The 144,179-nt window shown below is 36.2% G+C and overlaps 8 protein-coding genes, 1 long non-coding RNA gene and 1 other non-coding gene across 13 annotated transcripts in view; 5 read left to right on the forward strand and 5 right to left on the reverse strand.

The window, feature by feature from the left end:
- Position 1, reverse strand: part of LOC137742842 (uncharacterized mitochondrial protein AtMg00820-like) — a 1,305-nt gene extending 1,304 nt beyond the window's left edge. Inside the window, exon 1 of the mRNA XM_068482790.1 lies at position 1. This exon is cut by the window's left edge and continues 301 nt beyond it. Within this exon, the coding sequence (XP_068338891.1) occupies position 1 (1 nt within the window).
- A 9,300-nt stretch (positions 2–9,301) lies between these two features.
- Positions 9,302–11,322, forward strand: LOC137743294 (NAC transcription factor 56-like). Its single transcript, XM_068483162.1, has 3 exons — positions 9,302–9,622; positions 9,764–10,071; positions 10,222–11,322. The coding sequence occupies exons 1-3, from the start codon at positions 9,400–9,402 to the stop codon at positions 10,795–10,797; spliced, it is 1,107 nt and encodes a 368-aa protein (XP_068339263.1). The 5' UTR covers positions 9,302–9,399; the 3' UTR covers positions 10,798–11,322.
- Positions 11,323–29,638: 18,316 nt separating this feature from the next.
- LOC137742707 (uncharacterized) lies at positions 29,639–30,632 on the forward strand. Its single transcript, XM_068482647.1, has one exon. It carries the CDS (start codon positions 29,797–29,799, stop codon positions 30,142–30,144), a length of 348 nt encoding a protein of 115 aa, XP_068338748.1. The 5' UTR covers positions 29,639–29,796; the 3' UTR covers positions 30,145–30,632.
- On the reverse strand, positions 30,440–34,356 carry LOC137742706 (uncharacterized). Its single transcript, XM_068482646.1, has 7 exons — positions 33,704–34,356; positions 32,541–32,681; positions 32,334–32,447; positions 32,050–32,223; positions 31,452–31,567; positions 30,809–30,893; positions 30,440–30,707 (listed from the first exon to the last, which is right to left on the reverse strand). The coding sequence occupies exons 1-7, from the start codon at positions 34,328–34,330 to the stop codon at positions 30,702–30,704; spliced, it is 1,263 nt and encodes a 420-aa protein (XP_068338747.1). The 5' UTR covers positions 34,331–34,356; the 3' UTR covers positions 30,440–30,701.
- Positions 34,357–43,966: 9,610 nt separating this feature from the next.
- On the forward strand, positions 43,967–55,539 carry LOC137743268 (trafficking protein particle complex II-specific subunit 130 homolog). The gene is made up of 21 exons (XM_068483136.1): positions 43,967–44,227; positions 44,995–45,224; positions 45,865–46,046; positions 46,750–46,933; positions 47,216–47,306; positions 48,258–48,418; positions 49,047–49,136; positions 49,282–49,443; positions 49,683–49,744; positions 49,898–49,988; positions 50,779–50,942; positions 51,104–51,317; positions 51,444–51,989; positions 52,095–52,307; positions 52,482–52,875; positions 52,953–53,043; positions 53,128–53,212; positions 53,574–53,763; positions 54,053–54,351; positions 54,753–54,843; positions 54,943–55,539. The coding sequence occupies exons 1-21, from the start codon at positions 44,164–44,166 to the stop codon at positions 55,116–55,118; spliced, it is 3,780 nt and encodes a 1,259-aa protein (XP_068339237.1). The 5' UTR covers positions 43,967–44,163; the 3' UTR covers positions 55,119–55,539.
- An 8,169-nt stretch (positions 55,540–63,708) lies between these two features.
- LOC137741515 (uncharacterized) lies at positions 63,709–64,486 on the forward strand. Its single transcript, XR_011069305.1, has 2 exons — positions 63,709–63,852; positions 64,251–64,486. It is a non-coding gene; the product is annotated as an uncharacterized lncRNA (long non-coding RNA).
- Positions 64,487–74,734: 10,248 nt separating this feature from the next.
- On the forward strand, positions 74,735–87,373 carry LOC137741740 (uncharacterized). 4 transcript variants are annotated; one of them, XM_068481459.1, is made up of 24 exons: positions 74,735–75,024; positions 76,424–76,765; positions 77,168–77,275; positions 77,865–78,013; positions 78,546–78,627; positions 78,755–79,158; positions 79,344–79,776; positions 79,913–80,136; positions 80,376–80,571; positions 80,733–80,875; positions 80,953–81,127; positions 81,255–81,308; positions 81,577–81,756; positions 82,333–82,445; positions 83,153–83,335; positions 83,897–83,954; positions 84,393–84,452; positions 84,587–84,628; positions 84,714–84,841; positions 84,922–85,057; positions 85,148–85,225; positions 85,362–85,478; positions 86,764–86,826; positions 86,939–87,373. In XM_068481459.1, exons 2-24 carry the CDS (start codon positions 76,619–76,621, stop codon positions 87,023–87,025), a joined length of 3,360 nt encoding a protein of 1,119 aa, XP_068337560.1. In that variant the 5' UTR covers positions 74,735–75,024; positions 76,424–76,618; the 3' UTR covers positions 87,026–87,373. The 4 variants fall into 4 exon arrangements, with proteins under 4 accessions (XP_068337560.1, XP_068337562.1, XP_068337561.1 ...); XM_068481461.1 differs by having other exon boundaries at positions 76,497–76,765; XM_068481460.1 differs by having other exon boundaries at positions 76,549–76,765.
- A 10,654-nt stretch (positions 87,374–98,027) lies between these two features.
- TRNAQ-CUG (transfer RNA glutamine (anticodon CUG)) lies at positions 98,028–98,099 on the reverse strand. The gene has a single exon. It is a non-coding gene; the product is annotated as a tRNA-Gln (tRNA).
- Positions 98,100–111,097: 12,998 nt separating this feature from the next.
- LOC137742073 (uncharacterized) lies at positions 111,098–112,880 on the reverse strand. Its single transcript, XM_068481819.1, has one exon. It carries the CDS (start codon positions 112,292–112,294, stop codon positions 111,377–111,379), a length of 918 nt encoding a protein of 305 aa, XP_068337920.1. The 5' UTR covers positions 112,295–112,880; the 3' UTR covers positions 111,098–111,376.
- Positions 112,881–133,065: 20,185 nt separating this feature from the next.
- On the reverse strand, positions 133,066–137,277 carry LOC137743478 (3',5'-bisphosphate nucleotidase AHL-like). Its single transcript, XM_068483378.1, has 4 exons — positions 136,803–137,277; positions 134,937–135,624; positions 133,854–134,216; positions 133,066–133,264 (listed from the first exon to the last, which is right to left on the reverse strand). Exons 1-3 carry the CDS (start codon positions 136,954–136,956, stop codon positions 133,913–133,915), a joined length of 1,146 nt encoding a protein of 381 aa, XP_068339479.1. The 5' UTR covers positions 136,957–137,277; the 3' UTR covers positions 133,066–133,264; positions 133,854–133,912.
- Between the last annotated feature and the right edge of the window lie 6,902 nt (positions 137,278–144,179).

Genomic DNA, 144,179 nt, shown 5'->3' on the forward strand with positions numbered 1-144,179 from the left:
TATAGACAGGTAGAACAATAGTAAGTTGTTCTTGTTGGAAATCAGGATCAACAGGAATAGTTAACTATGTATTAGTATACTGATAAGGTTCTATGATTGGTGAAACTGAATGCGTATCTGAAGTATTAACATAGATGTTTGAATAGAATCTGAGGCACTACATGATTGTGTTTCCAATAACTCTGAGGCTGTAGATGCATTCAAAGATTCTGTGGCACTAAATGATGATTGATTTAAAAACTCTGAAGCTCGAGATGAAGATGAATGCATAAGAGATGAGGGTAATATGACCTGATTATGTAGAGAGATTGATGGTATTGATGGTGCATGTAAATGCAGGGTTGACACAGATGGTGGTTTTGAGATGGGATTTGTAGCAAATAAAAATTTTGAATATGGAAATTGTGTTTCATCAGAAAAAAAAAAAAAACATGCCTAGAGATATAAATCTTACTTGTACTCCCATCTAAACATATAAAACCTTTGTAGTTTTCTGCATACCCTAAGAAAACACAAGTTGTTGTTTTTGGTTGTAATTTAGAACTGCTATATGGTTTCAGTAAAGGGTAACATGCACATCCAAAGACTCTAAGATGTGTAAGGATTGGATGTGTGCCAATCAACAACTTGTTGGGAGATTGCATTTTCAAGGTAGCACAGGGCATTCTATTAATCAAATATATGGTTGTAAAGCAAGCAAAAAACCAAAATTTGGATGGAAGTTTAGCAGCTTGCATTAATGTAATAGTAGTTTCCAAATGTGCCTTTGTTTCCTCTCTGCTAAGCCATTTTGCTCTAGGGTATATGGGCAAGATTTTTGATGAAAATTTCCTTTTGATGCTAAGAAATTTTGAAATTGGTGACTTGTATATCCATCACCACCATCACTTTGAAATGTTTTAATATTTGCAGAAAACTGAGTATTGAGAAAAGTATGAAACTTAACAAATATTGCAAAAACTTCAGCTTTATTACTCATTGGAAAAACCCATGTGTATTTGGTACATTCATCAATGAAGCTAACATAGTACCTAGATCCTTCAAATGACAACACAGGGACAGGTCCCCACACATCACTATGAATCACTTCTAATGGAGTTACAGATTTAGTTGCAGGAAAGGAAAAAGATAATTTTGTAAATTTTCCTTCCAAACAAGGTGTACAGATGATTGGAAAAGTGTCTATGAGGGTAGAAGCCTTTGTATGTTGTACCATTGCAGAAGTAATCGCATTTGATGGATGTCCTAATCTCTGATGCCATAAGCTTGTATGAACAGGTTTGGCTAGATAGCATGCATGTGAGTGTAATACAAATAATGGCTTCTGTGGAGAATGGAATGGAATGGGGTAATAACTAGCATTACATAGTCCCTTGAGAAGTATTCTCCCTATGATTTTGTCATGAACCCAAAAGGAAATATCATCACATATGAATCTGCATTTGTTATCTTTGCAGAGTTGATATATAGACAGTAAGTGTTGTGATAGCTTAGAAACATGCAACACATTTTTCAATGTAAAAGTGTGGCTACGTAATTGCAGTGTTGATGTATCAATGTTAGAAATGGTCAAACCTGCACCACTAGCAGTGGTTATTGTATCAATGCCTTGATATGGAGTAGATAGATTCAAATTTGCAAGTTCTGAGGTCATAACTGGCATGCATTGTATGTAACCCAAAACTGTTCAAGTGGTGCAGAAAGATTATAATTGGCATGCATTGTAGTGAGATTGACTAAGGGTGGTCTTCCTTGGTATGCAAAATTGTTTTTGTGGTAACATTGAGTTGCTGAATGCCCAAACTTACAACAGATTTGACATTGTATGATTGCACCATTTCCAGTGGATGATATATTGTGCCTTTGAAAATAGTCTGCAGCTACATGACCCTTCTTGTTGCAAATTTGGCAAATAGGAATCTCACTTGGATGATCAGGACAGTTGTGTTGAAATGGTTTTGGGGCACCAAGAATTCCAGGACCGAAAGTTGTACGATGGAGAATGAAATCTTGGACCATTATTGTATTGAAACCTGCCTCTTCCTTTTCCTCTATAGTTAGAATCTTTATATCCAGTAAAGTGAGATGGATTGCCACTCAAATTTCCATAGCTATATGGAGAGAATGACCCTTGACCAGAATTAGACCCACTGGAACTAAATGCTCCATTGATATTGAAACCTTGGCTTGAGGAGTTGATATCAAAGTCCTGAGATTGAGATGGAATTTGTTCAAGACTAAGAGCTTTTCCTTTTGTTGACTGATTACTAGCAACCATTGCAGACCCAAATTTCATAGAATACTCACAAGACTGTTCAATTATTGCTTCCTCAGCAAGAAGCTGTGATCGAAAATCTTTCAATGAAATCCCATTTTCTCTTCCTTGAACAACACATCGAAAGTTATTGTCATCAGCTGATAACCCTTTAAGAGCAAGAATGATTATGTCCTCATCTTCAAAAAAAAAAACACCTGCTGCAACAAAATGATCTCTTGCATCCTTGATTTTCTGCAGATAAACATATACAGAATTAGACCCCTTTTTGAATGTTTTGTAGCTCTGTCTTCATTTGAAAAATTGTGGCTTTTGTGACTGCAGAGAATCGTTCTTTAAGACTTGTCCACAACTCATGAGAACTTGTACTTCCAAGAATGCAGGAAATCGCATGGATGACAACTTCCAAACATGTGCACAAGCATCATGCACGTGTATAATGCAAGATTACTTTTCCTATATGGTTCAGGGATATGTGAAAGCATAACTATGTGATGACTTTTCCTAGCTATATGGTTCAGGGATATGTAACTATGTAGCTATATGGTTCAGGGATATGTAACTATGTGATAACTACATCAAGTTATCAACCCATTAAGAAAATTATTACTCAATATTACGGTTTGGTGGTATTCTTCTTCACTTGAAAGTGAGAGGTCTTAGGTTTGAATCTCGTGGATGGTGAATTCGATACCAAATTAGGCTAACCATTGTGTGGCTTAGCCGAACTCCCTCTCCCCTTAGTGTAAAAATATAGATGTGCTAAAAAAAAAAAAAAAAAAACAACTAATAGTCTAATAGTAAAAATTCAATTGAAACTAATCAATGATCCTCTATTGTGAAAAAATTAGGATTCAGTCCCTAGTCACCAAGGTTCATAGACTAAAACCTTATTGGTTTTCAGTTTTTGGTCAAAGTCCATTCCCTTTGTACACCTCAGCATTTTACTAATAACATACTTCCATGTCATTTTTTTTATTTTTTTACAAAAAGAATTTAATTTATAATTTCTCCCACATTTCACGTTCAAAAGGTTGAATAACATTTGTTACTGAAAACCCAAAATTCTCTCACTCAATTTCAACATTATTATATGGAATATTTATATTCAAATTTAAGTTTCGCCAAAAAAATATTCAAACTTATTTTTTCTCCATGACCATCATTTTGCAAAATCATAATATATAATTTTATTCGGTACATTCTTTGCTCTTGTTCCTTAATCCATGTACCCAACTTTAATTCTATATATACTACCATTATAACTTCTTTTTTTCTAGATTTTTTGTACCCGTGTCTAACTTTTTCGTATAAGATTTATATAGTATGTACCCTTAAGTAATTTGGTCTTATTGTTTGCTTCCAGTTTTCTATCCTTTAACCATTTTTGACATTAAGAATTTATATGGGTACATTGTTTTTATTTTTTGTTACATATGGGTTTTAATGTTGACATTGTATATGGGTACATTCTTGTGAATTACTATATAATTGTCTATAGGTACATTCTTATGGGAACATTTATCTTTTATCATGACATTTTTTCTTATTAATTTACAACTATTATTTTCATTCAATGAAAAAAGCAATTTTTTTCGTAACTTATTTTCCGCATTTTAATCACCAATTTTTCATTGGCCTTAGGTTTTCTAAGGGTGGAGTTTGTTGTTTAGTCCCATAAACGCTAAATTTCAAATCTTATGGGATTTATATCCCATAAAATGTGGTAATTTATTTATTTAATTGCTTGAAATGTTCCGACAAAAAAAATTGCTTTAAAGGATGTCTACATTACAATATTTAATATAATGTTTAATTTAAAATATAAAATAGTGGACATGGATCATTAATGCTAACATGCTGAAGTGCACAAAGTTAAGAATTTTAATCAAAATTTAAAAACTAATAAGGATTCACTAGTGACCACATCTAAAATGTCTCTTTAATTAAATACTTGCTAATTATTCATACAATTAGCTAGCTAGGTATTTGCAATCATTACTGCAGCCCAGAAAAGTATATGCAAGCATCGAAATAGTTGGATTAGCGAGCTAGGTATTTGTGACGATCAATTGAATGGACTGGATTTTAGCAAAGATCTGTAAATTATCTCTAGTCTTGTCCTTTGTACTTGCAAAGGAAAACATGAATTGTATATCATTTTTGCTACCAAATTACAAGTGGGGTCTCAATGTCCTTCTGTAAACACAAATTTTCTGCAACAAATAAAATAAGAATACGTGTACAAAATAATGAACTGCATTAATGTAAAGGTTGAGAGTTACAATCTCTTTGATCCGAGGGTCAAAGTAACTCGATCTCAAACCCATGAATGCCGTAAGGATTTGGCTTGTGGCAATGAAGAAACCGACACGTGTAGTGGTGCTTGATGGTTCTTTTCGGGTGTGGCGAAGAATGCGGAGTGCTTTCTGAATCTTCTGAGTCTTTAAGAGTTTTGGAGTTTCAGCATTGGGGTATGTGGATGTGTTTCTGAAGGGTCCCTCATTTGTCTTGGAACCACGTATTTATGGGCTCTGAAAGTCTTGACTAAGGCTTAATTTGGTTTTGATTTTAGACTTGATTAATTGACAAAAAAAACCGCTTGGTTCGTGATTTGACTTCGTAAGATAATCAAATAATCAATCACATTTCGTCCTTTGTTTGACATTTCATTTGTTCATCAATTAACTTGTTTGATTTAAATTAAAACTAATTAGAGAATTAATAAAGATAATTCCTTAATTACACTCCACCAAATGTCAATACGTGACACCTTTGGTGACTCATCCAATTTTTTATGAGTCATATGTTATGTATACGATTTGTGAGACACATGGAGTAATGCCACGTAGGCCCTAGCACGTCGAAATTAAATATGTTGGTGAATATTTAATTCACCAAAATTTACATGTTTACAACTTTCCAAAGAAAGTGTACGTGTGTGTGTGTTGTTTTACATTTTGTAACTATTGCGTAAATAACTAAATAAGCAACAGTTGCATATTTCATTCTCCTTTAAAGATTATGTTTTTTTTCTTTATATATAGAAGTTTATTTGACATATAGAACAAATTAAGGAGAAAGTCAATCAAGAACATTAGTTCATTTGCGCGCATATGTCTGGAGGACGCTCAAATTACGTAGACATGAGCAAAACCAAGGTTATAAAGTTGAGTTTAATTAAAGAGTGAATAAGAAGAAACTATATATGTAAGGGATTTTTTTTCTTCTTTTTATTGGAGTTATGTAATATTTAAGTATAGCATGTTGATGAGTGTGATAAATTTATATGGTTTTATAAGAATCAATTGGGGGATTTACTGGAGATTATGATATTTTTTCAGCAATTTGATGTGTCCTGTGTTCAAAAAATCCTTGTCATCCTTAGTGTAAGTTAGTGTAAAACATCATTTGTACTAAAGAAATTCAAAACCAAAATAGAAATCGTGAGGGTACTACGATATAATAGAGTGCTATTCAAAGGCGTTACCTTCGTGAATAATTCTCAACAAAGGATGCAGCTTAAAATTGGGTTATTTGAGATGCATAAAAATTAAGGAAGGAAATGACGTTTAATTAAAAAAGTGTTGTAGGCATAATTTACTGAATATTTTGGGTTTTTTATTTCGTCAGATTAAGTATCTTTGGCCAAAAATGTATTCCCATCGGGTAAAATTTTGTCGGACAAACAATAATTTTTTATAGTATATGTTCCTTGAGAACCCACGTAAATTTATTTATTTCACATCAATAGAGAATCAAATTGTTGTTTGATGAGTTAATTTTCATATCAGTGTTGTTTGATTAATTAAGATTGATGATTAAGATGATCAAAATTAGGGATGGCAACAGTTCGGTTTGGGGACGGAAATGTTATATCCATCCCTATAACCACAAAAATTAACCATATTCATAATCGCAAATTAACCATCAGGGATTATCCATAACCATACCCACTGGGGTAATGGATTTTACATCGGTTAACGGTTATATCCTTCTTCGTTAAAAACAAAATATTATATTCATCCAATTGGTGCACAATAATTTAGTAGATACTAATTTCGTCATTAAACAGTCACGTCTAATAATAAAAAAACATAACAATGAATGAATTTTGTAGAGTATAAAAATAAGAGTATTGAATAAACCATTGATGATGTGAGCTGTTAATATCTCCCATAAGCATTATGTTGGTACATAATGAATATAATATAGGGTTTGATGCATAAGCATGATGTTGATATCTCCCATAAACACTATATATATATATATATATTATTCGGTTCAGATTCGGGGACGGATACGGATTGAGGACCCCTATAACCATATCCAAAACCATAACCGATTAAAGTTCATGGTTTTTCCCCATATCCATTATATACCCAAATTTTCATCCCCAAATCCACTCCATTCGGGGGCTATCCACGATTATTTGGTCTCACGGTTTGAATTGCCATCCCTAATCAAAATTGAGAGGGGGTTGGAGGCACCGTGCGTACGTCCGTGTGATTTAGTGTGAGACTTCGTGTCTACATTTATACGTTTGTTATGTGAGTGTGAATGAATGAGTGGAGGCGTAAGAATTAATTAAGATGCAAAGATGTGATTGTGTGATGTTAGGATTTGTCTGATGATAAGAAGTTTTTTAGTGTGCTGGGAACACAACTTTGTAAATTAAGTGTCTTAATTAATTAGTTTGATTTTTCTTTTTAAGTATCTAACCGCTCTTAGTGTACCAGATTGTATTACTAACATACTGAAAAATTCATCTCCGATGACGATGATAAGTAATATTGGATAGCAAGAAGTGATCACACACATTGGGTCCCTTTTGATGTTGACGGAACCAGCATTCAGACCCCACCCCCATAGTCCCCCATCATCATTTTGGCCTCAATCCATTAGAGTTCTTGAGCCATTGCGGCTTGGTTGGTACGTGGTCAAACACTCTCAAAGGTACTCTATGGCTCTCCCAGCAGCCAATCCATGGTAAGTTATCAGCTCTCTCTTATTGTTTGCACTGGATGGTAGAACAAGTCAGAACTTGTGTAGGGTTATTCCTGCCACTTGAGCAACGTTAAGTAATAAATGTTTTGGTTATGTAATTGAGTAATGCTCGGAGATTAAGTTTGTAGATAAAATTTGCAATCTAAATTATGTGTCATCAATAGGAAATGAGTATGTTTATCAACGTGACCATGTTAGATAATAAACGTTTTGGTTATGTAATTGTAGTATTTTGTCACTTAATATGATCATGTGACAATGTTAAATAATAAATATCTTGATTATGTAATTGTCATACTTTGCCACTTAATATGACCACGTGAACCTCCTTATGAGCATCCGTCTCTACAACAAATATTGACACCCCCATGATATTTCTTGGTGTGAAAACCTCTGCAACTGATGCACTACCAGTACCATGAGTTTCTGGTAATTCCAAATCACTACAAGATACCAATATAACTCATCAAATGTTGGATGGATGATATATTTAATTTCACTTTTTTATCTAAAAAATTAAGTGCTTAACTACCACACCCGTTATGTAACATTACGCCTAGAAGTCAATTGGTAGTACTAAATTTATAATATTCCAATTAATACCCTGAAAGGAAATAATTTTCTAAACTTTTTTTTTTTTCCAGAAAACACATCATGCATGGAAAAGAGACTCCTAGGGTTTGATATATGACATCTTAACACCACCTGAGCCCATGCATGATACATACCAGTATTATTAGGGTATATAGCTAGGGATTGTATGTCCTCATGTGCACTTCACAAGACCACAATTGTTGACATGACACCAATATTGTATTATCATTTAATCCACATTTTCATGTAATTAGCACGTGGGTCACATTCAAATAATTTATTATTCCCAGCTAAATCAACAAGATTGAAAATTATTTATACAATACTAGTATATGCCCACACAAGTGTGTGTGAAATATTTTACTTTTGTTTTTTAAATTGAAGGAAAGAAGAATAGATTGAGAGAGAAGAGGAAGTGAAGAGAGTGGGAGGGACATTTATTTTTTATTTGTTTACTTAAAAAAAAAAAAATTAGATATGATACAATCACTTGTATGTGAGGTTTAAAAAAACAGCAAAATTTTGTTTTGTGAAATTATGTTACTGTTCTTAACTCTTTTGTTGTGATAGAAGACAAAAATATCTTTTTACCCTATATTTTGGTTAACAAAAAAAATGTTTATTAATATGTAGTTTAGATAAGCATTGTATACATATAGCAATCCATGTCATCTTAATGAAATTTGTTTATCAATGTCATAGTTGTTATAGTAATGACAATATTTGACTCTCAATCTACTCACTTTTATTTTAAACGTCGTACATATTATCTGTCATCGCAATACACGCACATATTCCAGCCAGGTGATGGGTTTTTATACATCACATTATAAAACTAAAACGAATTTCGACCCCTACACTAAGCGATGAAAAGATTGAAGTGAAAATTTTGTCCAATTGATCTTAGTCTCTCCAACGGTTTCTTGGTGAAGTGGGGTCCTTGGCAAAAATTGGTGGTATTTTGCTCAACAAAAGCATGACATCTGAAGCATAAAGCTTGTTCCCACCCCAGACTTATCCGTCTACATCATTTTGTTACCTTGTGTGGTCTGTGGGCCCCACCTCACCTCACATTACACGTGTCGGTCTCTCTCACGTTTGTGAATTACACGTGTCGGCCTATCAACGGCCCACCTTCCAGTTCGCGTCGTCCTAGGGTTTCCATCACCTCCATATCCCCTTGTTCTCACTTTCTCTCCCTCTCCCTATGCTAACCACCAGAAAGTCACTCTCAGTCCCATGCGCAAAATTAGGCCACCTCCTTAATCATGATTAACGCTGTAATTACACATCTCATAAACTGTCTAATCTACCCTTGATCCCGTTACGTGGCCTTTTACCATTGGTTCCATTGTTTAAAAACCTTGCAGGCAACTGCAGCTCGATATTCTCCTTCACATACTTAAAACAGGGGCCCTGCCAGTCTGCCACCTCCAAACGACATTCAAAGCTTTATATGTAAATTGTGTGATATGTAATATGTGCTTGGCTGCAAAGGAACCCTCCGAACCCATAAACCAAAGATGGAGAGCACAGACTCATCAACGGGCTCACAACAGCAGCAGCAGCAGCCGCCACAGCCACCACCTCCTCCGCAGCCAAACCTCCCACCTGGGTTCCGCTTCCATCCGACAGATGAAGAGCTAGTTGTCCAGTATCTCAAGAAAAAGGTCACCTCCGCTCCCCTTCCGGTTTCCATCATCGCTGACGTCGACCTTTACAAGTTCGACCCCTGGGAGCTCCCAGGTATGCACGAAATTAAATTTCTTGCATACGGCAGGTGTATATAAAATTCTTTCATATAACATGTGTATATATGTTACCGACAACAATAATACTGATTATATTATGTGTTTCCTTCTTTTTCGTTTTTCTTTCTTGGTTCAGCTAAGGCTACGTTTGGAGAGCAAGAGTGGTATTTTTTCAGTCCTAGGGACCGGAAATACCCGAACGGAGCCAGGCCCAATAGGGCGGCGACTTCCGGGTATTGGAAGGCGACGGGGACTGATAAGCCGGTGCTGACTTCCGGCGGTATTCAGAAAGTTGGTGTGAAAAAAGCACTTGTGTTCTATGGAGGAAAACCCCCGAAAGGAATTAAAACCAATTGGATTATGCACGAGTACAGGCTTGCTGATAACAAGCCCAACAACAAACCACCTGGGTGTGACTTGGGCAACAAGAAGAACTCCTTGAGGGTAATCCAGAACTAAGCACTTCCATAATAATTCACTAATGATATTTAAATTTGGTTTTTGGACCCCATGGTATAATTGGTACGTACCTTTTATTTGTTAATTTAATTTGGAGATTAATAAATTAATTAATGTGTTTGTGTTTATGTGTAGCTTGATGACTGGGTGCTGTGTAGAATTTACAAGAAGAACAACACACATAGCCCGATGGATCATGAGAGGGAGGATTCCATGGGGGACATCATGGGACCGTTGATGCCACCATCTATAAGTCATGTGGGCCACCATCAGGATATGAAGCTGCACCTTCCAAAGTCTAATTTGAGTTATGGACCGCCTTTCATGGAAAATGACCAATTTTTTTTTGATGGGATAATGAGCAGCACCGACGGATCGGCTTCTACTCCTCAGCTGCCACTAAAACGGCCAATAGTTCCATCCCTGTACTGGAATAATCAGGAGGAGGATGATCAGACGGCTGCTGATCCTTCATCAAGCAAGAGAATACAACTGCATCAATTGGTCACTGGTACTAATTCTAATGGTGATGGGATTAATGGTGGTGCTACTAATAACAATTCTACTTCCATTGCCAATCTACTTTCCCAGCTTCCTCAGACTCCATCATTGCACCAACATGCAGTATTGGGGTCACTTGGCGATGGTCTATTCCGGACGCCATATCAACTGCCTGGGAGGAATTGGTATTCTGACTCCAATTTGGGATAGAGGGTTGATGAATTTGATGATTATGGCACGCATCATTTAGTGCTTTAGATCAATGGATCGATTGGCAAAGGTTTGAAGATTACGATGATCATGTTAGATATATTTATGCTCTTGTTAATTAGGGGATCGTATATGAGGTATATATAGTTTGTATAGATTTTGGATACTTAGAGGGGATTGAGATTTTGTTTCTTAGGAAATTAATCAAACGGTCCAGATGATGATGAAGAGTGGCATCAGCAAATTCCTTTGACAAAAAGGTAGCTGCTATTCAGGTGAGGTGTGTTCTGCTGATAGAAATATAAATCTATATTTATTTTTGCTCCTTTTATTTTTTTCTTATGTAGAGACGATGAGAGAAAAGGAGGATGAGGTGCTTGCTTTTGTTGTAGAAAAAAAAAATATTAAATATGTTATATTTTTCTGTAGAATACATTAATATACACTTGTATATTAAACCTTATTGTCGAACTTCTATTTCTTCCCAATTATATTTATAAACTAAAGAAAACAAAAATTGTACTACTGCGTTTTTATTTCTTTTACATCTTTATATTTTAACTTTCATCTTGATCATCAACCTCATATATATGTGCTTGTAGTTCTATACATGATTAATGTGTTGTGATCAGACATAAATTATGCTAGGTATAGCTAGTTAGTAGTTTCTTGCTTGGTTTTTGGCTTTCTCTCGCATCCAACACCATGAACCCTATAAGGTAAGGATCTCTTCTTAATACACCATTTTCTTCCTCTCCACATCTACTTAAGTAAATTGGAAAAAGAAAGAACATGCAATCTGAAAGTGAAGTCCGTATTATCTATACGCCTTTGTGGTATTAATTCTTCCTTTTCATTTTTCCAGATTTTCAAATGACTTTTTTGAGGTGAAGCAGTAACAGTTTTATATGTATAATTTCACATGTACGCTTCGCATATTCAAGTTAGATTTTACGGTAATATCATACACAAAGTAAAAAATTAAAAAACTATCACCAGTACTAGACAGTATTACAAGAAATTTCTTCTTAATAATTGGTTGGAAAAGAATTATAAACATGTAACTAATTTGAAGTATGAACATGGGGTCCCATTGCTTTTAAACAAATCACGCATGATTTGTTGTCGTTAATTCTTTTAGTCACGGTTAACTTCGATAGTCATAGTCTAATTACTTTCTGCACCATTGTCCGTTGAGTGGTTCAATGGTGATTAGACTATGAATTGTGGTCTGTCGATTTACTATTGGTTTTGAGAGAATTTCAGCACTAAATAATTAAGTATTTGTATTCGCTTCCGCGCTCGTCGAAATCTTTTTATCCGATTTCTCGCATAATCCCAGGCTCCAAAACGTGCTCCAATATCTTCAATCACATTCAGTTTTTCATTTTTACTCTATCCATATTATGAAATTAACTAATCAATTACATGAAATCACTCATTTGAAAATAAGAAATACATATAATTAAGATAATTCAAAGAAAACAAATTGGAAAGCTCAAGTTCTTTTTTTGTCACATACTAAGGCACCATTGTGAAATTTTGCATGAAATAATTAGCTTTTAATATAAGCGGTATGACATTTTCAGAAATGAACTGAACAAATTTTCCTTACAAAAGGGAACTTTATATCTTTCTTATGTCTCTTTTGGGGGTGAAAGACTGAATATAGAAATTAAGGATAAATTGTAGATGTGAGATTAGTTAAGTTTGTTTTTTCTTTCTAAATGCTAGGCTTAGCCAAGTTGGCTAGACTAAGTGTACTCCCCTCTAGATCTGAGTTTGAATTCTTCTCTTGTAGTTTGGATAAATTTAATATAAAATATTACTTGTAAATAAAAAATTTTACTTGTAAGGATTAATCGGAATTGTTAATTAATTAAAGTTATTCTTGATTGATGCTTGTGCGAATTACTTTTGATATCAAATATATATAAGTGGAGATTGTACCAGGTGACAACCTTTATAATTATTCTGGTTAGTAATAGAAAATCGCTTTTATTCTTAGTACAAAAATTCATATTCGTTTGTTTGTGTTTGTGTGATTCAACATCTTGAGAGAGATACCCCATATTAATTAAGCTGCACAAGAAGAAGCTAGCCTGAAATTTCAAGTATGGCGTTGAAGAGAAATATGAGTTTGCTTTTACCTTGATTTCCTACACCAAACCTCTGATTTATTTTTTTATTATTATTTCTTTTTTCAATTCATGATATTTCTATCTCCAAAAAGATTTTGAAGATATTTGAGAGAGTGTGTGTCATTTTCTTTCATTGGACTGATAAGACGTGGTTAAGTATATTCCATCACCTTGAGTTCGCATAAATTGACAATAGAGGCTACCTTACAAATGGCTTTTCTTTTGTGCTGACTATATACGGGACCATTCTTGCAAAATCATCTACAGGAATCATTATCTTAAAACCACACAAATTAAATACCCCTTCATTACATACCTCTCTAAGGAAAGAGTACAAAACAACTTTATTAAATTTCGCATCATTGCTGCTTAATTTGGTGTAGATCATTACGATCATGAAAATGCGCTATTATCTTCTTTGATCCCATTGTGGAAGATGCTTTCGCAAACCCTAGAAACCCACCACACATCTCGTCCCATATATTACAATGTTACATTTTCCTAATTGAAATTATTTTCTTTCAAGATTTCGTAATGAAACGTTAACATCTTTCGCTAGAATATTAAATAACCAATCAGATGCACCATTTGGATTAACAAACCAAACCATCAAGTGAACCGCTCTCTATTACATTAACAAGGAGCAGAGGAATTCTCAACTGACCCCATATGTTTGGCTGTCTAAACTACATTGAAGACAATGCCATCAATAGTTTTCATTTCCCAGTTCTTCCCGGAGCATCCTGTCTCATATGCTTTCTCAAACATATATACTTATTTGACAATTTTTTTATTTTTTATATACAAGCTAATAGCGGAGAGGAGAATTGACCTAACAATGACCTCTCGTGCAAAGTTAAATATTCTTGTGTAACATTCTTATGTGCAAATATTTACAATCTTGGCCTTGGAAAATGTTCATAAGAAAAGAGAGCAGACACTTTTTCTTCATCATGCTTTAAAAAGAAAGCAGATCTAGAATTTAAAAGCTGTATGATTAAAATTAATTATTGGCCTTCATTTTCAAGACTTTTTCATGATAGAAGACAACAAACAAAATTAAGTTGAATAAATCAATCAGATAGACAGAGAGAAAACCAGTTTGGCTGAATTTATGTGTGGGGCAGTTCTTGATTGATCTCACATTATCTAAGCCTCTATCTACCAAAAAGAAGATCCTGCCGATGCTAAAAGTTAGGTTGCAGCCTGAGTTTATTTGTTTTGGCTGGTAGAGTGAGTTTTGATGATAACCGAATGACCTAATTCGAATGGTTTTTTATTTTGAGGATTGCAACTTAGCAATTCTATTACCGTGAAGAGTAATAATGTCAGACTGTAAAAGAAAATGGCTTTTCACTATTAATAAAATTAATGTAAATTACATTTTAGCGTCTCAATTTTAGGTCACATAATTAACAAATCCATACATCATTTGTTGGACATTGCAATACTATACATCAACTTACTAATTCGTTGCGATGCCAGATCTCCTTCTCCATGTCCGTCAATTTGTGTATTAATTGTTGACATGTCAAGCGCGAGGCCACTCTCTCGCCCAATTGGAACACTAAGCTCAAAACAGTTATGGAATTAGGGTTTGTGAGTGAAAGAATTGCAGAAAGCAAAGAGTTGTAGAGATAAAAGAATAGCAGCTGAAGGTTTCTTTTTCTCATTAAAAGGTAATGAAACAGTACATTTTACTATTTATAGTAGTTACAATATCATCCTTATCTGATAACTACCAAGCTTACAAAGTAAGCAACCTCTTATACTAATGACGCTTGGCACTATCTCTATCGTACACTTGGCAATTTTGATATAAGCCTCTGTTATTACCCCCTTCAAGCTTAACCTGGATCATCAAGGTTAAGATTGATACAATGTTGTATGAAAACTGGGCTGTTAAGACCCTTGGTGAGAACATCAGCAACCTGTGCCTTAGTAGACACATAGTGAACCAAAATATCTCCTTATAGAACTTTCTCTCGAACGAAATAGAAATCGGTATCAAGATGTTTGATACAAGAAGAAAAATAGGATTAGTACTAAGAGCCAATGCAAAAACATTATCACAATTCAAACTGGGAGGTGAAGGAACAAAGACATGAAGATCTCTGAGCACGTTGCAAATCCAACAAACATCAGTTGCACAATGAGCAAGAGCTTTATACTCAGCTTCAGTAGAGCTATAAGATATGGAAGATTGTTTCTTTGATTGTCAAGAGATAGGATTGCACCCAGATAAACTACATAACTAGTTATAGATCGCCTTGTATTGATATCGGCGGCCCAATCAGCATCAATATGTAGAAATGTTGGTATCAGATGAAGCATGATAGGTTAATCCACAGTTGACAGTACCTTAAAGATATCACAAAATTGTTTTAACTAAGAAAATATGAGTTTCAATAGGATTTTGCATATATTGACACACAATATTGACAAAATAAGATATATTAGGACGTGTAAATACCAAGTACTATAAAGCACCCACAATGCTTATGTAAAATGTAGGATCTTCAAGAGGAGTACCTTCTGCAAAAAGTAATTGAGTGTGAGGTTTGGATGGAGTAGAGGTAGCTTTACAATGTTCCATCCCAGCCTTTTTTATTAGGTCGTTGATGCATTTGGACTGATGAACAAATAGATCACCATTATCTTTATATTGAATTTGAAGACCAAGGAAGTAAGTCAGTTGTCCCATATCCTTTAATTCAAACAATTCTGCAAGTTTATCGACAACTTGTTGCACTTGAGCAGTGTCAGAACCTGTAAGAAGCCATCAACATAAAGAAGAAGAATCACCACAATGGTTTCATCAGACTTGACAAACAACCTAGTGTCTAATTGAGCAAAAACATATCCCAGAATTGGTAAAACTTATGTGAATTTGCAGTGTCAAGCCTGAGGAGCTTGCTTTAAACCATATAAAGATTTAATCAACTTGCAAACATAAGTAGGATTATGAGAATCAACAAAGCCCTGAGGCTTATGCATGTAAACTTTTTCTTGTAAATCACCATGCAAAAATGCTTTTTTAATGTCCAATTGTCTAAGTTGCCAACGATTACTAGTAGCTAAAGCAAGAACAAGTCTCACAGTAGAGTGTCGAACAACCGAGCTAAAAGTCTCAGAGTAGTCAATGCCATGCTCTTGAGTAAAGCCTTGAGCTGCAAGTCTAGATTTATATCAAGCTACACTACCATTTGGATTTTTTTAAGTTTATAAACCCATTTGCAACCCACAACAGACCTATGAGAAGGAGAATGAACCAAATCCCAAGTGCCTTGAGACTTCAAAGCATCAAACTCTTCCTGCATGGCCTTTTGCCAATGAATATTGGAAGATGCACTTCTAAAGTTCTTAAGTTCATCTAAATCAAAGACTTGTGCCAACAAAGAATACCCAGAAAAGCAATAAGATTCAAGTTCAATGTGCAAAGATTGCAACTTAGGCAAAGAAGCAAGATAAGCAGTATAGTCTTTCCTTGTAATTGCGCCAGTTTGTAACCTTGTTTGAATAACAGTTCTAGATATATCAGAATTAGAAACCTCATTTTCAGAAGATGATGAACATGAGGAAAAAGGAAGGACTACCTGAATTGGTGCAAAATTGTGGACAGGTAACAGGGAAAAATGATCCTGAGGAGTAGCCACATCATGAGTTGAAGAGGACAATGTTTCAGATTCCTGACTAGGAAGAGCAAAATTTGAACTAGGAATTGATGCTAACATAGAGGTACTTTGAGAAGTGGAGCTTGAATCCTCATAAGTGATTTGAATGGCCGAAATTGGGATAATAACTATAATTGGATAAGCAACCTGAGTAATAGACTGTAAAGGAAGCTTAGATTGTTGTAATTGCCTTGTTAATTTTGCTGGAAAAATGGTCTCATCATGGACATGTCTAGTAATCAACAATTTCTGAGCTTGAAAGTGGTAACAAATAACAACTTTGTATCCAACTGAATAACCAAGAAATACACACAGTGTGGACTTGGATTACAGCTTATTCTTGTTTTATGCTCGCAGTACCAAAAATTCTCAAATGATACAACTCAGGTGGCTTCTTGTATAATGCCAAAAACGAAGAATTCATATGCAAAGATTTGCAAGACATTCTATTTATAAGATAAACTGCATGCACACAAGCATGAAACCAAAACTCTTGAGAAAGACCTGTTGAAGAAAGTAAGGTGATGGCTGTCTCAATAATATATCTGTGTCTTCTTTCCACAAAACCATTATGTTGAGGTGTATAGGGACAAGAGACTATGTGGAACATCTCATTTGAATCCAAAAAAGCCTTAAATTGCTTACTAATGAATTCACCACCCCCATCAGATTGAAAGCATTTGACACGAATAGCAAATTTTATTAAAATAAAATTGTAAAAATTCACAAACACTGAAAACACATCTGATTTATTTCAAAGAGGAAAAATCTATACAAATCTTGTATTGTCATCCACGAAGGTTACATAATATTGATATCCTTCAATGGACATAGTTGGAGAATGACCCCAAATGTCAGAATGGATTTTCTCAAAAAGAAACAAACTCCTATTAGATTCAGCAGGAAATGGCAACCTAGACATTTTACCACAAAAACAATCTGAACACACATGATATACATCATCTACTACATATGAAATCTTAGACCTATCCAACATAAAGGACAAGACTTTATTGGTAGGATGACCCAACCTCTGATGCCAAAGTGAAGACTTGATCCGTTATCCCAGATAAGCAGAAGTTACAAAAGATTGTGAAGGAAAATGCATTAACTTGACATCAGGAATTTGAAACAACTCATGTGGCCTACTCTTGCCTTTGTAAAGGATTTCCTTGGTCACCTTGTCCTACACATAAAACCAAACATCATCACAAATAAACCAACATTTATTATCCTTCCACAACTGCTTAACAGAAAGCAAATCTTCAGTTATTTGTGGAACACGAAGAACATTAGACAATTTAAGTATACGATAATGAGGTCATATAATAAGAGGTCCCTGTATCAACAATCTAAACATCATGAAGATTAACTTGTTGGGTAGTCATGGCACTAAGAGATAAAGATGGCTGAAATGATGCTAGAAAACCATTGGAAGAAGACGGCTGATATGAATAATCTTCCTGAACTTGAAGAGAAGGTGGTGGAGGAGCTCCTTGATATGCAAAGTTACTGTGATGATAGCATTCCATGGCTATATGCCCACATTTGCCATAGATTTAACATCCGGACAAGTTAGAATTGGAACTGGAACTTCGATAAAACAATTTGAAGCTGTATGGCCTCTACGCTGACAAATTTGACATTCAGGTTGCATATTGAACCTTGAATCAATATTCCCAAACCATTGTTGTCTAAACCCAGAATTAGAATTCCTACCCTTGTTGCATGACTTAAATCCACCTATTTGCTGACCATCATTATTAATTCTTTGATTATAAAATGGTCGAGGGCCATTGTTGAAACTAGGAGGAGTGCTACTAGTATAACCATAACCAAAACCATATGGAAGTGGAGGTGATGGTTGTGCTTGCTGGAACATAGGAGGTGGTGCTGGAGGAGGTTGAAAATGCTGAGATGGAACTTGACTAAGCTTAAATGATGATGTTGAAGTAGTACTTGAGTTACCATGCCAACAATAACTGAAGAAATACCATAATTGAAATTAGACTGAGAAGAAGAACCAGCTTGTCCTCCTTGAGAAGATGACGAACCTTGCAAATGCATAACAGCCATGGAATGAGATTGAGTATTTTCCATATTGTCAATATCTCTCTCTGTATTCAGAAGTCGAGCCCTAAATTCTTTAAGAGAAATAGATGTTTCTCGAGCCAAAATTACAGTCCATATAATTGCATATTCTCTAGGTAAACATGCTAGAGCTACAATTATCATATCATTATCAAGACACTACCTCTCCAGCAGCAATAAGCTAATCTCTTATGAATTTGAGCCGAGATAAAAACTTGTCAATTAAATTTGTGCCCTTTTTAAGAGTCTGAAACTCAGCTTTAAGCATATTAATTCTGGACTTGGAAATAGCAGCAAATATATCTTGAAGGATAAACCAGGCTTTATGTGCTGTCTTGTAACCAAGAACATGATCAATTGCATCACCAGTTAATGTGGCAATCGAGAAACTAAGAAGTGTCATATCAATTCATACCCATTCCTGACATGCAACAGTAAGTTCTTTTGTCACTCATGTTTCAATGTTAAGAATGAACTTGAGAGGACAAACAGAGGTACCATCAAAATGATCAAACAATTGATAACCCCTGAGAGCTGACCGAAATTGGTATGCTCATTTAGAATAATTGGCATCACCAAGTTTAATGGTTATCATTCCCAAAACACCTTCATTCTTGAACTGAGAAGTAGCCGTCTTATCCAACATAAAGAAAATTCAATCTATGAATGAATCTTGCTATCAAACAATCAATACCATATGGCATCAGCCTTTTCAACAAATCGTGGCATTGGCCTTCAATTTTATCCAAAAAAAAAAAAAAAAAGAAAAGAAAGATTCAAACACATATACGGCATCGGCCTTCAATTATATCACAAAATTCAATACGCAAGCACTAGTATAGCATCGGCCTTCAAGCAAATCATACAACTATACAAACTAGGGCAGAAAAAACTGAAGAACACCACTGAATTAAAGAACCTAAAAAGTACATATCTGAACCACCGCCATTGAAAAACTTTGAACACGAAGCAACCAAGAATCCTCAAAAAACACTTCTTCAAGAAAATAGAAAAGCAAGAACACTGAATCGAAGAAAATTACGACCCTGCCGCCAAAAAATTACAGAAATCGCTCCGATCAAGAAATCCAAGAAATCTCGAAAGAAATAAAATTGAAAGATCATACCATAGCACGAAAAAAGTGCTCTGATCAAGAACCTAGCAATTCCACAGTTGAATCGCCTGCTCTGGATACCATTAAAATAGTCATGGAATTAAGGTTTGTGAGTGAAAGAATTGCAGAAAGCAGAGAGTTGCAGAGATAAAAGAATAGCATCTGAAGGTTCCCATTTCTCATTAAAAGGTAATGAAATAGTACATTTTACTATCTATACTAGTAACAATATCATCCTTATCTGATAACTACCAAGCTTACAAAGTAAGCAACCTCTTATACTAACGACCATTGGCACTATCTCGATCGTACACTTAGCAATTCTGTTATAAGCCTCTGTTATTATGATGCCAAGACCAACAAATAAAATTAAACAAAAAGATACACGGGGCGATTATGCCAAGACCCACAAAGATAAAACAATTAACAAAAATGATAAAGGGCAAGACGGAAAGTCATGTGCATGGGCAGAGGCTATAAAATTTGGAATCGTAAACCACCAGTATTGAGCATAAATCTCTACCCCAAATAAAGTTAAAGCATTTGCAACCTGATTTCCTTCTCTATAAATATGTGTACACATAAATCGCATATGACGAAGTCGCCAAAGACAATTCTTTCAATCCACCATCAGAAACCAAGAGGCTGCATCAGGAGCCTTAAACCAACATGGAGACTGTTTCAATCCATGAATGTTTTTCAACCATGAATGTTTTTCAATCTCTGACCCAAGCTATATGTACAACCTCAATGAAAGTAAGAACTTTTGCATCAACTGAATTTGCAAATGTTGCATTTGATGCAAAAGCGCCAAGCACCAAGCACCCCACCCTCCGATGAGAGAAAAAATCCCCCAAATCTAGCACATTCGTTGGCACAAAACCTATCGATATAATCTTGAGCCACTCAGTCATCGACAATCTCTAAATGCCTAGAATAAAGGATGGAGTCAGAATAGAAAACAGTGAGATACTTAATATTAAGAAAATAGGCAACACTAAAGAGGATAAGCTACCATTCGAAGAACACACTAGAGCTGAGTTAAGAAATTGAACCACTAGTCAACACCTAACATAACCAGGGAAGCATAATTGCCCCTCAAACCGAATTTGATTACCAAGAAACCAAATGCCCCATACAAAAGTACAAGTTATCATAATCCAAAATTTTCAAGTAAAGCCATAAAAAGTTGTAAGAAAAGTTTTTGAAAAAAGTTGTAATGCTGATTGTACCACTAGATAGAGGTCACGAAAAAGCTCCAACAACCAAGACCAAAGAACCACAATCCCAGAACATTATGAGAGATAGACTCAACAACTGAATACAAAATGAACAACAAGAAATCTTCGAAACTCCCATATGTTGGAGAATCATATCAGTGAGGAGACAACCTTGTAAGACTTTCCAAACATTTAGCTTTTTCCTTGGTTGAATTCAATGAGACCAAATGGTTTTCCCCAAGGCACTTGGATTTCAAAGTTAAGTAAGTCAGAATAAGCCTCTTCAGCTATAAGAATACTAGACAAAGAGCTAAACCAACATAAAGATCCTAAAGATGCCTTGAACGGAAAACGAATAGATGTAATTAAAGCAACTACTACAAGAAAAATAGTAATGAAATCCAGTGGCATTCTCTATGAGAATCGCATAAATGGTCTCTCACTGGGCTTTGATTGTATGAGCAAAAGCATTAATGATGTCAATATAGGAAATCAAAGTCCCGCCCAACCAATTATCAGACCAAAAAGAAACTTAAGAACCATCACCCACAATCCAAGTCAAATGTGAAGAAATAATAAGGAGAACCTTTTAACACAAAAGGAACCAAAACTCTATTCATGAAGCGAGAACACATAAAAATAACCACTAAAGAGAAATAATTCACCGTATCCCAACGATGCTTTAGCAATAAGCAATTTAGAACCGCCAAATTCTTTAACCGTAAGCCACCAAGATGTTTTGGGTGTCAACTAATATGCCAAGAAATTAGAGGAGTATCACGAGAGTCCGGATACCTGACCAAAAAAAAATCCTTATCCAACATTGGACTTGATTTAAAAGAAGACAAGGCCAAGCGTACATTTGAAAACTATAAATCAAAATGCTTTAGATGACAGACATGATAAGCTGTAAACGACTTGTTTGAGAAAGCATAAGACCTTCTAAACCGAGAGTTTACATTTTACTTTATTCGCAATGTCCTGAAAGTAACTCCGCATAAGCCGGCCTTGGAAGACTGGAACACCCAAATATTTGGAGGGGAAAGAACCCACTTCAATGCCATGAAGATTCTTGATAGATCTCTACCTTGATTTACCCAAGAACACCAAAAATTTGTTTTGTTGACTACATGGCCTGAGTTAAACCCATATTCCATAATTAATCTCATAAGGTGTATAAGATTTGCACGGATACCATGCAAAAATGTCAAATATTTGGACCAACTATGCTCCAACATGCAGCATAAAATAGCTATTGAAACCATCAAGGCCTGGAGAACTAGAAGGATCCAAACTTTCAATTGTTGTGTACACCTCATTTGGAGTAGCCGTTCTAAAGAAAGACATATTCTCTTCATTAGTTATCAAATTAGGAATTACTCTTTCAACTATCCCAGTATTCTGTATCGTCGTCTGAGGATAACAAAGTCTTGTAGTGTGTCACAATGTGATCTTATATGGAGACAGGATCATGCAATAGTTGGAAACCAACACGAATTGATGTCAAAGATTGATGAAGCTTTTTGAATTTCACTGTAGAGTGAAAAAAATTTGTATTCTTATCCCCAGAGATAACCAAAAAATTCAAGATATATCCTTCAAAAAAAATTCTTGTAACCTAAGAGCCTTATGTACATGCCCTTGGGATTGCGTTTCTTTGCAGATCTTTCATCAGATAGGCCAAGGGAAGCAATTTCCTCACGTATTACGTTCAAATCATGCAAAGAACTATCCACAACAGAGTTGACATCTCCAAAAGAAGACGAATTCCATACTCGAAGCTTACCTTTAAGAACTCGTAACTTAGCTGCTAGGGATGACATTGGATCGCCCAGAAAGTGGAGCACAGCCCATGTGTTCGAAACAAAATGAATAAGCTTTGAGCTTTCTAACCACATTCTCTGAAATCGAAAAGGAACTCTTAGCACCATAGATACCCGGCTTAAAGACCAAAGAAGTGGGCAATGATTTGAACATATACGAGATAAATACTGCATTCGAAAAAAACCTATGAATTAACCCAATAAAAATTACCAACACATCTATCCAAATGCATTCAACATTCCGTCATTGGTCTTTTGTTGGAAAGTGAAAGGGAGACCCTTCGTTGGAAAGTGAAGCAAACCACATGCAGTAAACATAGCTTGAAATTCCGAACAAGAAATATGACTAGGGAGAAAACCTCACCTATTTTCATGGGCACCCAAAACACGATTAAAATCTCCAAGTGCAATCCAGATAGTGACCGTGAGAAGAGGAGATCGATGGCCCTGAGTTCCTCCCCTAAAACTCGTCCGTCAGAATAAGTGGTCCTGGCATACACAAGAAAAAACACAAAAATCAGAATCTAAGGCATAAGAGAGAGTCAGATGTTGTGAAGAAGTCGAAATAACCTGCATAGACAAGTCTAAACACACAAAAGTCAAAGATTGGGCCCCAAGGGACCTTGATTATTAGCAGCCGCAGAGACTAAACACAAAGAATGCCAAAAGAAATAATGATAAATAGCTGACAAAGCAATAAAAGGTTCTGAAATAAACACCACCGACGCATGATACCCACCAGTTTCGTTAATACCCGATGAGTGGAAGCATTTCCTAAACCCCGAGCATTTCAATATATAATTTTCATTTATGTTTCTTGCTTATCACTTGCTTCCTGGTGGTGGCTGCTACAGACTTAGTTGATTTTTTTTATTTTTTTTATAGATCTCTGCAATAAATTCTTAACTTTGGACGCTTTGAAATCAAAATGAAACCCTCTTCATCCGCAGAATAATCTGAGTTAACAGGGGATCCCCCGAAGACATGAACTTGAGGATCGAAAGGAATAATCTGCTTCCGAGCCTCCTCTAAAGCATTCGTGATAATTTGTTTTTGAGCCAGCAACAATTTACCAACTTTATCATGTAATGGAAAAGAATCACCCTCAATCTGATTGTTGTGCTTCAAAGAAGAGTCATCTAACGCTATTTTTCCTGTATTAATCTTTTCCACCGTATTCACCACCGGTTTTTTAGGATTTACTCGTTGGCGGCGAGAAGTTTGTGATTTGTACCGCCCATGCTTTTTGGGTTTCTCAGATTTAGATAGCAGCATTTGAATTGTTTTCTATAACGCCAAATCCTTTTGGGTAAATTACACAAAACTACCTCAATTATGTGTCGCATTACAATCTCATACATCATGTTTTAAATATTGCAATGTCATACCTTAATTTATGAATTCGTTGCAATGTCATACCTCCGTTAATTAATCTGTCAAATTGGCCGTTAAGTGATGACGTGACAAATGCAGGGCCCATATTTCGCTGACGTGGCAGCCAACTCATGTCAATGGTCAAACAACTAATAAAAATATTTAATTATTAAAATTATTTTAATTCATTTATAATATTATTTTTTTTTAAATAAAAAAACCAGCCCCACGGCCCTCAGGGCCTTACCCCTCCCATCTCATTCCTTCCCCAGAACCCAGAACCACCATCCCACCCTCCTCTCTCTCGCCATGCCTGAACCCAGAACCACCATCCCACCCCTCTCTTTCTCCCTTTCACGCTACAACAGCGACCTTGTCGGCTCCGCCATCGTCAGCAAGCTCCAAACTCTAGGCTTCACGAATCTTATCCTCCGCACGCACTCCGATCTCAACCTCACCCGCGAAGCCAACGTCGATTCCTTCTTAGCCCTCGCCACCACCAATGTCAACGGCATTCACACCAATAACAAGGATGTGGCGGGTTTCATTGTCGTCAATCTCTAGATCTAAACCAACGTCATTGACAGCGGCTACCGACTCAAAGTCAAGAAGCTCCTGTTCCTTGGCTCCTCCTGCATTTACCCCAAATTTAGATAGCAGCCTCCATTCTTTCTTGTTTGCTTAATTTGGTTTCTTTTTCTTTCTCTGATGTAAGTTACATGGCTTTTCTTTGATTTTCTTGGCTGAATTTGGTTTGGCCTTTTATATTAGCACCCCACAAAATGTTGAACGTACCTCATATTAAATTTTAATACTAAATGATTTATGCATCCTACTATGCAATGACAATTTTGACCATATTATGTTTTAAAAAAAAAAAAAAAAATTCTAAATACACCACAAATCACTTTTATTCTTTATCTTCATCAACTATCAAAATTCCTCCCACTCTTCATTTTTTTAAGGAATTTTCATGAAAAGGGCTTGGGCTAAGTTTATTTTAACCAAAAACCATGCTATAACTTTATTTAATGAAAAAGAATTAAATTTTAATGAAAAACCTGTAAATTTTAATAAAATGACAAAACAACTTAAATTTTAATGAAAAAGACACAATTTATAAAAAATAAATAAAAATTACGCGCGAGACTTGTACACTGTTTATGAAAATGAACACTATTTATGAAACTGAACACTATTTATGAAATTGAACGGTACTATGCTATTTATTGGTCCAATTTCATAAATAGAGCATAGTTTTTTGTCCACTTTTATAAATAGTGTCTAGTTCTTGGTCATATTTCATAAATAGTGCCTAGTTATTGGATCCAATTTCATAAATAATGTATAGTAATTGATATAGTTTTATAAATAGTGTCTCTTTCTTGGTCCGGTTTTATAAATATTGTCTAGTTATTGGTCCACTTTCATAAATAACGCCTAATTCGTGGTCATGTTTCATGAATATGGTCTAGTTCTTACTCCAGTTTCATAAATAGTGTATATTCCAGTTTCATAAATAGTTTCCACCTATTGGTTTAGTTTTAGAAATAATCCCTATTTCTTATTTTCGTTTCATAAATAGTATCTACTTATTGGTCAAGTTTTATAAATAGTATCTAATTCTTGATTCAGTTTCATAAGGTTTGAAACTTATGTTGTTTATCCCCATTTTGTAATTGACCATCTCCTACGTTATCCCACTTTGTCACTCTTGTCAATTATGTCGTTTACACCATGTGACGGTATTTTTTTATGCGAATACTCTTACAACTAATTCATTGTTTCAGTGACACAATCGATGGTATAGATAATTGTTTGTTAAATAGTTATCACATAGTGTCACTAATTGCAAGAAGAATCCCTTCTCTAATACAAATAACACATTTTATGGCACAAATATGCCATCACTTAACGTTCCGTCTTAATAAAATAAAGATATGTGAATAAAAATATACACATATATTTATCTTTTTGTCGTAAAACATCAGCTTAATGACGTATTCGTACTGTGTACACATAAATTTCTCCTCTTAACATGTCGATGTCCAATGCATAAAAAAATCATAGCCAAAAATTGAAGCACCAAAACGAAAAACAAACAAAATTTTGTCTGCCATATAAGAAAAAACAAAGGCAATTTGCTGATGTGGTGTCTTCCTAGTTGGTTAAGAGTAGTTGGACCCACCACGACGTACCAAGTGGAAGTTGTTTGATGGAGTTTTGGGGGGTGTTCGTGGAAGTTGCCTGATGGAGTTTTTTGGGTGGGGGGGGGGGGGGGGGGGGCAGTGGTTGAGGGACGGGCGCTCAAGGCGATTTGGATTTTTTTTATGTTTTTTTATTTTATTTTATGTCCTTATTATTAAATAAAGTTAACGTATGATTTTTGATTAAATTGCAAAGATTTGAAGCCCTTTTCATTGATTTCTTTTTCTTTTTCTTTTTTTTATGGTTATTTTCAACTAGGTTTATCTAACAAAAAAGAAAGTACAGAGCATTTAGGAAGCATGAATACTACAAATTGGATGAACACAGATATCCGATAGCTATAAAATTTGTTAGCAAACCATAATTTTTCATATGAAAATTGCTTACAAATTGGTGAGAGCTTTTGGTTTCATTACACGGGCCAAATATTGCTTCGTAAGATACTACATCAAATAACAACTTAAAAGTTCACATGTATCAAAATCACCATCGAAAATTAATAGGCTACACAGGGAAGCCCTTGCCTGAACAACAGAGTAGAACAAAAAACAAAATCATAAGACGTTTAATTTCTAAGATGTTAGAGCGTGATTCAGATGGTGAAGCGGAAAACTCGAGTCATAGTTCAATGAGCCAACTAAGCCGTTTAAAAATGAACAAAAAATAACAGAGTGGAACAAAAAACAAAATCATAAGACGTTTAAAAATGACTGTTACAAGATATGAAAAATGTGGGGTGTATAGAAAAGGTGGGGTGTATGGAGAAAATGTGAGGTGTATGTTGAGAATGTGGGGTATGAGGGTAATATGGGGAAGTATGTGGGGTGTATTAAAAAAAAATTTAATTAAAAAAGTAAATGTATGGTGTATTAAGTATGTGAGGTTTATTCAACAATATATTAGGTGTTAATATAATAAGCCATTTTTGCTTTGTTTGCTGTGTTGCCATTTACGATTCAAAAATTGGGTTTGATTCCTTTTGCAAAAATGGTGGTGATGGGTTCATGCGTGGCAAGAGAGAACTGAGGGGAAGGATGGGTTGGGTGGGGTGAGGGCCGTGAGGTTGATTTTTTTTATGGATTTTTTTAAATAATATTTTAAATGAATTAAAATAATTTTAATAATTAAATATTTTTATTAGTTGGCACAAGTTGGCTGCCACGTCAGCAAAATATGGGCTCTGCATTTGTCACATCATCATTTAACAGTCAATTTGACATATTAATTAATAGAGGTATACATTGCAACAAATTCATAAATTAAGGTATCATTGCAATGTTTAAAACATGAGGTATGAGATTGTAATGCAACCAATAATTGAGGTAGTTTTGTGTAATTTACCCTATCTTTTTTTACTTGTATTTTAACTATAATGCTACACCCGAATTAAAACCTCACAAACTCAAACGAAACCAACTCAAATCAAAATTATCATCTGGTGAGAATCTTCAGTACCAGATATAAATGAAGCTACATTCCTACTTAAAAGGTTAAGAAGTATAACTAATTCTCAACCACATTTAGGACATGATTGAATAGTAAAAAAATCCATGGTTAAGCGACACATTAAAATCATTTTCATTATGTTTTTATGCTGTTTGGATAATGAACATGCACAAACTGACTTAAAAGTCTTCATTAAAAAAATGTGGCATAGAAGTCTAACTTAGCAATGACATTTGACAGTTGATTCCGAAGTTGTTCTAACTTCCAAGCAGAAAAGTACCTCGGCCAATTAGAAAGTAAAATTCAGTCCCATGTTACCCAAAGCCTCATGTTTAATGCATATGGTACAAAACTTGTTGGCAAGTACGAAATTATATCATGCACGCATGTTTCATCTTTCATGCATGATTATGTACTCGTACTAGTGACAATCGATCACACAGTTGTGTTTAGTTGTTAGTCATTGATTCATTGTGAGGTTCACTTATACATTATGAGTTCACTTGTATCGTCATCTGATGACCACTTACGCAACAATTTTTAAAGAATAATATTTGTATCTCCTTATGAGAGAATGCGTGCATATCACTCATGGCGAATAATATATTTTTACTATAAAACTTTCATAATTAGAAGCGTTTACTTTTTTTAATCTACATTTGAAAATCATTTCTATAATAAAAATTATTCAAATCGTAGTTTGTTTTGTCATCTAAATGTATTGAACAAATTAATGGTGTGTGTTCTAAGTAATTAACATTGTCATGATAAACTTTTTATTTATTTGATATATTTAGATGATTAACGATCTGCAAACGATCAAACGTGTCTTTATAAGGATGATCTCTAAATAAAAATTAAAAAAATTGAACGAAAATTTATAGATAAAACCATGTTATCCCAAGGAAAATGATATGTACATTCCTCTCAATAGAGGGATGCAACCCTTGATTATACTACGTGAAGTGATATATGTTTACACCATTGAATCTGAATTCTTGTTGAACCCTTTTTGCAAGAATTCTAAAAATTCGTGAATTGTGTCCGTTTATTTATATTGTACAGTTATAAATCATTTTAAATATTTTTATTTAAAATTAAACATAAACAGTACCTGACAAAAACTAACTACATAATATACGATAAACAGACTTGATTATCAGATCTTCAATATTCTCATCAAAGAGGATCCTGTTGGTACACGATTTTCCACCTCATGCAGAACTTTATTACGTATGGGTCATACCAAACACATGCAAGGTGTTTGACACGTCCCATGCCCTGACCATTCTTCAATTGACACGTCCCATGCGCTGACTATTCATCGATCATACTTTGACAAGACTTCCCTATTCAAATGTTTCCGCTCCTGTACATAAATAATAAAAATAATAAAAAGTCCGATATTGTAGACCAAGTCTTCATTTGATCTCTGAATTCAGATCCTCTCCGAAATGTCTTTTGTGAAGATTCTAAAAATCTGTAATCATGTCTTTTTTTCGTACATTATGTAATTAGGAATTATTTTAAATTATTTTATTTAAAATTGAATACAAATATTACTCGAAGAAAATTAACCGCACGATGTACGAAAAATAGATACGATTTACATATTCCCAAAATCCTGTTAAAGAGAGGATGCGGAGAGAATGCTGTTGGTTAGTCTCTAAAAACCAAAGAGAATTACAAGAGATATAATATGTAATCGGCTGGTCAAACACTCAGAGCCCAACCATTTTGAACTGGGAAAGTCTTCCCCCAATGGTCACTCATATACAACCATATAAGCATATCATATTATATATCTCCACAGCCCAAGCACATTACTCGTGATATATTCTACATTCAAAAGATCAAATTACACAGACCACCATTCTTCTCTTCTCCTTTGGCTTTCGACTTCACAAAATGCAGAAGAACAACCCTCGCTACGACTACATTGGAGAAAGGCCACACGCACTCGCTGCCCGAAACAAGAGTTGTATGGTGGCATCATCATCATCAGTATCATCCCCGAGGCCTCGAAAACAGGTTTGTACGTGCTCGAATCGTCCTGGGTTGAATAGGTGTAGCCGGCACGGGTATGCAGTGCCGCCGGGAGGCGAAAAGTGGTGGAGGAACTATGGAAACAAGGAGGTTTTGAGGAGGGCATTGAGATCTACTCCAAATCGTAGCTTAAGTCTTCGGTGGTGGAATTTCCAACCAACGCCCAGTCGGCTTTCTAACATGTCTACGGTTAATGGAGGAGCTAGCTAAAGCTGCTAAACCTTCCTTTTACTATTCAGAAACCGATTTTGCTCGATCGGCATGTTGTAATTTATTAATTGCTGATTTTGCTCGATTTGTGAATTATATACCAATCTGTGCATATTAATTTTGACTCTGAAAGATTCTTGTTCGGTCAATGCATCTCTCCTGCAAATATGATTAATTCTTCCACAGGTTTTTTCCACAAGTACTCTGTAAGTAAAAATAATCAATCTCACAACGAGGCTCGTGTTGATAGGCTAGTAAAAATAAGCAATATCGCCAAATCAAAAGACACATCAAGAACGTGAAAACACATCTCAATTGTGAAAATTTTATCCAACTTTCCCCAAACTATACAGATCACGTACATGTGCATGTTCTGAGATCGGTGCAGTATATATACAATAAACAACCAGCCAAGGCATATTTCCACATCGCTAGGTATTTCACCTTTGCAGTCGTGGTCCATCATGGAATCGATCTTTTAGTTTTTACACACACTCATTGAGCAATTTCCCTCATGTATGCATCCGTCTCTGATCTTCTAGTCGTTTTCAATTTGTTTACTCCTGATGGAAGGGGGAAGAAGTAAAAAAAAAATGTAGCACAGTGTGTAATCTGCGGCTCTTATATACGTAAGGAAATCAGTGTAAAAGGGTTTGTATAATACCTCAAGAGGACCTGTGTCTGAAGAACTGGAATTTGCTTCAGCTGGTGCCTCGGAAATTCTTGCTTCTGATTTTTCATTTGAGTAACTAGCAAACAGAAATTATCAGTAATGTTAGACGTAAAATCTACCGAAGACATGATGCTGCAGCACGAAATTAGACACTTAAACCCTCAAAAACAAACTTTATAATTACCTAACAGAACCTTAGGTTTAAACATTCCAAAAATATTATGGTTGAATGTTTCCTATAGAAATTGAGAGCAATACAAAATGTGACCAGAACATAGCCTGAGGCACATAGAAATATATACCACCCCACCGCTCTCCCTATATACTATCTGTCATATATTTACACATCACATTTGCCTCGAATTTGTTTTTTTTTAGCTTAACTTCTCCAATCAACTTTTTTATGAAGAAAACATCGATTACGGTGTGCTGATCGATCCATAGGCGGGGGAATTAGAGTAATTTGTTCTAACCCGAGACATAAACGAAGACAAGGATAGAACAAATTAGAAAGAAAACATGAACAATTTTAGTGAGGGTAGTTATTAAGCTCTTATAGGAGGAAAGTAAGTCATGATCATCAATCTTTTCCACTCACTAGTGAAAGTACAAATTATCAATATTAAATACTTACGTTGAGAGTATAGTCACCCAGATTAACTCTACACAGTCCACCCATAAGAGCCTTTGTTCGACAGGGATCACACCATAGGTAACAAGATGCGCAAATGGCCAAAGCTTCCACCCTGCCTGCATAGCAAATTACATTACAGAAATATGTCAATTGGTCAAACAAACATTTCTTTTAACCTTAGCTTTAATCAAGGAATATGTAACTACTAAAATTAGTAGCACTTTTGACACATGTGACATGACTCGGACCATAAACCACGAGCACTTCTTATTTCGCTGAATAACCCTGCTTTTCGTTGCGTGCTTTGGACTTCAGGAAGGAAAATGCATGTTTGGGAAGGAAAAATCACATTTTGGAGTTTTACGATTGACAAAAAATCACATTTTTTGATTGACAACTGACAGAACCTTGCTACAAAATTAGTATAAACTAACAATTCAAGTTCAAATTTATTAAAGACTTTGGACGATCTTGACTTTTCAAATGTCCACAAGATAGAGGACAGAGAATCAATTAAATTTCAAGTCGTTTGACTCTAAACACTGAAGAGCGCATGAAAAGATAGTACTTCAAAACAAAAAGGCAGAAGTTCTCTTACTGTCAGCATTGGCCAAAATGTTGCTTTAAGTTCACTAAAAATACTGATGGGAGATTCAAAACGCAAAAATCCCAAAACCGTAAAGTAAATGCTGTTCCAAATCGCTGCCCATACAGTTTGGTCGAAGGCTACTTTGGCAGGAACCACCCACCAGTCTTGGAAAGGAATAAGCTCCTGAAACAAGTTTAAGTTAGTTTAAGGAGCCCAGGAAATTTGTCTTATGGATAAAAAGAAGAAAAGAAAACGTTGAGTTCTGAAAATAAATAACTGCAGAAGGAATTTACCTCGCATAACTGGTAATAGTAGTGAGAGAGGGAACCATGGAGAGTAAATCCAACAAAACCTGATCTGAGCATTCGCGTTCGATCAAATTCAAGTAGAGGTTTTCCTTCAAAGCACTACAAAAATGATCAGACAAGCAATATGCACGTCAAGGACTAACTTCACCAACTGGAAGAATTAAAAATTTTTACTTCACAACAGCAACACACCTGTGCAATCCAGTCCCCTACAGAGTACACGACACCACTAATCACCATTTTGGCTAAAACTGGGTTAGTCTTGAGAGCTTCCTCATAAGCAGACCAGTTGTGTTGAGGTGCATACCGTAGGATCTCATATAGAGTCCAACCCTGAAATGAGTACCAAACACATAAGTCCCATTGACAAATTGTTAAAAGTGCAGTGCACATGTAAATAGGAAATCATACAATCAAGCAGAGCCAGCCCTATATTAATAAATAGTTTAAGACATACAAATCACAAATCACAACCTATGATGAAATCTCCTATACATAACTATGAACCAATCAAGAAATTTCCTGAAGATAGCTATATGAATTAATCGGACAGGACCAACTAACTGCTTCATGGTCATACAACTCTAATCATAAGAGACAAGTCCTCTTCACCAAATTCAACTTCAGAAATGGCAGCACTCTCCAAGTCTCCCAGCAATCATTTACATCCAATTCTGTTTTCTTTTTCCCATCCATAACAAGCAACTCACTTATCTCACCATGCTTGTTCCATCCATACCATTCTATGACCTTTTTACTCCCCCATGATTGTCATTTTATAGTGCAAAACCATCCCTGATTCGAAATGACAGTTTCATATCACGTTTCCTTTGGATTAACAAGTTTGCATAATCACAATCCTTCAAAAGCAGTATCCACTTCATTAGTTCCATGTAAGTTATAGAAGAACATCCCCTCACTCTCGCCTCCTTGTGGATGATCATATAAAGATAACAACAGTTAATCTGAATATACAGCATCAATCCAGCATATTCACAACTCATCATAAGACAGACAACCTGCTCCACACAGACATAGCTGATACAACTCAAGTTTAATCCACCAAGTAACTGAGAATTCTAAATCTTCGGACTCAAAGTCAAAAAGCACTCAGGCAATTCAAACCTCGGTGTAAAAGTGGCCAATGTTAATTACCAAAGAAAAATAAGCAACCTTAAAGAACAAGAAAAGCGAAAACCGAACTTAACTAAGAACCAACATCACCCAAAACCCATCTTCCTTTAGCATAATTCAATTCAAGTTCTCACACACAATCACATGAAAACAAATAAAATGGCAATTAATCTCTCTAAACAAAATAAAATGGAAATTAAATACCAAAGAGATTGACTTACATGCCAGTAATCCTGATCGACGGTGATCAACTTAGTGAGAGCAAAAGTACCAGCTGCAAGCACAACAGTGGCATTGATAGTCCTATCTACCAGCCTCTCAAATTCCTCACTCTCCCTCTCACTTCCAACCCCAGAAGACCCAAAACCACCAGCACCTTCAAACGAAAGCCTCCCCTCACTTTCTCCGAACCCGCCCACCTGACTCACCAACTCCCCCTGATCCCCGCCGTCGCTATCCGCCCTCCTCGCCGCCACCGCCCCTTCCTTCTGGTCCGTACAGTCGGTGCTCTGAACCGGAATCACATCACACTCTTCTCGCTCGACCACCGAGTTCAGAAGCCACCTGCTTTTCTGTTTGTTTCTCGGGAAAGATGGGTTTTTTGGGAGTTTGCAGGTGGGAAAATTGGAGGTCGAGATGGGTTTTGGATGTGCGGTAATGGGTTTTCGGGGTTTGTGGTTTGGGTGAGAAAGGAAGCTCTGAGAAGCTATACAGTGGATGGTGGCCATGGCTGACCGTTGGAACCGAGACGAGAGAGACCGAGTTGAGTTGAGTCTGAAATTTGAATCTCGCCGCGTCGTAATGGCGAAATCCGATTGTTTTCGCATGGTAGTTGTGGCAGGGTACATATGATCAAGTGCGTGTGCGTTACGTTGTATGATTTGAGTTTTTTTATTTTACGTTGGATTCGTAGGGACTTCGAGATGGACGGTGGTAGAAGTTCTCAGGTTGATGTTTAAAGAGAGAGGTTTAAGCGTGTAAGGTTGTAATTGTGGGATAAATATCACAATCAATGATAAATTCATAGATGCTAATAAATAATAAATGTGAACAACTAACCTAACAGAGTATGAACAACGAAATAATATTAAACAGATAAACTGATGATCGAGGCTTGCGTATCGCAATGTTCTTGAAACAGATATTTCCCCCATACTCAGTGCTTGTAGTTCTACGGACGTCTGCTTCACCATAATTCAATAATCAAGTTAGAATTCCAGCACTGGAAATTGACTTCTGGCGAATTTCTTTGTGATTCTCTCAACAAGAAGGTTTAGGAATGTATAAGAAGAAGTTGATATTTTCTATGTTCTAAATACCATGCAGATGGATATATATATAGTAGGATTATACATGTTCGCAACAGGTATGAAAATGGGATGTGACTGTTGGGAGACATCTTCTCATAGGGGTGTTTGCTCTCTGCGTTCTTTCACCACACTTTAGACTTCATCTGAAAGGATAAAAATTAATTAATTAATTAAATATGAAATTAATTAAAAATAATTAATTAAATAATTTAATTATTAGAGCTTGAGCCTTGGCACATCTTTTGATAAGTAATTGATAAATAATTATATAAGGGACAAAACCTTATAAAGTGCGAGGCATATTCTTTGCCCTTCTATTTTTCGTGTCCTCCTGTTTTGTATGGTCACGGTTAAGTCACGTCAGCGTTTTATATTTTTTTTTATAGAGATAATAAGACAAAAATGAATAGTTATATAAAATGTTGACATGGCTTAACCGTGACCACACAAACAGGAGGGCACGGGAAGTGGGAGGGCAGAGAATATGCCTCCTATAAAGTGAGCGAACTTTTTTGTAGTGACCACTGTAGAACAATGAAATTCTACTCAAAATTTCCAACAGTAATTTGGGGAAAGAATGTGGTGTAGATCAGTTTGCAGATGTAAATTTTTTGAGGGAGAATGTGGTGATGAAATGCAATCCACGTGAAAAAGGGTAATTGTTTGTTTAACCAGAAAAAATATAAAAAATTAACGAGAGATTCAACCAATTTTATTCTCCATGGTCCATCACTTCAATCACTTTTTATAAGGGACAATGCCTTATAAAGTGAGGGAACTTTTTGGTAGTAACCAATATGTGACAATGAAATTCTACTCAAAATTTCCAACAGTAATTCAGGGAAAGAATGTGGTGTAGGGATGTTTGCAGATGTAAATTTTTTGAGGGAGAATATGGTGATGAAATGCAATCCACGTGAAAAGGGTAACTGTTTGTTTAACCAGAAAAATACATAAAATTAACGAGAGATTATATTCACACACCCCAAATTACTTCTTCTACATCTTTTTAATTTTTTAATATTTTATACACATCACTAACACTTGATAGAAAAGTATTAAAAAATTAAAAAGGTATGTAAGAAGTAATTTGAGGTGTGTGAATATAATCTTCGAAAATTAACAAATATTGGAGTTGCAAATTATTGAACGTTGACCGGTATATTTCCTAAAGGACGCTGTCGTTCTACTCTTTTTCTTTTCTTTTTTTTTGACAAAAGTTTCATTAATAAGAACAACCAAATACAAGAGGGATTAGATGGGTACAATTTCTCCTGTGGATGAGGATTATCTCTGGATCCTCTTGTGGGTATTCTAGAGATCCTCATATTATGGTTGTTTATCGTACATCGTGCTGTTAATTTTCGTTAGGTTCCATTTATGTTTAGTTTTAAATAAATAAATTCAAAATGATTTCTGACTGCACGATGTACAACAAACGGTTAGAATGCGAGGATCCCTAGGATCCTCACAATTTGGATATGGATGGGACCCAAATCCTTCTCCAGTGACCAATTTCTTGATCTGGATATAATTTGCGTAAGATACAAATAATTTTAAACCCCTATACGATTACCACAATAAACCACCACAAACAAGAATTTCGAGTATGACTGTCACAAATACCGCAAAAGCGATAATCCGAACACCAGTACCCTGACATAAAGCCATTGACAATGATACTACATAAATCACACAAGCGACACAAATAGATCACTAAAGCAACACAAAATTACTAACCTAACCTTCTCACGGTGCTACAAATGAAACATAAACCTAAACTAAAACCAATGACGTGTCCACAGGAGAAACAAGAGTACAATCATGGCAGGAGGCGTGGGCTGCAACCTTGCAACCATATGGGTGTGTCGGTTCCTAGGACAAGAAAAGTACGGGGCTTGGGTTGCAGAGGAGATACCACAACGCGCCAAAATCACAGTCACATTGTTGTCACCGCCACCACGAGCCCATAGTAACTTGCATAAAATCGTTAGCACCAAAACCCGCCAAGGGTTTCCGTCAACTGGAAAAAGATAAGATTTGTGAACACCGAAACCACATGGATCACAGCATAGCAAAATTGGAACCATTCATTCATCATTAATATTCCAATAGCTATCCGCAAACTGAAGCAACAAAATGGGTAAGTTGCAACAACTTTCCAATTGCAACAGCAAAGTCCATTACTTGGAGGGCATGTGCTTGGCAAAGAATAGTGGTGTGCGGAGCAGAGGAAAGTCACGCCAAAGCCACTGACTGATAGAGAGCCTCAATGGCTTCAGATTTGCACAGCGAACCACCACGTACACCCGCACTATACCACCGTCGTGAACACGACCAACACACTCATTAGTGATGGAGAAATAAAATTAGGCCATTATCGATGGGAAAGATAATAGCCTGACTTCACCCAACTAGATAGAGGTGTCGGAGACGCCGATAGGGGAATAAGAAATGGGATAGGGGGTGAGGCGCAGAGGAGGGATGGGCCCGAAGGGGAAGAAGATCGAAAGGAAGAAAAAATGGGTAAGGGTGAGGGAAAAAGGGGAAAATGGAGAGAGGCTAGAAGAAGGGGCTGCCGCTAGCCCCAAGCTGGAGCAAGGGGCCGGCAGCTGTGAAACTTCTAGATTAGGGTTGGTTTGAAAGGGTTTAAAGAGAGACGACTGAGTGTTTTTCCAGCTCTCATATTTTTTTTTTTCTTTTTTCCTTTTCTTTTTTCTTTCTACTCTTTTTATTATAGTGAAGAAAGTTGAGTCGTTGAAAATTCATCGTAAAACTAATTGAAAGAATATGAAGAAATTCAATTACTTAAATACATGTCATAAAAAAGTTAAGATTTTACCATAAAATCAAGTTGTAATATGGAGAATAACTCAATTGATTATAAGCACGTGCAACATTTCTATTTTCATCGATGTGAAACTGTTATCCTTTAACATCTACACACATAGCGTTAAATTGGCACATGATTGCCACCAAAACAAAAATTTTAAATGGTACATTATTCAAGTTAGACAATATCGGCAGTAGTAGAGTGAAGGAGAAGTAGTACACTTAAAGTAGATCGACCTGTTCTGCCTAGACAAGAGGGTGGGGGCCTAGAAAGGTTCTAAAAATCGCTAGGCGCTAGTAGGAAGACGGGCAAGGGCCTAGCACCTAAGTGGATTTATGTAAATTTATTATATATCTTGTAAATAAATGTCTATTTAGACCTAAAAAAAATATACTTGTATGAATAATAAAATAATGATAAAATGTAAGAATAGAAGTACAAGAATACACAAATTATATACATCTAAAAAGTTCAATATTTAAAAAACAATAAGCATATAATCATAATGAAGAGGATTTGGATGATAGACTAAATTCTTCTTCTTCATGAATCATGATCCTTGTATTGGATTAGACATAGACTAAATTATTTAACATTGTTGTATCTAGTTTATTTCTTTTCTTTGTATGTATCCCCTCAAAAATGCTCCAATTCGTTTCACTATTGGATGAACTTGTAGTAAATCCATCATTTGTAAATTAGGTACACCATTTCCATAAGTATACCACCATGAAACCTAAAAAGAAAAAAGCACAAAATTAATAAAAATATATATATAAAAAACCGTCTAGGACCGCCTAGGCCCCGCCTAGCTCTCCACCTAGGAGCTACCTAGGCCCACCTTGCCCACCTAGGGCTACCTAGCTTCCAACCGAATTTTCCAAACGCCGTGCCCAAAATTGGAGCGGGGCTCCACCGCCAAACGCCTAGACAGTCGCCTAGGTCAATTTTTAGAACAGTGCTATTACATGGTCACATATAATAAAATTTAGACCTACAGATAAAAATTTTGAGATCCCACAACATCAAAAGTTGTCACTCAAAGCTGGACTCACCAACGCATGTAGGCACACGTGGAAAAGGGAATAACATGACTACGTAATATTGTTCTTGGGTAGCGGCCTAGGCCGAATTGTCTTGGGTTGCTGCCGATGTCCATGGGCTCCACCAACGTACCAGGGTTATAGACCACCAGGAGGGTTGCTCTTACGTGTTATAATACAAGTAAACAATATAATTAATATATTCTATTTTATGTATGCCTTTCAATGTTTCTTCACTTTTGACATGTGGTGTTACTGGTGGATGCGGATAAGTTGGTTTGGCTTGACACAAAAATATGATCAAACCATCTAGTTTCAACGGTTTAGTTTAATTCAATTTTAACCAATACCATTATTGAAACCAAACCATTAGAATAGGGCAATCATCAAAGATGGCCACTGTATCTTTCACTTTATATAGAAGATTAAATTTTCAATTTGTGCATTATAAAAGCACTTCTAGCATAAGTGTTTATAAGTATTACTGTTTTCTTGGGAAGCAATCTCACATGTGGGTGTATAACTTTAGATGCCAATATTGAAGCTAAATGCGCGAATAGATCATCTACAAGTTTTGAGGGTTTAATACATCGTTCCTTGACATACTATTTTTTGAGTTATCCTCGATTCCAAGTTTCAAGCACCAAGTTTCACCATAATGGCTGAACACAATTTTTTTTGTACACCTGGTGCAAGTTCGATTCTTACACTCCCCTCCCCCTTATCACTGGCTAAGGGACATATCCGCTCGCCAGAAAACAATCCCAGGAACGAGTCTTAAGCCCCTTTCCTTCGACCGAAAACTAGAAAAGACAGTCTCTCTTTTCGTTCTCTGTTCTGCCGCGCAGGGTTTTATTTTTTTTTTATGTATATACCCAGGCAGAAAATGACATCGTTTTGGGCTTCGGAAATAAAATTAAATGAAACGGTGCATTTCTTTTCAAAGGCAGACCTAAGATTGAGACAAGAGTGGGTAAAGAGTCCAAAGGCAGACAACACACAGAACGCTCCACCATGAAAGTAAACCATGATGGGGAGCTTTTAGGCTTTGTTTTGATGGATATATGGGAGGTAAAGGCGAGCCGAGATTTGGGGCACTCTGAGATGGTGATGTCTTTAGAGGAGACACCAGTTTTACGGATCTTGATTAGGAAATGGGGGCACATATGATTCTAATTCCATGGCTCGCCGTTTAATTGTGTCATCACCATGGATTTTGAGGAAAGGTTTTGAAAGGTGAATTCAAAGGTGATGGAAGTCGTTACCCATTAGAAAAGATGGACAGATTATGAAGATGTGTGAAACAAGAGGGAGTGAATGTACCAATTAATACATTGAGCGTTTTGCATTAACTCATTAAAAAACAAGTAAAGAGAGATTGCATGTTTGACACTTGACTACCATGTAGTACATCAAACAAATTAGCCGCTAGGTTTCTTCATCCAGCACTCACACCCATCAAATTTCTTTTTTATTTTCTTTGGATTTGTATCACAAATAGTAACGTTTGACTAAGTTATTTTTTGTGTTTTTCGTGATGAATTGTCAAACACCACTGTATTATCGAAATGAGAGATTAATAATTGAATTATAGCATGGTTGTTTATATTGATAGAGATGTTTTGTATTTTTATTGACAATGAGAATTGTACACTACGTTTTCATAACATAAAAGTGATGAAACATTGACGACAACAATCATAACTTGTTTGTATTAATAAACTATGAACGACATTAATATTGTCTACTATTAAAAAAATATGGTTTGTTTACATTATTCTAAAATTTTTTATCCTTTTATATTTCGCCTCTCCCCTCAACAATTTCTGGCTTCGCCACTGCCCCTTATAACTAACTGTCTAACATACTAATGCCATTTATCTACTAAAATAATGGTTGTTCAAAGATAACATTCGAGCGTAATCAGAATTTCCAAAAAGTAATTAGGCCTTTATTTCTTTATTTATTTTTAAAATTTTTGTAGTATGGAACTCGTCGGACTCGAAGGCCATATTTCAGCCTTGTTTCCTAGTTCCTCCGAGATCCTTGGACTGAAGTCACAGCACGAAGCTCCCAGATATGGAAAATGATCATTTTCGGATCCCTTCCATCAAATCCACCAAGTCAAAAGATCCGGACTCTTGAAATTTGATCCAACGACTAAAGAGGAGAAGAACAGAACAATTTAATACCAAAGAAGCACAAATGTAGACTTCCTCATCAACTATTTCATATATCACCCGCCGCAAAACTCAAATTCAAACCAATGACAATCAAAACTACCAGAATCATGTCAAAACTACAGCAAAACACTACATTACTACAATCATTCCAACAATGTAGGCTTCACAGATCACATAAAAAATCACAATTTCACAACAATTTTAGAGCTTTCGAAAACCCGAAAACCAGTATTTCAAGAAACCAAGTATACGAGTAGGATCAAGGCCAACCTTTGGATGATTGTCATTGGACATGCAATGAACTCTGGAGCGGCCTGATCTTTCTGGGTTTTTCCGATTGGAGCAAAATATGAAATGGGTTGGCTTTAAATTCAGCCTTCGAGTGGAGGGAGCAATGGAAACATTGAGAGAGAGCTTGTGGGAGACGATGGCGGAGGATAGAGGGAATGCCATGGCAGGCTGGAGCTGGAAGTTGCGAGTTGCATAGAGGTTTTGGCGCGCCTCATCTGCTAAAGCCTATCTGGAATATGGGTTTGCATGGTTGCGGATGTGAAGAATTTATTCGGCTATTTTCAAGTTTATTATGAGCCGTTAGATCAAAGCCTCCAAATCTAACAGCTAAAAAAGGGGCAAAAAACGAGAGATTTTTTAGTGTGACTACCACGTGTTATTGTTGAAGAAAGTTGAGGTTCTATCGTAAAACCAATTAGCAATATGGGTAGTAGCCCAACCTCTTATAAGTTCATGCAAGGTCCCTCCTCCCATTAACGTGGGACTCATTCTCCACATGCCTTCACACGTATGGTGAATTAACACGCCCCCTCACGTGTGGCGAAGTTTCGACCCTAACACGTGAACAACACAACAGGTGACGTGAATCACATGTGGCCGCTTGGCTTCACACGTAGGATAACCTGCTCTGATACCATGAAGAAAGTTGAGGTTTCATCATAAAACTACCTGGCAAAATGAGAAGTAGCCAAACCTCTTATAAGCTCATGTAAAGTCCTTTCTCCCATGATTTGTTTTATTGACACCCCACAATCTTATAAATCCACCTCACACTTAAAATTAGTCTTTTAAATTCCAATTTTAACTCTACTTCTACTGAAGTCACCCCACCTGTTCAAAACAACAATAACATTTCACCTAACTGACATCTCACTCACCCTCCGCCACTTCTTCGATCCATGCTAAGCACTCCATTCCCTCATCTTCCCCTCCCATTCCTCCTTCCCTCCCTGTCGTTCTGCGAGGCCTTTAGCAGTTTGTAGAAACTGCAATTTCAGACGCCATATTCAAGGATGTCTACTTGATGACTATGGGCAGGAAAACATATGGAAGGTGTTTCTATAATATAAGGTCGACATATGTTTGGGTAAATAAAGTTATCAAGACCATCTTCTTGTAAAAATTGAATTATTGAGATTAATGAAATTCGTTAATGATGGTGCATGTTGTTTGGCTAGAGAATACGTGGTGCACTTGTAGGTGCTCGGTTTGTTTGGTTATTTATTTATTTATTTATTTATTTTTTCAAATTTAAATAAGGGTAAAAGAGGTAGTTCAATAAGAATTCAAAAAAATAAGATGTGTTCATAAAATTGTGAGGTGTTAATAAAAAAACCTTTCTCCTATTAATATGGATCCAATTAATATAAGATTCATTCTCAACAACTTTACCAATAATAAGATATATGTGCTAAAATACAAATTTGGGTAAATTAGATAGAACTATCTCAACTATTAGGTCATTAGTAGTTTCATATCTCGTCTTTAAAAAATTTCAACGTCATATCTTATCTTCGAATTTGTTGCAATTTCATACCTTCCGTCAATTATGTGTCAAATTTTTTGTTAAATGCTGACGTGACTTGAGGCGGGATTCACTTTCTGTTAAAAAATTAATAAAATAATAAATTACCCTTGGAAAAAAAAAATCCCTATCATCTTCCCCGACTCATCCCTTCTCCCTCTGCCTTTCTTCCCCCTCCCTTCTCCTTCCCTTCTCTCATCTGCACCTACCCAGCCTCTACATATCCACCTCGCCCACCCAAAATGACGGTGTGGCTATTCCGCCCTAGCAGATCCGCCCCTCGAAATCCATGGTCATCGGCACAATCTTCGGCCATCGCCGCAGCCACGTGTGGTTGTGCATCCAGCATGACCACCTCTCCACCAAACCCACCCTCCTCCTCGAGCTCTCGGTCTCGACACACCAGCTGGTCAACAAGATGCAAGGTGTAGAGCTCTCGGTCTCGAACCACCACCCTCCTCCTTGAGACGGAAATGAGAAGGTGTAGAGGTTGACACGCATCGGGGAAGCGAATTTGTAGCAGTGGTGGTAACCCAGAAAATGGGAAAAAAAGGGGAAAGAAAAAGAAAAAAATTTGGGGAAAGAAAATGAAACAAATTGGACTGTAATGAACTTCCATTCTTCAATTAATATTATGGAGGATTTCGAAAATCCGAAGTTCTGGGCGAATTTGCAAATGGCCACTTCTTGGATTTTTGAAATTTTAATTTCTCTAATTAAAAAAAAGAATTTAATTTCTCTAATTTCTTGAATTTTCTGGGTTTGTATTTGTGTTTTTCGTTTTTGTCGGGTTCTTCGTTTTGGCTTTCGGGAACTCTCCCTTTGCAATTTTGTTTGTGGTTTTTCTTAGAAAAATGGTGAAGAACAAGAAATTGAAGAAATGGCAGTGGGGCGAAAGCCCCAGTCGGTGATGGGATTTGAAGAGAGGGAAAATGATGGGTGCGAGGGTGGGTGCGGAGGAGGAGGTGGAGGATGAGTGCGGGATCTGGATTGCAGGGAAGGGGTCGGAGAAGATGGTGATTTGGGTTTTTTTTTTTTGTTTTTTAGGGTAAATTTTTTTTTTAATAAATTTTTAATAGAAAAAGGTTCCGAGCCACGTTAGCATGTAACAGATTAATTGAATGACAGCTGATAGAAGGTATGACATTGCAACAAATTCAAGGATAAGATATGATATTAAAACTTTTTAAAGATGATGTGTAAAATTGTTAATAATTCAATAATTAAGGTAGTTATGTGTAATTTATCTTACAAATTTTCACCATTGTACCATCATATTCCGTCGCAATAAAAAATTTCTCGCAAAAAACGGAAGTACTGGCTTGCATTACCGAATTTCGATCCAGTTCCCCAATTACACAGTGAGAGAGCAAACCCACACAACCACCACCTCACTCAGAGCTCTCTCTCTCTCTCTACATGGATGTATAGATCTCTTTCTCTCTCTTTATCGATCATGAACAATTGTATTCGTCTGCTATAGATCGAGGTCGAACATGGCGAACTATCTTGCTCAGTTCCAGACGATCAAGAATTCCCTTGATCATCTCGTGATTGCAGGTAAATCTCCCAATTCGACATTCCTATTCAATTTTCCGGTTCCATTTTTCTTCTGTAATTTCAAATTAATCATTCTTGTTTCACCTTTTTGTTAATCAATTACGCATTTGAAGTTACTGATCTTCTTGATTGAGATTTGGGGACCTCTGTAAGTAATTAAAGGTGTTAATTTGTGCTATTTGGTAGTACATATTCGTATTTGTTAAAGTATTGGGATAGCTAATTGGCTATTAAAGTGATGCAGCAAATGCAAATTTTGTCGTCCTAGTGTTTGTAAAATGATGCCTTTAGTGTGTCAGTTTCGCAGTGTTTTTGGGAACAAGTAGTTCTTCAATTGAATGTCCGGAAATGGGAATGAATTTTCGCACAATGTGCGAAATTTGTTGTTTCGGTATTTCCAGAACAAGAAATCATTTATTGGATTTGTGTAATTTACTGAACAGCTCATGCGGCATTAGTCATTTGTTTAATGACAATTTATATTTAGTTATTTGTAATCATACATTGTCATGTTATCAGCCATATATGGTTATGCTTATCTTACAAAAGTATATGATTATGCTTAATGTGGGAACCCATGGACAGCCAAATGGCTAGTCTACCGATCCCTCGACAATATCTGCTAATATTCCAGTCATGCTCTTAGTCTGTATTGAGTTCACAAGTAGTGAAACAGATGGCTAATGTGTGTTTCTGCAGTAGTAGTTTATGTCATTGGCCTTGCTTCGTGTTCACATCTAACAGTTTAACCATGAGCTCATTTGCAGTTGAAGATGTGAGCGATTTGTGGCCTACTGTCAAGAATGGGTTTGAGGAGCACTTGCCATTCAAAAGAGCTTGCTTAAATAACAAGACCCGTAATCCTGTGTTTGTAGAGAATTTCCCTGCTGAATTCATACTAACCACAGATTCGAGGCTTCGTAGCCGGTTCCCACAAGAGCAATCATTATTTTGGTTTCGAGAACCATATGCAACTGCGGTCCTCGTCACCTGTGAGGTAAGACACAATTTCCTTCACCTCACTTATCTTGATGTTATTATTTCATAACCAATGTATTATATCTGTATCCATGTGTTAGTCCAGTCTTAGGAAGAGCCAAGATAAGAAGCCTAGTAAACAAAGGTCTCTTGTTCAATTCATACACCCCTATGGGGAAACCCTCCAATTGTTTGTACCAGCCATTCTGGTTGTAGGATCTAGACATGCCTTTGGGATTAGTTGTATTGGGGATCTTAGTTATCAGTAAAAAGAAAACTAAATAAAATTGTCTCTTTCTAAATTTTTTTTTATATATATGAAGAATGCCAACTATACTTCTATTACATTATGATATTAATTGTCAGAAGTCAGATTTGTATATAGCTTTCCTACTAGACGGTTGTAAAGGGTACTTTGCTTACTAACTTATGCAAATTGGGAAAGTAACTAGCTTTCTCTTTGAGCATTTTGTTAGGTTTTGATAAGAAATTGTAGCAATAAAACTTAGTGTCATTCAGTTGTTTAGTTCCACATCTTTCTATCAATATTATTATTTTCATGTGCTGGTAGTATTATGGTAATCATAAGACTAAACCATGTGCAGTTTGATTGTATGCTGCTCATCTGATACTAACAGTCTTTTGTTTTCATTCATTAGGATCTTGATGAGTTCAAGACCATCCTTAAACCACGCCTAAAGTTAATTGTCCAAAATGATGAACGGGAATGGTTTATTGTTTTTGTATCCAAGGCTCACCCGAATAATGATCAAGCCACCAAATTGGCAAATAAAGTATATGCCAAACTTGAAGTTGATTTCAGTTCCAAGAAGAGAGAAAGGTGAGTTTATTGCTTTTGTAATCAAATATTTTTTTTTTCTTTTCAAGTGGTTGATTGAGTAGTTTTGAGAAATTAGTATTGTGATTATTTTATACTAAAATGATCACCTTTTATATATGATAACTTGAGCATTGAGCTTTTCCTAGTCCCCCCTCCCTCTTTCTATTTAGGTGTTCCAGAGAGCAAAATTCTAATATGAAGATTAGTTGGTGTTTTTTTACCATACTTAAGCTTTACATCATCTGCTTTGTTGTTAATTAAGTCAACATGTGATATTGAGATACTTCGTCTATAACAATACAAATTTGACAATGTTGATATTAAATTGATAACAACATATACTTACACTTTTTAGCCAAAGGCAGAGATGGGTAAAGACTGTTGATGTCGATTTCATCTGTTTCCTTGAAGGTTGTTAAGATGAACTTGGCAAGCATCTTGTTTTCATCAAGTATTGTAGACTGATCAGCTCACCAGCATAATCATAATTGGGTTGGGTTTTAAAGTTACCTATACGTATAAAATTGTCTTTCATTTCTTTTCAGTAAGTTGCATATGGTATCATGTCTACCATAAAACATGAGTAGACTATCAAATATAATTGTACAGGTTATAATATAAAGTTCAATAATATTTTGATATATTTGTTTAAAATTCAGTTTACCTAACGTCATGTTACTTTATCATAATATGCTTTGCTCAGGTGCTGCAAGTTCGATCTATATTCTCCTGACGCAAATTTTTGGGAAGACTTGGAATCCAAGATAATGGAGTGCATCAGAAATACATTAGATAGGCGTGTACAATTTTATGAGGACGAGATACGCAAGCTCAGTGAACAACGCTTCATGCCAGTTTGGAACTTCTGCAATTTTTTTATTCTGAAGGTAGTTCCATTTTTTATCAATTTTTACTAGAAGAATTTTATTAAGCTGCTTTGGGCAAGGAGGATTTAAAGGATTGTTGATTCGAATGTGGATTTCATGCATAAATCAATTGTATTGAAAAGCGTACTAAATACTTATCTGGTATTATAAAAGTACATTTCAAATCCTACTTTAGGCAATTATGTGAGGCACAAGTACCGCAAACCTTTGTCTTTTCAGATCCATATAATTCAAGTTACTAATCATCTTCTGGCATCTTACCATAATTGCTTCTCTTTTCAGGAAAGCTTGGCTTTTATGTTTGAGATGGCTCATCTTCATGAAGATTCTTTACGGGAATATGATGAACTAGAAATTTGTTATTTGGAAACAGGTGCATTACGCATATATCTTATTATCACTTTTAGTGTTGAGATACCTGTTATGATTTCTACATATGTTTTTAATGAAAATACTATTTTGACATGGAAATACAAATGCCGCCTTCAAGTACATGCATGGGGGATCTTTTCAACTTTTATTTTTCTACATTTTTTTAAGTTCTTAACACTTATAGTTAGTGTTACTTTATGAAACACTAACTGTATTTTGAAACTTACTTTATGAAGGTATAGCGGTCTTTATGAATTGGGTACCTTGTGTTGTAGATATGAGCAACCATTGACTGCTGTACGTGTCATTTTATATTGAGATCCATTCATTGTTTTCATTCTATGACTACAGGATGTTCATCAAATGTTTGTTTCCGGTATAAAAAAAAATACTTAATGAGTGTATCTTTTTACACTAAACCAGTTTGTTTTTTCAATCTTCACTTCGTGTCTTAAGTATTGTGCTGTCAAGTTTGGTTGAAATGATTCCGTTAATTGCTTATTGCAATCCTGTAGTTGTTCATATCTCCTCAAGGGAAACAAGAATCTACGTCATAAACACGAAGACAAACATGCACGCAATTTTGATCCATATTCTCTGGGAGCCAAGCTCATAATTCATTTTCTTAAAATCCATACCATGCTCTAATTCATTTTCTTAAAATCCATCGCCTAATATACAAATCTCAGTAAAGACTTTTTCTTCTTGAATAAGTGTCAGCATTTTGATTTTGATCCAATGATTGGTGAAAATGATTGTCTACTCAGCGGTGAGTGGGAGATCTTGAATGTGTGCTTGTACGTTCTTGCTCCACTTTGAAGGAAACTGAAAATTGGAAAATCGTGATTCCGTTATAAGCGTAGTGCTTTTAAATGATAAGATTTTGATCAATAATGGACCTTTTCTCTTTCTTTTTTGTTCTGGAGACCAATATCATTTTCATCTGATGCAGTTGAAATGACTGGAAAACGGAAGGACTTTGGAGGAGTTGACCATGGTGATGATCAGGCAGCATTGCTCAATTCTGGAAAGAAATCATTGACACAAATTGTTCAAGATGACTCATTTAGAGAATTTGAATTTAGACAGTATCTGTTTGCCTGCCAAGCAAAGGTATGTGAGACAGACAGTTGATTCAAGACTGTGACCTTAAATCAGTAAAAAACGAATTAACATTATGCAGTGATGTCATTAGTTTCAAACTTTCAAATTTTCTGCTTGTTTGGATGCTGGATCCTTTAGTTTACTTGGGAAAATTTCATTTAGCATACTAGAGTAAATTGTTGTTCCATTCTGTCTCATTGAAAATGCATTTCTATGATTAACTCTTCACATATGTGTTGATAAGTTCTTTGATAAGGTCATTCAACATTTTCATACTATAGTGCTCTTTCTCTCCCTCCCTCTCTCTCTCTCTCTCTCTCTCTCTCTCTCTCTCTCTCTCTCTCTCTAACATAAGATGTAAAATACTCCCTACTGAAACTTGTGCCTGTTATATTGATAAAGTTGAAGAATTGGAACTTAAGTGTACAATTACGTTAACCACATGGTGCAAGTGATGAATACAAGTTTACCATGGACATATAAGAAGTTTCATTGACCATTACTTCAAATCAAAAAATAATCTGACCATTCAGTAAAACAATGGTGGTGCCTTCAGAATCTAGTTTACGCAGAAATTGACTTACTATTTTGCTGAAACAAAATTTGAAATTCATCTCTAATAGATGGTTAAATGTAGCTTTTATTCAAGCTGAATCGCCCGTTTGAAGTTGCATCAAGGGGATACTCATTCATTATAAGCTTCTCAAAGTCTCTGGCTGTACATGAGGTATCTGGTATTCATTTTGTTTAAAAGTGTTTTTAACGTAATGTCATACATATCTTGAAGTTCAGTATGAATGATCATATCTGACTTTTCTATTTTCTTTTCATTCTCCTACCTTTCCTGTTTTCTCTTTTGGAGTTGTTCTCAGAGTATTCTTCCCTTTTGTATGCGTGAAGTGTGGGTGATAACGGCTTGCATGTCCTTAGTCAATGAAACTGCTTCACATTATAAGGATGGACTTGCAGCACCTGATATAGAAAAAGAATTCTACCGCCTTCAAGGCGATCTTTATTCATTATGCAGGGTTAAGGTAAAAGTTCCTTGTGTTTCATTTGCAATAGAGGAACTCAAAAATATCGTTTGTTTTGTTCTTTAATCCCTTGATACGCCTTTGTTGGAGTGCATATAAGTGAAATTGAATCCATTGTTCAACTGAGAATCAAGATTGACTAGAAACTTTGTTTTTAACATGCATGCACTTTAATAATCAAATGCTGTATTGTATGCATGCACTTTAATAATCAAATGCTGTATTGTATGTTTATACAGTTCATGAGGCTTGCATATTTAATTGGATATGGGACGAATATAGAAAGGAGTCCTGGAAACAGGTACCAATTGAAACTTTAAAGATGAGAACATCTTTTAGCATTCTAGAAACAAGCTTGGACATGTAATCATTGGAATTAGTTTTACTGCACCTAAAAGTTGCAGATGTTTTTTCTAAACTAATTGTCCTTCTTTCCGTTTAACTCATTGAACAGTGCTTCACTCAGCATGCTTCCCTGGCCCAAGCCTGCAGTTTGGCCCTCAGTTCCACCTGATGCTTCATCTGAGGTGCTGGCCAAAGAAAAGGTAAGTTCTTAATACAGTAAATGTAGCATTGGATTAGTTAAAGTTTTTGTTTTTTAATAGGACTAGCTAACGTTAGCTGATATGTTAATATAGTTCCGGGTAAAATATCTAGGTGTAAATTTCTTTAATTGAGACTGCATCAATTTATGTCTGTCCAGCCTACATTAGTATAAAATGTAAATCAGCATAAACTTCTAAATTCTAATATTGGGATTTATTGTTTATTGTTCATGCTTTTTATCTTCTTATTTGAACTGTCATGTGGTATGAAGTTTTGGCCATGCTAAAAGGCATTATGCAACCACTCCCTGTTACAGATTTGTGACATTCTTATCCCTTGGATTTTTACTGTAGATTGCGGTGTTAATATAACAAAAAAACATCAGAATTAATTTCAAATGATGAAAATTAATATTTCACCCATTTTATGAAAATTTCATAGTAGATCTTATAATCCCTCAAATTTCATAATATATCTTTATAATTGGGAGTTTAACTAAATAGTTAAGTGGATTTCATGATTTAGCAGTTAGCCCTTTGTCAAACTACTACAACAGTATTAGTGCCGTGTTTGTTACATGGGGTAAACAAAGGTGGTGTATAGGAAATTAGACCTTTGATTATTGATGAATGATGATTATCTTCTACGGTTGCCATTAGTTTTTCTTTACTGTTCAGTTGGCTTTTGTTGAGTTTCATGCAATGCAAAAGCATTTTCTGCCCCTTAACTTTTCGTTTCTTTTTGTCTTTCTTTTTTTGACAAAAAAAGTTAGTCATTTATCTTTTGCAGGTAATTCTACAGTCAACTCCACCGTTCAAGCACTTTGGTATTCAGAGAAAACCATTGCCTCTTGAACCTTCTCTACTGTTACGTGAGGCTAATCGGAGGAGAGCTTCCCTTTCTGCTGGGAATGTGGTTGAAATGTTTGATGGCCGCCAAAATTTTATTGACGGGTAATGGAAATTCAAGAATTGTAGCAAATGTAGTGCTATCGGTTTCTAAGAGTAATTTGCTTTTTAATAGTCTTGCTAAATATTCTCCTTTCATTTATTATTTTTATGTTTTCAAAAATGGCATGTTTGAGTGATAATGGAGTCACGATGTATGATGGCAGTTCAGGTTCAGATGCATCATTTAAGATGCCGTCGTTACAAAAAGTGCAAGCAAGTGTTATGGCACGTACTAACTCTTCACCAGGAATTTCTGAGAGCTCAATTGATCGCCCCATGAGGCTTGCTGAAATTTATGTTGCTGCTGAATATGCTCTGCACAACACAGTTTCTAATCCTGATCTGTGGAAGTCTTTGTCGTCTACAGAAGAGTTTGAGGTATGAACAGTTGCTAATTTTTAGTTTACCATTCATGGAGGATTGTTCAAATTATTAGTTCCTTTATGCATGCTGTATAATATTTTGTTGATCTTTTGTCTTGTACACAAATTCTTGTTTTGACAGCAAAAATATCTTGAACTAACTAAAGGGGCTGCTGACAATTATCATCGATCCTGGTGGAAAAGACATGGAGTTGTTCTTGATGGAGAAATAGCATCTGTCTGTTTTAAGCACGGAAACTATGATCTGGCAGCAAAGTCATATGAAAAGGTTTGTGCACTTTACGCTGGTGAAGAATGGCAGGATTTATTGGCAGAAGTCCTCCCCAATTTAGCAGAGTGTCAGAAAATACTCAATGATCAAGCTGGCTATCTATCATCTTGCGTGAGGTTGCTTTCATTGGATAAAGGCTTGTTTTTGACTAGGGAACGCCAGGCTTTTCAGTCAGAGGTTGTACGTCTTGCACATGGCAAAATGGAGCAACCAGTGCCCCTAGATGTGTCATCTTTAATTACTTTTTCTGGCAATCCTGGGCCTCCATTAGAATTATGTGATGGAGATCCTGGTACTCTATCAGTAACATTTTGGAGTGGCTTTCCTGATGATATAACTCTTGATTCATTTAGTCTCACATTGAATGCAATATTTAATACTGATGAGGTTGCTAAGGTAAGCTTTCTTGGACTTGCAATGCATTTTCATCTCACCGTTTCAGGTCAATTGTTGTATGAACATTGTTTATGATATGACAGATTATTACTTCTGATTTTTCAGGTATTAATGAGCTCTACTGCAATTGTATTAAAGCCTGGTCGGAATACCGTTACCCTGGATTTACCCCCCCAGAAACCAGGTTCATATGTTTTGGGGGTTCTCACTGGGAAAATTGGGCAATTAAGATTCAGATCTCATAGCTTTTCCAAGGGTGGCCCTGAAGACAGCAAGGATTTCATGAGTTATGAAAAGCCTCCTAGACCTATCTTGAAGGTGCAACTATTGAAGACGTAGCTTGTTGCTACCCGTTATATCCCAAAATACTAGTTTATCCTTGTTATTTTAAATTTACTTGTAAATAAAAGCAGTACATAACTTTGCGACGAAGTTTTTCAGTTAAGATTTATGTAGGGTATCGTACCGTCTAAATGACCCTTTCTTTCTCAGGTATTCAAACCAAGACCTCTGGTTGATCTTGTTGCAGCTGTTTCCGCTGCTCTGCTGATAAATGAACCTCAGTGGGTGGGCATTATTGTAAGACCCATTAACTACTCTCTCAAAGGTGCTATCTTGTATGTTGATACTGGACCTGGTCTTAAAATTGAAGATTCACATTTCATTGAGATGGAGAGCTATGTTGATGCATCAAAGAGTTCAGTTGGTGTGGCTGACTGTAATGGTACTCTAAAGGATGGTTCTTTGGCTATCGATAAAAATTTTGAGCAGTTGCCTCTGTGTGATGATAGAGTAGAGTTTCCAAATTGGGCAAACAATTTGACGTCTATTTTATGGATTCCAGTTCGTGCTATCAGTGAAAAGCTTGCAGTAGGATCATCTTCAGGTTGTGAATGTGTATGTTCTAGGTTTAAATACTCTATTGAGTCACAACTGCTTACCTGTACATAATGCATTATGCAGTGGCTCCCCAGAGACAGAGCATTGTGGATGGAATGAGGATGATAGCACTCAAACTTGAATTTGGTGCATCTCACAATCAGATATTTGAGAGGTATTTTTCTTTTATTTTGTTCTACTTTTTGTTCTTATCTTTCAAAATTGTAGATGTTTTTTTATTGATTATTACTTTGTGCAGGACCCTAGCAGTGCATTTTACAGATCCTTTCCATGTGAGCACACGAGTTGCAGATAAATGCAATGATGGTACTTTGCTTCTCCAGGTATGTGTGATATGGTTTTCAAAACCACACTTCTGTATGTAACTTTAACTTATGCATCCCTGGCTAGGTGATTAGATAATAAGACGTGAAGTGTGTGACATCCTATGTGTTGAAACATGGAAATTGTTTCTGTTTCCACAAAAAGTTATTGTAACCCATTATCTTAGCATGAGTAATGCTTTTGTGCATTGGCTGGATATGATTTAAGAGTGCATTCTATCATGTTACACTAAGATTGTTTTTCAATTACCAAAATATGTACTTATAAGTCCTTTAAATAGGAAAGTTTATTTGTATAATATATCTGCGGAGTCCTTGGAGGTTGGTGGTTCATACGTCTGCATTAATTGATTACTTCCAGGTCAGTCTACACTCTGAAGTGAAAGCCACGGTGACCATCTTTGATGCTTGGCTTGATCTTCAAGATGGATTTGTTAATACTGGACAAGGTGATGGGAGACCGACTTCGGCCTACTTTCCACTAGTTGTTTCTCCAAATTCTAGAGCAGGAATGCTATTCAGTATATGCTTAGGGAAGACTAATGTTGAAGGTACGCATTGTTCATTTATGTTATAAATGCTTGCTTGCTTGCATGTTTCGAAGCTTCCATACTATCTGATTATGGTAAAGGAAATTCACTTGTTTATCTCCAGCAATAGGTTAAGATTGGGACTTATTCTGATGGAATCGTGTAAAGATTATGGGTAAATCAAGCGCTAACAAGTCACTGCCATGCTGCAATTTCATTTTGCAAATGTGGATATAGTTGTGAATCTTTTCATACTTTACATTTTCGTACATTTGACAGAACTGATGATACGATTTTGTTTTTCCTGCAGATGAAGCTAAGGCTTTTCAGTCAGAGAGTATATTAAATATTAGATATGGAATTTCTGGTGATAGAACCAGTGGAGCGCACCCACCTGTGTTTGCAGAATCCTCTGGGTCTGAGGGTGCTAGACGGGACTTAATTTTCAGAAGCACTCTTGCTTTGCAAAGGCCTGTGCTTGATCCAGTCCTGGCTGTTGGTTTTCTTCCTCTCTCTTCCGGTGGCCTTAGGGTTGGCCAGCTAGTTACTATGAAATGGAGGGTTGAAAGATTGAAGGATTTTGAGGAAAATGAAGTTTCTCCTAAAAATGTAAGTCACAGACCGATCACACTGGACAATTTATATTGCGATTATCAAATCTTAAAATGCTGATAATTTACGACTTTTCTGGTTTTCACTTTTATTTCTGAATGAAGTCAACGAACACTAATGTCAGTTTTCAACCGTTTTTTAAGTCTACTAGAATTGTAGGTAATTGCAGTGTACTTGTTGAGTTGTTTCACTTGAAACCTGAGGTGGTATGGAGTATGTTGTTGAGTTGTTTCACTTGAAAGGAAAATAAAAACATGTGTTGCACCCTGTACTTTGTCGTGACTGCATGAACTGAAGTCTCTGTATCTTCAAGTGTTTCAACTGTCGTTAAAAGCTGAGGAGTACTATAGGTGACTATGACTCTGAGTGTATTAATAATTTTAGTGCTTGTGCATCAGGATGAGATGTTATATGAAGTCGGTGCAAATACTGAGAATTGGATGATTGCTGGGAGGAAAAGAGGGCATGTTTCTCTTTCGTCAAAGCAAGGTTTTGTGAACTACTTAAACTCCACATATTTTTCTGTTGTCTAGGAAAATATCTTCTGGCTCATAGCTATTGCCTCTCTGTTAAATCTTGCGATGGCAGGTTCAAGGATAGAAATCTCAATATTATGTGTGCCTCTAGTGGCGGGTTATGTTCGTCCCCCACAACTTGGTCTGCCAGATGTTGGTGAATCGAATATAAGTTGCAATCCTGCTGGGCCTCATCTGGTTTGTGTCTTGCCTCCGATTCTGAGCTCCTCCTTTTGCATTCCGGCATGATTTCTGTCAACCCAGTTCCTCTCCTGTATTCAAGTTGTCTCGGGTCGTCATAATTTCCACTCTACATGGTTGGACATGCTTATAGGGAAAAAATTTAGGTTTCCTTTTTTTATATCCCAGGAATCTGTAAATCAGTATCTCGTTTTTCCTTTTCTTTTTTATCAGATGTTTTAAAAAGCAGCTTAGTTGAGATTAGTTTACAACCGGTAGGTTTTTCGAGTGTTCATCGAGTCATACGTTATATGACATCCTGCCTTGTGCACGGGGAATTTGTACTTTTCCTGTACAATTCAGCGTAGAGATCCCGAGGACGTCCATTTTTTGGGTTCACTGTTGTAAAATTGATTGTTTTGATAGAAAATATTGAACTCAGAATTACAGTGATGCCAGTGGTAATGAAAATTGGTTTTGTTGGAGCGGATAAAGTCGATTTGGTTGAAGCTTGTTTCTTTCTCCATCAATTTCTCAAACCAGAGAAACAAATATCATGGAGGGACAAACACCAATAACAATTGTTCAAACATCTGGAGGGTTTTCGAGAGATTAGGGCAGATAAAGATGTGATTAATGAAACCTGACAATACTGTAATTGTGAGAGCTGCACATTGTTGTTTACTAAGAGGTATAGTATAGGGAAAAAAAAAATAATAATAATAATTCTTGCATGTATGATCAACAAATTGTTTGTTTGTCATTAGTATGTTGAAAAAGGAAAATTAATAGTTTTTATACGTAGGCGTAATACAATGTATAACAAAATGGACTAATGTTTAAGAATTTTTTTTTTTTTTAAAATGACTAAAAGCGCTTTTAGAAATGTTTTTGGGTTCTAAAAGTACTTAAAATGTTTCTTGCAAGAAGCATAGTTTGCAGGAAGCACCTCAAGTGTTTTTCCATAATTAACTTGCATATTTACTAAGAATTGATTTTAAAACGTTTTTTCTAAATGCTTTCAATCATTTAAGTACGGCGATGGTTTGTAACTATCCGTGCTCCTAAAGTACACTCATTAGGAAAGCAATCGCTACAAATTTATTCTAACTCAACTACTAAAAGCAAAACCATAATACGTACAGTGTGCATGTTCGTTTAAAATTAAACACTTTTTTTTAATATATTTATTCTAGCAACAAATTCTCTTGTTTGGCAATCAAAACCAAAGGATTAGGAAATCCTACGAGAAAATAATATAACAATAATTTGTGAAAATTGAACAAGCTAAATATCGAAATACACTAGAGATGACTAAGTGCGAGCGAAGACTCTTCTTCTTCAAGAGATCCAACTACCAAATGGCTACCAGAACACAACTTGAATTCGACGGCATAGACATTGCAGTCATAGTTTTACTGGAAATAAATGTAGTCAAGATACCTGGGTGGCAGCGGGTACCTCTGCTGCAGCTGAGCAAAGGACATGTTGAGCAACATCTCTGGCCGAATCTCCCCAACAAGAACTTGTCTGCGGAACTCTTTGATTCCACCGTGGATCAGGAAGTGTATTATCAGAAAATAATAACAACTTACAAGAAAATGAAGTTTGCTTAAAATAGACTCGGACCCAAAGGATGAGAGAGGCTTAGGTTGGCCAACTCATTAGCAATAAAATTCATGTTACAATAGGTATGTCAAATATTACATTTCCAGTCACACAGTAACATCGCACAACAAGCTTGAATGAATTCACCATTAGGATGATTATCAGTGGCACCATGTGATATAAGATGGACAGAAATTGCAGAATCAGACTCCAATAAAAGGCACTGAAAACCTTTATTCAAGCAAGTTTTAATCCCAAAAAGATGCTCCAAATTTCAGCGTTGAGAATCTTTCCATACCCAAGATTTAAAACCTAGTATCCCAAGCTCCAAAGAGTTCCTAAGAACACCACCTACTCCAAAGAGTACCAAAGAGTTCCTAAGAACACCACCAAGATTAAAATAATTGAGTAATTAAAGGAGTGGTCAAACGTTAATGGTAAAAAAATTTGTCAGGTGAACAAGATTTGTAATGGGCAAATGGGATATTATATAAAATTTGTGCAGATGATTAACTCTAAAGGTTACTCTGTACTTGATGGGCAAGCTACTAGATTGTCAATGGTGGTTAAATAGAAGAAGAGATAATGTGGGCCAAAAGGAAGTGATTAAAGTGTGTTATATAGTATCTTATATGGAATATCTTGTATTTGATGCTTGTACGAAATTGTTGTGTCTTTTTGTGGTAGTATTTTTTCGTAAGTTTTATATGTTAACTAAGAATAACACAGTGTCTTGGTTCATTTTTCCGTTTGTAACTGAAGCTTTAAGCTTCTGTGAAGGAAACGCTGGCTAGTTTCACTTCAGTGGTTTGTTGATCCTTCCATGGCACTTACTTCAGTGGTTTGTAACTGAAGCTTTGTCTTTGTTTTGTTGTTAGTCTTGTTAGGCTTTCAAATCTTGTTCCTTGCTTTTTTAGTTATTTTATTCATTGCATTTATCAGATTTTTAGTGGGGTTGTCTTGGTTTTGTTGGTTAAATTTCTCTTATTTGTTGTTTGGACTTAGTGTTTGCGATATTAATGCATCTGGCCTTTATGATTGCAGGAAATATTTGTTTTGTTGATGCTCCTTGTGTTTGTTGGTGTTTAAGGAGAAAGAAAAGTAGAGGGAAGAGTTTGCAAAGCAGCAACATGCATATATTTTGGCTATCTAGACAAATTGTTTTTTACTGAAACCAACTTGCATTTGTATATTTTATGAACTTGGTTATGTGGTTGGATTAATCTATATAACGTAATAACAGTAGTTGTATTTTGTGAACCTTCTTTTATGTTATTGAAAAATATTTTGAATTTGATGTATGAAATTTACTATTTTTCTTTGTTATTTGAAAATTTATGTGGTTTTCAATAGGTATAAATATGAGAAAAGTTCATTAAACAAATGAAGATTTGTCAATTTTTTTTTCCCTTGTCCTATCTTGTTCAGTACCAAACACAGTATAAATAATATAGTCATTAGTTCGATACTGCACCAAACGCCTGACTTATCTTGTTCAGTACCAAACATAGTATAAATAATACGGTCATTAGTTCGATACTGCACCAAACGCCTGACTAATTTGGTCAGTACTATCCGGTGGCTATTTATCCTATCCGACAGAAATAGTCAGTATAGTCCGAGCTGCCAAACGAGGCCTAACGTACTACCAACTCCCGGAACATTCCTCTTTTTCTCTCCGTCCCTCTAATTTTCAGCTTCACAATACCTTTTTTCTTCTTTATCTTTGTAGAAATCTTGTATTTGTTGCTCACTTTACCCAACATAACACCCAATGATACGTAGGCAATGTACTTCTGGTCCTTTATAAAGAATATACACTATCTTAGACTTAGTCTTTTTTGTCTTTGCCCTCACTTTTATCAAATCTATGATTTACTTACCGGTGTATTATTTTTTCAAGACCCCTATAAATGGGCTTTATCCCTTGTCTCTGTCTTCCACCATCTCTTCCCCCACTTGACACCAATGTATTGGTCATCTGTCATCAAGTCATGCCTCGTATTTGTTCTAGTTTTCCTATTGCCAAAGTTGATAAGTCCTTTTGTACGGATTGTGCCCTTAGCAAGTTCACTCGATTACCCTTTTTTTCTAACAATAATGTTCGTGGTTTTTTTCCATTTCTATTATTTACTCTGATGTTTAGATGTCCCTGTCTACTTTTCTCAGTGGTTTTCTTTAAAGTTAATGCTAGGAAAACCAAAATTTTAAATCAAGTTTGCAAGTCAAATATGTGTCACCATGAAATAAGTATGTTAATCAACATTTAATTAATAATCAAATCATTAACAACCACATCATTTGGTTTTAAAAATTTAGTTTCCCTAGCATTATCTTTTCATTATTATGTACTCTTTACAAATGCTTTTTCTCATTTTTCTTAGATTTTTCCCATGAAACGAAAATCTAAATTTTTTTTTTTTCATTTTAAACACTTTGTTGCCATGATTTGTGACATGTTTCATTCCATACTATAGTCCTCCAAAGTGACAAAGGTACCAAATATGTCAATCAATCCTTCTCTACTTTTTGTCATAAATAAGACATCAAACAACGCTATTCCTGCCCACAGTCACCCCAACAAATAGGCTTGCCGAAAGGAAACATTGACACATCACCACTCTTATCCGTTTCCTACTCCGCACTATTGGCTTACATCTTAATTTGTGGGTTGAAACGGCTCTTACTGCTACTCATACTCATCGTATACAACATAACATATCAAGTTAATCTTTATAGCATTACCCAAAAATAAATAGTTCTAATTATAATGCTTGTGTGGCAAAGTCATCATTGAAAGATAAATGACTTCTTGCATTCCATATGTAAATGGTCTCCCCAATACTATCAATTTATTATTACTATAATTATAATAAACTTTCAGGGATTAGGTAACGGGATGAAATCATTTGATGGTTACAAACGTATCATCATGATTTTGATGGTTTTTTGCAAGGACACTAATTCAGGATAAAACTACATACTGGACTGAAATGATCATCAAATTTGATTGATGATCTTTTAACCTTAAAAAAAAATTGAATTTTTTATGTTTGCCGAATGAAATTGGGAAAATTTGTCGCCCAAACTTATCTAAATATCGTTGAGCAACATCACTAAATTCGTCAGGCAGACTTTCAAATTTTTTCCAAAAAAAATCAAACTTTCTCCCAGATTTAGGGTTTGCCTAATGAAATATTGTACACTTCGTCATGCAAAGGTATTTTCCCACCAATTTTTACGGCAAAACATTAAGTGCACGGTGCCTTTTCTATCCTACAAAAGTCACAAATTTAACAAACTTCCTGCAAAATTTCACAAATTTCTTACAAAGTTCACAATATTTCACAAATTTCACTTTGCCTCTAGTTCGAGTTAGAGTGACCCAACGGCAGAGATACCCAGCAACACCGATGCGGCCATTATCGAGTCGACGGCCCGGCCCACTGCATTGGCTTCACAAGGCAGGGTGCCCCGATCTACCAGGCGTGTTTATAGCTAGAGCCAGCATGAAGCTATGCTAGCTCAAAATCTACTCTGTTGACGACGCATAGGGCGATGCCTATTCGCCAAACCCCCTAAGGGGGATAGAGAGGAGCTCACATAAATTAATTCATGGATGATGAAATCACATGAATTCTTACATGAACTACGAAAAACTTATTATTCTGGTTACAGAAAAGTTCCAAAGTTACACAATTTGATGGATACGTGATGACTTCATTTGGATGGTTATGGCAATTTAAATTTATGGCTTAAATGCCACAGGTTCTAACCAGACATAACGCAGCGTATGTTTTAATTTACTTTTTCTATTTGATTGATTGTGGTTCACACAAGCGAAAATCTTATTTATCTTTCTTAAGTAATATATTAAAAATGTTGAGAAATGCATGGTTTATGGGACTATCAGTAGTTTAGTACAAGTAATTCTCTTTTGGGATCACATTCTTTTATGTTCATTTTTGTGTATGATTATTGATGTCTTTTTGGACCTATGCATCTGCCCCTAGTTTATGTCCTTTGAATTTCTTCCTCGTTGTTATTTATTTGATCTTTGAATGATAATTTTAGTTTTTGCTTATGTTGCTTCCACGTAATAGTTGAGTGTTTCTGTCTACTGCATTGCAGATATGACATGCCTTCAAACCATTGGCGTAAGGAGTCACGTATACCAAGACAGGTCCCATGTGACTCACCATTTGGATTTGTTCTATTGAATGGAGAGTTGCATGTAATAACCCTTTTGAAGGCAGCTGAATCAGCAGAAATCCGTAGGTCGCAACTGCATAAGAGAGCAGGAACACTTTACATCGAAATCTACCATCCTAAGAAGAAGTCATGGAGATCTCTCATAACAAAGTCACCTTTCCATTACAGCTTGGATTTCAATATTGCAGTTATGAGCACCATTCGCTTGTGAATCTCGATTCTTATTGCTTGTCCTTGTGTTGATAATTGTACCGATTGATGTGCAGTGCTGCCTATATTGGATCATCGGGGTCATTGCTGCTAGCATATTTGTATAGTCTTGAATGTACAGCTAGCAGACCGATACAAATACCTAACCTGTTAGTAAAGCGGTAATTAGATAAGGTTGAATACAATTGAGTTTCATATATTGTATCAGTTCTTTTTCCAGAGAACAGATAAATATGTGTGTGTGTGTGTGTGTGTGTGTAATTAAGTCCTGTTGAATAGCTTTGTTGCTTGTGCACCAATCAATCTTTCCCCTTTTCGTGTTACATCTATAGTTGATCTGTTTCTTATGATTTCCAAGTCCGGTTTCTGGGTTTGTAGCTTCATCATGTATTTACTCCTCCGTACTTATGATACTTTACAACCAAGGACAAAATCAGACTCTCATTTCCCCCTCCCCTTTGAGAACAGTAAAACGAACTCTAGTCGTTTTCCCATCAAATGAAGTCTTTTCGGAAATTTCAACAAAAAAAAAAGAAAGTCGTGTAACAAGTGAAGTTCTTTCAGAAGTTCCGAGCAACTAAAAGAAAGGTGTAAAAGTGAAGAGCGGGCAAAAGTTGAGACTAAAATGCAGAAATTCCAAATGAAGAAACGTTTCCACCAAGTTTGTTGAGTTCCCCAGTTTTTTAATACATGGCGAAGCGACTAGTGCGGCTAAAGAAGAACCGACTGGCCGTGAAGAATGGGGCATAAGTCCAAACTCTAACCCGATACAGCGTTAAACCGCAACATGTATCGCATGTTTCATGTATCGCATGTTTCACTTTCATACATCTATGACTTCAAACCTCAGATATAGTAAATTCAAGTCCTAACATACAATCACCAAGTCAACCCAAAATATTTTATTACATTTTGGTCAAATATTCGGGAGAAAAAGGAGGGAATCTGCTTTCTTGCCAAAGATACATCCCTTTGTATTAGTCGCACTCATCATGTAACATGTAAACATGAAATGACTTATCTCTACAACACTCATCACGTGACCTATAAACGTAAGGAGATATCTCTGTTATAGGTCTCAAAGTGAAGGTATTGCAAGGTCCATAGTAAGTGCAAAGAAGCATATATTGTGGGTCAGATTTTGATTTCTTTGTGCCCCAAAATGCAAGCCAATAATATAATGAAAAATTATTTGCAAGACTCGTGCTAATACATGTAAGGAGAGATTCCAACTTAAGAAATTTGAAAATTTTGCTTTGAATACTACTATCATAGATCAAACTCATTTCTTCTGTTCTGAGTCCTGACCCATTCAATTTTTAATGCTTTCCACAATAGAAAAAGGGCACATTGGTGCCTATAAATAGCCATATATCTAACCCTCCACATAACGCATCCTTCATATTTTTAAGCTAGCTATCTTTGTTTAATATCTATAAGTATAAGATCAATAGATCACCATGAGGTTTCTTAATGTTATATTCACAGTTACAACAGTTGTATTTCTCATGAGCATGAACATGCATGAGGCTAGTGCAGGCAGGGTGTTGCATGATGTGAACGGAAACTCAGTAAGCATGATGATGACGATGAGCAAAGACATCATGCTGATGGAGTCGAAGCAGAAGTCCAACCATCCTCCTCCCGGTGGATCTAATCCGAAGGTCCCTGCTATGTCGAATGATCTTGACGGTTCAATGATCAACCAAAGGAACTTTGCAGGCCACACAACTACTCCGCCTTCTCCACATGATGCATACCCTCATAATGTCGTGGCTAGATCACTACTCGGCGTGGCTACAGATCATAAATCATTTAGTTGATTAACGATATCTACAGAAATCCCAACCTAATAAGATATATCAAATGTGACAGAAAATAGACGAATAAGTAGAGGGGAAAAACCTAGTTTAATTTTTCACATTTATTTTCATTATACCTTTCTTTTATCTGTGTTTCTTCTTGAATAAAAAAAAAAAGATGAATTCTCATACAACTATCTTATTTCTTCTTTATGCAGTATGCGTGTCAAGATTATATGAGATATATATTTTTTTTTTGTGGGAATAAGACGTTTTATTCAAACACCATGAGATGATCCAATTAACAGTTTAAAATACTCCATTTGAAAGTCAACATAAGCATTCGGAGCAAAAGCATCGTCAAAAATGCGTTGTCCGAACACTATCATGGGGCAAAACAAAGAAATAAACAAAAACACATACTAGTGTTTACAATCATATCGTCGAAATGTCAAGTTACACTTGATGCACTGCTGCAGTGAGCCTCCGTAAAAATCCACCACATGAGACAAATACACCTATCTATCTTTAGACTCATCCGGATTTGGAAAATATAGCTATCTATCCTTACACAAAGAAATAAAAACACAGGAAAAATGGAAAAAAAATACTAATTGCTTTAAACTTGTTCTTCTCTCGAGATCCATCCACCTGAGACGCGTGAAGCTATGCATTCAGATCTTGCTCACAGACTCTAATCCCACTTTGATCCAGTCCCTAACGTTCTTATATCGCTTGCAAATTACACGAAAACCGAACCCAAAAGTCAGAGAATTGGCAATTCAATCCAGAGATATAGAAGAAAAAATAGGAGGAAGAAGAAGATGCATATGGCATATGGATGGGCGCAGGTCATCCCACTCGAACAGGGTCAATGCCCTTCTTCCCAAAAGATCATATACTTCAAGGTCATCAATCGCTTGCTACTTGTCGTCTCTCCTTCTCACCTTGAGCTTTGGAGCTCTTCCCAGGTATACTTGTATTTTATTTATTATTTATGCGTATGTGTGTTTTTAGTAAATTGTGTGTTTTATGCAATTCGTGATGTGGGTTCGCATGTGTTTGCTTTGTACTTTGATGAGTATTTGTGGGTTTTCGAAATTGATGTTGGTGTCAAGGAGATATAAATGTGCAGTGATCAAATGGGCAGAGTGCATTTGTTTAAATGAGATGGGTTTTTGGGGGTTTGGTGTATTTTGTTATTTCTTGATGTGGGTGTTGTGAATTTGGCTGGTACATGCATGCACTTATGCAACTATATATGAATGATGTATGTGCGTGGGTATATATTTGAGCTTTTGTTTGATGTGGGTTTTGTTAGTAAGGTGTTTGACATTTTATTTTGTGTATTTGGGCTGGTGGGATTCAGCATAAAGTTGGACTGGGGAAGTACATGAGGGATTCAGATTCAGCGCAGAGGGAATGTGAGAATTTGCAAGTTGTTTGGAGCCCTGATGCCAAATTGATGGCCGTTCTTGTAAGTATTTCATTGATTTTGCATGTAATCTTAGTTTTGTAGGTACTTTATACCAAATTCACGTTCTTTCTTATGTAAGTGTGTATGCAAATGCATGAACAAGTTATACAATGTGTCTATTTATGCGTGCAAGGGTAGCTCCTTCATGGTCATCACTACTTGAGCATTGACCGGGATTTGTTGAGTAACTTGAGTTTGCATGTCCACACTTAACCATATAAGAGGAAATGAATGCAAAATAGTTTAACTGATCAATGTCAATTTGGTGGACATCAAATTTAACCTAAAGTTAATAAATTTAAGTAGACGTTTGAGTATATTTTGAACTGTTGATCTTATTTCCGAAATATGTTTTGTCATAAGTTTTTTTAGCAAGTTCACTCAATTACCCTTAATAATGTTCGTGGTTTTTTTCCATTTCTATCATTCATTCTGATGTTTAGATGTCTCTGTTTACTTTTCTCAGTGGTTTTCTTTACGGGTAAAGCTAGGGAAATTAAAATTTTAAATTAAGTTTTCAAACCAAATATGTGTCACCAGGAAATAAGTATGTTAATCAACATTTAATTAATAATCAAATCATTAACAACCGCATCATTTGGTTTAAAAAATTTAGTTTCTCTAACATTATCTTTTCATTATTATGTACTCTTTACAAATGTTTTTTCTCGTTTTTCTTAGATTTTTCCCATGAAACGAAAATCTGAAAATTTTGATCATTTTAAACACTTTGTTGCCATGATTTGTGACATGTTTCATTCTCTACTTTTATGTCAATCAATCATTCTCTACTTTTTGTCATAAATAAGACATCGAACAACGCTATTCCTGCCCACACTCACCCTAACAAAATAGGCTTGCCAAAAAGAAACATCAACACATCACCACTCTTATTCGTTTCCTACTCCACACTATTGGCTTACCTCATAATTTGTGGGTTGAAGTGGGTATACGACATAACATATCAAGTTAGTCTTTCTAGCATTACCTAAAAATAAATAGTTCCAATTATAATGCTTGTGTGGCAAAGTCATCATTGAAAGATAAATGACTTCTTGCATTGACTTCTTTAGCGGTATGTCTATATGTAAATGGTCTCCCCAATACTCATTACTACAAAATTATCTATAACTGGCGGTCCAAGAATTGACAACAAACGTATATTATTGTCGGATTTTAAGCAAAATCCGACAGAAAATAGATGCAGTGACGGATATAATAAGCGACAGAATTGACAGCGTCAGGAAATGAATTTTCTGACAGAAAATACTCTAAAACCGACAGAAATTGTGTCAGATATAACCGACAAAGAATATATTAATAATGAATAAATAAGAGCATTTTTGTCGGCTAAAACCGACAGAACTTCTGTCGGATATAATCGACAGAGAATTTATTAATAAGAATAAATAAAATCATTCTTGTCGAATAAAACCGGCAGAAAATATATTAATAATTAAAAAAAATATATAAACAACCACTTTCTACATTTTCCATATCCCCTCCATTCATTGCATTTTCCATATTCACAGCAAGATCAGACATTCACATTCCATTAGAATCACTCAATCGCAACATTGTTTGTTTCTACTTGCACACATTCACATTCCATTAGAATCACTCAATCACATCAAGCATTGCTCATTCAATTGAATCTCTCCTCGAAATCAAATGAAAATCGAAATACTTACAGTGTTGATGAGATCTATGATAATGGAGAGCTCCTGGTGCGCCAGCTGCAAGTTCTCCACCATGCTCTGCCATTGTTGTGAAATCAAATAGTTAAACCCTAAAAAGCACCACTGCAAATAGCATAAGAAAATCGAAATTAACCCTAAAGAAATTGGGAGAAAATATATGAAAAGGGAATACCTTTCGGCCCTTTGAGTTATTGGTAAAAAAACCCCAACAGAGCAAAAGCCTCCAACTCCAAAGACTGTTGTGGGATTTTGAAGAGAGCGAGAGAGAGAAAATATTAGAAGAAATGAAGCAAGAGTCACCACAATACATCAAAAGCCTCCAACTCCAAAACTGTCGGTTAAACCCATGAATTCAAGCTTACGTTAGCCCAACAATACATTAAAAGTCTAAATCGAGCTAGATCCCAAGAAGACAGTCACCACCTAGCTTCGAACTTAACAACATTCGCCGGAATTCGTCGTTGTGATGACATGCATGCACATATTCAAAACAGAGATTAAACCCCGTTTCGGCATAATACTCATCACAGATGGATCATAACCCACACAACCAAGAGGGGAAAATAATTCATACCTGAGATGGAGTTCGAGAGAGTTGAAGCTCTCAGCGTTAATGGCAAAGCACACGGTGATGCGTTGATGATACATGCAACATTGCAGGTTGATTCCCCATGTCTCAAGGGTTCGAGGTTTAGATTTTTGAGGGTTGATTTGGTCAGAATTGAGAGGAATGGTGGGGGTTCCTTCTCAGAGCTTAGAGAGAGGGAGGGTGTCGAGAGTTAAGAGTTGGGTTTCAAAAAATTGAATGAGATGAGTGGGGGCCGGATGTGGGTATACAGAAAATTTTCATTACTGTCGGTTAAAATCGACAAAAACATTTTTTAAAATATAAACCGATAGAAAATTTTCATTCTTATCAATTATAACTGACAGAAAAAAAAAATGGCGGAAAAATTCCCCCTAAAATTCCCTCCCAACATTTTAAATTCCCCCCAAAATTTTGTTACGATTTAAAAAAAAAAAAAAATAATAATTGTTTGGTTTAATAAATAAATAAATAATATGTATTTAAATAGAATACGTTTTTAAAAATTAAATAAATAATTTTTTTTTTGTCGAAAATAAATAATTGTTTGGTTTAATAGATAATAACCCATGTAAAATATGCAATAAAGAAACAAAAAGATAATTGTACAATGAAAATGTCATTGTTTAATCTACCGTTTTAACACGATATGCATTCTACGAAACTTTTTTCAACAACCCAACCGTCAAACTTATTTGTACACACTCTGAGATTGCATATGTAAAAAATCGTAAAAAACAAACATTCAGAAATTACGTAACTGAACAAAAGTTTTTGACAGTTATAAACAAAAAATCACAATTTAACGGTTATTTTAGCTCCGATTTTGATGATTTTTATATAGTTACACTCCTCGACCCTATAAGAATGCAATGAACGAATTTGATCTTCAATTTAAAATATTTACACTAGTGGATACCACAAAATCTTATTTTACACTTAATGGAAGTATAATATTAACTCTAAGTGTTTGTTTAATCTACCGTTTTGATGCGATATGCACTCCACGAAACTTTTTTCAACAATCCAAGTGTCAAACTTATTTGTACACACTTCGAGATTCTATACATAAAAAATCGTAAAAAACAAACATTCATATATTACATAACGGAACAAAAGTTTTTAATTGTTATAAACGAAAAATCATAATTTAATGGTTATTGTAGCTCCGATTTTAATGATTTTTTACAGCTACACTCCTCGACTCTATAAGAATGCAATGAATAAATTTAATCTTCAATTTAAAATATTTACACTTAATGGATAACACAAAATCTTATTTTATACTTAATGGAGGTATAACATTAACTTTTAAGTGTTTATTTAATCTACCGCTTTGATGCTATACACATTCTATGAAACTTTTTTCAATGATCCAATTGTCAACCTTATTTGTACACACTCCGAGATTGCATACGTAAAAAATCGTAAAAAACAAACATTCAGATATTACATAACGGAACAAAAGTTATCAACGATTATAAACGAAAAATCACAATTTAACGGTTATTTTAGCTTCGATTTTAATGATTTTTTATAGTTACACTCCACGAACCTATAAGAATGCAATGAATAAATTTGATTTTCAATTTAAAATATTTACACTAGTGGATACCACAAATCTTATTTTATACTTAATGGAAGTATAACATTAACTCTTAAGTGTTTATTTAATCTACTGTTTTGATGCGATACACATTCTACGAAACTTTTTTCAATGATCTAACCATCAAACTTGTCTGTACACACTTCGAGATCACATATGTAAAAAATCACAAAAAACAAACGTTCAAAGATTAGGTAACAAAACAAAAGTTTTCGACAGTTATAAACGAAAAATGCAATGAACGAATTCGATCTTCAATTTAAAATATTTACACTAGTGTATACCACAAAATCTTATTTTATACTTAATGGAAGTATAATATTAACTCTAAGTGTTGGTTTAATCTACAGTTTTGATGTGATATGCATTCTATGAAACGTTTTTCAACAATCCAACTGTCAAACTTGTTTGTACACACTCCAAGATCGCATACGTAAAAAATCGTAAAAAAGAAACATTCAAAGATTAGGTAACGGAATAAAAGTTTTCGATGGTTATAAACGAAAAATCACAATTTAACGGTTATTTTAGCTTCGATTTTGATGATTTTTTGTGGCTACACTCTTTGATCTTATAAGAATGCAATGAATGAATTCGATTTTCAATTTGAAATATTTACACTAGTGGATAAATCTTATTTTATACTTAATGGAAGTATAACATTAACTCTAAGTGTTTGTTAAATCTATCAATTTGATAGGATATGCATTCTACGAAACTAGTTTCAATGATCCAATAGTCAAATATGTTTGTATATACTCCAAGATAGCATGTGTAAAAAATCGTAAAAAAAAAAAAAAAAAAAAACATTCAGAGATTATTTTGGCGGCAGTCCAAAATTTTGCTTTGTCGGTGTAGGTTATATCTGACAGGGTCATGAGTGAAAAAAAAATATTTTAAACATGTGTTTATTTATTTATTTATTTTTAATCATTATAACATTTTAAAATAATAAAATCAGACATGATGGAGTACATCAGATGTTCATGTGTGTTTATGTGCAGACAATGTGCTTTGTGACGCATTGAAAAAAATTGTTTGAATTTCTTTGTATCTTGTTGCTTGCCTGTGAGGGAGCATAATCTTTATTACAAAATGATAGAGCTTCAGATTGTAGTTTGTTGTTATTATTCTCTCATAAAATTTATGGCTCGTGGGAATTAGGTTCATTAGACTTTAGGGTCATGAGTGAAAAAATATATATTTAAAAGTATGTGTTTATTTATTTTTAATCAATATAACATTTTAAAATAATAAAATTTTCATTTTTGTCGGTTATAACTGCCAGAATACTAAAATAATAATCGCTAGAAAGTAAAATAATAAAATAATAAATTTATGTCGGTTATAACCGCCACCATTAACTTAAAAACTGCCATAATCTGTCAAAAATATTTTTAAAAAAAAATTCAAAAATACTGTCAGTTATAACCGACAAGATTTTTTTGATATCCGCCACTAAATATCCACCAGGAATTTATGTCGGATATAATCAACATGATTTTTCTAATATCAGCCACCTAAAGCTAATATTGTAGTAGTGACTATCAATTTATTATTCCCATAATTATATTACCTTAGTGAATAATGATATCCTTTATGATGCTATTCATTTAAATATCGAAGGCTACTCGAATGACTCACTATTTCATTTACTAAAATACATAAAATAATAAAATTTAATAACTGCGATTACTCACAACCATACTATCAATAATAAACCATGATAGTTGAGGATGTCAAAGTTCTAACGTTGAAGGTCACTAAAGTTAACTTTAACCATGTTTGTCGCCAAGCCAATGATGTTACATGCCCTGTAACTCGCTACGCTCTTCGTGTTGGCAATTCTTGATATTGAATCGAGGAACTCCATGATTTTTGCACAACTATGTTGTTTGAAGATTGCAATAGTTACAACCTTTGTGTCTTTGAGTTTGTTTGGTATTTCTTTCGGCTGCTAGCCTGCTACCAATGTACTTTTCTTTAGTTAATGAAAGAAAAATTTTATTTGAATTCATATAATCTCTTTCTACATTTAACTTAAACTTTAAATATGAATTGTCTTTTTTACCCTATTGCATAATTACAATTAAATACAAGATGAAATTAACAATAAAAAAAATTATCAATAAACCATGTGGGATTACAAGTTTTATTTTTTTTTCTTTCTACTTTCTGCATTTTTTGAGTAGGAGAACAAGAGTTGTGGTGTATAATGCTGGATTTTTACTTATTTGGTTCTTTAAAGTGTTGTGCTTTGCAATTGTGTTGTTTTATAGGCGTAATACATAGACCTTAAAACCTTTTGGGATCGAACTAATAATGCCATTAACACAATAATTCGGCTCGATGAAACTACTCAAACAACACCATTGTTGCCCACACTTACCCCAACAAAATGGGCTTGCCGAAAGGAAATTGCGACATATCGCCACTCTTATCCATTTCCTACTCCACACTACTAGCTTACCTCATAATTTGTGGGTTGAAGCGGCTCTTACTGCCACTCATACTCATCGTATACAACATAACATATCAAGTTGTCTAACGAGAGAATAGTTTTAGCTCTTAATATGTCTCGGACATCATTTCCATAACATGAATCTATAATGTATTGGTGAGAAACATTAATTATAAATTTTATTTTTCATACATATGACTTTAAAGTAAGGAGAATCAAATACGAAAACTCAGTGTGGAGCCCCATTAGAGGCAATGAAGCCACTTGACCGTAACAACTTGTTTTTTTTTTTTTTTTTTTTTTTATTATTAAAAACACTTAGAAGTCAGATTAATAAGTATCGTGGAAGAAGTTGTGAGCTTATAATTCAAAACTATAGTTAAGCAGAAGTATTAATATTTATTTTTAATTTTTAATAAGAATGACTCTTTAAGACCTACTTTAATTCTTGAAGTCAAACTCAAAATTTAGGTTCTAAATTTATCTCAACTTGCTCCAACCATTGGGGCAAATATGAGTTAGCCAAAAACTCATTTCTGTGGCACATTTAGGCCATAATTCTCCCTGGGTTAGTGGACTGGCCCACTATATATGTGTATTTTTGTTTAGTTTTATATTTATAAATTTGTTGAATCAAAAGGCTAAGATATAATATGATCAAATCCAATGGTAAAAAAAAAAAGGAAAAAAAAATTTAACTATCTAAATTTAAATCTAATGGTGAAAATAAATAAATAAAATTTCTTTCAAGTGTTTCATAATTTTTATAGTGTTCTACGAGTTTCATGGTTATCTACACTAAGGGTGTGTTTGTTTGGGTTCATTAAGTCTCATTGGAGACTAGTTAGTGGTGTTGTCCCATGTTTGTTAGGTACAAGGATTAAGTTTAGTGGGAGTAAACCTGACTCTCTTAGTTGTTAAAAGTTCTTAGCTAGGCCTCCCAAATATCACTGGACTGTTAAGAACCTCACACTGGTTCGTCTGAGTCGTTTGCATTGGCAACCTGCGTTGTTTGTTTAGTTTGCGTTACCATCTGCTAAATTATCATCTTCCTCATTTTATTTCTTCTAAACTTGAATCTGGGTTGGTCTAATTTTTTATTTATTTGTCTTAATTTTTATATGTAATTGCAAAGATTAAGGTCCACGAGCTCAGCAAGGTGGGCAGCTCTCTCTAATGTTATTGATTGATGAATTGATTTGTGCAATTTTGTTCAATTTTGTTCGTTTGCGTTTGTGATTTGGGCGGCTCTTAGAGAAGTCTACAGGAACAAGAAGCTCATTCTCGTTGATCTACGTCCTAAGAAAACCAGGTCCGTCAAGAGGCATTTCACCAAGCACCAAGTATGGTTAATCTGCATCTTAGTAAAACCTGATTTAGGTTTTTGTTGATATTTTGTGCATAGTTATTTTCTTAGGTAATTTTCAATTTAGAATTTGATTGTGAGTTAGTTTATGATGTTGTGTGGAATTACTTTGTTGTGAGTGTTCAAATACGATCGATATTTCATTGATTTTCATTATATTGTTTCTTAGTCTGACACTGCATCAAATGTTTCACTAAGTCAGACCAACTTAGTCTAGTCTAAGCCAATCTAGCTTAGTCTTTGAAGTAAGTTCAGTCCGAGATAGTCCGATGCAACAAACGCACCCTAAGGAGAGGGGTTGGGCTTTAGCCTCACAATTGACTAACAACTATTTTTTAGTACATACATAAGCGGGTGTCAATAACAATTTTCAATTCAAATATTGATTAATTAGAAAGATAATTCAAATAAGTTGGTCTCTCTAGCATTACTTAAAAATAATTAGTTCTAATTATAATACTTGTGTGGCAAAGTCGTCATTGAAAGATAAATGACTTCTTGCATTGACTCTTTTAGCATTATATCCATATAATATGGTCTCCCCAATATTATCGATTTATTATTACTATAATTCTATTACCCTAGTGAATAATGATATCTTTATGATGCTATTCACTTTAAATGTAGAAGACTACTCTAATGACTCACTATTTTATTTACCGCAATACTTAAAATAATAAACTTTGACCATGTTTGTTGTCAAGGCAATGGTGTTACTTGCCCACGAACTCGCTATGTTTGTTATGTTGGCAATTCTTGATATTGAATTGAGGAACCTCGTGATTTCATGTTGGCAATTCTTGATATTGAATCGAGGAACCCCATGATTTCATGCACAAATATGTTGTTTGAAGATTGCAATAGTTACAACCTTTGTGTCTTTGAGTTTGTTTGGTATTTATATCGGCTACTGATGTACTTTGACTTGGTTAATGAAAAGAAAATTTTATTTGAACCCATATAACATTTCTACACCCAATGTAAACTTTAAATGTGAATTGTATTGCATAAATACCAACAAATACAAGATGAAATAAACCATAAAAGTAAAATTTAACAATAAACCCATTGGGATTAAAAGTTTTATTTTTTCTTTCCACTTTATGGATTTTCTGAGTAGAAGAACATAGTTGTGGTGTATAATGCTGGATTTTTACTTATTTGGTTCTTTAAAGTGTTGCACGTTGCAGTTTATGTTGTTTTATAGGTAGAATACATATACCTTAAAACCCTTTGGGATCAAACCAATGATGCCATCAACACAATAATTCGGCGTGATGAGACTATTAAAACTGGAGAGTTCCTTCAACCTTGTATTTGAAGGTGCTACAACAATTTTGGATTGCATAATTTCTTGATATTGGTTAGTGTTTATTTGGGAATATGCAGATGTAGTTTCACTTAAAAAAATGTTAACTTCAATTATGTATGAATATTTGCATTTACCTTTTATTTTTTCGTAAAACAACCTAGCTACTCTCAATTGGGGGATGCATAGTGAGAAAAGCTACAAAGAGTCAACGAAATAGTAATCCAAGGTGTTATATGATGCCTATTATATTCGACGCCCCTATCGTTTCTCCTAGTGTAGTATAGGATGCTAGTCAAAAGGATCACATATCCAATTCCCAGTATGGGCCACATTGTTCAAGTTATGTGAACCCCAATAATATGGAAGATCCATAAACAAGTTAAAACTTCACCGAATTATTCAACTAATCCACATAAGTCGAACTCCAAAAAGCTTCACTCCCATAAACAAGTAGAAACTTCACTAAATTATTCAATTTTTGATTTATTTTCTAAATGGATGTAAAGATAAATTTACATTTTTTTTATGAAAAAGATAAATTTACATTTTGAATTAGATTTTTTTAGGGCATTTAGATAGTAAATTTGAGTTTGAAGAGATATTAGTATTTTAAGTAAAGATAATACAAGTGTATATTGTAAGTTTAGTGTAAAAAAGATTATATAGGTTAAAATAAATTTATTTTAATGAAATTCCATCATTCTTTTTTTCTAAAAATAAATAATAACTAAAAATAGATAAATGCTGTTTAATATAACACTAATGAAAACATCAATTAAATAAAAGTTTAGGAGACAAATCAACTGTTGAGTCCAAAAATTCATTGAGGAAATAGACAAAATATTCCAATTCGTGGGAATAATGAGTAAGGGACACATGTTCAATCAAAAGACTCGGGTTCTTAGAGAGATTTTCAGTATGTTATGAATATGGCTCGATACACAAAATGTAATAATACAATTGGTTGAAAACTTGAATTTTTTATCAATCGGTTGTATTATTATACTTAATATACCAAACTGTGTTTCCGATAGAAATTTCTTCGACTCTTAATATTTGATAGAAGAGTAGAAAAATTTGTCGTTTTAAGTAGGGCTGGAAAAAAATCTCAAAAATCCCAAACGAACCGAAAAAATCCCAAACCAAAATTTCCAAAAATTTCGATACCCAGTATCAAACCGAAAAAAAAAAAAAAAAAAATTTAATTTATATATATATTTAGAATTTTAATAGCCGTTGGATTCTGTTTAGATTTAATCTCAACCGTTGCATATAAATCAAAGTTATCAAACCCAGGGTCCGACTCTTTCTCTCTCTCTCTCTCTCTCTCTCGCGGTCTCTCGACGTTCACCTCACCTCAGATTCAAACCTCACCGACGTTCAGCTCACCTCAGATTCAAACCTCACCTCACCTCACCTCAGTATTTTCTGAACGGAACCATACAACTTTCCTCGCCGATTTGTCTCTCCTCCCACATTCGTCGCCTGAATCCCGAATCTACCCACACCAGTCCTCATTCCTCTTAGTCCTCACTCCTCACCTTAATCGCGCCTTCACCCACTGTCAATACCACCCGAATTCGGCTCCTGAATCGAGCTCTCGGTCTCAGTCCGCACTCCTCCTCACTGCAAAAGGTAAGAAATTCCGGCAATAAACTCAACCAAAGTTCATACAAATTGTTTGATTCCAAATTCGATTAGGGATCTTGAATTTGGGTTTCTGAATTAGGAATTTCGGAAATTAGGGTTTCTGAATTATGGCTTTTGGAATTAGGGATTTTGAATCGACGGAGAGGTTACAGAGGGAATGAGAGGTTAAAGGGGGGAGGGAGCCTGATTTAAATGTTTTCTAAAATACCTTCTGCAATCAGAGCTTTTTTAGTTTTGTTTCTTTGTTCCTTGTAAAACATTTTCCTTTTTTTATCGTGTTTAGTTGTGAGCTTTGATGGTTTCTCTTTATAGAAATCAATTATCTTGATTGTCTACTTGAATTCATTTATATGGATTTTAGTGAGGTACCTCATTCGTTCTTTCAACCGATTATGGTTATGATTATATTCTTATAGGCTATGCGAATGCATCTCCAATATGAATTGTGTATGATTTATCCTTCCTGGTGTGAAATCATGATTTCTTTTACTATTTAGAACAAGAAAAGAAACCTTGATTTGAACAGTTCGTTATGTTTACAAGGTAAAAGAAATTTTGCTCATAACGTAATGCTGCTGGAATGATCATCAAAGCATGACATTATCTGTGCTTTTAAACTGTTTACACATGTATAGATCCTCACTCATGGTAACACTTGCACACATGTAAACTATAAGTTCATATCCCGCTTCTTTGACTCAGATTATGTCAGTCGTGCAAGAAATTCTGAAGGAACCCAGTAAACTCTGGTTTTGGATTTGTTAATTTATTTTTGTTGCATGCATTTGTAGTAGAATAGGCAGATTGGCAGTGTAGAATAGGCAGCAGATTGTTAATTTATTTTGATGATCACTTCACTTCACTGCACAGCCAAGATATGATATGCAGTGCACAGCCAAGATATGCAGTGCAGATTTGCTATTCTGCACACTGCACAGGCACAGCCAAGTTATAGCCCAGCCAAATTTTGATCACTGCACTGCCAAGATATGCAGTGCAGATTTGCTATTCTGCACACTGCACAGCCACAGCCAAGTTATTATAGCCGAAAAGCCCAAAAGCCCAAAAATATTTCGGGGTTCCCATTGTCCCGAAAATACCGAAACTATTTTGGGATTCCCAAAAATTGGGATTCCTGAAAATTTGGTTTGGGATCGGTCTTGAAATTGGGAATCCTGGAAATTTCGGTTTGGGAATCGGGACTAAGGTTTCGGTTCGGTATCCCATACTGAACCACCCCTAGTTTTAAGCACACAAAAATGGGACTAGAAAACAACATATTAATCAGGGTCGTATTCATTGATAACATGAAAACACAGAAATAAAAACACAGGAAAAATGGAAAAAAAAATACTAATTGCTTTAAACTAGTTCTTCTCTCTAGATCCATCCACCTGAGACGGGTGAAGCCATGCATTCAGATCTTGCTCACAGACTCTAATCCCACTTTGATCCAGTCCCTAACATTCTTATATCGCTTGCAAATTACACAAAAACCGAACACAAAAGTCAGAGAATTGGCAATTCAATCCAGAGATATAGAAGAAGAACAAGAAGAATAAAGAGGAGGAAGAAGAAGATGTACATGGCATATGGATGGCCGCAGGTCATCCCACTCGAACAGGGTCAATGCCTTTCTTCCCAAAAGATCATATACTTCAAGGTCATCAATCGCTTGCTGCTTGTCGTCTCTCCCTCTCACCTTGAGCTTTGGAGCTCTTCCCAGGTATACTTCTATTTTATTTTTTTTATTTATGTGTATGTGTGTGTTTTCAGTAAATTGTTTGTTTTATGTAATTCGTGATGTGGGTTTGCCTGTGTTTGCTTTGTACTTTGATGAGTATTTGTGGGTTTTGGAAATTGATGTTGGTGTTAAGGAGATATAAATGTGCAGTGATCAAAAGGGCAGAGTGCATTTGTTTAATTGAGATGGGTTTTTGGGGGTTTGGTGTATTTTGTAATTTCTTGATGTGGGTGTTGTGAATTTGGCGGGTACATGCATGCACTTATGCAACTATATATGAATGATGTTAGTGCGTGGGTATATATTTGAGCTTTTGTTTGATGTGGGTTTTGTTAGTAAGGTGTTTGACATTTTATTTTGTGTATTTGGGCTGGTGGGATTCAGCATAAAGTTAGACTGGGGAAGTACATCAGGGATTCAGATTCCGTGCAGAGGGAAGGTGAGAATTTGCAAGCTGTTTGGAGCCCTGATGCCAAATTGATCGCTGTTCTTGTAAGTATTTCATTGATTTTGCATGTAATCTTAGTTTTGTAGGTATTTTATACCAAATTCACGTTCTTTCTTATGTAAGTGTGTATGCAAATGCATGAACAAGTTATACAACGTGTCTATTTGTGCGTGCAAGGGTAGATCCTTCATGGTCATCACTAATTGTGCAGTGACCGGGATTTGTTGAGTAACTTGAGTTTGCATGTCCACACTTAACCATATAAGAGGAAATGAATGCAAAATAGTTTAACCGATCAATGTCAATTTGGTGGACATCAAATTTTATCTAAAGTCAATAGATTTCAGTAGAAGTTTGAGTATATTTTGAACCGTTGATCCCATTTCCGAAATATGTTTTGTCATAAGTGCACTTCACTTTTGTCCTGTTATTTGTTGTTCAAATGAATCTTTTAAGGTGAAGAATTATTGATTATGATCTGAAAAGATAATTGTCGTGAGAAGAGGCATGAAGAGTGATTTGTGAGAGAAATGTGATTTTATGTGCTATTTTTTCTTTGTCCACGTTGAACTTTAAAACTACACGTAGTTGTTTCAACTTATTGTATATGTTTGTTTTTGTTTTTGTTGGCAGACATCGTCTTTCTTTCTTCACCTTTTCAAGGTCCAGTTTACTGAGAAAAAAATACAACTAGGAGGGAAGCAACCCTCTGGTTTGTTTCTTGCTTCTATATCTCTTCTTCTCAGTGAGCAGGTGCCATTTGCAGAAAATGACTTGGCAGTGTAAGTATTCTCCTGAATATGTTTAGAAAACTCGAGTTTTAATATGGAAGTATCGTTGCCTTTGGATAACATATAAAATTTTGAGTCCATATAGTTTATTCACCAAATTTTAAAGGATTTAGGTGTTGATCAAATGAAATGAGTCGGATATTTCATAGACAGTTTAACTAACTGCATGAAAATACCCTCTGGCAGGTTCTAGATGCTTGAATACAGTTAACACCTTTCACTCTGTACTCCCCAAACAAAAGTATGAATAATAAACAAGATTTTGTGCTAATGGGCACATGTTCAAACATGCTGAACTTGTATTGTAAATAAATTTATTTTTCGGTTCATGAGTTTCATATTCGTTCTGACTTTATTTCTCAGAGTTACATTTAATTTTGCATTTATTTTTGGGTATGTAATGTTCCTAGGACAGCACATGAATCCATTTGTTTATTTCTTTTTCAAATTAAGCAATCTTGCAAGATATTTTTACTGTTGGAACTATAACTGTTTTTCTTCTAATGTGGCTTTTTTTTTTCAGGAGCAATATTGTAAGTGATAGCAAACATATACTAGTTGGACTTTCTAATGGAGGACTGTATAGTATCTCCTGGAAAGGAGAGGTAAAAGAAAATATTGATATGCATTAGCTGTTCTTACTGTAGTCTATCTAATGTCTTTCTGTAGGGAGCTGATATATTATCCTCTTTTTGACCAAGGTGTTGAGTGAGATTTTCCTTTCATGTGCAGTTCTATGGGACTTTCGATCTTGATCCATTTCCACGTGATGGCAGTGAAGTTATCCCGTCACCACATTCTTTAGATAATGGTGTTGCTTCTAAAGGGGTTCCAGGAACGATTTGCATCTCCCGGAAGTCTGCTATTATCCAGCTAGAGCTTTGCTTTCCATTGAGGTTGCTGTTTGTGTTGTATTCTGATGGACAATTAGTGTCATGTTCTATAAGTAAGAAAGGTTTAAAACATGTTGAATCTATTAAAGCTGAGAAAAGGTTGGGGGTTGGTGATGCTGTATGTGCTTCAGTAGCTTCAGAGCAACAAATCCTTGCTGTTGGTACCAAAAGAGGGCTTGTGGAGTTATATGACCTTGCAGAATCTGCATCACTGATTCGATCCGTCTCTCTTTATGACTGGGGGTAAGTGTGGGATCTGAGTAAACTGTATTTTGGTAGATTTGATTTTCAACTTATCAGGGCCAGATAATTTCAAATTTTCAATTATTTTGGCTGTGGTTATTTACCAAACAGTTCAAAGCTTGAATTATGTTGTAAATTTCAGATCTAAAAATGTATGATATATGACCCGGCATTCTTATTTTCAGATACTCAATGGAAGACACTGGACCTGTCAGTTGCATTGCGTGGACACCTGATAACTCTGCTTTTGCAGTTGGGTGGAAGTTAAGAGGACTTACAGTTTGGTCTGTCTCTGGTTGTCGTTTGATGTCAACAATCCGTCAAATAGGTTTAAATTCAGTATCTTCTCCAACGGTTAAGCCAATCCACGAATGTAAATATGAACCTTTGATGACTGGCACCTCACTGATGCAGTGGGATGAATATGGATATAGGCTTTATGCTATTGAAGAACGATCTTTGGAGAGGTTTCTTGCATTTTCCTTTGGAAAATGTTGTCTTAACAGAGGAGTCTCAGGAATGACATATGTTCGTCAAGTGATATATGGTGATGATCGATTGCTTGTTGTGCAGTCTGAAGATACTGATGAACTTAAAATGCTACATCTTAACCTTCCAGTTATGTCTTTACATCACATGCTTGATATGTTATTCTCATCTGAGGTTTTGTAAGTTGGATTGAATTTTATGTCTTTAAAGTTGTTTCTGATGAGTGTTTAATTTTCTTTTTCTTCTCTTTTAAATTTTGGTTCAGGTTTCTTATATCTCCCAAAATTGGCCAGTTCAACATGTAGCTGCTAGCAAGGATGGAATGTACTTGGCAGTTGCTGGTCTCCATGGGTTGATCATATATGATATACGATGGAAGAAGTGGCGAGTGTTTGGAGACATTACTCAGGAACAAAAGATTCAGTGCAAAGGTTTGTTATGGATGGGGAAGATTGTTGTTGTCTGCAACTACATTGATTCCTCTAACACGTGAGATTCCTACCCATATTAGTATACCCTCCGATAGTTTTTGTCTTCAGCAGTGTCATAGTTTGATTTGGTGGTTAAATGCCTAGGCACCTACACTATTATGCCATTCATACTTTTAGTCCAGTTTATGTCTAGAATTTCAAGTCTGCATTCTATCCTTTCTGTTAGTACAGTTGAAATTTTTAGTTGTTTTATTATGTACTGTTGGATATTTATAATGGTCTGATGTAAAATTGCAGTTACGAATTGCTTTTCTATCCAAGATATCATCTTGATCAGAGCTCGCTACTTTGTCGAAAACCATTGCTGGCTAAACCAATGGTGATGGATGTCTATCAAGAGTATATACTTGTCACATATCGCCCATTTGATGTACACATATTCCATGTCAAGTTATTTGGTGAATTGACACCTTTCACTACTCCAAATTTACAGGTAATGGAATGTTTGCTAGCTTTTTTATAATGATTCTAATTTTATAGAAGATGGTACTATTTACAGATAGTTGAGCACTTGTGATTTCATTTGCACACTAAATGAGAATAATTTAGTGAAAATTATTCTTCATACGTCTTAAGTGATAAAATGACAAACAGCTTTCTACAGTACGAGAACTCTCAATTATGAGTGCAAAGAGCCATCCTGCAGCAATGCGTTTTGTACCTGATCAGCTTCCAAGAGAGGGCATTTCAAACAATCACATTTCTAATTCAGATCCCTTATCAAAGGAGCCTGCGAGGTATGTGCTCTCCAGAATGTAGTCTGTAGAGATCTATCAGCAGACACATGCCTCTGAATGAATGCATGTTTTTCTAGGTGTTTGATACAGAGAGTTAATGGGGAGCTTTCACTTCTTGATTTGGATGATGGACGTGAGAGGGAGCTTACTGATTCTATTGAATTATTTTGGGTTACATGTGGTCAATCAGAGGAGAAAACAAATCTTATTGAGGAAGTTTCATGGTTAGATTATGGCCACCGAGGAATGCAGGTAATGGACTGTTGAGGTTTCATAGTACGACTTTGATATGATACTGTGTAGAGCTTTACCATTTTGTGCTCTAAGCACAGTAGTTTGTACTATGATATTTATTCTGGTTGGAAGTGTATTTTTACAGGTTTGGTATCCATCTCTGGGGGTTGACCCTTTTAAGCAGGAGGATTTCTTACAGGTATGTATGCAGTCAAGAAACAATGTGTTTCTCATTGAGCAGATGGTGTAAATTATTATGTTTCATTAAAGTTGTATGCTTATATTCTTTTTCTGGGAGGTTCTATATATTGTGTCTTTACACGCCGTTTCAATGTCTGTTTGTTTGGCCTTACTTTGAAGACTTTTATATTTGATAACTTGTCTTCCTTTAAAGCTTAGTGGAACTTGATATATTTTGGCCTGTCTTTTTACTCTGATTGGTTAAATGACTCAGCATAGTTTTGTAGTTGGATCCGGAACTTGAATTTGATCGTGAGGTATACCCTCTGGGACTTCTTCCAAATGCTGGTGTTGTTGTTGGCGTTTCCCAGAGAATGTCATTTTCTGCCAGCACAGAATTTCCATGTTTTGAGCCAACTCCTCAAGCTCAAACTATACTGCATTGCCTTCTAAGGCACCTTATTCAGGTACTAATTGTTTTTTATTTCTTTGATTTCGAGTGGAAGGTGCTTATCATTTTGGATCTCATCTTACAGAGGTTACCTTGAGTAATATATGCATCTGCAATTAGGTTGTAAAGGGTGTGTGATCTATGCTTGCTTTGCAATACTGATCATGTGTTAACAAAGTAGGCAATTGGGTAGACTTTATGAAATCTACATGGTCTTTGCCATGATTTTCTTGTGTAGTAAAAGGTGGCTTGAATCTGATTTGTTTTATTGTGTAATATATGCATCTGCAAATCATAGTCTGCAAATAGGTTGCAATGAGTGTGTGATGTATGCTTGCTTTGCAATACTGATCATGTGTTAACAAAATAGGCAATTGGGTAGACTTTATGAAATCTACATGATCCGTACATGGTCAGTGCCTAGAGACTTGTAGTTATATCAAGTTTAAAGGCCATAGGAGAATTGGAGTTGTATGTTTGTTACATGATCAGTACCAATGAAATATTCTGTTGACAAGCTTGAGTGTGATGTATATAGTCCTGTGCTTGGTTTTGAAATGTTCTTCCTGGTTGTTTTGTTTCTATCTGCTAGAGGGACAAAAGCGAGGAAGCTTTAAGGTTGGCCCAGTTATCAGCAGAAAAGCCTCATTTTTCTCATTGTCTGGAGTGGCTTCTCTTTACTGTGTTTGATGCCGATATATCCGGGTATGTCTAAAGAGGGAAATAAATTAGTATCTGTTATGTTTTGGATGTGAAAATATCCAGGAATGCCTAATTAGGGAAAACAAAATCATAGCTGCATTGATCATCAGTTCTGCTTTCAGATTAACTAATTAAGGAGAATCATTATTATAATAGCTTTCTTGGAACCATAAATACTGGGAGTTACCTTTTACTTGGTTTCCCAAGAGAACCATCTCGTTGTGGGTATAACTTCTGCTTAACTGAAAGATCTGTGATGGGCTGTCGGGTCCCATAGTGTGACACAACCCACTCAACTCTAGTTTAGGTGGTGGCCAGGAAAAAAGCAGGTTACGTGTTATGTTTATCATTAATGATTAAATGGCCAATATAGGTGCTTTCCTCCTTTTGAACCAGTTATATTTTGAAGGGAATTTAGTAGCATGTGAGCCCATTGAACTTGGTAAACTGAGATGATTGATAATTGAGAAATGAATTGTTCTAGGTGTTTTAGTGAATTCGGGTACTTGGGTGTTCCCCCTGGTGTCCTGTACTAATCTAATATCATAATCAAGATAAACTCTGCATTCCTTTTGCAATTCGTTCATCATTTCTTCGCTCATGATCACATTCTGAAGTTCAAATTTCACTCTAAATTGTCATTAGTCAATTCAACTTTTATATGTAATTATTCTGTCTATATGTTAATCACTGTGTATGCCTATTTCCAGGCAAAATGTAAACAAGAACCAGAACTCTGTCCCTAGATTTGCAAAGAGTCCAACTCTCTTAGAGAAGACCTGTGATTTGCTCCGAAATTTTCCAGAATATTTTGATGTGGTCGTCAGTGTTGCAAGAAAAACTGATGGTCGACATTGGGCGGATTTGTTCTCTGCTGCTGGGAGATCAACAGAGTACTTTTTCTTTTCTTCTCATGTTTTGTTCTTTTCTTTTCTTTTGCCTTTTGATTTGAAATAACATTGCTTTTCATTTGCTGTGTATAAAACAAATATACCTAGAACTTCTGTAACAAGGATACTGATGCAATACAGAAGTCTTGCATCATTGTCATGCATGAAAGGGAAATTTGAGTAATAAATAGACAGAAGAAAAAAAATTATCTCATTAGTCAACTTCATAGTTGAAATGTCCTTTATCTGATGTCTATTTTAGAGACCATGGATGCTGTTTTTAATTTTTTCCTTTAGAAAAGGAAAACTTCCACAAATTACAGAACCCTGGAAAATGAATTTGATTTTAGGATCTTTGAACTTTCTTTGGATAGGTTTATACCATCATAATTACCAACTGCTGACCTACTGCCTGACAAACATTCAGTGGTTGCTACGTCATATGATCCACTTGATATATAATTGGCTAACTAACCTGTAATTAAAGTTTTACATTTTAATATTTTATTTAGTGTGCTGCTGTCAGATTTTAAATTAACAATGTTATCTGCTTTCAATTTTCAGGTTGTTTGAGGAATGCTTCCAACGTAGATGGTACCGGACTGCTGCCTGCTATATACTTGTAAGATATTGAATAGATTATTATTCTGCTTCAGTTTCTTGTCTTTTCCTTTCACTTTTGACATAAGTTTTTTCCTTAGAAAGATTAGTTAGAACTTTCCTCAGTATAATTACGAGTCTTGCACAGTTTTTGTTGTGAGTGAAAATGCGGTTTAAATGAAACAACCAGTGCTTTATCAGTTCTGCATTTGCCTCTCTGTTCCAGAGTAGAAAATCTTGAAACTTACATGTTGCACTGTTATTACATATGAAGAATAGGTCTTTATGAAGTATACATCTTGAAATCCTGTCTACTTGTGTTGTGGTTACAAAGGCTGTGCCTATACTTCCTGCAACACTTGCTAAATGTGAAAAACCAATCTGTATGGGAGAAAATGTAGTAAAAGATGGCTAACCTGTGATGCTTATGTGTAATAATCCAATTGTTTGAATTGCCCAGGTCATTGCGAAGCTTGAAGGTCCTGCAGTCAGTCAATATTGTGCTTTGCGTTTACTACAGGTAGATGTCTGGTAGTAGCTAGTTGTTTTACAAGGATTTCTCTTGCTGTTGAGTGCGCATCTCCATGTGTTTCTTTTATGTTCTTTTCTTTTCAATGATAGATGTTCCTTACAAGGGTTGTCAAACATATGCAGGCAACACTCGATGAATCGTTATATGAACTCGCCGGGGAGCTGGTATCTGTCTGGACAAGTTCCTGTACTTCTAGTTCAGGTGATGATAGCTGTAAAGGGGATAATACTAACTTTGTTTGACTCTTAGGTGAGGTTCTTGCTGAGATCGGGAAGGGAATATGAACAGCCATCAACAGATTCAGATGGACTATCTCCCAAAATTTTGGGCTATTTCGGTTTCCGTACTAATTTCAGAAAGCAGTCCTTGGATAAGGGGTTGGTGCACACTTATGTACTGTTTTGCATCTCTCAGACCTAGCTTTTAATGGAGACTAACCAGGCTTCCTTTTGAGCAGCACCTCATTTAAGGAGCAGAATGCACATGTTGCTTCCGTGAAGAGTATCTTAGAAAGCCATGCTAACTTTCTGATGTCAGGCAAAGAGCTCTCAAAGCTAGTTGCATTTGTGAAAGGCACTCAGTTTGATTTAGTGGTAAGATAAGCTTGCAGTTACCATTACTTATTAGGATGATCTTGCTTTTATAATCAAGTGATTCTAAGTTGTTCTATCAATTTATGCCAGGAATATCTTCAAAGAGAGAGAAATGGAAGTGCTCGGCTGGAGAATTTTGCTTCAGGGCTGGAATTAATAGGACAAAAGGCATCAGCATCTGAAAATCCCTTTATTCTAGTGTTCTGTTTTTTCTTTCATTTTTGTTAAGAATTTAAGCCACATTGTCACATGTTACGGAAGTTGTGTTTTGCCTCACTAACTGAACACGGTTATCTTTTTCCAGCTCCAAATGGGTACACTTCAAAGCCGGTTTGATGCAGAATTCCTTTTGGCACATATGTGCTCTGTCAAGTTCAAAGAGTGGATTGTTGTCCTGGCCACCCTTTTAAGGCGATCTGAGGTATAATTCATTTCATTGCTCACAAGTCTATGCCATATGATGAACATGCCAGCATCATTGTAATTTGTTTTGCTCGTTTTATTCACTCTGATTTCTGAATGATAGTAAGGAACCAAAATAGCTAGTTCTAAACTTGTTAGGTTCAACTTGGCCAAGAGCTTAGCTTGCGTAAATCTGGGAAAGTTTGACATCATACTTTTGTCCCGATGCTTGAGTTCCTTTAGTATGAATCATGAATGAAATTCATCATAATAGCTTTCTCGTAGCATTTATATACTTGTGCAATGTTAAAGCGTTTAAAGTCGTTGCCCAGTCGATAGGTGCTAAGAGCCCAGAAGTGTATGATTTAAAGGGTGTAATCCTTGTGTTAGAGTTTGAAGTCTATATTCCATTGGCATTTAGGAAACACTTTTATGGACAAGATGGAGTATAGACTTTAGCTCATGGCCAATGATAAGTGGTGCTGAGGTCAGGATCATCTTTTATTTAGGTCATGTTTTCACCCAACTTTAAGCTAACAGATTCTGGATTGTTCTGGTGAGAAGAGCTGCATAATCTTACAATTAACTGCTATGGTGCACGTATACAGATACGGGTGGGGGTATCCGGTAGATACGTATGCTGATACTGCGAATTTCTTAAAAACAAGGATATGATACGGCAAGGATATGACAATTGAATAATGTATTTTCTAAAATATATTTCATTATATACATTAAATAAAAAAAGTGAAACATTTATGTTTATCTTTTAACATTAACAAAATAGAACACTGCTTAGTCTTTTTGATTCTTGAGATTGGTCCTCGCCTCTTGGATTGATTATCCTTGCCCTATGGGGCTACATCCAGCTGTAAATGTCCTGGTGAGTCTACCAAACCAACAAGAACGGAATTTAGAAACTACAAGCCCCCAAATTCTTAGATCAATATCTTAGGAGTATCTTGACGGTATCCTAGGAGTATCTTGCTCCTATCCTCGGAGTATCCAAGAAGCATCAGATAGTCAACAACACAAAAAAGTCAACGATACTCTATTTATGTATCGGAAGTTATCATGGGGGTGTAAGTATCTGATACTCACCCTTGTTCAAATTTGAAGCATCGGTGCAACATAGGTTAACTGCCAAATTTACACATTTCCACATTTGAGCGAGGCATATTTTTGTTGAAATTTTTGTAGAAGAGGCTAGATGCATTCAAGATGACCTTTTGACCGCGAGTAATGCAACTTTTGTAAGATGGACCTTTGTCTGACCAGGCATTTATTTTGTGAAATTTGCACAGGTTCTATTCGATCTCTTCCAGCACGACATGCGGTTGTGGAAAGCATATAGCATCACCCTGCAGGTATTTATTGCTTTAAGCAGTGTCCACATTCGACCAAAAAACCAGCATCCAAATTCCTTGCCTTTGTGTGTCTCTAGATTAATGTTGTCCTCTATTGATATATGCTTTTCAGTCACATCCTGCATTTACTGAATACCATGATCTGCTGGGAGATTTGGATGAGAGACTTTCGTCCACTGAAACTTTTGAAGAGAAATGAGGTTATAGTTGGACCTGTAAATCCTGTATCCTGCTTGGCAACAAATTGGTGCTCGTTCAGTCGTTTTTCCATGAACATTTCTGTTTGCGAAGTAATGAATGTCTGTCGGATCATGTAAAGATCAACAAGCAACTGACTCACACTGCTGAAAAGGGAACCGAGGCAACATCGAAGGTCTACTCAGATACAATTTTTTTATTTATTACAATAAACAAATTACTGGGAATTTGATATTCTTGTATAGAGCCGGGAACTTATTCTCAGCCTTATGATGTCTTTTTGTTTTCTTCACTTGTCACATTTTGTATAATTACTTTTTGGGTAGTATTATAAAGGCTGTTTGTACGAGCCACATGAGCAGATTTTTTTTTGCATTTTGAAGCAGATTTGTTCCTTCTCAAAATAAGTGATGCAAAATATTTAGTAGTTGAAAATATTGAATGGAATGTTGACCTTTTTCTCCTTTATACAAAGCGATGTTGGGAAGGAAGGAATCGAACACAGGAAAACTGGGGAAGGTGAACGCAAGACCACTGGTGTAGATGTGAATGACCTCCCCCCGTTATCGTTTGAGCTACAAGTTTGTTGCATAAAAGTCGATTGAAGTCATTCAGGAAGGCGACATTGGAGATGGGGAATCAAACACAGGATTTCTGGTGTGGAGGTAAATACAGAATTCGTAAATTAAGATATCAGTAATCACTTGAGCTATAAGCTCCCTGGGTAAAAAGAATTCCCAAATTGTAGCAGCCAAGAAATTTAGTGGAAGAAAAGGTTGGAATTTTTTTATTTTTTTCCAAAAAAAACAATGAAGTCTTTTATATTAACTATTGAGCCTAAATATTGTTCAACTATCTTTCCTTGGCTCTTGATTCTCGAAAAGTTTCGCCGATTTAAACTATATTTTGGGGTATTATCTGTGAAACTAGATGTCTCGCAGGTATTTTAAACAAGTATAACATTTTGTTGTTTGATACAAGCGATAGTGGGGGAGAAGAAATCGAACATAAAATCTCAAGTGGAATGATAAATTCTCTTAACCACTTGCGCTATAAGGCCCTTGCAGATTTAAGATATCCTCAATTTGCAGTTAATTTAATCAAGGTTGAGTTTTATGGGTCAAATGCTGTCTATATTGTGTAAGTTGTGACTTTCTGTTCTTTAACATTCAAAATATATACTTCAAGCAAGGAAGAAAGAGACCAATTACAAAACCAAAACATTTTTTTTTATTGCTATACTGCCACTTTACACATTCATGATCACAGTAGTGAAATCTCAGAAAATTAAAAGAACATGTGAAACAACCCCACCCCACCATACAAAGTTCACCTATACTTTTAATGTATGCATAAATGATTTGAGTCGATCACCAGCAACTTTGGAAGGGTCGAATGCATTGACATAATCCCTAAAGCTTCCATGAACTTCCTTAGATACCTTGGACAAAGCGCCGGAAATCATATTCCTTATACAATCCCGTTCTGTTTTTTCATCTGTTGTGACAGTTTAAGAGGTTCAAAACAGAAAAATAAATTGCATACTAATTAAACTTTGAGATACCAAATAAAAAACCTCTAGTAAAGAGCAGACAAGGTAGTGTTAAAATATGAGCCTCGTTTTCTTAGTCACCACGCGACCAAGGATTCAAAGGTAGAACATTGACTTAGATATAAACAAAATAGCACGTAAATTATGAACAAAATAGCATGAAAAATAAAATATTGCTGCCGATGGAGATGTTTGTAAATGTTGATATGAATGTATGAACGATGTTGCATGTAAAAAAAAAATGAGAGAGAGAGGGCCGAATCAATCACCATAGAGGACATCGGCAAGCGATGGATGCGGTCCAACTGGTAAACGGACATCTAGCCACCAAGGATGATCCACCCCAGGCAATATTGGTGGCAGCTGCGTTTCCCTCCAATTCCGAAAATTAGGGTTTTAACTTTTCACATATGCACATAGGGACAGGTGCGTCAAAGCCTGGCGCGAGGTAGAAGCCTTCAGGTTCATACAGACCTACGTCCGAGCCTGGAATTGAGTAAGTGCGTAACCCTGACGCCATGGCTGGAATGCAGATCGAGAACGCCAACGTCTCTCCAAGACTCCCAATTCACTCAGCATCTATCACAGCACCAATACCCCAACGTCATCCCTAAACTTGTTCACCATATCCGACTTCTCATATCCTACTAATTATGTGTAACTGATCGGTAGCGGCTTTTAGCATAAGTGTGTCGAACGTATATCATAGCTCTCTTCTTTTTCTTGTCTACCAACAAAAAAAAACTTATATTAGTCTACTTAAATATTTAATTAATTTACACAACCAACAAAATTTAGTACTATTACCTTTCTCAGAACCTTCGCCTTGAACTCTCTTTGACGAAGGTCCACCAGAGTCTGCCATTGCATATGAAAAAACAAACAAAAATTGAAATAATAATTCTTTGAAAGGAATTTTGGCTTCTTTGTGGTTTCTGAAACGAATTGTGAAGAATAACGAGAGCAAAAGCGCATATTTATAGGAAGGTTAGGGACTTGGCGCGACGAAACCTTTGTTGTGCAAACATCTACACTAAATACGGTATTGATTCCTCTGATTCACATACACTGAATGCTCTGACTCAAAAACTGAATGGACTTTGCACGACGAAGCTTGTGTTGCGAAAGGTTTCACTGGGAAAAACTTCGTCGTGTAATTTTTTCGCGCCAAAAAAAAAAAAAAAAAAAAAATTACCTGCAGTTTTCTTACTGACTTTGCGTGACGAGTATCTTTTTTTCGTCGTGCAAACAGTATTGTGCGACAAAGATGTGAGGCGCGCAAAGTAGCACCATTCTTGCGCGATTAAGCTTTTGTTTCGTTGTGCAAAACACACTTACGTGACGAATTTTGCTTTGTCGCCCAAACAATATCTGTCGTGCAAATAATTTTTTCCTACTAGTGCCAAAAGAGATGCTTAATTAATTTCTTTTTCTTTTTTACTTCCATTCATTGCTCCAATTCCAGTAAGGAGAGACACACCCACGGTCTCTCATGTCTTCCATGAGTACGTCAAGACCCGAGTGAGAATCTTAGATTCATTTGTTTGCCAAGACACCTTCAATGCGTCCTGGAGAGTTACATGACATGTTTAGGGTTTAGACACCTTCAATATATTTTTAAAAGTATTGAAACTTCAACAATGCTCCATAAAAATCTAAAAATCGGTGGAGGTAATACAAGTTATTGTAATTGTATAGGAAAATATTTAGAGAGTTTTGAAATGATTAGGCCGGATAAAGATTTGATTAGTGAAACCTGACAATATTGTAATTGTATAGGAAAAAAAAAGTAATTACATGTATAATTCAACAAAGATTGTTTTTTGTTTTTTTTGGTAAAAGTTCAACAAAGTGTTTGTTTGTCATTAGTATGTTGACAAATTCCACCATAAAATACGAAAAGGGAAATTAATACTTTTGATACGTAGACGTAATACAATTTATAACAAAATGGACTAATGTCTTCAATGAAATAACACTTCCACAACACTTATGGCTCGTTTAAGAAGTGCTTTTAAATATAAAATTGTTTTTAGAGAAAATATTTTTGGATTCTAAAAGTTCTTTCTACAAGAAGTACTTAAAGTGTTTTTTCATGATTAACTCGCATTTTTACCAAGAATTGGTATTTAAAACATTTTCTCCAATAGTGATTTCAGTCATTTAAAACTCTTGTGATCATTCAATTAGCAAAAGTGAGATGCTGATTTTAATTAAGTTTGAATATTATTGATTGTTGAATTATGTATGAATATATTGTTTAAAAATTATTTTTTTAAATAAGGAGAGTCTTTTTATTAAATTTGCATAGGACCTCCAAAATGTTAGAAACGCTATGTGGACAAGGTTGAAAAGTCTTTCTTGATTTAGGAAATTTTTATGTGCAAAAGTGAGAGTATCTAAACAAAAATGAAAGATTCCAGAATTGATGGAGTTAGAAGAAGGATGGGATACAGGTGCCGCTTCAACGTCTCTCCAATAGGGACGGCAGGGGCTCTAAGTCTGTGGTGGGAAGATTGTTGGGAGGTAAATATCATTCTTTCCACCAAAAATATTATCCACTCGGAGATGCAGCTCAAAGGGCGGGATGATTGGTTCCTGGCGTCTTGGATTTACGGGAATTCGTACCGTGCTGAGAAGGACACATTCTGGAATTGGGCAATGGAGACTCTTAATCCTTCTTCGCGCCCGTGGTTTTGCGCCGGGGGGGGGGGGGGGGGGGGGAGGGGAGGACTTCAACGAGTTTCTGTGGGATCATGAAAAGGAAGGAGGCACCATGGGATCTTTGCGACGTCCACGTTTTCTGCATGCATTTATGACTCAGATGGAGTTGATAGATCTGGGTTTCAATGGGCCTCATTTCACTTGGAGGGGGACTCGTAACAATAGTTTGGTTCAAGAGAGATTGGATCGGGGTTTGGTTAATGGGCCCTGGCAGGTCCGATGGCCTAATACGACGGTCACCCATGAAGTTGTAAAAGCTTCAAATCACTGCCCTTTGGTAATTAATACGGATTATTTGTAATAGACCATTTAGATTTGAGGTTTTTTGGGCTAAGGAACCGGGGTGTAGGGAAGCGGTTGAAAATAGTTGGTCTAATCAGATTGGTTGGGATTGGCTAAATAAGTGGCACCGGAAGAAGAGAAATTCGAAGAAGAAGTTAAAGATGTGGAGCCGTGAAACCTTTCAAGATAGAAAAGCCTCAGTTAATCATCTTATTGAGCTCCTAGGTTCGTTGCATTTGAATTGGAGTACGAATGCCGAGAAGATCAAGGAAACTACAGCCAGGATTCTTGAACTTGAGAAACAGGAAGAGGCGTTCTGGGCGCAACGATCCCAGGTTTGCTGGTTGCAGGTTGGGGATTCCAACACGGCTTTCTTTCACCATTCTACTATCCAGAGAAAGAGAGTAAATAGAATATCGAGGATCAAGGACGGAAGTGGCAACTGGGTGGAAGACCCGACCGGTGTCAGGAGGTCTTTTGAGGACTACTTTAGAAATCTATTTCGATATTCGGGAAGTCGTGATTGGGGGAATCTCCTTGATTACATTAACCTGTCCATCACCTCTGAGATGAATGATGTTCTTACAAATCCAATTGAGGATGAAGAGATCCATAAAGCGGCGTTCCAGATATGTGGGTCTAAGGCTCTGGGACCGGACGGTTTCCAGGGTCTGATTTTCAAATCGTTATGGGATGTTAATGTTATCTGTGCTGAAGTCAAATGGTTGATTGCTTGGAGGGTGGTCGGAGCCCCTGCTTACTTAATGCCACTCATATTGTTCTGATCCCAAAGTCCCTTAACCCTGAGTTTGTGAATCAGTTTCGGTCGATTAGTCTCTGCAACTATTCGTACAAGGTCTTCTAAAATTTTTTTTCTAATCGTCTACGACCTTTCCTTCCCAAGGTGATCTCCCAAAGTCAGAATGCGTTTGTTGGAGGTCGTTAAATATAGGATAATATCGTCATTGCCCATGAGGTCTTTCATTTTCTTAAGCTTAGAAAGACAAAGAGGAAGTACGAGCTGGGCATTAAACTTGCTATGAACAAGGCCTATGATAGAGTTGAGTGGGATTTCCTGGAGGTTACTATGTTGAACATGGGTTTTAACTGTTCCTGGGTGGATCTAGTTATAAGATGCGTTTCGTCGGTCGAGCTCTCGGTTCTAATTAACGGATGCCCGGGGTACAATTTTAGGCCCATTTATGGTCTCCGTCAGGGAGATCCATTCTCCCCCTATCATGTTCCTAATAATCAGTGAAGTGTTGTCTAAGCTATTCTAATAGGCGACTGCGTTGGGATTTATACAGGAAATCTGAATTGGTGTCCATGGCCCAACACTATCCCATCTCTTCTTTACGGATGATAAGTTGATTTTTCTATCAGCCACGAAGGAGAATTGTGAGAACACGGATCGCCTCTTGAAGGCCTACTGCATTGCTTTGGGTCAAGAGGTTAGTCGGTGGTGTACTTTAGCACGAATACTCCAAGGGAAGTTCAGGAAGATTTATGCTCAGTCTTGAATATGTCTCGGGTGGAAGACCCTGGAACCTACTTTGGAATACTGACGGTATGGGGCAAAACTAAAACGGATGCTCTGCCCTATATTAAGGATACGATGTTATCTAAGATTCGGGGATGAAAGAATAAGTTTTTATTGCAGGCAGAGATGGAAGTGCTGATAAAGGCTGTTGTTCAGGCCATGCCCACTTACCCAATGAATGTGTTCCGCCTTCTAGCTTGGCTGTGTAATGATATTGATGGGGCTGTAGCAAAGTTCTGGTGGGCTAACTCGGATAAGGTGTGGGGCATCCTCTGGGTGAATTGGCAAGATATGGGTTGCCAAAGAGTAAAGGTAGCATGGGATTTCGGACCTTGGGAGACTTCAACCTCGCGCTACTCACCAAACAGAGTTGGCGGCTCATCCAAGAGCCTCAATCTCTTTGGGCTCATGTCCTTAAGGACCGATATTTCCCTCATTCTTCGTTCATTGAGGCTAAGCTAAGAGGTCGTTTCTCCTGGATTTGATTGAGCCTTTTGGATGATAGGGACATTATTCTCAAGAGTGTTCATTGGCAGGACCTTAGTGGCAGGTCGGTCCGTTTGTGGAGGGATGTTTGGATCCCAAACTTACCGGCTGGTCATCCTATCCCTATCAATGATAGTTCTGTGGACTTGGAGCAATGTGTTAATTAAACGATAATTAATTAGGATGAATGGTCCTGTGACTTGTCTCCGATCTCTAATTGCCTTTCGGATAATGATAGCTCGGTGATTGTCAGTTCTCATTTTTGGGACTTAGCGGGGCTGAATCGTCTTATCTGGAGGACAGACATGCATGAAAATTATGCTGTGAAGTTGGGCTATCGGTGGATACGAGGGCAACATCTGCAGTGAGCGGCTAACTTGGGCACGGATTCGCAAGTTTGGAAGATTATTTTGGGTGTTGTGGTGACTCCCAAGTTGAGGAATTTCCTTTTGGCGATGGGTGCAAGAGACTGTTGCAACTCATCGAAATCTTTTTCGAAGGCGTTGCGCACCCTCTCCCCTTGCCCATTCCATCAAGAGCAGGAGGAGTCTGTGGAGCACCTTCTTTTACTCTGCCCTTGAGCAGAATCTGTTTGGTTTGGGGGTCCCCTTGGCATTTAGGTTGATCGCGATTTCATTACCATTTTTGCTGCTTGGCTTATTCGGTTTGAGAGTGTTGAATTTGGGAGTAAGCAGGAAAGGTCAAGGGCTATTTCCCTTGTTGCGTTTTCTTGTCGGCAGATTTGGAATCCAGGTGTAATACAGTCTTTGATCATTGTTTGCTGTCACTTACTATCACTATTGCTGCTATCAGAAATGAATTTAAGTGTTTCTCGACAGTGACTTTGTGCACCACTTTGCCCCCTCCCCCTCGTACTGATGTGTAGAATCATCACCCTCATTGGTCCCCTCATCCTTGTGATAGGGTTAAGGTGAATGTTGATGCTAGCTGGAGGCAGAGTGAGGTTCGGGGCTTTGTAGGAGTAGTTATTTGTGATGCTCAAGCTCGGCGTGTTGAGGTGTGTAGATTGGAAGTGGCAACCATTAGTGTGTTTATGGCTGAGGCTTTGGCGATAAGGGAAGGCTATGCTTTTGCTCATCTGAGGAATTTCAATCCGATTTACGTAGAATCGGATTCCAAACTAGTCATATCTTTGTTGGTGGCTGGGATGGAATGCATTCCTTGGGAAGTTCTCCCTATTCTAAGCCGTGCTCTGGAGTTGGGGAGATCCTTTTAAGGGTGCACCTGGTCTTGTGTTCCAAGATCAACAAACGCAATGACGGATTTTGTGGCGTCGCATTTGGTAGCTGGGATATGCAATTCCATGTGGGTCACTCGACCCTTATCCTCGATGGTGGGAATTCTTAACAAGGATAGGCTACCCTGCCCCCCTTAGGTGGTTGCTGGTGGTTGGGAAAGCGTGGGTTTGACGTTCTGCGGAAGCCCGACGATGCCTTGTATTTCTTTGTCCTTCTTGCTTTCTCTTTATTAGTGTTTGTTGGTCATTCATGACTTTCCTGTACTCTTTGGCTTTTGCCCTGGTTAATGTTATTCCAGTTTCCTCAAAAAAAAAAAAAAAAACAAAACAAAAAACATAACTCATAAAAGTGGAGAACTATAACGGGATTTATATCTTTCATTTCCTATTTCACTTGCTTACCTAATAAGGGGATTGAAGGCGCGAGATATATACACATAGGTATACACAAATCTTAGGCAATCTAAAAATAACCAAGCAAAAATGCTACACTTGTCACATTTTTTTATAGAAATATTAGAAATCGTCGCCTGTTCGGATAAAATAGTATAACTTTAGTTGACACACCCCGACCGGAGTCGAGGCATGTTGGCCGTCACGTGAGGGTGACGTAGCCAAGTGCGCAACAGAAGTGATAATAATAAGAAAATGTGAATAAATAATAACCAAAACTAACCTTATTTAACTAGAGGTAAAATATAAGTGTGTGGTAGTGATCACAACCAAATATACAAGTACTCAGAGCATAGGTAACGCAAGTGTAGTCGAGCTAACTCAATACTAATTATACAAATAGAGAGAAAGTTCCCTACATTATTTATGGAAATGTCAAAACCGCTGGATCGTCCTCGTGAGCCACAGAGAATTACAGCTGCCTAGGCCCTGGAGGGGCGCAAAACAGAAGGGTGAGTGGGCAAAAGCAAAGCATTTGAAATCATTTTTATCTTTTCTGAACATAATAACCCCTCTCTGTAAAACCTGTATAGTTTCCAAAAAATACTACTAAGTAGATATGAAAAACCAATGCACAAGGCCAGTGAAAATTGAAGTACACCATGTCATAACGTTTCAATACTAAGAGATGTAAGCCAGATGTGAAATCAATATAAAATAGTATGCCAGTCGGAGTCACCTAACGTGACCTGTACGACTGGACCTATAGCTCATCAATCTAAAATAGTATGCCAGTTGTTATATTGATCTCTAAATAAATGTATGCATGCCAATACAATACAATCAATTCAGTCACATCAAGCTCACCTTAAGCTTACCTGAGCCTCCGCAGCATCACACAATACAATATTTAAAATATAACTTATTTATGACATCGCAAGCAAAGCATAAAACTATATAAAAACGTTTCTGGAAACTGTAAAGTGTGTGCGTGTGTGTGTGTATATATATATATATATAAAACAAATGTCCACTCATTGATAAGTAGCAGGATCGTAGCCCCCTAATCTCTCTTGTCCACGCTCATCCTCGGGGTACGTCTCACCTATATGCGAAATAACTAATTTTACGTTAATTATAAAGCACATATACAAAACCTATGAATAACTTCTCATATCTTGCTTAAATGTAAGGTTTGAATATATCAACGTGATCTACTCGACGATTTAACAAACCCATATTTTTAGAAAAAAATTTGGACGTCGTACGCGCCGGCCATGCGCAAGCACGTGCCGTCCGTGTGACTGACGCTGTTAGGAATATTCCGTCAATTTGGCAAAATATTCCATTAAATATAACTAACGGTACTTGACGCCGTTAGAATATTCTGTTAACTTTAACGGAATATTCCTCTTCTTCTCTGGTCACTTTGTCGTCCACTGCCGCTGCCCGCTGTCTGGTTCGCCAGTTTCTGGAAAATTTTCAAATGCTTATATCTACTTCATTTCTTAACCAAAATCCATGAAATTTATATGGATTTAAAGCTTTTAAGGAGTAAAACACGTTCGTACCTATTAGAAGATCAAAATCCAACGGAAAATGGTCGAAAAATCCCTCGAAAGTTCCGGCCAAATCTGCAACTTCATGAACTTGTTTATTCCGACGTTCACTCCATCCTAAACCTAGTCTAGGGTCCTATGGAAGTTGTGTAGAGGCCTTCTCGAGTCTCAATACCTTGCAAATCATTTGCGATCATGTCGTCCAAAGTTCCATTGTGTCGGAGCTCGTGAATCGACGGGTCAACGTTCACCAAAAACTAAGGGTATGGTGGTGATTGTGAAGTCGGGGTGAGTATGATGGTGATTTCTAAAAGTTTGATCCATGACGTTTTTGGTGTGGTTGTGTGTGTGGGGTCTCACGGTGCAAGAAGGAAGAAGAAAGAGGAAGAATCGAGAATGAGAGAGAAAGAAGGAGAGTTTCTGATTGGAGAAGAAGAGAGAGAGAGAGAGCTATTTTTAATTGGCCCAAAGAAGAAGAAAAACAAATTATGTAATTGGGCTAAAGGAAATAGGAGCCCATATAATTGGTTCGTAGTTATCCGTTTACGCACTTTAATAATCGTAACTTTCTCGTTACGACTCCAATTCGGATCCAACTCGCGTCAATGCACTCGTGACGTTGAGTACGATTTAATTACGATAGTGAGAAAAATAATTTAAAACTACATATGTACATCTACGTCACATAGCCAAAGAGGGCATAATCGTCATTTTACCTACTCGGGGAGAAAATTATAATTAAAATTGGGACGGGTCGTCACATTAGTAGTACTATTTTTTTTAATTTTTATTAAGTTTCAGTTTTTCCACAAATGTTGGTATCGTGCACTGCTCAGGCCACGACATGTATAACGCAAACATCCCATAACCATCAAATTTGGTAGTGCATAATATTAGGGTGCTTTATTTTTTACAAGGTGTGGATCCACGCAAACATCCCAGTCTTCAATTTGCCCCCTACTTTATTTTAGTTTGGAACATAAGGACTCAAACTATTAAATGAAGTTTCCCATAACCATCAAATTTCTTAAAGATTCAACCAATTTGACGTGAATTCTTGGAACGAAATGGTAATTTTTCAGAGGGGGATCGAGCCCCATAAATGGTTCCAAGTTTTCTAGTGCTTGAAATATAAAACGTTTCTGTTTCCTAGGGAAGGAAAGAAGAAAAAAAAAAAAAATTAAAAAAAAAAAAAAAAAAAAAAGAAGGAGGTCCCACCGAGATTTGAACTCGGGTTACTGGATTCAGAGTCCAATGTCCTAACCACTAGACCATGGGACCACTTTGAGTAGTTTGTGCATCCGTGTTTATTTAATCACTACAATCACCACAGTTCAACACCTCTCGACCAAAGAAAGTTGGGTTATGGTAACTCACTATTTTATTTTACTACTGCTACTAGAGTCGTGATTCGCAATCACTTAATCGTATGAAAAAGGAAACATAAATAAGGATGAGTAATACAATGATGCATCAGTACATCTATAAATAACAAGAAGATCAGGGAAGGCATAATTTAAGATATGACCAAGAGCATATGAATAAGCACTTTACTTGAATTATAAGTTTCTTGCAACATCATGTCAAATTGAACAGATAAAACTAATAAGGATTGTGAAATTTTATTTGAACCCATATAACTTTTTTCTATACCCAATTTAAATTTTAAATGTGAAGTGTCTTTTTTATCATATTGTATAATTACTGTAAAGTAAAAGATAAAATTAAGAATAAGATTAAAATGTATCAATAAACCCACTCCCAATAATCAAACCATTACTATCACGCAATCTTTCTCTTGCGTTTTATTCTTGCTAAAATCCTAAGATGCTCTCATAGAGAATAAGCTCTTTTTGACAAATGGATATTGATTTTGAAGTTTTCGATCCTCCAACTAAGATATGAATTGATGAGTTTTTATTTTATGAACTCAAAGAAAAAATTCGATGTGCCATCATTGGCGCATCTCAATATGATTTTTCCTGCAGCTATGTAAGTCTTAAGCAGATGGACTCCCATTCCTCAAACAATTCTTTCAATCCCTCAAATATGGTTTAGCTTACAAAGGGTCTGAAGCATTACAAGATAGCTTATATTGTTTGTGGCGGGGAAAGATTACTTGAACATTTTCCACACCCCTTGACCTCACCTAGATTAGAAGTGTACGCATAATAAAAAATGGTACGGCTCGCGTTGCTTCAGGGTTTCATCATTTCTTTTGACTTTTCGAGGGTTTGCACTGCCTTGTCAAAAAGCTCCGCGTTTACATAGATACAGCCAGGTTAGCATATGTTGACCAACTGCATTTTTCTACATCTTGTGCTTCCACTTCCTCCAGGACTTTTTTTACTCCTTCAAAATTATTTAAGGCCACGTAGCTCTGCATCCATATATTATAAGTAAACACGCCAAATATGAAAGAGAATGAGAGAACTTAAACTAATGAGTACACACCCCCTCCAAATGGTACTGCACTCTTAGTACCTAAAAGAGAAGAGATGTTTGGTCTCTTACACAAATTGACGGCACCTGGTTCAAATGCACAAGAAGTTTCTTAATTCTCACCGGTTCTTTGATTTCGATTTATATTTCTATTAAATCATGAAGAATTTGAAAGGAAATACGACAAACATGATGGAAGGAGAGAACGTCAAAGAAGAAAATGTATGCTTTGATTTTGATTTTTATCTTTTGAAAATGGGTGTAAAGATAAATTTACATATTGAATTGGATTTGTGAGGGTAATTTAGCTAGTAAATTTAGGTTTAAAAAGATATTGATAGTTTATTTAAAAATAATATGGATGTAGAGAGTGAGCTGGGTGTAGAAAAAAGTTGTATGAATTTAAATAAAATTTCCCTTAAAGTTATTGTTTTTGTCAAAAAGTCTTGTACCATATGACGTGGCACACGTGGTGGCGTTCATAACTTTATAATAAAAAAAATATAATTATTGCTATTTATTTAAAAGTAAGATTTAGAGAAAAAAAAATGGAAAACTTAAATTATAGAAAAACCTTCTCCCACTTTTTCCACTCATTTCAATCTACTTGAATATAACATTTCTGCATGTGTCGCGTCATCACTTAACGAATTTTTTTTTTCTTTCCTAAAACGCTAACTTTGACACCAGATTGTACTAAATATAAAATGTAGTGGTGCCAAATTAGTGATTTGAAATTGAAAGCTCACACACACACACACATCAATCGGAGTAAAGCACATGATTACCGAAACATCTTTAACCCAACTGTATTGGTGAACAAATTTAATAATTGTTCAGTGCTCTTTGCTTGCTAAACCACCGCAAAAAGGGATAAACTTAGTGGCCAATGCAAGTTTAAGCATTTGCAAGTGCTTGGGTAGTGTTGTGTGATGCATGCTTCATTTTCTTTGATTCAGAACCGCTAACAAGATTGACCCAATGGTAAGTCTACAGGACCTTCAGTCGCGTTTGGTTTGATATTTTTTAATAACTTCGTTTGTATCGTGTTATGTTGTATTTGATTGTATTGAGTTTAAAACTAATATGAATATGAGGCACATATATGAATGAATTATGAGTTTGGTACGAAAATTGGTGCACAACGGATCAATGTGAGCTTACTACAAGGTCTGATAGTGGTAGAGCCAAAAATCGCTATCAGGAAGAGCCATTTAAGATATGTAAAAGAAATTAAACCAAATATAAAAATATAATTAATTGGAGAAATATAAGGTTTCTTTTTCTTTTCTTTTTTTAATAAAAGTCCCAATAGAAAAAAGAGCATTTCTCTTTATAGCAAAGACGAACTGTTGGCTTGGCAAATGGCATGCCACAACTCAAGAGATTGATCACAATTTTTGTTGTAAACTAAACCAAAAACCAATCAAGCAAATAACAAAACATAACTATTTCTGAGTTCCTCCAATATAGGAGTACCTCTCTAACAACGGAAGCTTTATTGATTACTAACAAATACAAGAGAACTCACAAACACAAAGTGTTCTCAAGTATACAAATTTATGCCTCTCAAAAACTATCACACATAAAACTCTATCCCACATCCATCTATTTATACTAATAGATATCATAGGTTTATACAAAGTCCCTACATTATAGGAATCCAAATTCTATATTAAAACCAAATCCCAAACCAACTAGGAAACACAAATCCAAATATCTTAGCGTCAAAGATATCCTAATCCTTTTTAGTTTAGGCATGTTGATTTAATGCCAAATCCAACAATCTCCACCTTGGCATGAAATCCATAACGAGGCATCAAACAACTTCCATTGCTCCACCATATCGCAAGATCAAACTTGCTTTAACTACACCAAATCTAAGCAGTGCTCGAACTTAGTTGTATTAACCACCTTTGTCAACATATCAGCTGGATTATCTTCTATAGCAATGTTTTTTTAGACGAATCTTACCTCCAGCTACCATTTCTCTCACAAAATGATATTGTACATCAATGTGCTTAGTCCTAGCATGATGTACCTGATATCTGGCCAAATAAATGGCACTTTGGCTATCGCCTAAGTCTCCTAACAACCCCAGAGTCCACATTGCTTCTTTGATAGCTTCAACGATCGCCATGTATTCTGCTTCTGTGGTTGATAATGCCATCGTTGGTTGTAATATTGATCTCCTTTGCCATAGTAAGCACATACTCAGTCGTCGATCTTCTCTTGTTCAAGTCTCTAGCAAAGTCTAAGTCCACATATCCAACTGAGAACTTATCAATTCCTTCATCACATCTTTCAAAACAAATACCTTTGTCCCTCATTCCATGTAATACCCTAGTATCCATTTAGCAACATTTCAATGTTCTCTTCCAGAATTATGCATGAACCTACTAACAATTCCAATTGTGTGTGCTATATCAGGACGAGTACACACCATAGCATACATTAATCCTCCAACCAAATTAGCATATGGAATACCATCCATCTTTATCTGTTCTTCATCAGTTTTGGGACATTGTTGACTGCTCAACTTGATGTGAGCACCTAATGGAGTTCGTACAAGCTTAGTGTCTTTTGTTACTCCAAACTTTTGTAACAACTTCTCAAGATATTGCTTCTAAGACAAATACACCAAACTTTTTTGTCTATCCCTTGTGATTTCCACTCCCATTATTTTCTTGGCATCACCGAGATCTTTCATTTTGAACTCCCTTCTTATTTTCTCCTTCAACCTTTCTATCTCTGAATTATTGCTTGAGGTTATGAGCATGTCGTCCATATAGATTAACAAGTACACGAATGAACCATCTTTCAACTTCTTGTGATAAACACAGTGATCATAGTGACTTCTTGTATAGTCTTGACCTTTCATAAACTTGTCAAATCTTAAATACCACTGTCTAGGTGATTGCTTCAAAACATAAAGAGATTTTCTAAGCTTACAAACCAATCTTTCTTTGCCTTTCACTTGATACCACTCAGGTTGTCTTATATAAATCTTTCATCCAAATTACCATGAAGGAATGTAGTCTTCACGTCTAGTTGTACCAATTCAAGGTTGAATTGTGCAACTAGAGCAAACAATATTCGAATGGAGGAGTGCTTAACCATAGGAGAAAAAATCTCATTGTAACATGTTCCCTCCTTTTGAGCATATCCTTTAGCCACTAGCCTAGCTTTAAATCTTATCAAACTCTTGTCATCCACTCCATCCTTCTTTGCATAAACCCATTCGCAGCCAATTGCTTTCCTTCCTCTAGGCAGCTTCACCAATTCCCAAGTCTCATTCTTGTGAAGGGAGAGCATTTCATCATCTATTGCATCATGCCATTTACTCTCTTCTTCACTATTTACTGCTTCTTCAAAATTAGTGGGAATTTCAGCCTGGCAATGCATGTACTATGCAGGCCATGCAATTTTTATATCTCACAAGTAGGGATATGTCTCTTTTTCCCTTCCCTTTGGCTATGCAACCATCTTGTATCTTTAGTTTTTCTGATGGTGTTTCTTCTTCGTGATCACTCCCTTCATGTTCAAGTTGATCACCTTGTCTTTCTTCTTCTACAACTTCCTTACTTGGTTGTGAATTCACAATTACTTGTTCCCCAAGCTCCACCATTTGAACATTTTCCTTCAATTTCATGTGACTTTCATCGAATGTCACATCTCTACTTACTATAATCTTGTTCAACTTGGGACTCCAAAGTCTGAAGCGTTTCACACCACTATCGAATCCCATAAAGACAACTTTCTTGGCTCGTGTATCCAGTTTGTTTTCCTTCATATGAAAGTAGGCATTGCATCCAAACACTTGTAGCTTATTGTTATCCTGGCCTGGTTTTCCAGACCACACTTCAATGGGTGTTCTACCCTTCAATGTTGTTGATGATAGTCGATTAAGCACATGACATGCATAGCTCAAAGCTTATGCCCAAAATCTCTTTGGCAACTTAGCTTGAGATAACATGCAACAAACTTTCTCGAGCAAGGTCCTATTTAGTCTCTATGTAATCTCATTCTTCTGTAGAGTATGTCTAACACTGAAGTTCCAAGTAATCCCTTCATTTTTACACACTTTGAAGAAAGGATCAGATGTATATTCCCCTCCATTGTCATTTCTTAGTATATTAATCTTCTTTCCAATCTTGTTATCTACCATGTTCTTCCATTCTAGAAAGATGTCAAGAACCTCTTTTTTTCATTTCATCATATATATCCATGATCTGTGAGAGTAGTCATTAATAAAAGATACAAACCATCTTTTTCCACCTGAAGAAGCATTCTTTACAGGCCCTCAAACATCGTAGTGAACATAGTCCAAAATCTCTTTCGTTTGATTAATAGCTGAGCCAAATTTCACCTTTGTTTGTTTGTCAAGAACACAGTGCTCACAGAACTCTATCTTCCCAGTTTTTGCTCATTTAAACACCCTTGCTTAATCATTCCTTGCAATGCTTTTTCTCCTACATATCCTAACCTCATGTGCCATAATGTAGATAAGTCATTGTTATCACTTTGCACTTTATCAGCTACCATAGCCACTCAATTTTCCAAAATGTTTCCTTGTAGCATATAAAGTAAGCCATTTTGAGACCCTTTCATTATGACAAGTGCTCCTTTAGCAACTTTGAGCACATTGTTATCAGAGTAAATTTGTAGCCTTGTGACTCAAGAGTGCCTAGTGAGATCAATTTTTCTTCAGATTTGGGACGTACCTTACACCATGCAATTCTTGAATCACACCATCATGATGCTTGATCCCGATACTTCCAATTCCTTAAGTTGTACATAGGTTATCATCTCCCATATACATAATTCCAATCATAACTTTGAAGCTTGGAAACCAATGCCTTTGAGAAGTCATGTGATGAGTACTACCTGTGTCAAGCACCCACTCTTTCATATAATCCACAGAACTCAATACAGTTAGGGCATAGACAAATTCCTCATCCTCGAATTCAACCATATTTACTTTTGAGCCATCCTTCTTCTTTCTAGTATTTTCTTTGATTTTAAGGCAATCCTTCTTCCAGTGTCCTTTTTCATGACAAAAAACACACTCATCTTTGTCCAAGAACTTCCTATTCTTTAAGACTCCTCTAGTACGAGACCTACTATTTTTCTTGTACGAACCTTTCTTTTCTTTCAATCTCCCCCTCACCATCAAAGCTTCAGAGTTATTCCTTTCTTGCTTGTCAAGGTGTCTCACCTTATGATTCATAAAAGCCCTTGAGATTTCATCATACTTAATTATCTCCCTGCTATAAATCCAAGTAGTCATGAAAGGCTCATAGGATTCAGGCAATGAGTTCATCAGGATCAAAGCATTGTTTTCATCTTTGATTATCTCTTCAAGATTTGCCAGTTTAGCTAGAAGCTTGTTAAACTCTTCTAGGTGGTCAATCATCTTCATGCCCTTTTTGTACTGGAACCTGTACTACTTGCTTTTAAAATGCAGTCGATTCTCTGCACTCTTAACCGTCGTCTTGGTTCCACTAGTGCTAGACTTTTCTTCAACATCATCACTACTGGTGGAATCACCAATCTTCGTCATTGCTTGATAGTCACAACCCACATAAGAACCTAAGCTCTTGATACCACTTGTTGTAAACTAAACCAAAAACCAATCAAGCAATAAATAAAACACAACGATTTCAGAGTTCCTCGAATATAGGAGTACCTCTCTAACAACGGAAGCTTTATTGATTACCAACAAATACAAAAAACTCACAAACACAAAGTCTTCTCAAGTATACAAACTTATGCCTCTCAAAAACTCTCACACACAAAACTCTATCCCACATCCATCTATTTATACTAATAGATGTCATAGGTTTACACAAAGTCCCTAGAATATAGGGAACCAAATCCTATACTAAAACCAAATCTCAAACCAACTAGGAAACACAAATCCAAATATCTTGCGTCCAAGATATCCAATTTCTTTTTAGTTTAGGCATGTTGATTTAATGCCAAATCCAACAATTTTGGCCTCAAGGAACTAATCACTTAAATGCATTTTAATATAGGGAGAGGATCTATTACAATTAAGAAATATAATGTCACTACTACTATGGAACATGGAGAGAGATACGAAATATGTGTTGGGACATAAAACATCATGACCTATTAAAGCAGTTCACATACATTATTAGCTCAATATGATCGTCCTATCATTAATAGACCACGTAGGCGTTAACGATTCCTTAATGGGCTTACCAACCTTTATTTCATAAAGCGCTCAAGAAGTCCACAATCATTAGACCCCCAAGGCACATCTCTTCGTCAAAAGGCCTTAAAGCGAACGACCTTGATAAACTATCAACCCACATGTTAGTCTTTGCGCTTGGCAGGAACCGTCAAAGCATACTTAAAACGTATGTGAGGGAGCATCATCTGCAATGACCTTGCAAAACACTTCCACACTGGTGTCGCAGATAAGGTACCACACACAAAAATATATTTTGGAGGGCCTGAAAATACGATATATCACACAACATAACTCCTCCATTATTTAGTTTTGATTTGTGTTGTAGTTTGTAAATATTTTATTTATTTATTTACCAACGAGAGAGAGGAGTATTCAAACTTAAAGCATCTTATAATATTGAAAAGTTAATCGGTAACTTTTTACAAACTTGAGAACCTATTTTCTCCGAGTATAAAACTATTCCGTTTTAGGAGAAAAATATACAAATGCTCACTTAAAATTCTCCTTGTGCCTCATCGATGACAATGACACGGAGTTCCGTCTCCATTCTTCCCCAACCAAAAAAAAATGTTTTAAATCATATCAAACATTTTTTTCATAGACCTCACAGACCCCAAAAAGTTGTTGTAATCTAATTCAAGAACCGTGCCCAACTAACTCAATTAGTTTACTCTCAGTTTCCAGTTTGTCTGTCATTTGCTATAGGATTGTGACTGGACAACAACATAAGTAGTTGTCTACTTTATCAACTTGACGAACACCAATATTCTTAACAGAATTACATCTTATTTAATTATCATTCGGTTTTTAACAGAAAGGAATCTATAAATTATTCGGTTTTTAACTAAAGGGAACCTTCGAAATTTGTTATTTCTTGTGAATATATATTAAGCAACTCCCCACCTAACCTTTAATAGATACTATCAACTCAACCATCCAATCTTTATAAGTTTTAAGTGTTGAGTATTTTTATTTTTTATACAAGTGACAGTGGAAGACATAAATGAACTTAAGAGTCTCAAGGGCAGAAATAATTGTTCTTATCCCCACTTGAGCTTAAGCCCGTTGTAAATGAGTTCAAATTTTATGCACCCAGAACTTTATGTGGCTTCTTTGTGACCTATATTTATTGACACCTGACCAATCATTTAAATCTCACTGAACAGTGTTAACTCTTCAACTTATCTCTTCAATTAAAAAAACCTAAAAACTAAAGAAAAAGTAAATTAAATGACACATATCACTTAAATAGATAAAGTATAAAGATGCCACAAAGAGTTTTAGATGGAGAAGATTTGAACTCTGTTGCAAACCTACAAAAAGAGTGAAGAAGAAAGGGTATCATCCTAGAAAAGTCCCAAGGCAATTTAACGAGATATTTAATTGACATTTTGTACACTTTTTTTAATACAAAGAGAAATTAGAGTGAAAGTAATTGAACAAGACGATGAGATGTTAACTCGAAAATGAACTATTTGACTCGATATTTCTCAACATTTGATGAAAAAAAAAACAAAAAAAAAAGAAAATTAATGAAAATAATTTGAAAATTTTGAGTTTTAACGATAAGGACAAAATAAAGGGTAAAGTAAATAGTAACAAGATTGATTTTTTAGTGTAAAAATATGATTTTTCGTTAAAGTGAAAAGTATCGGGAATTTTTCGTTAAAGTTTCCATAAAAAAATCCATAACAATCTACCATGAATCGAATCACGACCGTTAATCATCCATTCTACGATTCCCCACCAAGCATGCACATCTTGTCAAGTATTTAAGCAAATCAATAATTGGCCATGCACTAGTCCAAAGGAGCTCGACTCATGCCATTGCAGAAAGGGTGGATGGATGGGGGCATTGAAGTCATGGTCCCAAACGAACAAAAAAGGATGATGTATGCTACTGGAGATGATGGATTAAAACGAAATAGGTGCCCAAAAATAATTGAACATTACCACATGCTGCATTATATGCATTGTAGGGATGACACAAGCCCCACGACGGACACATGGCGCAATTAACATGTTTTAGAATTTGCCATTATTCGTAACATGTAAAATTGGAAAGTTTGCAACTCAGCTGGTTAATAACGTTCGCTTTTGCAGTTGTGTTCAATTTTCTAGCTTTTCAATGAGTGAAGAAGGTAGTATATATGAAGTCAGTCATTGTATGTTGAACTCTTGTAAATATGTAATAACCAGAAATTAAAGAATTAAAACATTGAAAATAATAAAAATACATATGCATTCAGCGATATGATCGGAACATTGAGCATTTCAATACAGAAAAGGAATTTAAAACCAAGAAGAATCAAACTGAAATTTGACGGGCAACAATAATCATATTGTATTCAGGATTTGGTACACTTAAACAATGAACCACAAGTATGATACAAACTATAAAGTACATCCAAACTGAAATTGTACGATATTACTGCGGTAGATACGAACATAGTCAAGTTGGTTAAGGTCATATGTCTCTTTCTCAAAAAAGAAAAATGTTTAAATTTGCCTCATTATTTGAATTAGACCAGAAGGTCACTTAAATTAGAAAAAAATTGTACAACAATTAGGGATGCTAGTGGAACTCTTACCTGTCCACCCGAGTTTAAATATATATGTTAATATAGAAGACTTGTTTCCACTTTGACGTATAAGCAACACTTCGTATAGTTTAAGCCGAACAATGCGAGTGGTTGTCATTTCGGGACACAAAGCATTGTCTTAGGAGAAGTCGAAGATTCAGATGATTGTTTTTCATATCATGATGGCCCATAAACGAAGACATTACACAGCCCGAAAGCATAAAAATTGATACGATGTCAAAACATAATAGGGTAATATCAGAAACTTGAAACTACGTGATCCATTTTTTAAAGGAAATTTTAACGAAAAGCTCTCGATACTGTTCACTTTAACGAAAAATCACATTTTTACACTAAAAGGTCAATCATGGTACTATTCACTTTACCCTTTATTTTATCCTTATTGTTAAAACTCAAAACTTTCAAACTCTTTTTATTAGTTTTCTTTTTTTTAAATCAGTTCAAACCTTGAGGTATGGATAATTCTTATTTTGTTTAGATACAAGCAATATGAGAGCAAAGGAGAATCGAATACATCAAAGTACAACACTAATTCTAAGTTCTTTGAAAGTGAAATTTTCAAACACGTAATATTGCATGTCTCATCTTATTCAGCATAATGTGGTAAGACATCAATTTATAAATTAAATGTGAAGCAACATTATCACCAAACTTGAAGTTGGAGGAAGGTCGTTGCTATTTTTAATTATCTTCATAGTCATCACGAGATTTTATTGAACGAAGAAAATATGAGACTCGTACGGAATTACAAATAATTTCAGAGAAATGTATGGACGTGCAGAAATTGATTAGGGTTTTTAATTTTCAAACCAAATTCAAATCCCCAGCTCAACAACATTTGCATGCTTTCACGATTAGAGGATGTACGACTGCGACTTCACACCAGCACCAAAACCCTACCATGCATCACTTACTATCGACCTCACACACCCCTCCACAAAAATATCACCATCTCTTTTAAAGCTGATTTGAAAACTTAGGAAATATTTTAAGGCATAAGATTAAATAACTTATATATATATATATATATATATATATATATATATATATATATATATATATATATATATATTCAAAATGGTATATGAGATTGGCATAACTCCTCATTTTGGTGCCTAAAATTTAAAATCAATAAAAGTAATTTTTGAGATTGTTCACCGTCAATTATTTTGGTATTTCTATGAGAAATCTTCGTTGAATGGAAGGTATGTTTCTTATATCAACCCCTTCCCTTGATTGAGGAGCCACATTAGTTGATTTAAAATCTCAGGAACTAAAGTAAAGATTTTCGCCAATCTCAATGATCATTTTAACTTAAAAGGTAATTAAATCAGATGTATCACAGTCAAATGGTTATTCAAAAATCAAGCACCACTAATTAGTTGGATTAATGAAGTTGAATAATTTATTTTTTTTTTTTTCCTACCGATAGCAGCCCCCTAAAACCCCACCACCCATCAAATCTAATAGATGTTTACTGGATTTGGATTCTCGCTGGATCCCCTCGTTGGGAATTATAGGGATCAACGCACGTGGACCGTTGATCAAAAATTGTGCGGTCACAATTTTAGTATTTTTTATATTTTTCACGTAAAACGAAATTACGTTACTTTTAAAAATATAAAAAGCATTTAATTGGGACCGCACGATTTTTGATCAACGGTCCACGTGCATTGATTCCTAGGATCTCCAAGGAGGGGAATCTGGCGAGGATCAAATCCATGTTTACTTGCTACAAAATAAAGGGAAACCCTACCATAAGCTAATTGGACATGACAATTAACAAATCAAAACCCCTATCTTGTTGCTATAATACTCGGATGTCAACGATGCCACGCCACATTGCCATGAGAAAGGGGAGAGGAGAAAACAAGATGTGATTGTAACTAATAGTCTCACAAATTGGTCACTTATTGTTACATGAAAATGTTCAAGCACAGAGTAAATTGCGCCTCATATAACACTCTGCTCAACATAAAAATGAACAACTGGCTTAGGATTACATTGCATGGGCTTCCCATTTTAAGTGAGTTCCTACCAAACAAGAGCCTTCGATGAGGCTGTCTTATGTTATGGCAACGGGTGTGATATCCTCACACTTATCCTCACATTTTTTCTTTTACTTCTCACATCTTTTGTTAATTTCTTACATTTGATTTTCTTTAATTTAATCGATCCGACGACGATAAATAAAAGGGTGTGTACGAAATAAAAAACAGTGAATAGCGCACACCCCATGTGGCAACTCGCTCACAGTCGGTGAGGTCTAATTGCACGAATCTCACTGAATTATAAGCGAGCGAGAAAGAGCATCGTAGCCTCATGATCGCAAACTGCGAAAGATCTACTCCTTGCCTAGTCTCTTACTAATCTCTTTCCATTTGTAAATCATATTAAATATTCTGGATTAAAGGATTTATAATGATTCAAAGAGGGAATTGAATAAATCTTTACATTTCTATAATGATTCATATTAAGGTCTGATTTGGTATTGAGGTGATTCTGAAAAAAGCTGGTATAAAAAAAAGCTGGGAGTTGTTTTTGTGTTTGGTAAACATTCAGCTTCAGCGTTTTTTCACAGTTTTGGGTGAAAAAAAGCCAAAAACAAGAAGCTGCAAAACCCAGCTTTGAAAAACCGGCTTTTTTTCACATCTGTTTTACATAAAAGTTTACCAAATACTATAATACTGCTTTGTTTTTTTCAAAAGCACTTTTACAAAAGAGTTTACCAAACACTCTGCTGCTTTATTTCATAGCTGCTTATTCTCACAGCACAGTAAAAACAGCTTTTTTTCAAAGCACAGCAATACCAAACTAGCCCTAAATCTTTCTGTTAAAATTAAGTTGAATATAAAAATTGGTATTACAGAATGCGCAGACATGCAAACAAAGAGGGAATTGCTCATATAGATCCAGTATGATCCTAATTTCGTTAAATATTACATAAAATTATCCACCAAAATCATTACAAACAAATTAAAAATACTTCAAATCCCATAAAGTCACCTCTAAAATATATAAGATCAACAAAATATCATTAGATAATTTAAACTAAGATTATTACATGTATAATCATCTCTCTCCCCATCTGATCTGGGTCAGCTTCGCCTCTCCAGAACACAAGACTCCATACAAACACATAAACAAAGCCGTTAATTTCTTCATTTAATTAATTAATTATTTATCATTACTCCAAAGTCTTCAGAGTGGTTATGTATTTATACTATTTTGGCTGACTATTTTCTTCGTGTGTATGTGGGCCGGGTCCATCCGGGTCGGGTCGGGTCGGGTATTCAGCATCTCCAGTCGAGTCGGACCTCACCGGGCCCGATAACGTGCTGACTGGGCTTGCGAAAAGACACGATCTGGCTGCTCGCCATAAACGCCGTCACCCGCTCCGACACCCGAATGTCCTCCATCTTCAGCTCCTGCAGCCGCCGCACGTACTCCGGCACGTGCAGTAGATCCCACACGACAGCGACCCCACTGGGCTTCAGAACCCTCACCATCTCGCCGATCACCCTCATCCGCTCTGCCGACGCCTCCACTGTCCTATGGCCGTACTCCTTGCCGACGGTGTGGACGAACACGGCGGAGACCACGACGTCGAAGTACCCGTCCCCGAACGGCAATCTACTGGGGTCGCCCTCACGGCAAGTCACGTACTCCCCCACACCTTCAATCTTCGCCGTTCGCAGCGTCGACGAGAGGCTCGTCATCTTGGACCGGTCCAGTCCCACGACCCGACCCGAACTCCCCTCCTTCTTCATCTGGGTCGCCACCGCGTTCAAAAGTATGCCGCGGCCGCATCCGAGGTCGAGGGCGTGCTTCACGGTTGACCAGTCGTTGACGGAGCTGACCATGCGCTGCACGACGTCATAGTGGAGGGGGAGTGAGGAGTATAGGAAGTGTCCGGAGGCGAAGAAGAGGCAGAGGGCGGAGAGGGCGGTGACGGAGCCGGTGAAGCCGGCGGCGAAGCGGGCGGAGTCGATGGGGAGGAGGCGGTGGAAGAAGAGGGTGATGGGGTGGAAGTAAGTGAGGTAGAGGAGGGACATAATGGTAAATAGGACAGCGTTGAAGAGGAGGAAAAGAATGGTCTGCCACTGCTCGAGACCGTAGATTGCATAGATCTGAGTCCAGTCTCTGCTGCCTGGCGCCGCACCTGATGATTTCCCCATCTTCCTCTCTCTGAACATGCTTCCAGAAGGCATCAAATCTCTGAGAACTTCAAACACTACAGAAATGGCAGCAGCAACTTTCCCAGCGTTTGGCTACCGAGAAAGTAGCAGATCACAGAAACGGGGAAAAAACCAGTAGAGCTTATTCGATCTGGAGCCGAGTAGCGTCAAGTATCGAAAGTTTTGCTGCTTCTTCTTCTTCTCAGAAACCAACAATGGTGGCGAGCTGTAAGACCTTGTCAAAAGGATCTGATGCGCAAAGAGATTTTGCGACGATCCCAACAGTAGAGATGGTGAACAAATAATCAGCAGTGGGTGATGGCGTCATTCGTCGCAAGCAATCGGGGGGAGTGAGATCGGGGAAGTTGGAAAAAGAACAAAGAGGAATATAAATGGAGGATGATGAGGGTGTACGTTGTAACGCGCTTTTGATTTCGTCGGCTTCTGCTACTCTGTGTCTGTATTTTTCAAAATTTAAAAGAAAGGGAAAAAAAGCAAGAGAGAAGAAAAAGCTTCACTGAAAATTCTTACTCTGGTTCTATAGAATTGAGTGGGCGTTGGTGTGAACTTGTATTACGGATTTAGAGAGAGAGAGAGAGAGAGAGAGAGAGAGAGAGAGAGAGAGAGCGGGGGAGGCGTTTGATTACTTTGGGGAGATTATGAAAGTGGGGAAAAGTAGATATAGGGTCATTTTTTGCCGGCAAACCGGCTTAGCAGGTTACTTGAGGATCTTTCACTTTTAGTGATGTTTCTATCTTGTGCTTACAAAATAAAACAACATTTTAATTTTAACTTTTAAACTTAAAAAAGGACTAGAGGGTAGCTTGGCCACGATAATTCACTGTTTGGAAGTCAGGAAGACTCATAGAAATATTTTAGTCTTCCTCTTAATCACCATCTGGCGATAAAACAACATTGTAATTTGGTTTACATACTTTATAGAGAGAAATGCTAAAGGGACTTTGGAACTCATCATGGACTTTTCGTCACCTTATGTTTTTAGTATAATATTTTATAATGTTAGCACGAAAATTGGCATTAAATTGTGAGACGGCAGATAGTTCGTAGAGAGTCTCCTTAACATTTCTCCTTTATAGAATAAGCATCTAAACCTTTTTCTACGAGGAATTAAAAACTTAATTCACAAAAGGAAATACTATTTGATTTCCTAGGATTCAAAACCAATTCCTTATAGTAAAAGGAACCACAAATTACTAAAAAATAAAAATAAAAGACACATACTTTTTAGAAAGCTTCAAATTCAAAACATCTCTTCGCATGTAAACTTCCTATTTCACATGGAAGGTATTGTAAAATAAACAAAAGGAAACCATTATCGAGTAACTGTCAGTCATTGATGCAATGTGAGACACACTTACATAATTCACACACACATGAATACCATCTCTAAAACCGTTACCATTGTGTATAGTTAAGTCCGCGTTAAAACTTTTAACCCTAGTTACGAGCTCCATTTATCATTTATGAGTTTTATACATGAGAGTCACCACATACTCTGTATTTATGAGGCCTCAAATATATACCTAGGAAATATACTCTTTGGTGATTGAATCCGGCAACTTGTTTCTTCAAACTCCGGCAACCTAATTGGATTTGTCTCTTTGGTGCAAGTGCAAATTCAATTGACGACGGATTCCGCCAATTAAATTCCTTTGGTTGGATCGTTGAAGCCAAAACCAATGCCTAAAATTTGGCTAGTTGAGATATAAAAACAATAGAAAATTAGATTTCATTCCCTAAATAAGATGATGTTTTGAAAAATGCCTTATACAAGATTAAAATTTGATTTTAGTCCTTAGACTCTATTAAATGCCAGCATATGTATTCAATGTCTCTCTTTTTTATTTATAATTTTATGGTGTTCATAAATTAAATTTTATTTCTCATTATGGTGAGTATCTTATATAAGAAAATATTTTTGTAGAGATTTTACGGTACACTTATGTTTTTGCAAATTTTCTTATGTGCCACTAATTTATTACAATATATTTGGGTACGAATATTTCGGTACACTAGGTTAGTATAATATGTATAGGTACGGACATTTAGGTACACTAGTTTAGTATAATATATTTAGGTATCGACATTTCGGTACACTAGTTTAGTATCATATAGTTAGGTACATAATTTTCAGTACACTTATATTTTTGCATATTTTCTTATGTGCCACTAATTTACTGACACTAAATTAGTAAAATATATTATTATGATACGGACGTTTAGGTACACTAATTAGTGCCATTAATTTACTACAATATATTTAGGTACGGACATTTCGGTACACTAATTTACTACAATATATTTAGGTACGGAATTTCGGTACACTGAATTAGTAAAATAATTATGATACAGACGTTTAGGTACACTAATTAGAGGAAGTTAAATAAAATTAATGAATTAAAATGTGTATTAAATTTTAAGTACACATTAAAGAACTAAAATCAATATCCAATTTTGTCACATCCCGGCCTGGGGCGGATCACTTCCCGGGCCCGCTCCACCACCGTAGCACGATATTGTCTGCTTTGGGCCCCGACCACACCTTCATGGTTTTGTTTCTGGGAACTCACACGAAAACTTCCCAATGGGTCACCCATCCTGGGAGTGCTCTCGTGCGCTACTCGCTTAACTTCGGAGTTCCCATGGAACCTGAAGCCAGTGAGCTTCCAAAAGGCCTCGTGCTAGGTAGGGATGAGAATATACATATAAGGATCACTGCCCTGGACGATGTGAAATGTCACAAATTTAACACTAGGTTTTTAGTAAATTTTAATCTTCTTGGAGGATTAAAGTTCAAAAATCCCAAAAAACAATTAGGAGGCAAAGAAAATTAATTAATTGGTGCCTTATCCTATTACACGAGGAAAATGCTAAAGAGAGTTTTATAAAAATTGGATTCTCTATGAATTTTCTACCATCTCACGTTTTTGCACAATTTCTAAAACGACATCATAAAATCTTGTGCTGAAACTATGATGTGATGAAAAATCTACGAAGAGTCTGACTTTGAGAGTATTATTAGCATCTCTCATTACGCAAACAAGAATTTTTCAGCGGTTAAAAGTTTCGACAGCTTTGATTAGTATTACTTAATTAGAATCCGCAAATCATGGGGAAAACCGACGGATGGTCTTGACCGTACACGCGAGATGGGGTCACATTGAGATTGATGTAAATTGAAGGCTTTATGTGAGACTTTATTTATTTGAAATTTGACCCAGAACTCCCTTCACCAGCCAGAGAGCCACCACCCACAGGCCACTGCAAACCACCAATACAATATCCCGTTGCCTCCTCGTTCTGTCCCTTCCATGGACAACAGGCCATACCGTAAAGTCTTGGGATATTTTCTCACTTCTCCATTCGTTATTGCATGGACATAATTGTCACATTCGACCCCTTCCTTTTCTTTATCTTATGGATTATTTTATTTCCTCTTGTTTTTCTTTTATAGATGATAACGTGACGTTGTGGTATTATTTTACATGTTATAATATAAGTGATACAGATTTACACTTGTACATCGTAACTTTGTGTTATTATCTCAGATGCTATAATAAGGGTACCTCACTTGTTATATGAAAGTAATTTTTCTCCTCCATTTAATCTTTTTTTTTTTAATATTTAAGAAAATAGTTACAATATGGTAATGCTACACTTACCATATTTTTCATACCACATTTCTACCATCTCTCTAATAAAAATAGGGTCTACCAACACATGGAGAAAATTTTCATTATGATGGGCACAAGGGTGGTACACCACGTGTTTTTATCTAAGTGGTGAGAAATTTTATTTGTTAAGTTATTAACTTTTTAACACACAAATCCCACCATTTGTATAGTGATACGTGGTGTACCACCTTGTGTGCCGGTCACATTGAAAAATATCTCCAACACATGTGGGCCTCATCTCTATTAGAGAGGTGGTACAAATATGATTTGGGGTTTTCAAAAGTGCCACTAATAACATTTCTCAATTAAATGCATTAATTTGAAAAGCGATTATATTCACACATCCCAAATTACTTATCCCACACCTTTTTAATTTTTCAATATTTTCTACACATCACTAACCATTGATAGAAAAATATTAAAAAAAATAAAAAGGTATGAGAGAAGTAATTTGGGATGTGTAAATATAATCTTCCTAATTTGAAAGGTAAGCAGTGAGCACTAACTTATATTTCTATTAGCTATTCCAATTTAAAATTTGCAATGTTTTGACCTTCAGATTAGGGAGTATTGTTTATATTGTATACAATTACACTCATAAATATAAGTTATACCAGTTGGTTGGGGCAATATACTCGCCTAGTTGAAACTCAAATTTCAATCTCCTTACCCGTACGTGAATAATAATAGTTTAAAATATCACTTTATAAGACAAATGGATACATTTATAGTAGTTAATGGAATTTGGGAACCAAATTTGTTTAAGCACACTGGTAAATGACACAATTGTCTGTGTCAAAAGATGACACTAAACCACCATGGGATTGTTCAGTGGTTAGAAACGAATTCCAAGTCTGTATTTCACATGACACGTCTTGAGTTCAATTCGTAGCACTGGTGAATCACACAATAATGGCTAGCGGAAGGCTGAAACGCCCTAGTGAGTCTTTTCCGCCCCCAATAAGGTGGACTGCCGTGAAAAAATCACCACCTAGCCAGTTTTTGAGGAAAAAAAAAGATGACACTAGTCTACTCCTACTATTGTCCTTTTCTTCCAAAGATTCAAAGGCAGTCGTAAAGAAAGGGCTTCAAGACATACTTCTTAAAGTCATTGCAATTAGCTGAAAAACAATAGAGGAAAAGAAGAAAGTCGGTTGCAAATTAAATAGCATTGGCCCCTCAAAACGCTGAGAACGCGGGAATCACAGAAAGCGACTGCGTAAGCATACGGAACACAGGGTTACGGAAGGCACGAACTCACTCGGTCGCACCGGCTAACGACTTTTGGGGACTAAGTACGGTATTGTATTAGAAAAATTTGGGCACCGACTCGAAGTGCCACAAGTTTAGTTCTAAATCAGGATACAATTTAAAACTTTAAATTAGTCTTATTAATTAGGTTGATCTTGATTTGGTTATTCTATTACTATTATTAATCTTATTAGGAAAATTATGGTTGAAATAAGAGGAAGACATCGTCAATATTTTAAATATGTCTATTTATTTTAAATTAATCGAATGAAAATTCAACAATTAATAAATTATAAGTTTAGAGCTTTAACAATAAGAAGAAAATTAAAAGTTTAGGGCACATATAAGTCAATGAAATTTGTTCCGTATTAAATCATTTAATTTTCATTCAACAATCTTGTGAAAAATACAAGATGCGTACAAACTTTACGAGTCAAATATATCCTATGTTTAAGTTATCTTGTTTCTTATTGAGCCAAATATAAGCTTGGCTCGTTTCTTTCATAAACCAAGTTTCGACAAGCCAAGCAAAAGCTAAACTCGATGCAAGCTTAAGCTGTTTTATTAAAACATAAATTGTCTTATTAAAATACGAATTATTTATTGTAGAACAAATATTACAAAATAATTACGGGACGTGAGTGTGTGATCTACAAAATGTAACCATTTGAAAATCCAACTCGACTCTTACTAAAATACAAACGGATAAGTGTCCTGTATCTTCTCATCAAGCTTGTTATATATTAAAAAACATAAATAGTTTTAAAAAGGCTTTTTAACTAAAATGGTCTCTAAGATTAACATAACTACTCACTTTGGTCCCTGAGATTTGAAATTGATAGAAGTGGTCCCTGAGTTGTCCACCATTAATTATTTTCGTCCTTTCGTGAAAATTCTCCATTATACAAGGATAAAATAACAAAAATACCCTTATTTTTGCCAAATAATTTTGGCCCATTGTTTATTAAATTAAGGGTATATTTGTCATTATGGTCCTTATTTAATAATTTTTTTTTTTACAAAATGACCAAAATAATTGACTGTGGACAAACTCAGGAACCACATCTATTGATTTCAAATCTCAATGACCAACATAAGGAGTTATGCAAATCTCACGGATCATTTTGACTAAAATGCCACGAAATAATTTTAGTTGATGAAATGAAGGATGCATGTTGCTTACAACAAGAGAAGCCCACTTTCCTGGCACCTTTGGAATTATATAAGCTCAACTGCCCAATCCCATGGTTAAAGTCCCTTCTAACTGAGAAAATTAATTTGGGAGGGAACAACAGGTAGCCTCTTAACAAATCATAATTAAGAGGTCTCCTAATTAACATAACATAAGGAGGTGGCCTAATTAATTTCAGCATGCAGGGAGTAGTACTCAAGTAATAAGAATCGTAATAATCAATGGAGATAATGCAGGGGACATTTATTACAAATCATGTGCAATTTAATTCTTATTGTTTTTTCTCTTACACGTATGAGTTTCTTTGGTGCCACCTATGTTTCATTTATTTAAAGGTTTTTATCATAAATAATTCTTGAAATTGACTCATCACATCAAGATGATTTCTAAAATTGAAAATCGATTAATGTAATTCTTGAAAATGTGTGTGACAAATCAATGTGATCATTTTGTCACAGTTGTGTCAAAAATTCTGTTATGTACTAATGTGAATCATCTTCTTCCCCTACCCAAAAACCCAACCCCGACTCTTACATTGACACAACCATTAACCCAAGCCCTGTAAAAACCCACACTGCAATTGCCATATGCATATACCCCACATCCACCCAGTATTGACCACCAAACCCACCACCCTCTCACCACCAATGTCTTCCTCCTCCTCCTCCTCCTCCTCTCCCAACCTCTCCCCGCCATCCAATGAAACCACCACTACCTCCACCCTCACTTGTCTGATCACTTCATGCCCGATCACATGCCCTCCCCAACATACATCTCTCGTCCTGCAACCGTATCGGCACCGTCGGCTCCAGCCAGTCCAATCGGTCGCACCCCTGTTCTCGTGTTCTCTGGCTCTGATAATCGAATTGAAACCTTTCCAGTATTGCTCGACCCAGAGGTGCAGTCGACATGGTGGTGTGGGCCTGTAGTGGTTTCTCGGTGGGAGAGGAAAGAAGATGGTGAACAGTCTTTTTTTTTTCTTTTTTCTTTTTTTGTAAAAATAAAAGGTTTTTTTTATTATTCAAATATTAATTCACATTTAATAGATTTGTGGAACCTATTTATATATCATATCAGCACTTAATAGAATTTTTAATGGAATTCTAACGAAAAGACCACAATGATTTGCAACACCCATTTTTAAGGACTACGTTGATCGATTTTCAATTTTAGGAACCATCTTAATGGGAAAAGTTAATTTCATAAACTATTTGTGGTAAAAACCCTTTATTTAATAAATCACTCTTTTCATAATCTGTATTGGTTGTTAAATATATTATTAGAAAAATATCAGCATGAGCTTACCTATTTAAGTTGATTATAGCAGTATGTTTCTATTTTTTTATTGAAATTTAATTTCTACTTCTGTTGAATTAGATGAATTTAGGCTTTAGGTACCTAAAAGCAAGTAAAACCTTAAAAATTAAAAAAGGATTAAGTACCTAAAATCCTTCAACCTTTTAGTGTCATTACAAATTGGTCTCAACCTTTTTAAACATTCCAAATAAGTACTCAACCTATTGAAAATGTCACATTCGTTAAGCCCCAGTTAAAAATCTATTAAATTGACTAAAGCTTTTTTTGTCTACAAAATCAATAGAAGTTCATTGAAGCATTGCCTCCACTAACTAACGGTCACCACCACCCACATCAGGTCATCACCTCCAAACCCAATGTGAAACCACCAACCCCACCCTAGAACTCAAGCCAACAACATCGAGAAGAAGATCATGGAGGTTGTTGAAATGGTATGAACTGCCATGATGTGGCCACCACCATCTTCACCACCCATAAAGAAGAACTGGAAATTTTACGAACTAATAACTGACGAATGAAGAAAACACATGAGCACAAACAAGCTCCTTAAAACCTTATCTGAATTCTTAACCCTCTTCTTGGTTAAGAGATTGACCTTCTGATGTAATTTCAAATTGGGTACATTTTCGTTTCAGTTCAATACTCATTTGATTATTGGGTTCCATATATTATAATTTATGTTTGAAATTTAAATTTTGAGGCCACTATTATTAATGTTGACCATGATATAACTAGTTCATGAATTTTGAATATAATTTATGTTTGAAAAATTAACTGTGGTTTAACGGATGTGACATTTTCAATAAATTTGGTGCTTGTTTGGAATGTTTAAAAAAATTAAGACCAATTTAGAAGAACATTAAAAAGTTGAAGGGTTTTGGGTACTTAATCCAATAAAAAAATTATCTGTTTAATAAAAAATGGTTAGTGGTCGAATTAAATGACAACTCCCTCGATTAGTATGTTAAATTAGACTTGATATGACTTAGTTTCAAAGCATGCTAAACCTACATCAGCATGGTTTGTTCTTTTGTAGTCATCATCACGTACGGTGAATCGGTGATGCCATTGAAGCTCATGACGCTGTATCGATTAGTATTCCATGTACATGACATAACATGATTCTTTTTGTTCGGTTACATTGGAGGAAATGGAACTCTGAACACTATACAAATCATAGTCTTAACTCATATCCTACTTTTGACGAGATAATTAACAAGAATTTTCGTGTTCTTGCGTGTGCTTATATATAATTAGACTATTTTTTATGTTACCAATTGATTTTACAGTGAAATTTTAATTTTCTTCATAGTATCAAAGCAAGACGTCTCATGGCCACACGTGTTGCACGCCACTCGATTTGTGTTGTTCATGTGTTAGGCTTGAATATTTGTCATACGTGAAAGGACGTATTAAGAGTGACTCCTACGTTGGCAAGGGCATATTGAGAGTGAATCCTATGTTGGTCAAAAAAGAGACATTACATATGCTTATAAGTAATTGAGTTTCTCCCTTATTGCTAGTGGAACGCCAACTTTCTTCGATAACTGCATATCCTATACTATGCTTAGTTAAGCATACTCATCAAAAAACTTAAAAGTTGAATTGAAATTGCCTCAAATCGCTAAGAGATGGGAAGATAAATTGTTTGATTAGTTCAATTGTTTATTCTCATGTAGTCTGTCTCGCCTAAAGCTATAATCAACCCTTCATTTATTTTGTAATCAACCCTTCACTTATTTTGTAATCCTCCTATTCTTAACACAACATCGTTTCTTCTCAAATTTTTTTAATTGAGGTTATCCCAACTCCATCGATTAATTAATTGAGTTGGAATTTGAGATTCAAACTAATATATATATATATATATATATATATATATATATATATATATATATATATATATATATATATATACACACACTCGGTGCATATTGGCCTTCTAATCTGCCAACCCATATGAGTTATGCCCTTCCCTAGATTGGGAGCGGTGATTTGGGCACTTGGCACATCTCTCAAATCCATAAACATGACTGTTTGTGCATCAAAATGAGCAATCCACCGTAGTGTTCTTTTATTTTGTCTCAAAAACAATACTATGTATTATATTCTCATGCGTCAATCACTAGATGGTATAAAATTCTCTTTACACGCTAGGATTGTTTTTTTAAATAAAAAGGTAATGTTAATGAGTTAGATAGTTAGTTATTAGAAGAAAACAAAATCAGTGGGTTACTTTGATTAAATAGACATTTCTCTTTGATTCATTGTGTCTTGAGTTCAAATTGTCTTTTCTCCTTAATCTAGCTCAAATTAGTAATATTGTTGACGTGAGAAAACAACAAAATTATATTACGATCAACTAGGGTTGGTCCAAACTTCATATAAGAAATTTTTTTTATTTTCACACGTAAAACGTTGATAAAATTATACTTAGAAAAACATTTCACAATATTCAGAAACACGGAAAAACTAAGAGCCTATTTGGTAGTGTACTTGAATCCAACTTTTTAAACTCAAAAACAATTTTCAACTTGTTTGGTATGACTATTTTCAAAAATTGAACTCAATATTAACTCAAAAATATAGTCTATACTAAAAAATATAGTTTATTCTTTAAAAACATAAAAAATGAGTTTTTAGAGTTTTTAAACTTAAACTCACTCCTTTCTTTTCTCTCCCTCCTCCCCTCTCACCCCAAATCTATCTCTCTCTCTTCTTCTTTCTCTCTTCCCTTTTTTTTTTCTTTACCTTTTTCGTCTCTCCTCCAATCCGCTCTCTTCATTCTTTAGGTTCTTTTTCTTACTCATCTTCCTCTCTATCTTGTCTGATCCTTTCTCTTCTTTCTTTTTCCTTCAATCATCTCTTACTTTCTTTTCTCATCTCTCCTCTTTATACCTCTCTTGCAACCCCTTCTTTTTAGATCTCTTTGTTCTAGTTTAAGTCGTAAGATTTAAAAATTTTAAATTGCAAACGAATCAAGTTTTTGAGTCTTAAAGAAAATTGTTTTCAATAAATGTTCTTAAAAAATATTTTGACAAATGATAAAAATTTTCAAATAGGATACCAAACAGGTCCTAATATATTTTGTATTGAATTGAGGGAACCAAAAAACCTGGGCTTATAAGTAGATAGATGATGAGTTTATTTTTCTTCTCTCATTTACAAATAAAGAGGAATGTCACTAAACTCTAATCCTATGTAACCGAATTAGGTATTTAAAATCTTCTTTTCTTATAGAGACGGCAATGTGGAATATCTCAATAGAGATGCGAACAATATTATGCTTTTTTTTTTGCTAATATTTTGCATGCATGCAAGGGCCGCAGTAATTAGATGAATCTCAATAAAGAACCACTTAATTGTACTTTGATTTCTTTTTTCACGCAAATTGTACTTCACCCACGACCAATAGTCAAATACCTTATGCAGAGAAGATTAAGCTAGTTGGGTATGTAGTAATACTGTTGTAATAAAAAAACAAAATTAGGTTACGATCGACCGACATATTTTTACTTTACTTTGTAATTAATTTTATATTTTTTTAACAAATGATATATCTATACTAATGAAGAAGAAGTGGACCCCTTATAATGATTTAGTAATAATACGGTTGAAATTTATCTTTTGTGAGAATTAAAGCTAAATTTTTTTACTTATAAGTAAAAAGAAATATCAATACATCGTAATATGTAATTAATTTGGTATTCAGAGAGTCAGAATCCACGAACACCAAATTGTACTTATTCAGCTCCTCCTTAACAAGATGAAGACGATGATGAGGCACTTAGTTTGACTTTTTTGTCCAGAACCAATAGTCAAAAACTTCAAATTAATAAGGAATAATTAGATTGCGACCGTCATGTGCTTGTATCTTTGTTAAGAACTACAGCTACCTAACACATTACACTCATCAGGGATCCAACCTAACATTGACTTGTGTTAACTAATTTCTTTATATTTTTGTATCCAAGGTTTTCATTTTTCAATTTTTAAGTTTTCGATTAATTTAATCAGTGAACGAATTCGTCAACAAACCATATATAGGAAGGCCCGTATAGAATGAAAATAAGAGTTTTTATCACAAATGGTTCATGAAATTGACCCACCTTATTAAGATGGTTCATGAAATTGAAAATCGATCAATGTAAATTCTAAATATGGGTGTCGCACAATGTGGTCTTTCCGTCATAATTCTGTAAAAAATTCTGTTATATACTGATTTGGCACATAACTTAATCCCACAAGTCCGATTGAATATTGCCATGTGGATTAAGTAATTAAATAATGAAAACATATGTATGGAATCCAGCCAAGTGTTGATTGAATTACAAGTATCTCTCTGTCGTGGATTTGGAATGGAAGTTAAAGTCAATTCCGGCAAACTGATGCATCCCATGGTGTTTGGGTGCCAACTGCACTCATTGCCGGCAGCCCACTGGTAATATATATAAAGGGTTTTCATATCGCTCAAGGCTAGTTCTTCCTTCTTTCTGTGGTTAGAGTTGGAAGTTTTGTCTTCTGTTGAAGTCTTCAAATTAATAATTGTATTTTCTTTGGTTTCAGATGTTTGAATGCAAGCAATCACTTAGAAATTACATGTGGCATGTTAATTCAAAGTGTTTTTCTTTTCTTTGGAATTCATGGAAATTCAAACTTACGAGTAATAACTATGTGTACGTAAAACACAGTCATGTGATGTTACTATTTATCCGGAATTATAGAATCTACATTTATTTTTCATTAAAACCCTAGGAGTGGAATCCTTAATAATCAAATGACTTTTCAATATGTAAAGTTAATCTTTGAATGAAGACTATTCACATACGAGATTAAACTATAAAAATTTATTGTAAACAAATGATCAACGCCGTATGAACTAACTTGGCTCCTTAAGATTGAGGAGGATGAGTTCCTCCTTAAGATACATAGTGTTTGATTCACGAAATTTTGTACTCATAGTCAAAACTGTTCATATAATAAATCACTTTGTAAATATCATCTCTGCAAAAAAATCATAAAAACGTAAGACCATTGAGCCATCGAACTATATAAAAACATATACACGGATCATTTAGCCCATTGGTAATATAAAGAGTTTTATATTGATACCTAATTACTGTGAAATTATTGGGTTGGGCCGAGTATGGAATTGTTCTTGGCCCAGAAGCTCTGCTCCAGGATTTCTACAAACCAGCCAGTTCATAGGTTGCATAACTAAAGTTGGCCAAGCCCTGTTTGGAAAAGAATATTCCAGACGAATAAGAAGTAGGTGGGCCCTATTGCGAAGCGGATGAATGAAATGGTTAAGTCCTGATGCAGTAAGGATTCTCGACCAGATAAGGATATCGGAAAGTGGAAGTGGATGTGGCCTAATAAGAGGATTGAATTCAAAATCCTAATAGAAGTAGGATTGGCCGAGATAAGATGGATTGGGGTAAGGAGTCCTAGTTTGAGTATGGTTAGGTTTTGTTCTTGCTGCTATAAATAAAGAACAAAGTGTGCAATTAGAGGACCTCCAATTCAACACACAATTGCCTTGAGCAACGCTCTCAAACAACTTGAGATTTTTCATTTTTTTTCCACCAACATATCTTCAGTTTGGATAAACAGCACTATCGCCGTATAATCAGGCGACCGCGAGGCACCTTCAGTTTGGATAAACAGCACTGCATCGAGGCCGACTGATTACCTATCCAAGTCTTGGTCGAGGAGGGTTTCCGAATCCTTATTGGCAGAGGTCATCTTATTAGCTTTCTTGGCGAAGTAAGGTGTTGCGAGTTACGACATTCAGCGTATTGAATGCTGAGTGATTTTATGATTGGATACTCAAAAGTGAGTTTCAGAGTTCGGCATTCTGACAGCTGAACCATATTTACCATCAAGACATACATCACCTTTGAATATTTGTGTCCATATAGTCTGGTGTCTATTCGACGTTCTTATACTCTCATGAATATAATAAATGTGACCGAATTCGACACCGACGATTCGTGAACTTTGCAGAACCAGCAGCCTTGTCTTTAGGCTCGAGAATCCAAAGGCCGAGATTTGTTCCTTTCTCGGCCGTAGTCGCAAGATAAAGAAGTCAGCAACGTGCTCAACACAATATCAACAAATTTTACTCCTTGGCCGACGAGTTGGCATGCCCTACATTCAACCGAATGACATAGTTAGTTTATTAGTTACTCGGCCTGCGCGTCACGTAGATTTTTTAATTTTTAGGGTCAACATTTTGGCACTCCCAGTAGGACATTGTGCTAGACCTTCGAAGTTCATGACCATTAAGACACGGTTTGTAAAAAAGAAAACAATCATGGGAAAGTCAACAACCGACTTACCAGTACAAGGCCCTGGACAAGATTTGTCTCAGGTACAAAATCCCCTCATTGTTGTGCCACCAGAGGCTACAAGTGCGACACGCCGAGAGAAGGAAATTTGTCTCGACGGACAGCCTCGTAACCCAGAAATTCCCAACCAAACAGCAGGCATTTTCGTTGAAGGAATAATGGAAGATTGCGATGAAAACAGTAGGGAAGGTTCTGATCTGCCGACTAGGTCGTTTCTTCGAAGACAACTTGATGAACAATCTCGGCAGGTCGAGCAGTTGATTAGCCAGAAAATGAATGATTTGCTTGACGCAATACGAAGCAATATTGATACACAGACCAGGATGCTTGAACTATTGGTCAGTAAAGCCTTCGAAGATGGCCACGTCGGCCAACCTCGACAACCTCCCTTTAAGAATGTTCCATTACAAGTCGAGAAAGGATCCGCACGGCTCCAACCAATTGACTTAGAAAAAAGAGGCGGAGCAAGCAGTAGATCTGATGGACCTGACCAGGGAGTGGAAGCAACATCTGTCAATATGACCGAGGTCCAAAGGATGATCAATTCGGCCTTAAAAAAAAGGCCGAAGTTCCTAAAGTTCATCCATCCGTACCCGGCTTATGTAGAAAAGTTCGAATATCCTAAAGGCTTCAAGATCCTGGACTTCAGTCTTTTCGTCGGAGAATCGTCCTTATCTTCGCTAGAACATATAGCCCGGTTCACTGCACAATGTGGAGACATTAATAGCGACTTCCATAAACTACAACTATTCAACTTCTCACTAACGGGTTCAGCCTTTGCTTGGTATATTAACCTCCCACCGAACTCCATCCAAAGTTGGGAGGAATTGGTTGAGAAGTTCCATGAATAATTCTATCGACCAAAGATGGAAATGTCTGTTTCATCATTAGCTAGGATGGCTCAAGCTTCAGAAAAAATCACCAATGGAATACTTAACAAGGTTCAAGTCGGCCAAGAATTGGTGCCGAGTACCTCTCCCTGAAGTTGAATTCGTCAGAATCGCTCTAAATGGCCTGGACGTGGAATACAAAAAGAAATTTCTGGGGGCAAATATTTGAGATATGTACGAACTGGCTCAGCACGTTGAGCAGTATGATTATTTGCTCCGAGAGGAAAAAATCTCAAAGTCCTCATCCTGGGGAACGATATAAAAGAATCCCACGGTTAGCTATACATTGGCTGAAAGCGAGGATCCCCAATACACCAGTGTGGACGCGGCTGAAATAGTAATAGATTAACCGTACAGTTGCAAGGCATTAGCTCAAATTAGTCCCAATGATGCCAAAACCCGCTCGGCCTCTGAAGAAATGATCAAAACGTCAAAAGTTTACACTTTTGATATCACTAAGGCTGATGCAATTTTCAACCAGTTGTTGGTAGCAAAGATCATAAAACTTCTGCCAGGACACAACATTCCTAAGGCCGAAGAGTTGAAAGGCAAAACGTATTGTAAGTACCATAATTCAAACAAGCATGCTACCAATAATTACGTCGTGTTCCGTGATGCGATTCAAAGTTGGATTGAGAAAGGCAAGTTAAAATTTCCTGAGAAACAGATGGCGGTTGACGCCAATCCCTTCCCCTCGACGACAATTGGCATGATGGATGCTCATCTCCCTAAAAACAAAGGAAAAGGGAAGGCCGAATTCGTCCCAGTACAACATGTCTGTAAGTAGGGTGTTCGGCCGAGACTCAAAATTGATTTATTTTCAAATGCACCACCCACGGAGTCTTTAGGGTCGGCCATCATTGAACCTATATCAGGTTCTAGTTCCGAAGAAACTAATGAGTCAACGGTTTTGTGCGGCCGCTGTAAAACACAAATTTCCCTAATCGAACGTAAAGAGAGAACATCTCTGGCTCCAACTTCATATCAGCCGTCCACGGCTGTAGCAAAACCTCTGAAGGAACTCAGTGCCGGCCAACGCCGGCAGGTGTTTGAGAGACTTGGCCCACATGTACAAACAAAAGATCCAACCCCAGTCAAACGACGTGTTGACTTTGACGTGCCATTCTATAATGAGGATTATTACTCGCGTAACTCTAGCAGTTCAAGTTCATTGGTGGGTCGAAAAACCTTCAAGCCACCTAAGCCACGTGACCAACATTGGTACAGTTACAATTCTCCAACTGGCCTGTATACGACATTATCTAAGTGTAAAAAACGTTGTCGCCAGTGGATAGATTGCATGGCTCGACGACAAGAATCACAAACTAATTCGACTACCCGGTGGCAGCCAAAAAAGGCAACAAGAAGCGGCGACGATTGACCTACCCCAACCATTATGGCCGAATTACTTCAAGAGAATAAGGCAATTGATCGCGACTTTGAAACCACAATTGAAGAATCCGAGAAACGCATCAAGCTCCTTCTTCGGCCCGGAGAAATGAAAGCTCGTCTTGAGCATTTCAGACAAGAAGCCGAAAGTAAGCTTCCCCCATTACCACTGCAGGAACTGTTAATAAAAGTACGGCGCAATCTGCACCCTCAATTCCTCGGTGAATCCTTGGAGTACATGCGGGAATTTCATAAGAAATATTCCGCCAATGACTTGTACGGACTGCCTAAGGCATATCAGGAACCCCTAGACCTAGCATTAACTTTTCCTGATGCTAAACAAATTATTCAGAAAACCACCGATCTGGCAATAAAAGCTAGGTTCCAGCATATACGTGAGGCTCGAGTCCTTGGCTTTGAAGTCGATCCATACACAGATATAGACACCGCCGAGCTACCTTTTTCACTCGAAGACCTTCAACACCTGCGATATCACATCGAAGTCTTCTCGATCGTGTCTCTTTTCAACCTTACGGCCGATAAGGAAAATTGTGTGGCGCGTTTAGATGCATACCTAGACACAAGGAACGCCCAAATCGCTTAGGAAGAACGAGCCCGTAAAGCACTACAAGAACAAAATCACTCTTCAGCAATAAACAGGCTCGATGACGATGACCATAATGAAATAGGTTCAGTCGCGCCCTAAGAGTAAGTACATATCGAGGCGATAAATAATCCGGTTGAAGACACTCCAAAGACTGATAGCACATCTACTAATCTGGAAGTCAACGACCAAGACCCGATGGGCCCTTCGGTCCTCGAGCACATGGAAATCAACATGGTCTATGTCCTTCAGGGTGAATTTCAACCGAGAACCCACCAGTTTTTTGGATGGGGAAGTGGCTGCCAAAGAAGCGACACAAGTAGATTTCATCGCTACTGAGGAAGATGAGGAAATCAGTAAAGACGACAAACTTAAGGTAACCCTGGTCGAATTGTTTCCCCGTTTTCCTTCTGTTAATCTCCAACATCTAAAGCCGTTATACGTCATGGCTTATATTGAAGGATACCCCATTTCCAAGGTGTTTGTCGACTGTGGAACTACAGTCAACATCATGCCGATTTCCATCATGAAGGCATTATGCCACTTCAATGACAAGCTCATATTTATGCATATGACCATCAAACCTGCATGACATCTCTACCCTTAATAGACATTCTCCTCAGATTTAGCTTATAATTCCTGGGTGGTACGTTCTACTTCTAGCCATTTGGACTTAGTTGGTGATCTTATGACAATTCTTGCCAACTATTTTCCAACAATAGTAATTAGTGGAAGGAGTAAAGATAAGGTAATGATTAAGTCATCATTATAATCTCGAGAAAATTTGAAATATTCATCAACAAACACTGTGTTGCACATAAAAGAATTTTCTCATTTAATTTGGTTCTACAGGTAAAAGGATTTGTACAGTTAAATAATGTATATTATGCTAGAAGCCATGGGATGGATATAATGGTCCCACCAAGGCCACTAAAGCCCTGCGATGGCAAGCACCATACTACAGCTATGGATTAAAAGGTCAGTGAGGCCGCAAAGATGCAAACAGCTAGGTCGCACACAGAGATGCAAGCAGTGAGTTCAGGACACTAATGTCGATTGTGGAAGAGATAAAGATGAGTTTTGAGAGAGAGATGAAGATGATTTTTAAGAAAGAGAGAGACAAACAGATGCAAATAGTGAGTTCAGGGCATTGATGTCGAATAGTGGTGCAAAATTTGACGACTAGTCTAGTTGAACTAATTAAAACATAACATTCAATATATGGTGCGATTTCGGTTTCGGTTTCGGTGCAGTTTTGAAAACCCAAAACCAAAACCAAACCATTTTCTTTGCTGCAGTTCGGTTTTGAAACCACAACCGTTTCAAAACCGCAAAATCAAACCGTTCAGTGCGGTCCAATTCGATTTGTGTTTCGGTTTCAGTTTTCAGTTCCAAGTGCCCACCCTTAGTGGGGATCGAGATTGGGGGTCGGTTCTTGACTGCCTCGAACCGATGATTTCGGTGGATATGAATTCCCATCTAGCAAGGCCCATTAAGATGAAGGAGATTCGTGAAGCTGTCTTTCAGATGAGATGATCAAAGGCCCCTAGGCCTGATGGTTTCCATGGGGTATTCTTCCATTCCTTATGGGAAACCATTGCCGAGGATATTCGAGGCTTTGTTCTTAAGTTTGCGAGTGGGATTGGGAGTACCAGAAATTTGAACGCCACCCATATTGTTTTAATTCCAAAGACTCCAAGCTCGGAATCTGTAGGGCAGTTTCACCCTATAAGTCTATGTAACTACTCATATAAACTCTTCTCTAAGATCTTTGCAAATCGCTTTAAACCATGGTTGCCAAATATTTATCTCTCCGACTCATAATGCCTTCAACTCAAGAAGGTGAAAAAGAGTTTTGAATTTGTCATGAAGATTGATATGGACAAGGCATATAATCGTATAGAGTGGGATTTTCTTGCAGCGGTGAATTGATATGGTGATGGGGTGTGTTACAACGGTGAATTTAATCAATGGTGAATTTCTCTATGCTTGTTAATGGTCAACCTGGAAAGAAATTCAAACCGTCTCGAGGGCTGCGGCAAGAAGACCTGTTATCACCATACTTATTCCTCTTTGTGAGTGAGGTGCTTGACAAGCTCCTAAAAGGGGTTTCTGATCGTGGCTTCTTATATGCCATTAAGCTCAATGATATCGGGCTTCCTCTCACTCATCTCCTTTTGCCGATGACACATTAATTTTTCTAAAGGCCACACCACAAAACTGCCACAATATTGATCTTCTACTCAAGGCCTACTATAGGGCGTAGGGTCAGGAGGTTAGTGCACAAAAGTCATCGATTTTTTTTTCTTTTCAGAGCTAATACACCGGAGCATGTCCAGAGAGAGACGTGCACAATTCTGGGTATGGCACAGGTCACGGATCTTGGTCAATACCTCGAGATCCCAACGGTGTGGGGTCACTCCAAACTAGCTGCGCTTGCCTTCGTTAAGGAGCATGTATTGGCAAGGATCCAGGGTTGGAAGCAAACATTTCTCTCATAAGCGGGGCGTGAAGTTCTTATCAAAGTAGTTGTACAAGCTATCCCGACATACCTTATGAACGTTTTTAGATTTCCAGATACTCTTTGCCGGGAGATTGACTCTTCCGTGGCGCAATTCTAGTAGGGCCAAAAAGTAGGGGAGCAGAAGATCCATTGCTGGAGACTTATCAGTGAGCCCAACTTGCTCTGGACTCAAGTGCTCAAGGGAAGATATTTTCCTAATTGCTCGTTCTTGGAGGCAAATTTCTTGGCAGGAAGAGAGGTCATTGCCGCAGGATTTCATTGGCAGATTAGGTTATCGTGTCACTCGGAATTCTGTAACCTCATTCCATGTTTGGCTTGTACACATGTATGAATGGGTCTATGGGAGTAGAGAGGACTGGATGCACTCCATGGCTTTGATTGCGTTCACTTGCTGGAACATTTGGGTCATTCGAACCCCATCTTCGTTTATGCGGGTCCTGAACAAAGACGGACTACCTTGCCCTCCTAGTTAGCGTTTTGTTGGTCGTAAGGGATTGGCATGACTGTGTTCCTTGCCTTTTTACCTTCCTTACTTCCAGTTATTTTACTACCCCTTAGTATAAAATAGCATTGTGCCAAAACTTAAATTAATGGGTAAGTAAATTTTAACTCAAGTGCTTAAGAATGACTACCGATGTACTGATAGTCAATTATTCAATTCCATCATATTGGTTAGAGCGAACATAATCCCGCTATGCACTTATTTTATAGCTTTGCTCTCTATAATTTAAATTAGTTGAAAGTAACATAAGCTTGTAAGGAAAAAACAACTTCCAATTAATTTATAGTATACCTTTCCCAATTTTCCATTAGTATTGTGATAAGGGTGACAAATGAATTGCAAAAGAAGTAAAGGAAAATAGTTTCATGATTGTGTTTTGGACTTAACATATTAGTTTCATGCACTGGAACGGTCTAGTGATATTTCTCTTCACTTATAAGTAAGAGGTCTTAAGTTCGATTCTCGCCAAAAGCAAATTTGAACCATAATATTGCTAGCCCATTGTGAGATTTAGCTCACTCCCTTTCCCTTAGTGTAGATAATACCGTTTGTTCAAAAAAAAAAAAAAAAACATGTAAGTTGCATGCTGAGGAGCGGAAAAGCAAACTTGTTTCTTTAGCAACGGTCCAACAAATAAAACAAAGAACCCCTCTAGAGGATCCATTAGCATGCATGAGCATCCAGTTACAGCATTCAATGAATTCTGGAGGGTGCCTGTCTTCTAATTCTTGTTCCACCAAGGATATCAGAGAAGCTAAATCAATTTAACACTCGGAGCTAACTAATATTCAACTTATATTACTAGTTTAAGAAAATCCCGGTCGGAGATGTCGTAGTTTAGTTGATCTGAACAACTAAGTTGACTAAATATGAACAAAAGGCCTCACGGGTTCATTGGATAAGCAAAATTGTTGCTTAAACATCGGTAGAAGGTAATGCCAAAAGAAAATGGTCATCACCTGATTTCTGTAGACTGATTGCTAGACAAAACTGTGAACCTAAATTGCTGTCATGCCACCCCAAGTAGCCATCGACTGGGTGCATCTATCCAATGATTCCAGTGAATAGTGATCCATAAACACCGGAAAAATCTTGAAACGCAACTGCAATTGCATAATATTTACTTTGAAGATCTTACTGATAAATATTTCACTATTGAGTAGCAGTATAACAGTGCCATTTTGAACTCAGTTGAACACGCCACCAGACGAAATACTTCCTTCTATAAACTTAACCTTGGCGATAGCATATGAATGTCATCACAAATCCTTCTCAGCACATCGCTTGCCCTGAAATAGTTCAAAGATGCGTAAATATTTCTTTGCACAAAGCTCAGTAAAGGATACAAATGAGAAACCAGGTTAGTGAGTGTGTGCAGTGCAATACTGAACCTTTTTCAAATTACAAGGCTTCCTCTTTGGTATCCAAACTGTTGGGACGTTTGAGTTCCAGCATTTACAAATAACTATTTATTAAGTTAGCCAAACAACTATCCAACTGGGGAGAGAAAGGTACATGACATCTGAAGCAGGAGATTTGAGTCTCAAGTTTATTAAGAACAGAGAAATATTGGAAAATTCGAGGGTGTTGAAATATGTGAGAGATGGAAATGAGATGAATGAAACTAATCTGGCAAGATTCTCTCATGCGATGGATAAGTAGAAGCAAAACGGAGTTCTCGATTTCATAAGTTTTCTAAGACCCCCACTACATTTGTTAAAAGAGGTCTGGAATTATTCAATTCCTTCTGTTTCCATCCATCAAGCAAACAGGGTAGAATTACTTCATCCGACGACTCGGTAAGTTATATTGGAAGGTGGATAAAGCTGTGTTGAAGTTCTTTTGCAATGTAAAACAAATATTACTAGATGACCTTACCTCAACAAAATTGCAAAATTTACTGCCACTGTGGTCCATTGGCATGGAACAGAAAAGCCTCATAAATTAGAAGAGTCCCAGCTGGCATACACAGCATCAATGATTTTCTCATGTAGTGTGGCCCCAGAACAAACAACTATGCCCCTGTCAAGTCCTTCTAAGTACGGTCCCTTTGAGAAGTCCAGGGGACGCCCTCCAGCATCAGTTACGACACCTCCAGCCTCTTCTACAATGACAAGACCAGCAGCGTGATCCCATATCTTCTCCTTGTATCCAGTCCTTGCAAACTTCATGAATAGCTCAGCATCTCCTCGAGCTATGGCTGCATATTTCACCATGCTATAGACACGCAGGGGCTGATTTCTACCATATGATATGAAAGGAAAATATCAAATTAGAGCACAAGTAAAACTATAGTTGCCAGTATCTTCCTACCCCGGTAAAAAAGACGTGCAAGGTGGCAAGGTGGCTTTGAGATTCACATCATTTACCAACCAGAGAAAGATAAGAAACTCAAAGGAGAAGGTACCATTGATAACAACGAAAAGGAATTAAAATTAGGATTTCCAGTGACTCACTTTTAATCTTAATTGACCATCGATCACATTGCCTCGTACTTAAAAAACATATCATTAAGCAATTGCCTCGAAGAAAAGCAAGGTAACTATTAAAAAATTCCAAATAACAGGCAATACACATACTTGTTCTTATAATCTCTTACTCCCTATCTAATTTCTCAGAACTTGAAAATAGGACCATGAAACAGAAGAAACAAACAACAGCAGGACAACAACCTAGGCGATACTTGTGATGAAAAATCACTCATATCATTAAAACACTATGCTAGGTTTTTATAACGAAATGTCGTCAACCTGGAAATATCTCTTTATTATACCTCTTATATGTAATTAAAAAGAAACTAGAAAAGGGAAGTGCTCCTATACTTGATAACTCATTTCACTCTTCTGTTTGCAGTTTTCTCCTCCCATTACTCTTCACCTTTTTCATTAAGTCCTGGTTTCATTTGTTAGAACAATGACCATCCAAGTGGGTGCATAGAAATAAATAAGTAAATAAATGTACCTAAGCCCTACGCTGTGAGCAAGTCCTGCTGTGAAGGAGTGGTCTGAATTTGCTCTCTCGACAGGTTCACAACAAGTAGCCAGCGCGGGGTCATCGATGGAAGAAACCCGAATAAGTCTTGCAGAATTTGGCCACACAAACTTCTTATCCCCACGGATTGGTGGCTGCATCCATGCATTACCACTGCCTCTCCTTGCATACATCACACAACCTCTTTCCCACATATCCTCAGAAGGGGGAGACAACTTTGACATGACTTCATGGTACTGATAATGATAACTGAGCAATTCTTTATTCATTGGGTAATTAGGGCACCCAAGTACTCCAATAACAACTTTTCCATCCTCAATCAATGCTAAAGCTACAGCGTATTGATCACCACGCACAAACCCTAGTGTTCCGTCAACAGGATCAAGTACCCAATGTTTTCCTTTGGGGCCTCCCGCTGAGTTGCATCGGCTGATAGCCTCAAGAACTTGAGAGGTGTTGAGGGATTTTGGTGGACTTTTAAGACCATACTTGGGGGCTCCAGCTAAGCATTCATTAACAGTGTTCACAACAGCTTCCAGCAAACCTGCTGAGTCAGCCTGAGAGAGAGTTTGTACATCTTCTTCAGCAATAATGGATACATTCTGACTTCCAAAGAATTCAGACAGCATCCAGCTAATGGTTGCTTGCACACTCCAATCTGTTCATGCACAATGTCAATCAAATTAGCGCAACTTCGTAGAAGAGCACCAAGCTATTTCTGGAGCATAAATGTTCTTGTAAGGATATTAAACCAACTTACAGTAAACAAAGAAAATCATCAATATAAAGGGTAAAGATAAAACAAAATCCCTTCTTATCTAAAGCTTACACATTCTCCAACTATGATCACATAACGAAAGACAAACTTCTGTGGCTCATTCGTGTTTTATCAAGCTTCACAATGATAAGCAACATATCGCCCACCAACAAATTATGTTGTAGGCCTTAATTTTCTTGATAGTGTGGTAGCAGCTAAAAGGTTATCTTAGCCTCAAATTAGTACTATCATCTACTAGAAGAATGTAACCATTCTTCGGACAATGAAACAAGATATTTCAAATTTTATGCAAGACACAATAGAAACTAAACAGGTGTTCCCTGCATTTCTATAAACTGATGATAATTGTGTTTTCACATAATGCTCTTACACAATCTATAAGTTGTACTTGAAAAATACTCCACCCCCATCCCCGTATCAACTTTAAAAGACAAATGTGTACTAATTAGCCGACAGAAATCATGCTCCATGTACTAAATGCTCTTATAAATATCATTTTACATTTCAAGAACATACCATCAGACTCTTCCCCAGCAAAGTTCATCTAGTGGTCAATCCCTCATACTTAAATTATACTTGAATAAGAAGATTCTGGTCCGTCCCACACTAAGCGAAAAACCTACTCCATAACGATGCAAAAAAACCTCTAAGACAATGCACCTAATATCAAGTACCTAAATACATCAAGGACCTATATATATAGTCCTTAAAAATTAAACTTGCGTTGTCCAAATATTTCGAAAATTTGTTCATCGTAACTTGTAAACATAGATAGAGTATCATTATCAACTTAACTAAAAGGCAAACCAATTCAAGAGCTATAAATACATGACCCTGTATCGCGGAACCCGCAGTGATTGATTCAACCTTAACGCTATCTAGCAAAGGTACTACATTGCACTAGTTTGCCAAAATTAAGGAACACACAAACAGACAAACAGCAGAACATTTCTCAAATCCATTTCTCTCGACGCCAAAAACTTTTAACAATCCCACCACCAAAAACCTCCAAAATCAAAGGAAAGATAACCAAATAACGAACTTTCAATTCATAGTACCTGCGACAGTCACAGGAGAATCATCGTCCTTGGACTTAACGAGGCTACTGCCACCTGACACCAAACCCTCCTGCAGCCTCCGACACAGAGCACACGCCATGTGAACCACTCTCACCGCCACATCCAGCTCCTCCCCGTATTTCTCGCCCTCCATACCTCAATTCCAACAACTTCCGACAACACCCAGATGGAGATAATTCAAAAACGAGGAGAAAGTATCAATCTTTGAGGTAACAACCTGGGGATTCGTGCAAATTAAGGTTCCTATGTTCTTGGGTTGGTAATTAATGAGGTTTTTTTCCGTGCTCTGCAATGGCAATGGCATTCAGAGATGCAGTACCTTTTGGTAAGTCAAAAACTTGGGGTTCTTTTGTTTGTGCTGTGGAATTTTCGCTGGTGGCATTTGTGTTTTGTGGGATTTGTGTGTTTGGGTGGAAGGAAAGTTGGAAAAAAGCGCATGGAGAATGATAGTGTCGCAAAGGGTTACGTTTTTATTGTTAGGGTCCATTCTGGAGGCCTTAATATGACCACACCTGTCTCTTTCTTTCACAAGCTTAACTTCTTTTTCTTTCATACTTTTGTGTATGTGGCGAACTGTGTGTGAGGCGATGCGGAAAACTTGTATGAAACGAGTTCACCGATATCTCAAAGCTACTTTAAGAAATCTGAGTTGTTTCCTCTTAGGTGTTGGGCTTTAGTTGTTTCCTCTTAGGTGTTGGGCTTTAGTTGATTCAACTTTCGACAAAAAAAAAAAAAAGTTAGTTGGTTTAGCTAGTGTACTTGTAGATCTAAATTTAAATCTCTCACATTGTAGTTCAAAAATAGAATATCGCTTTTGTAAAAGAAATACATTTAGAAGCGAAAATGTGGAATGAGGTGTAAGTCTTTTGAGCCTTTTTGTTATAATTAAAAGTTATTGTTGAGAGTTAATCCCACGTTAGAGAAATAAGGAATCTTAATTATAAGTTGAGTTACTTCCCATATTGTCAATTGATTTTATGGCGAAACCTCAATTTTCTCTATGGTATTGGAGCATGTTATCTCATGTGTGAAGCCCAACAACCACGTATGCTCCACGTCACTAGATTGACCATATGCTAGGGTCGTGTTGAGAGTTAATCTGACATCGGGAAAATAAAGAATCTTTCATGTGTTTTTATAAGTAAGTAATTGAGTTACTATCTATATTGCTAATTCATTTTATGGTGGAACTTTAACTTTCTTCAGTTATGAAATAGTATTAAAAGTTGAAGCGGCTTGCATTATGAGCATGTATTTTCTGCATGAGTCATGTTTTCTTGTCACTTAATAACCAATGATGCATTGTCATCTATAGATATATTTAATATCAAAGATTAATATTAAAATATAAAAACACATTCATTTAATATAAACTTTGAAGAATGCATATCCTCTCTGGAGTAGTTTTCTCCGATCCTCTGGAGCAAAAGAAACATGTCAAAATTTCACAACAGCTATTCTCTCCCTTCGCCGCTATCTCCTTCTCCTCTCACCACCTTTATCGGATCTGCATCCCTATGGTGAACGCGACCATGAATTTGTATGAAGCTTTAGGCCTCTACTCATCTCTTTTTTTTCTTCTGAGCAAAATCCAGTTCTCCATATATTGGGAAAGCAAAGAAAACCTGAAAGATTTTCATGGAGGCTTTCTAAGACAAGGGGGAGAGCAGAAGGGTGAGCGAGCCCAAAGCGCTATGGGAGAGGGACATAACGACAGCATGGGTGAGGGATTCACTTTAAACCGCACAATTTTATATGAACGGTTTAAAATTGTTTGGTCTAGAAGGTCTGACAAAAAATTGCTCCAAAAAAGACCGGGATCCTGCACGTGCCCAGCCTCAATGTCACTTCCCAAACCCTTTCCCAGATCTATGAAAGGTGAAACGTTGAAGGTCCACAACAGGTAACATAAATGAACAAGTTTTTTATTTTTTTTATTTTTGAGCTGCTGAGGGCCGGAGCTCGTATGGATACATTACTTCATTGTTCTATAGGGCGTTGCACTAAGCACATACTCGGATCGGGTCGCAAAATTTTTTCTTCTGGAGTACCTCATCGTGACATGAGCGTGAAGGGGTTCAAGAACCAGCTTTCTTTTTATAAGGGCTAAAATAATTTATTTTGGCTTTTTGACTCCATATTGTTGGGTGGATCTCGAAAGATATGAAAGATCTCCCTCCAAGTCGTACATACGACTTTCATCGAATATGGCTTTCCACATAATTCAATATGTATCTATGAGATCAAATATGGAATTTTATTTACTAACTTTAAATTGAGTAGCCATTTCCCTCCTTTGCCTGCGAGGATTCGAAATCCTGTATTTTACATATCCATACAATTGAGTCCTTGAGTTTCCAAAATAGTGTATAAAATAAAGAAGTGCTTTGAATCATTACTATTTGACTCGGGCCTGTTCTAAAAAAGTTGAGGCATTTCAAATTGTTTGTTGACACGGACAAAATCAAGGAAAACCTCTGAAATTATTTCAACATTGGACCTTGGACATATAATAGTTCTGAATAGAATCTCTTTAGAGTATTTCTATTGATCGGTCATGTCATATAGGCCCAAGTTGGACATCCAATTGCTTCAATTTGAATTATCTGAAGGATGCCTTATATATATTATATCAAAAATATATATTATTATATCAAAAACGGAAATATTTACCATTCGAAAAGAGGAAAAAACAGGGTCTTTGTCAAAAGAGAAATGCCTTAAGAAAGGGCGGATGTATAAAACCTCTCAACGAGATAGTGCTTTTTCAACTCTCTCAAAATGGAATATATTCCAAACATATATGACATGGTTCCTTACCTCGACAGGATACAAATATTTAAATTTGATATTTTTAGATACTTTTTTCAAACCTATTACTGATACTAAGTAGCAGCCAAAAATTTGTATCCATTTTTCATGATATTATGGATGGATCAGACATATCATGGTGAATTCTTCAGAAAAAATTGTGTCTTCCACAATGGAATTTGATAAGTGATATTTCGAGTAAGTGTTTACATAATCTTCTTTTGTCTGAAGAAATGATTCATTGATATCAACACATCTGAGATCACCAAATGTTTGAGAGTTCCTCTATTCAATCCTTTTCCTTCTTCTTGTTGTTGGATATCTCGTTCGTATACATCTTCTCTTTGTTTCTTGAGCCTATAGTGAGTTACAGACAAAGTTCGAAAGGGTCAAATCTTTGATGATTCCATTATACATGATTGAGTTACGAAAACTTCTAGATAGGTATCCTACATCTGAACTGAATTCTTTTTGGTTAAAGAATCTCTTTCTAGTTGCTCGGGAACAATTAAGAGATTCTCTAGAAGAAATATGGGCTTCTGATGGCAACATGCTATGGGGTGGTGGTCCCGCTTATATGGTCAAATCAAACATTCTAAGAAGAAATATTTGAATATCAATCTCATGAATATTATCGATTTCATAAGTATCATATCAAATCTCATCAATCGAATCACTTTTTCGAGAAATACGAGACATCTAAGTCATACAAGTAAAGAGATCCATTCATTGATAAGAAAAAGAAAAAATGTGAACAGTGATTGGATTGATGATAAAATAGAATCCTGGGTCTCGAACAGTGATTCGATTGATGATAAAGAAAGAGAATTCTTGGTTCAGTTTTCCACCTTAACGATATAAAAAAGAATTGATCAAATTCTATTGAGTCTGACTCATAGTGATCATTTATCAAAAAATGATTATGGTTATCAAATGATTAAATAACCGGAAGTAATTTACTTAAGATACTTAGTTGACATTCATAAAAAATATCTAATGAATTATGAGTTCAATACATCATGTTTAGCAAAAAGATGAATATTCCTTGCACATTATCAGACAATCACTTATTCACAAACCTCATGTAGGGATAATAGTTTTCATTTCCCATCTCATGGAAAACCCTTTTCTCTCCGCTTAGCCCTATCTCTCTCTAAGGGTATTTTAGTGATAGGTTCTATAGGAACTGGACGATCCTATTTGGTCAAATACCTAGCGACAAACTCCTATGTTCATTTCATTACAGTATTTTTGAACAAGTTCCTAGCTAACAAACCCAAGGGTTTTCTTGTTAATGATAGTGACGATATTGATGATAGTGACAACCGTGACGTTGATACGGAGTTGGCTCTTCTAACTATGATAAATGTGCTAACTATGGATATGATGCAAAAAATAGACCGATTTTATATCACCCTTCAATTCGAATTAGCAAAAGCAATGTATCCTTGCATAATATGGATTCCAAACATTCATGATATGGATGTGAATGAGTCGAATTACTTATCCCTCGGTCTATTAGTGAACTATATCTCCAGGGATTGTGAAAGATGTTCCACTAGAAATATTCATGTTATTGCTTCGACTCATATTCCCCAAAAGTGGATCCCACTTTAATAGCTTCGAATACATTAAATACATGCACTAAGATACAAAGGCTTCTTATTTCACAACAACAAAAGCACTTTTTCGCTCTTTCATATACTAGGGGATTTCACTTGGAAAATAAAATGTTCCATATTAATGGATTCGGGTCCATAACCATGGCTTCCAATGTACGAGATCTTGTGGCACTTACCAATGAGGCCCTATCGATTAATATTACACAGAAGAAATCAATTAGAGACACTAATATAATTAGATCTGCTCTTCATAGACAAACTTAGGATTTGCGATCCCAAGTAAGTTCAGTTCAAGATCATGGGATCTTTTTCTATCAGATAGGAAGGGTTGTTGCACAAAATGTACTTCTAAGTAATTGCTCCTTAGATCCTATATCTATTTATATGAAGAAGAAATCATGTAACGAAGGGGATTCTTATTTGTACAAATGGTACTTTGAACTTGGAACGAGCATGAACAAATTAACGATACTTCTTTATCTTTTGAATTGTTCTGCCGGATCGGTCGCTCAAGACCTTTGGTCTCTACCCCAACCCGATGAAAAAAATGGAATCTCTTCTTATAGACTCATTGAGAATGATTATAATCTAGCTTATGGCCTATTAGAAGTAGTAGACACTCCGGTGGGATCCTCACGGATAGAAAAATATTGCAGTCAGTTTGATAATGATCGAGTGACCTTGCTTCTTTGGCCCGAACCAAGGAATCCCTTAGATATGATGCAAAATAGATCTTGTTCTATCGTTGATCAGAGATTTCTCTATGAACAATATGAATTGGAGTTTGAAGAAAGGGAATAAGTCCTTGACCCGTAACGGATAGAGGATGATTTATTCAATCACATAGTTTGGGCTTTTAGAATATGGCGCCCTTAGGGCTTTCTATTTGATTGTATCGAAAGGCCCAATGAATTGGGATTTCCCTATTGGGTCAAGTTATTTCGAGGCAAACGGATCATTTATGATGAAGAGGATGGGCTTTAAGAGAATGATTTGGAGTTATTGCAAAGTGGAACCATGTAGTACCAGACATAAGATAGATCTTTCAAAGAACAAGGCTTTTTTCGAATAAGCTAATTCATTTGAGACCATGCAGATCCACTCTTTTTCCTATTCAAAGATCAGCCTGTATTTTCACATCGAGAATTCTTTGCAGATGAAGAGATGTCAAAGGGGCTTCTTACTTCCCAAACGGATCTTCCTACATCTATATATAAACGCTGGTTTATCAAGAATACGCAAGAAAGGTACTTCGAATTGTTAATTCATTGCCAGAGATGGCTTAGAACCAGTAGTTCATTATCTAATGGATTTTTTTCGTTCTAATACTCCATCTGAGAGTTATCAGTATTTATCAAAGATGTTCCTATCTAACGGAATGCTATTGGATCAAATGACAAAGACATTGTTGAGAAAAATATGGCTTTTCTTGGATGAAATGAAAATTGGATTCATGTAACTAGAGAAAGGTTTCCCATTCCTTGGCCGAAAAAATATGTGGCCATGAAACAGGGATTATGTGGAACAGAATTGACTGGGCGGTAGAGTCATGGAAACAATTGTTTCTTCCATATTTTGGAACTTAGCTCTATGGAACAATATACTAACTACTGCTGAAACATGGAAGAATTGAAATCTTAGATCACAACATTATGTTTAGATGGTATGAACTGCCTAAATAAGAATTCTTGAACAGCGAAAAACCAGAGCTATTACTCACTACATCAAAAAATTTCCATTAATAAAGGATGTAAATCCATTGGAAAATAAAAAATACGCATGTCGGACGAAATGATTGTTTTTATCTGCTACAATAACTACTCATTGGTTTAACTGAATAACTAAATAAAATAGATAGACATTTCTCTTCGTCTCAGGTCGACGAATCTTCTCAATTCAAAGATTCCCTATATGGATAATACACATTCCAGTTGATCGTCTAATTCGAATTGTTTTGTTCCAAAGCAAAGGTATCCACGGGGCGGTTCGTCCTATTCAGATATTCACGAACAAGAAGTACTGGATTCTCTTTCGAATAGGCCCTGAAAGGAGAAGGAAAGTTGGAATGCTAACATACGTTTATTATTGAATTCAATTCACCCAGCCTAATAGTACATATTTTTTGGAACGTCCAGTGCCAAAGTCGCTAAATGGGTAAGTCGCCAATCCCTATATCGGACTATGTAATGTACTTTATCTGCTTGATTACAAGTGAGCATTTTACCGGAGGTTTCTATTGTATCAATCTACCCTTGTGTGATTCTTGTTGAAGCATATACTCGAGGGGTGGGTGCAGGGCAGACGATTTCAAAGCAGACTCCCCGTTCATTAGATAGAGAAGATCACCAAGATTTCGTGATCCGTTTTCGAACTTATTCCAAGTCAATGAGCATTCTCAATATTCAATATTATGCCTTGAAGAGGAGTCGAACCTCCACGTTTTTTAGCACGAGATTTTGAGTCTCGCGTGTCTACCATTTCACCACCAAGGCATCTTGAAAGTGAATCGTATTCCATAAATATGATACTTATCCAATGTGATGTATGGAATATATGACAAAGGTGGAGTGATACAATTGTAGCTAATTGGTAGAAAATAATCAATTTAGATAGCCCTTTGTGGCTCTGGTGGCAACTAGATCAACGTGTTATTACTTCAAGAGGAACTCCCATCGAAGTTCACTATGAATCTAATAGTAAGAAGTATAAAAGAAATATTCGTATATACGTTCGAACCATAGTTGGTCATATTTCTCTTTATCAAGAAATTGAAGAAGCTATCCAAGGGTTTTACTGAGCCTACTCATATGGTACCTAATCATATGGTATCTAAACTAAGTAATTCTATGACACCTGTGTCATTTTGGGATTCTCCAGTTCACTAGGACTATAGTTCATGAATTTCTATGTGAATCAAGATCGA

Source organism: Pyrus communis, chromosome 8 (assembly GCF_963583255.1).
Source record: "Pyrus communis chromosome 8, drPyrComm1.1, whole genome shotgun sequence".
Taxonomy (NCBI): Eukaryota; Viridiplantae; Streptophyta; class Magnoliopsida; order Rosales; family Rosaceae; genus Pyrus; species Pyrus communis.

Bases quoted from the DNA above. Each gene is read 5' to 3' on its own strand.
- LOC137743294 (XM_068483162.1), top strand. From the start codon at position 9,400: ATGGAGAGCACAGACTCATCAACGGGCTCACAACAGCAGCAGCAGCAG. The intron at 9,623-9,763 runs GTATGCACGAAA...TTCTTGGTTCAG, and splicing joins CGACCCCTGGGAGCTCCCAG to CTAAGGCTACGTTTGGAGAG. The intron at 10,072-10,221 runs GTAATCCAGAAC...GTTTATGTGTAG, and splicing joins ACAAGAAGAACTCCTTGAGG to CTTGATGACTGGGTGCTGTG.
- LOC137742707 (XM_068482647.1), top strand. From the start codon at position 29,797: ATGCAGAAGAACAACCCTCGCTACGACTACATTGGAGAAAGGCCACAC.
- LOC137742706 (XM_068482646.1), bottom strand. From the start codon at position 34,330: ATGTACCCTGCCACAACTACCATGCGAAAACAATCGGATTTCGCCATT. The intron at 32,448-32,540 runs GTGTGTTGCTGT...TCATTTTTGTAG, and splicing joins TAGGGGACTGGATTGCACAG to TGCTTTGAAGGAAAACCTCT. The intron at 30,894-31,451 runs GTAAGTATTTAA...TCTGTTTGCTAG, and splicing joins TGGGTGACTATACTCTCAAC to TTACTCAAATGAAAAATCAG.
- LOC137743268 (XM_068483136.1), top strand. From the start codon at position 44,164: ATGGCGAACTATCTTGCTCAGTTCCAGACGATCAAGAATTCCCTTGAT. The intron at 44,228-44,994 runs GTAAATCTCCCA...GCTCATTTGCAG, and splicing joins TGATCATCTCGTGATTGCAG to TTGAAGATGTGAGCGATTTG. The intron at 49,745-49,897 runs GTACCAATTGAA...CTCATTGAACAG, and splicing joins GAAAGGAGTCCTGGAAACAG to TGCTTCACTCAGCATGCTTC.
- LOC137741740 (XM_068481459.1), top strand. From the start codon at position 76,619: ATGTACATGGCATATGGATGGCCGCAGGTCATCCCACTCGAACAGGGT. The intron at 84,842-84,921 runs GTTGGTGCACAC...CCTTTTGAGCAG, and splicing joins AAGCAGTCCTTGGATAAGGG to CACCTCATTTAAGGAGCAGA. The intron at 85,226-85,361 runs GCATCAGCATCT...ATCTTTTTCCAG, and splicing joins TGGAATTAATAGGACAAAAG to CTCCAAATGGGTACACTTCA.
- LOC137742073 (XM_068481819.1), bottom strand. From the start codon at position 112,294: ATGCCTTCTGGAAGCATGTTCAGAGAGAGGAAGATGGGGAAATCATCA.
- LOC137743478 (XM_068483378.1), bottom strand. From the start codon at position 136,956: ATGGAGGGCGAGAAATACGGGGAGGAGCTGGATGTGGCGGTGAGAGTG. The intron at 135,625-136,802 runs GTACTATGAATT...GTGCATGAACAG, and splicing joins TTCTCCTGTGACTGTCGCAG to ATTGGAGTGTGCAAGCAACC. The intron at 134,217-134,936 runs GTACATTTATTT...ATCATATGGTAG, and splicing joins GCTCACAGCGTAGGGCTTAG to AAATCAGCCCCTGCGTGTCT.